The sequence below is a fragment of the Antechinus flavipes genome, chromosome 5 (assembly GCF_016432865.1).
Source record: "Antechinus flavipes isolate AdamAnt ecotype Samford, QLD, Australia chromosome 5, AdamAnt_v2, whole genome shotgun sequence".
NCBI lineage: Eukaryota > Metazoa > Chordata > Mammalia > Dasyuromorphia > Dasyuridae > Antechinus > Antechinus flavipes.
The window spans coordinates 273867430-273990107 of NC_067402.1; the positions used below are offsets into that span (position 1 = coordinate 273867430).

At 37.1% G+C, this 122678-nt stretch overlaps 2 protein-coding genes and 1 long non-coding RNA gene across 5 annotated transcripts in view; 1 reads left to right on the forward strand and 2 right to left on the reverse strand.

The window, feature by feature from the left end:
• Positions 1-10809, reverse strand: part of ANKS1B (ankyrin repeat and sterile alpha motif domain containing 1B) — a 1349660-nt gene extending 1338851 nt beyond the window's left edge. Inside the window, exon 1 of the mRNA XM_052001623.1 lies at positions 10661-10809. Coding sequence (XP_051857583.1) covers positions 10661-10794 — 134 coding nt within the window. The 5' untranslated portion in view covers positions 10795-10809. The remainder of the gene's footprint in view (positions 1-10660) is intronic.
• Positions 10810-39701: 28892 nt separating this feature from the next.
• Positions 39702-116240, reverse strand: BLTP3B (bridge-like lipid transfer protein family member 3B). 2 transcript variants are annotated; one of them, XM_052001644.1, is made up of 21 exons: positions 115930-116231; positions 84021-84183; positions 81834-81872; positions 76448-76539; positions 74736-74925; positions 73982-74122; positions 72405-72575; positions 71019-71199; positions 69708-69791; positions 67733-67915; positions 67216-67334; positions 64800-64941; positions 58253-58446; positions 54345-55834; positions 53512-53678; positions 52015-52157; positions 50920-51070; positions 48114-48370; positions 47566-47674; positions 41182-41333; positions 39702-41005 (listed from the first exon to the last, which is right to left on the reverse strand). In XM_052001644.1, exons 1-21 carry the CDS (start codon positions 115971-115973, stop codon positions 40877-40879), a joined length of 4341 nt encoding a protein of 1446 aa, XP_051857604.1. In that variant the 5' UTR covers positions 115974-116231; the 3' UTR covers positions 39702-40876. The 2 variants fall into 2 exon arrangements, with proteins under 2 accessions (XP_051857604.1, XP_051857605.1); XM_052001645.1 differs by lacking the exons at positions 39702-41005; positions 41182-41333; positions 47566-47674; ... (3 more) ...; positions 53512-53678; positions 58253-58446 and having other exon boundaries at positions 55719-55834; positions 115930-116240.
• A 64-nt stretch (positions 116241-116304) lies between these two features.
• LOC127564854 (uncharacterized) lies at positions 116305-121570 on the forward strand. Of its 2 annotated transcripts, none has more exons than XR_007954373.1 (2): positions 116305-117318; positions 121259-121570. It is a non-coding gene; the product is annotated as an uncharacterized LOC127564854 (long non-coding RNA). The 2 variants fall into 2 exon arrangements; XR_007954372.1 differs by having other exon boundaries at positions 116305-116691.
• The last annotated feature ends 1108 nt before the right edge of the window (positions 121571-122678 follow it).

The following is a 122678-nucleotide window of genomic DNA, read 5'->3' on the forward strand; positions in this document are numbered from 1 at the left end:
CCAGGTGCCTCAGGGGAAAAAAAAGAATGAAGGACTAAGTATTGCTTATGTGGCCCTGGATTCTCCTTTGACTATGTTCGTTCACCATGAGCTTTCACCACAATAAGCATTTTTCATCCAGTTGCCTTGACAATTTAGAAGCTATTCTCAGCAAGTCCATCATTGTCATCGAGTCCAACTAAAGAAAGATCCTATTCCTATCTGAACTGAAGTCATCTGGAAGAATCCAGAAGTCAGTGACTACAGATGTAGACAACTCCACCCAAGAGATAAGGAAGATGATTTTTAAAAAAAAGAATATCAAAAAAAAAGAAACATCAAGTTTTATACCCAGGCTCTTCTGATTCTCGAGCCAGTGTTTTTTCCCTTGGCTAAGTATGGGTATACTAAGCATGAGGCACCATTAAGTATCTATATCAAAATGTTTTATATGAAACTAAAGATTCAGATATGGAGCTAGGAGAATTCAAAACTAGAAATACAGAATAGGAATCTTCTGCACAGAAATGATAGCTGCAATTATGGGGAAAATGGGGTGAACATGAACAAGAAAGTAGACAGAGAAAAGGACCAATGACAGAACCTTAGGCACCAAAGGGTCGGGGAAAAATGAGGAAAAAGCAAAGGAGAAAGAGAAAGATTAATTACAAATATAGGAGATGAATCAAGAAATCATCATTATCTGAATCTTCAGTCAATAAGAATTTAATGTGATAGCTTATAGAATACCAAGAAGACAGGGATAAAAGTGAAACACCAGATGCCTTCAAAGAGCTTATACTCTAATGCAAGACTACAACATTACATATACAGGTATATACAGACTAGATAAAAAATGGAAGGGGGAAGCCACTGAAGAAATAAGAAAGACCTTACTTCAAAGGTTATAAATCCTGAAGGAAACCCGGGATTTCAAGAGGCAGAGATGAAAAGAGAGTGCATGTTGGCCATTAGAAATAGCTGATGACAAAAGTACAGAAATAGGACTTGGAGTAGAAGGGATAAGGAATAATTTGGTTGGATTGGAGTTCTTGAGAGGAATAACGTATGACAAAGTTACAAAAGTGGGTTGGGACTTGGTTTCCATCAGTTTTAAACACCAAAAAGTTAAGCAATATGTTTGATCATAGAAGCAACAAGGAACCCCAGGAATTTCCTGAGTGAGGAAGAGTATGCTGAGAGGAGTTGCTGTAGAGAAGTCAGGAACTACAAGGCTGTTAGGTATAGAAATTAGGACTGAATTGGTAATCTTTCACAATACCACAAAATTAAGAGTTGGGAGGAATCTCTGTAGCTATTTGGTCCAACCTGTTCTAAGGAAGAAAGCCCTACACTCCACAGGTGTCCATCCTTTGCTTGGAGACATCCATTAAGGGGAAGGTCAAAACCAACTTTCATTTCCAGGGGTCATTAGATAATTGGAGATAAAAGGCAATTTATAGAGCACTGACAAAGGAGTGGATGGTGTAGAAGTCATGGAAGTTAATAGACAATTTCAAGAAATTTGTAATTGACAGAGGTAAATATACATACATATATATACTATTATTGTATGAGAATAGGGGTGAAACGAAGATTTCATAAAGATCAAAGAAATTTGAAAATATTTAGTAGGACAAAAGCATTCAGACCAAATATGTCCCAGCACAGGCCAAAGATTGTCACAAGAATTTGGGAGAGTTCTGGACAACACATTTGAAGGGGAGCACTTCCAGAGAAAATTGACCAGCATGTGAAAGATGTAGCAACTCTATCACATAAAAAACAATTTAAGAAAACAGAGATGTGTAACCTTGACAGAAAGAAAGAAAAAGCCTTAGGGAGGACATGAAAGTTGTCTTCAGATATTCAAAGAACTAGTTCCTAGAACATTATATTGATTCAGTATTGCACCTGGGGTTAGAAATTGGGGAGGAAGAAGAATTACAATCTAGGTAGGAAAAGGAAAATGATTAGATCTGTGATTTCCTTGCTCTGGGTAACTCCCAGGTGAGGAATTCTCTCTCCCAAAGTGGGTCTGCACCTTCTCTGCAATTTATACAGTCCTGGTGAGTGGCCTGGGACCAATGATCTGCCCAGGGTCACACAACCAGGATGTATGAGATGCAAGTTCTGCATTCAAGGCTGGCCCTCATCATAGCTAGAATAATAATAATAATAATAATAATAATAATAATAAGCAAACATTCACTCTTACAGAGCACTTTGTACATGTTAGTTTATCTATCCTATGAGGTAGATATTGCTAGTGCCTTCATTTTATAGATGAAGAAAGAGAAGTTGAGAAAGGAGGGACTTGCCCTTCATCACACATGGAATACCTGAGGTATAAGTATTCAAAAATATCTTTCCGAATCCAACACTCCATCCACTTTGCCAAATAACTGCCTCATGGAGTCAGAACCAGAAGGAACCATATGGGTCATTGCATTCAACTCTTTCATTTTATAAGCAAGAAAAGTAAGACTAAGAAAGATCAAGACTCGCTCCTCTGTTTGTTTTTCAACATTTTCACAACCTGATCCAACTTCTGTTGTTCAATCATTTCACTTGTACCAGATTCTTTATGACCAGAGATTTTGAAGCATTTTACCATTTCCTTCTCCAGCTCATTTTACAGATGAGGAAACTGAGGCAACCTGGGTTTAAGGACATTGTGGTCATTATTCAATTGTGTCTGACTTTTCATGACCCTATGCCTTTCCAGTTTTATCATGCTCTTTGCACACTATATGGTCCAATCTTTTTACTTTTCCTGATACCCAAGATTCCATATTCCATCTCTGTACTTTTGCCCTAGCTGTTCCCCATACTTTGAACCATATTTCACATTCCACATCAATTCTACCTTCACTTCCCTCCTCTTGAAATCCCTAAATTATTTCAAGTACCATCTTTTTCATGACATTCCCCTTCCCCAATCATACCATCCCCCAAAAAATTACCTTTAATTGGTACATGTGTATATATGTATGTATTGTATTGTGTATTTATGTCATCATAGCATATAGATATATATATATGTATACATATATATGTATATACACACAGATACATATGTTTTATATATACATATATAAATATAAAATCATAAGTAATTTGGTTGATTGGTCCATTGATTGAATTATCCAAGGTCACACTGGTAATACAATGGCCAGCTGTGTTTTCTCTTAATCCAATGCCTTTTCAGCTTCCTTATGCTGTCCCTCCCATCACCCCCAATTACAGCAAGAGAGACTTTTTTTCATTATAAGAAAGAAGTATGAAATGCTAAAAATTATTGAACAGAACCCGGAAGCCAATACACATTGTGACTATAATAATATAGATAGGAAGAATAACCACAAAACAATCGAAACTGGATGCTCGGAAATTATAAAGAACAAACTTGGCCCCAAAGGAGAGATTAAGACGATATTTCCATACCTCTTTGCAGAGAGGGTGGAGGGGTGAGAGGCTGTGGAATTTTTCATATATTATCAATTTTTTTTCAATATGTCAGTTGGTTTTGTAGGATTTTTTTTTATCCCTCTTTTTCTTTAAAAATGTTTTTTTTTTTTAATTGAAAGACTGGGTCTCTGGGAGGAGAGAGGGTAAAGGTTACAGGGCAAAATCTGGCTAACATTAAAAAATCAAAGATATCAATAAAAATATATTTCAAAAAAGTTATTTAAAATGGCCATGGTTCTTGAAATATTTCATCATAGGAAGTAGCCAAGTAGAGGCTGGCTGGATGACCTGCCATAGTACATATTGAAGAAAGGCTATATCAGAGACCGAGTTGGGCTAGATGGCCTCTCGGGTCCCTTCTACCAAGTAAAACTCAAAAGATTTCACAATCAGCTTCCCAGACTAAAATTCATTCCCATTACATGAGGCAGACAGTTAATTCCCAGGGCCACATCCTTAGCAATTATATTCTTCAGAAATGGAGAGTGAGGTGTTTTTCCTGAAATCTGGAATGACTTTGCCTGAGTATAAGCTCCCAGGTCTGTTCTGTTAACTGTGCTGAGACTGAGCTCGCCTGGGTAATTAAATGACCACAACCTCGGCTGACCTACTTCCTCAAACACTATTGCTACAGTTGTGTAATAGCTCCAGGCTTCTGAAACCCTTTTTTGGAAAATGCACCATCACAGATACAGACTTCAGCTCCCAGTCATAAGGCTCTTGCACACTTAATTGACACAAGGCAATCATTGGTATCTTTGGGAAAGTCCTACATTAGCTAGCTTTTCCAAGAACACCCATGGAAATTAGCAACAAGGGAACGGTAGTATTTGGCCAAAATAAATTGAGAAAGTGAAGAAAAATTAAATGAATAGCCACCAATAAAGATGAAATTGTTAGGTCATTTAAAAATGGATCCCTAATTTATCTTTTTTTGGTATATGAATAATATCTCCAAGCAATTAAAAATGAGAATTATATAGAAGGCCATGGAGAAGGACTTGATGGGCAGGAGTACAATATATAACCAAGGAATATAACCAGTGGGGCAATCTGTTTTATTTGACCATGTATCTTTGTTAAGAGTTTTCTTTTTCTTTGGAAAGGAAGGCAGAGGGGAGGTGGGTGGGAGAAAATATATTGTTGTTATTTTTAAAATTAAATTTTAAAATATGCTCAAAAATACATGCATATATACATTCCCAAAGAAGAACTTCAAAGAACTAGAGGGAAGGATCACATCAAGAAAATGTATGTACAAAAAGGGTCAGATTAACCCATGACTATAGAATAAGAGGAAATAGATGAACAGCTCCACACTTAGCAAAGTACCACAAATAGTATCTTTGAAATGGCAGAAGAAACCTAAGTGAACTTCTAGCACATTCAATAGACCCTCTCTAGAAGTTATGGAAGAACACGGATGCTCTCATCAAAGGACTCTCATCAGGAGAGTCAGACAAGATAGCCAGTCAAGGATAAGTTGCAATCTACATCCCCGACAGGAATGTCCAAATCGATGAGTTCATCGATCCATTGGAGCATTTTAAATGAATAATAACTCACATTTTCTCAGATCATAGATTTTAAAAAGAATCCTAGAGGTTATCTGATATAAGAAGTAGGATGGTATAGCAAGAAGCACTTTGGAATAATGGATAGGATACTGGATCTAGAATCAGGAAAATCTGAGATCAAATTCTACCTCAAACACTAGCCCTGGGGGATCCTCCTGACTCTTAATGGTCCAAGTCCTTAGACTTTCCAGGGCTCAGTTTTCTCATGAGCAAAATGAAGTTAATGGCCTTTCAAGGTTCTTTCCAGCTCTGAAGCTATGGTTCTAAAATCAATCCTTACATTTCAGATGAGGAAACTGAGGCACAGAGAGATTAAGTAATTAATCCAAGTTTTAACAGCTAATAAATATCTGAAGCTGTGTTCAAACCCAACTTTTGCCAAGTCCAACACTATATTTACTGTACCAAGTTGCCTCATAATACAGAGTTGAGGACGGCAAAGTACTTTCCTCCCAGCAACCCTATAGAGGAGGCAATTAGAGCACTGCTTGAAAGACAAGAAAACTTAAGAGGTAAAATGACATGTCTGAGGTTACCTAGTTATTAAATGCTAAAGGCAGGTCTCAGATCCAGTTCTCTGAGGGCTCTACATCCAAATGTTTTGCACTATTCCCATGCTGCCTCTCGTTTCTAACTTAGAAACATGGATATAGAGCTTTTAAGGGTCCTTAATTAATGTAATGTAAAGATCCTTCACTTAAAGTCCCAAAGAGTCAGAAGACAAATTTCATGGAGATAGATTGAAAGAAGGGTCATGTGCATATTTTCATTCATCTCTAACTGAAAACCAGCATTTGCTTTAGCTATTTCAAATCATTGTTTTTTGGAGGGTTCATTTGACTGCTAGAGAAGACCATGACAAAAAAAATGTTAAAGATCCTTGATCTAGTCAAATTACCTCTCTCATTTTTACATATGGGGAAATTCATGACAAAGGATTAAAAGCGAATTAGGATTATACAATCTAGAACTGAAAGTGACCTGAGACATCATCCAATGCCTCACATTACAAATAAGCATAGAATTCTAAAATGGGGAAAGATCACCTCAACTGACTCTCTGATTTTGTTGTTGTCCAGTCATTTCGGTCATGCTTAATTCTCTGTGACTTCATTTGGAGTTTTCTTGGCAGACCTACCAGAGCAGTTTGCCAGCTCATTTTACATTTTACAGATAAGAAACTGAGGCAAGCAGAGTTAAGTAATTGGCCCAGGGTCACACAGCTACTAATTGTCCTCTTGACTTCAGGGCCCTGCACTCTCTCCACTTCACTACCTAACTGCCTCTCATTTTCTAGATGCAGAAATTTCGATTCCCCAAGGTTAGGACTCACGTCTCCAGATGCCCAATCTTGTATCATCTGTGACCCAGCTCACAAATGAAAGGCTTCATCCATTTGATAAGTTATGCCGAGACACACAAACTTCAAAGTCTTGTGCAAATTACATTTCATGAGTAATTAGATTTGATTCATCAGAAAAAAATGAACCAATTTTCCATTACCCTATAACTAAATTCCTCTAAAAGTGAGCCATTTGTTAAAGTGATAATGGAATGATGAAAATTGCGTGCCATTTGTGAGTTTTCATCTTATCCACAGAAAAACCTACCTCCAAACTGCCTTTCCACAGTGAGTTTTCTCAAGGGCAGAGCATCAAATGTTGCATAGAAGAGAAAGCACTGAGGAGGAGAGGAGTTTTGTTTTTACAAATCCTTCTAGGAACTTTTCTCTATAACTGTTTTTGTTTTGTTTTGTTTTTAGGAGTACAAAAAAAAAATTAGCACCTTGTGACAAAGCCATACTTTTTCTAACCAAAGAAATTCTTTTCGAGTCAAACACACTATTTTATTTTATAAATTTGCCTTGTATTTAGTGTCTAATGATCACCAAAGACTGGGTGTGTTTATTCAAAAATTGACCATCCTTAGTATCAGAAATTGAGAGTTTAGAGGGGATATTAAAAGATATCTAATCTGACCCCTCCTCCTGCTCCTCCTTTTTCCAAAATAGTGAAATTGGGGAAAGGCTATTTTCAATTGCCTGCAAAAATCATGACCCATATACCCCAAGGATATCCAAGGCAGGGAGCCAGGTTCCACAGATGGCACCAAATTCGTAACAGCAGAAACTTAAAACAAAGATAGTGCTTATTGACTGGAAGAAAAACTGAGCAAATTAGAGCATACCAATGCAATATAACGACATATTAAAAAGCCAAAAGTTAGAAACTCAAGGCAATTTAAGAAAATGCCTCGCATTGATACAGTTAAGCTTAAGCAGAATGACATCAGTAGCATAAAAGAATTTAGTTTGTGTCTTTTATTTCAGAGATATATGAGACTTTTTTTAGAAGTGGTAGAGAGGGAAGTAATAAGAACCAAGAGAACCTCATACACACTGACCATGAGAATGTAAAGGAAAAAATTCCGATAAATGCAATAATCAATCTGATCTTAGAGGACTAAAGATAAACTATTGTACATCTTATGGTAGATAGAGACACTATAGGTATGGAATGAACATATGCTAACAGTCAAGGTAAATGAATTGATTTATTTGGTTTAATTGTACTTAGTTAAAAGGAAAATTTGGGGGATATTGGGGATTAATGGTAATTTTTAAAGCATCAAAAGAATTATCATAAATGTATCTACTTTGAAGCACTGTTTTTATAGTAAAATGAAATTTCTACTGTAAACAAAGCATTAATAAGGTCTTAAGCGAGTCTTTCTTTGTCATTGCCCCTTCTCCACCCTATTCCTGGAAATCAGTTATCATCATACTCCATTTGGAATATTCAACTATCTAGCCTTAGTATCCTCTCTATTACTACATGTAAAGACAGATAAAAGGGAGTTAGCTCTGATCAGGTACGTATAAACAGGCCACTATTATGCCTGTAATCAAATAAAAGTATATGTTATGTATAAAAACTGTGCCTTTCTAAGAATGGTCAGTGGACCTGTAGCAAGGGAGATGTATGAGGGGTTTATAACCCTCCAACTTGAACTTGACAGTGAAATTGTGCTATTTATAAGATGTCCAGGAACCATCAACATTTTGCAAAACTATATGGAAGTAGCCATTGATCATTCTGTACATTGAATTCTAATTAAGTCTCACTGCTATGAAGAAATATGTTTACTTCTCTCCTTATCCCCCCAATTTTTTTGTTTTGCTATGTCCATCTTTTTTCATTCATTTTAAAATTATTCAAGTGGAGAACAATATTTTTGGTGAGGCAATTTGGAATTAAGTGACTTGCTCAGGGTCACACAGCTAATAAGTGTTTAAGTATCTGAGGCTAGAGTTGAACTCTGGATCTTCTAACTTCAGGGTGAATATTCTATCCATTGTGTCATCTAGCCACCCCCATCAAGAGTTACTTTTAAGTGTCAACTGTGCTAAGTGTTGGGAATACAAAGAAAAACAGAAATCAGTTTCTACTTTCAAAGAACAGACAGTTTAATGAGAGAGACAACACATGAACTATGTATGAACAAGATAGCAGGCTGAAGATTAATCTCAGAGGTAAGACACTAGTTTTAGTAATTTATTTTATTCTATTGAGTCCTATGATTTCATCGGTGAGGGAAATGACCCACACCAATGAAGAACATAGTCACTTAGCAGATAAGTTTTCAACAGTTGCTGGAAATTCAGAGAGGTTCTGTGATTTGCCTGGTGTCACACAGCTACAAATTGTCAGAAGTCAGATTTGAAGCCTGATCCTCCTGACTCCAACCACAGTACTCTTTCTACTAATAGTTCTGCTTCTACTTTCTAGTGAGAAATATACACAGAGAAAAGCATTTTTGTTTTTCTCTCATATGAAAGAAATTAGAAAGTTATATTCATTGACCATTATTTAGCTAAAAATAGCCAAAAAGTTTGTATCGAGCACTTGCTGGGAAACAACAAGGAAGAGTTTTAAGAACATGCTTTTCTTCTAAATGAGGTTCAATATCTTTAACACAGTTGGTGAGGCAAATATATATTATATATAGACAGACAGACAGAGAGACATAGAGGGAGGGAGGGAAGGAGAAAGAGAGAGAGTAGAGACAGAAAGAGAAGAGGGAGAGAAAGCAGAGAGAGAAGAGAGACAGAGAAACACACAGAGAGAGACAGAGAGAGAAGGGAAAAGGAAGGGAAAGAAAGGGAAAGGAGGAGGGAAAGGGTAAGGGAGAGATGCATATATCCAGAATAAAGTAGATGGAGCCTTAAAAAGATGGAACGCTCCATATGTCCACTCTAGATCCAGAAGTGGAAGAGGTCTAAAGGCCATGTAATCCAAGCCTTGTGTTTACAGATGAGAAAGCTAGGAGCCAGAGTCCTTTAATAATTTGCCCAAAGGCAGCTATTGTAAGCTCAAAGTCAGACTCAACTGATTAGTAACTGTGTGACAAAGGGCAAGTCACCGACCCTTTTTGAACCCCAGTTTCCTCAAGTGAAAAATGGGGATAATAACAGCACCAACCTTGAAAGGTTGTTGTGAGGATCAAACGAGATATGGGTACAGCACAGTGCCTGGCATGTAGTAGGTGTTATATAAATGCTTATTCCCTTCCCCTTCTCAAGGTCATCCAGGGAGCAAATGACAAACTTAAGATTTGAACCCAGATCTTGGGACTCCATAATTCAGTACTTGGTACCACACCATGCTGCCTCATGTTTTCTTGACTGACCCAGTCCTCAGTATTTTCCTGGCTTCGAATCTAATCCGCCTCTTCCCCATAAATACATTTGCCCACTAGTTCAACTCTCATTGAGTCCATCATTTGTAAATCATCCCACTCAGTCTCATCTCCAGCTGCATTCAGAACCTCACATCCTTTTTTCAAAAGTAATGTAAGAATATCTTTTCCCTGCAACAACTCTTCATTAAATGCCTCTACCATCTCCTGCCTTTGATCTTCTCCAAATCCGGATACTTTCAGTCCGATAAATATACATATTTATAATAATTGAGTTGCACTCAGCTGTGTCCAGAAAAAGCACAGCCTCCTAGCTGCCTAACCTGCTCCATCAAGTTTCACACACTCTCAGGGAGCAGTGACATCTCGTCCCAAGGTTTACTTTTTCTTCTTTTTTGTGAAATCGTGAGCCAGAGCCCAGCTCGTGCCTCCTGCAAGTGGGGAGAGCAGCTCCGGGCTAAGGCTTTTGCCAAGGAAGTGCAAGCTTGCGACTCCCTGTCAATTTCATTTGAATGGGAGGGAATGGGAGGAGGGAGCCAAGGCTAGAAACAGCAACTATAATAAGCACGATTTATGGAAATACCCAAGAAAAGCACCCTAATTCTTATCCAGAGATGCCATAAAGATGCACGACTTCTGCACACTGCATCCCGTGGAGGGTGGGGGGAGAGAGGAGGAAGGGGAAGGGGAAGAGAGTAGCAACCGAGGCACTGAGGAGAGGAACATTTAAAATTTCTCTGAGGATCTAAAAGATACGTTTACCTGGAAGACAAACAGAGATCTCCCCTTCTCGTATCCAAACATACTGTTTTAAGAAAACACTCCAAAAGCTACCGAGCACAAGGAGTAACAGAAAGATATTTATCCCAAGGCGTATTGTTGAGTGGGGTCGGGGGTCTTGGGGGAGAAGGGGAAGAAAAGGGGCACGTCCTTACCTTAACAGGCTGGAGAGTGGCAGAGCCCCGGAACCACTGCCTAGGATCCCTCCTTTCCTCCCAGACAGGAGTTTCTCCACCAGAGCCACATTTCCAGTTCGAGCCGCTTCCAAGAGCTCCTGGTCCTTCCCCATAATCACTCGCACCCGCACCGGGAAGGGTGGCGAGGGGGGAGTTCTTTCCCCACCTTATGCTCCTACTTCCCGCCCCTCCCTCCCCCCCGAAAAAAATCCAGCGCCCCTCCCCACCCCACCCTAAAATAAGGAGAAAGCTTCAGTCAAGGAGAGATTCCTGCAGCCAGACGGGAGAGTCACCAGCACCTCTCTACCTTCTCCACCTCTCCCTCCTCCTCTTCCTCTTCTTCCTCTTCAGGGCGCAGCTTTTACTGAGGGGAATTCAACCATCTCTCTGAGGAGGGGGGGCCGTGCTAGCTCAGAGGATGAAGATTGCCTACCTAAAACCCTGGGGCCTTTTTTTTTTTCCTTTGGGGTATAGGGGGGACAGGTTGCTTTTTAGAGGTGGGGGTGGGGAGAAAGGTAAGGATCGGGGAGAGGTGGGCAGTGAGGAATAGAGAAGGAAGCGAGAGCCAGTGAGTCTTTGCTGGCGCCGGGAGAGAGCTGAGAGCCAAGGACCGGGGAAGGAAGCAGGGCTGGCGCCCAGGCCCGTTGCCGGGAGACCGGAGCTAGCATCGGAGGTGCTGGACAGCTCCGAGCTCTCGGGAGCCGGGGCAGCCGCGCTGCTCCTCCCTGCTCCGAGTCCCTGGCCGAGCTCTCTCGCTTGCTTGCACGCTGCCTGCCGGCGGCGGCGGCCTGGGCTGGGATGCAGCTCTATGGAAGCGGGGCTGCTGCCGCTGCTGCTGCTGCTGGTGCTGCTGCTGGTGCTGCTGCTTCTGCTGCCGCTGCCGCTTAGGCTGGTGCTGCTGGTGCTGCTGGCGGTGGTGGCCCGGTTGCAGCCGGGGCCGCGGCTCTGCTTAAGCAAGGTTGGGGGAAGATGAGGCGCTGAGCGTGCGGCAGGGAGGGAAGGGGGAGGTGGGGGGTTGTGGTGGGGGCGGGGATCTGGGGTGGGGCAGGGAGGGATTTGGGGGAGGCGGGGAGCTGGCTAAGGAGGGCGGGGAGAGGTAGGTGGCTCTAATTCTCTCGCACCGTAGAACAGGTTGAGACGGAGGGGACATTGCTTGGCTTTCCTAAAGCCGACCCCCTCAGGCTGCCACGGGGGCAAGGCATTGTGTAGCCAGGGGCAGGTGTCTCCCAGCCGGGAGGGGGGACCCGAACAGAGGAGGAGACGAAGGAAGGGAGGTGGGATGAGGAAGAGGGTATAATCTAGGGAGTCTTTTCCCAGTCTCCTTGGGAAGTGATTTAACTGTGTGAGGACAGGAATCGTCCTGCCTTGCCCATGTGGATGCTACCCCGGGCGCCGGCTCCAGCTCTGGCCCAGAAGGATGCTGAAGAGGATCCTTCCACATGACGACGGAGATGGGGATGGGGATGGGGACGAAGGTGAAGATGGAGAAGAGAACGAAGGTGAACATAGGGATGGGGACGAAGGTGAAAGTGGAGAAGGGAATGGAGATGAGGATGAAGACGGAGGTGAGGTTAGAGATGGAAATGAGAGTCAATATTTGTCTTCCAGAGGGGTTCCGCCAATCGGATCGGTGACTTTCCCCGGCCACTCTGACCTCGCTGAGGTAGAACGTACACTCCATTCACTCCGGTCTCACAATTCTATTTTTCGAAACTCAATTCAAGCCATTCAATCAATACAGATGATAGAGCCTGCCGCCCATCACAACCAAATCGCCTGGTATTGATTTTGTATGTATTTAGAATGTGTGTACGTTCTCTTAATAAGAGTGTAAGTTCCTTGAGGGCAAGGGCTATGTTATGTTTATTTTTATCTGAGCGCCTAGCAGAGTGCCTGGAAATAGTGTTTAATAAAAGCTTGTTGAATGGTGGATTGGGCTGAAGCACGAGTGCCTGGATAAAAAGCATGGTTTTATGTCCTTCCTGTGCCATTGGTCTCAGTTTGAGTGTTTTTTTTTTTTAAATTTTCAAGGGTCATCAGAGCTGTAGTTTTGTTTGCATAATTACTGACATAAAATAAATAAGTGGTAGGGGAATCATGAATGTTCTCCGACATTAACATAAAGTGTAATATCAATGACAGACAGACATGATTTTCCATTCATTTTATGCATGGTGCAGGACAAAGAGCACGTTTTTGTACAAGAAGAAAGAACACCAAGATTTTGGTCCTAGTTCCTCCATTGGCCAGATGCGTGGCTTAGTGCCAATAATTTACTTTTTCTCTCAGGTTTCAGTTTCCTTATGAGGAAAAGGAGGTAATAAAAGGAGGAAAAGGAATCAAAGGGGGAAGATACCTTAGAAATTACCCTGTGCCAACTCCTTCCAAGAAAATCAAATTACTTTCCCAGGGCCATGTTCATATCAAGTGGCCCAGATGGGGATTCAAACCAAGATTAATTCTAGTTCCATCTCTCTATTTAAACCTTCTCTCTAGCTACCACAGTGTTTCAAGCCCTGGTCCCTTCTCACCTAGATTATTACAATAACCTCTTAATTGTTTCCCTGCCTGGAGTGTCTCCCCACTCCAGTCCATCTTACCCACTGCTGCCAAGATAATTTTCTTTATGTACAGATCTGTCACTCCATACTCATTAAACCCAAGTGAATCCTTATCGTCTGGAAAATAGAAATTCTGATTAGCTTTTGAAGCCCTGCCCAACCTCACCCAACCTACCTGTCCAGCCTCATTGTATCTTACTCCCTCTTCCAGACACCATTCTGAGATCTGATCACACTAGCCTTCTATTGTTCCCACATAGCACTCCATCTTCTCTCTCCTCCATTCCTTAGCACTGGCCATTCTCCACACCTAGAATTCTTTCTCTCTTCTCCCACCCATTCTTCCATCCCCATCTCCTCTTAGTAGAATCTCCCTCTTCTGTTGATATAAAACTGGAGCATCACCTACATGAAACCTTTTATGATTCTTCAGATTACATGACGTTTTTGTAATCTTGCATTTCTTTTATATTTCTCTATATTTATTCTATATATGATTTATATAGGTATGATGTCTCTGTTGGTAGAATGTTAGTTCCTTAAGAGTAATAGTTGTTATAATTTTTCTTTGTATCCCTAATGCCTAGTACAGTGCTTGGCACATAGAGGTGCTTAATAAATGCTATGCTTGACTTACATTGCATCAAGCTGCTCTGGCGGCCTCAGAGGATGGTAAGGGAATCAAGTTATTAACAGGTATGTGAAAGCATCTTGAAAATTGCAAAACATTGGGCATATGATTTTGAAAGTTTATGAAGGGCAGGCAGAATAACTTATTCATAAAAGTAGGCATGTAATTAGCACTCTAAGGTTTGCAAGAAACTTTCCTCACAACCTTGTGATTTGTTGTTATTGTTCCCATTTTATAGATGAAGAGAGGAAGTGTCTAAAGAGATTGAGTATCATGCCAAAGGTGACATGGGTAGCAGATATCACAACTGGAATTTGAACCCAAGTCCCCTGAGTCTAAGAGCTCTTTGTACCACAGTATCTAGAACCATATCATCTCTCTTGATATGTGTTCAAGAACATTTGTCGCCATGTTACTAGAATTCCTAGTGCATAGTTAAGGAATGGATGCAATTCTTGCTATTAGTTTAAAATTTTAAATCCATCTTGGTTTCAGACTATAAATATTATCTTTTTTGGAATTGTGGTTGGTATTTATATATTGCTTTGCACAATTTAGCTATTTGAGCCTCACAACCATCCGATGGATATTATCCCCATTACACAGCTATGAAAGCAGAGATTCGGAAGTTGGATGAAATCAGTCCATTGGCACACAGCTCAGAAGTATCAGAAATGAATTGCTCCTGACTTGAGAATTCATACATTCTCCATGATACTTACCAACTTCCTGTTCTTTGGGTACAATACAGGCTTAATCGGGCTTACTTTCCAAATAATGTGGTATGAAAATGCAAGATAGGAGTAGAAATAGATGAATTTAACTCCTCCTCTAATTAACCATTCAGCTCCTTTGTCCTATTGTCTTCCCCCATGTAAGCTCCTTGAGAGCAGAAGTTGGCTTTCTTTTTGCTTTTATTTGTATTCCTAGTATTTAGCATAGGGCCTGGTACATCATAAGCACTTAATATATAATTATTGATCAACTGGTTTCTTTGGTACAGGGAATACCTGAATGAGTAGACTCTCCATACTAGTGTGGATTGATACCTTTTCTACAACTTATAACATTCCAGAACTGATACTGAAAAGTCAGGTCACACAACTAGTACGTGTCAAAGGTGAACCTTGAACCCCGTCTCTTCCCAATCCCAAGGCCAGTTCCATATCCACTAAGCCATGGTGTATCTCCTGAAGAACAAGGGAGATAAACATAAATTGTAAATCGATTGGATTGTGAGGTTAGATAATAAATGTGTTCTAAAATGTATAAAGAAGTGAAAGTCAGTTGGATGCATTTTATGATATAGAGAAGTAGATAAATTTAGGTTAACACTAGGGGAGATGGATTTTGAGCTAAAAGCAATTTTAGGAATGAGATAAAATAACCTAACTGACAAATACCAATCTTCCATCTCAGCCCCTTTGCAGAGATGTCTCCATGCCTGAAATGCTTCCTTTTCAATTCCTCCTCTTGGAATTCCCAGTTCCTTCCAAGGCTTAGCTCAAGGACCACCTCATACAGGAAGGCTTTCCAGAGTTCTCCCAGATATTAGTGCCTTGAACCATTCCCCACACCTTACTCCCCTTCAAAAAAATGCTTAGTCTACTTTTTGACTTAGTTTGTATTTATTTATATATATGTCTACTCTTTTGGCAGAAGGTAAGCTCCTTGAGGTTAAGAGCTGATTCTCATTTATCTTTGTGTCAGAACCTACACAATCCCTGGTCCTTAATAGGCTTTTAATGAAGGCTTGTTCTATTGAATTTCATTGAATGCATCTCTAATAAACTGGTCCCATCAGATCAGTAAGTAAATGGGAGGTGAGGAAATAGCAAATTCAATTTGAAAATGACACAAGGCAATCCATTCACCGCTTAGATGAGATGTCCTTTTCTCAGAAGGAACCACCAAGCAAATATTCTAAGGGTCTCCTGTGAAAACTGAACCCAGTCACCACCCCGCCCTACAATCTATCAACAACAAATATTAGTCATCAGTGAGCTAAGGCAAGATCCAGTGACCTGGGGCCCTGAGTCATTGGCAACCCAACCGCTAATGGGAAAGACATTAGTAAGGTTTTATCCCCAGAGTCAGTTTCTGGCACTCAGGTATCCATTTCTTTAATGATATTTTCACATCCATCAACATTTCTAGCTGTTGAGTTAGACTTCGGAGAAACTAACTTGCAGATGAAAAGAAAAAAAAAAGTTTTATTTTATGAGCCTGTATTTGTGATTTACTGTTATTACACTGATTCATCTGAAGGCAGCTCAGGGACCATTTATTCCAACTGCTTTACAGATATGGAAACTGAGACCCAGAAAAGCTAAGTGAAGTGGCAAAGTTACACAACTAGTAACTGTCAAAGGTGGGATGTGAACGCAGATCCAGTGGTTTAAGAACCAGTACTTTTCATCGCTATTGAGCAACTTCTGGTGTGGAAATTCCCTCCACTGTGCAGACTGGTGATTTAGCTGTAATTTAATAGTCTTATTTGCCTGGATTTTCAAGAGGTCAAGTGATGTATCAGAGGCAGGTTTGAATACAAGTGTTACCAACTTCCGAATTTCAAGAAAAGAGGACATCCCTCACTATACCACATGTGAATGATACATTTATAAAAATATAAAAGATCTATACTTTTGTTGGTGTAGAAGCTTCTTCCAGCTTTGCAGACTACTGTCCATCTAAGGGGTACCTGACCCAAATTAACATAATCTATATTTTTATTTGTTTTATTAAATATTTCTTTGTTATATTTTAATTTGGTTCAGCAGTAGTCATTCAGAAGTGCTGTGGACTCTCTGTGGGGTCTTCATGTTTGACACTTCTGCATTAAACAGTGCTGCCTCATAAATGCTACATAGTCAAATAGACATAGGAAACTCACCACCTGGATATTTTCCAGTACTGGGTTCACATCCCAGCTCAGGTACTTATGGGCTATGCAAGCCTAGGCAAGTCAGTTAAAGTCTCTGGATTTCAGAACTATAAAGTAGGTTTTAAAAATTGCTCTTATCTCAAAGGTTATTGATCAATGTCTTATAATTGTATACTGTGTAAATCACTTTTTAAAATATCAAAATATCTTAAGGTAATATAAAATGACAAAGATGAGGGATTCAGAGAAAAATGGGAAGATTTCTTTGAATTGATGTGGAGTTGACCAAGCAGAGTCATTACTTTTGCTATGTAAATGTCAGTTGTTATTGTTTTTGCTATTGTTTCTAGACTCAACTAGCATACAGAAAGTTTACATTCTGAATCTAAACATAAACCCCAAGTTTCAAGGTTTGTTTAAGGTAAATCATGGTTCAGTTTTGAATTAAGATAATAAAAAACTGCCCCCTTCTCTAAACTTGTAAAAAATTATTCCATCATCATATAAATCTATTTTCCATTCTAAATGAGAGACAGGGTGGTGTATTGGAAAATACACTAGAATGAAAGCCAAGAAACATGGGCTCGGGTCCCAGTTCTCCCACAAACTAGCCAAGTGGCCTTGAACAACCTTCTGGGACTCAGTTTTCTTATCTATAAGATGAGATGGTTGAAATATAAACATCAGGTCCCTTCCAGGTCTAAAATTCCATGAATCTAACTAATACCAGGAGCCAATGAGATTCAAAGTAAATCTGGCAATATTATGATTAGTGGTGTGATTCTAAGACTTGAAACTTTTAACCTTCTATAGTAGAATTTAGTTTTTATCGATGCCCTAGATTTCCATTACATTGGAAGACATGTCTTGAACTTTTTTCTCAATTATTTGTGACCTTTTTTTCTCCAAATCAAATAATTTGCTTGCATGTCATCTCCCTCATCACATTGTGAGCTTCTTGCTTTCATCTGTGTTCCCAGTTTAGCACAGTGTCTGGTACAGAATAGGTGCTTTAATAAATGTTTCTTCATTAACTCTTAGAGTATTCACATTAACTAGCATCTCTTTACCACTGGCCCTCATTTAGAAAAAAATGTCTCATGAAGAGCTGGATATATCTTTTGAATATTTTTAAAATACTGTTCTTTTTCTTCTCACCCAACTTGTTTTTTCTAGAAGAGGGAGGGATGCAATTAAAATGACTAATATAGCCAGGAAAATATAAGAATCTATTGAGCAATGTTAATAGCTCGATTCCATAGATTAATTGGGCCAAAGTGGGATATCATCTCTCAGAAGCAGGTCCCTGACATCTCCCACCAGTGGCTTCAAATCGGGTGATTTAGGTAACCACTAAAACCCCATTGCGCTCTCCAGAATATGTATTTTAATATTCTTCTTCATTATTATTATTCTGCAAAAAATTATGAATAGGTTGATTTTAGAAAGTCCTGGAAAGATTTACATGAACTGATGCTGAATGAAATAAGCAGAGAGGAAAATATTGTTCACAGCAACAGCAAGATTGTACAATGATCAACTGAGACAGACTTGGTTCTTCTCAGTGGTTCAATGATCCAAAGCAACTCCAACAAACTTTGGATGGAAAATGCTCCCCATATCCAGCCAGGGAACTATGGAGACTAAATGAAGATCAATACATGTTATATTCACATTTTTTCTTTCTCCCGTTTTCCTTGTGTTTCTTCCCTCTTATTCTGATTTTCCTCTGATGATGATCCTCTGATGAGGATGATGAATCCTCATGATTCATAAGGAAATATGTAAAAAATGAATGTACATGTATAACTACTCAAAAATGCTGTTTTACATGTAACTGGGAAGAATAAAAATATTTTAATTAAAAAATAAAAATATTCCCATTTATATTATATCAGGTAAATATACCATAGTATATAGAGAGTGATGAATCTAACTGAGTATAGTTCCCTTAGAAGATGGTGCTTATTGCAATATTCTGTCTTTAGAGCATGTGGGATATTTCCATTAAAATAAAGTATATCTTTTTTCTTGAAAAATTAAAGTTGTACTGAATTTGGAGCCCAAAGGCCTGGAATTGAATCCCAGTTTTGTCATTTACTAATTGTGTTAACTTGGAACATTTGATCTCTCTAGACTTCAGCTTTCTCCTTTGTAAAATGAGGAGGTTGGATTTAACATTTTTAAGATCCCTTCCGGCTCTAAATCTACTTCTAACATTGAGTTTAAAAAATCAGCTTCCTAATCACAAAATTAAAGAGATATGAGTGGATGTTTTCTGAAAAAGATCTCAATATGAATCAGCAGAATAACACTGCCAAGAAAACAAAATGATGAGCTGCAGAGTGTCCATGAACAAAGAGATGGAATCTTATACTCTGCCATGGTTAGCTTTAGTCTGGGATTCTATAATGATTTTGTCCATTTGTTTTTGGTTACATCCAACACTTCGTGACCCCACTTAGAATTTTCTTAGCAAAGATGCTGGAATAATTTGCCATTTCCTTCTCAAGTCCATTTTCCAGATGAGGAAACTGAGGCAAAAGGGATTAAGTGACTAAGTCACGCAGTTAATAAGTGTCTATGGTCAGATTTGAACCAAGGAGCATGAGTCTTTCTGACTTCAGGTCATGCACTCTATCCAGTGGCACGACTTATCTGCTAAGTTGATTAAAGGGCATCACATTTTAGAAAGGCCATCGATAAACTATAGTACCAGAAGATGGTAAATGGAATGGCAAAAGGCTTGGGAAATTTGGTACATGAGAATCCCTTAAAGACATTCAGCTTGAAGAAGAGACGATTTAGGGGAGAAATGATTGCTGTCTTCAAGTATCTGAAAGGCTCTCATATGGGAAAAAAGATTCAATTTGTTCTTCTTGACTCAAGAGGTAAGAACAAGGAATAATGGATAGACATTGGAAAGATACAGATTTAGACTAGATGTTCCGAGAAAAAACTTTTTAACAATTTAGATCTATTCAAAAAATGAAATGGAGTGCCTAGGAGATAATGAGTTCTTCTCAGTTGAAGTGAAGTCTAAATAACAGATGATCAGAGATGTAGTGGAAAGGATTCTTGTTCTGTAGTGCCTGGTACACAGTAAGGGTTTAATAAATATTTGCTTGTTGAGTGGCCTTTGGAATTCACAAACTATAGAATGTCAAAAAAGCAATAATCACTTATTAAGCACTTAAGTTTCTCAGGCATTAGATAAGGTCCTGAAAATGAAAATAAAAAGTTAAACAGTCCATGCCCTCAAAGAGCTTATGTTTTACTAAGGTGAAACAATCTGTTCATAGTTAATACGGAATAAATACAAATACTCTGTGCTAGAAAAAAAAATAATGTTAGTAATTTTAAGAATTGCCCTCTTTGATTATAAGTTCTCACTGGGGTCAACAAGATGTCGATTAAATATCAATTATCTTTCTCTACTAAACAAGGGAGTTACAAGAGAAAAAAATCTATTAAATTAAAGGGGAAAAAAGCTGGAGTATAGAGGTTCTTTGGATTAGCATCTTGTGATTTAGCATCATGCCATGCTCTATTTGCTGGTGATTTGAGATGAAGAGTCATCAAAGGTAAGTATTATAGGATTTAAGAAGAAACTCACCATGATTTTATGATGAAAAGCCTCTTCCCTTGCTGTTAGTGGAAACTGTCCATATTACTATATATATCCAAAAAACTCTATGATATTGTAGAACAGCACAATGGGATTCTAGAAGCCATTACTCCCATGGGGGGAGGGCACTAGGGCAATGAGCCATCAAAATAAGACCTAGAGACAAGCCATAATTGGAAATTTTCCTACACAGAGCAGGGAATACTTCATGCAAGTTCAAATAAACTTTGGTGAAGGGGGAGCTAGAGGCCATCCCTGGTTTAGGGGAAGAGGGAATTTCTACCTAGGGCAGAGCAGATCTTCATTAGGATTTCATCAGTTATTTTTTTTAAATTGTTCTCTCAATTTCAGTGCCATGTGTAATAGAAAAACCCTCAGAGTCCTGCACTAAATACAGTTCTGTCTAGGGATATCATAGAACTACAGAGTGAGATCTTGAAAAACTTTCTGAGATCATTAAACCCATCTTCTTCATTTTTCAAGTGAAGAGACTGAAGTTTGGAGTGACTTGTCTATGGTCACTTAAGTCAGAAGACCCACACTTGAATGAGTCCTTTTTCAAGAAAGTGTTCAGGAAAGGGAAAGAAGAGGAAACGGGAGGAAAATAAAGAGGAGGGGAGGAAAAGAGAAAGGAAAATGGGGGAGAGAAAGGGGAAGGGAAATGAAGAGAAGGGAATGAAAGGCAAGGGAAGAAGGAAAAAGGAGGGAGGAGGAAAGAATGGAATAATAGGGAAAGGAAATGAAAAGGGAAAAATGAGAGGGGAGAAGTGGGAAAGGAAAGGAAGAAGCCAGCCATATTAAGTTCTTAGGATTCAATTTACATTGTGACTTAGTATGACATGATCAATTTACTTGTGGTTAGCTGGGAAAATCTGTGGACTTTTCAATTCCAACCGGGTTCTCATTCTATGATGCTAAATGGGAGGCAGCTCTGTCAGATTAGGACAGATAATGAGTAGAACTAATAAAGTGAGCTGAGCAAAGTGTTATTTATTGGATTCACTGTAGGCTTATTATCTCAGTCCTATAAACAGAGTGAGAATTGGATTAATCAGAAATCCTGCTCAGAGGAGTTCTGTCTTGAAGCGTCAGCCCAAAGATAAAAACTAGAAGCAATAAATAAAAATTGCAAAAGGACAAACTTGGGCTTCCTACAAGGAAAAATTTTCTCACAATGAGGGTTGTCCCAGAGTAGAATGTGCTGCCTTGAGAAGTAGAAGGTTCCCTCCCATTAGAGGGCTCTGAGCAGATATGATCTTCTCTTGAGTATGTTTTAATGGGGATTCTTGTTCCAATATGAATTGGCCCTAAATAGACTCTGGGGTCCCTCTTAACTATCAGGTTCTATGATTCTATGAAAAAATCAGAGATTAGGTAATGTATCCCAGGCCATATAGTTAATCAGTGTCTGAGGCTTCATTTGAACCCAAGACTCCTGAAGCCAGGCCTGGTGCTCCATCCAATGTACCATCCAGTTGCCTTCTCAGTTTTTAGGGGAGGTCAATTGGGAAGACCTTCAGGGCTTTTACCATTTATTGTCAAATTCTATCCTATTATCTTCGATAGGTATAGCAATATTGATTATATAACTGGGGACATATGCATGTCTATTATTTATCTTTCAATTTCTAAAAATGGGTGTATAACCAAAGCCACTGGACGTAGGAGAGGAAATATTTTAATAACTGCCCCAAAAAGAATCAAAGCTGGAGCCAACTCAGCAGAAAATAATAGCAAGGAACTACTTGACTTCTTCCTGAATGCAGAAAAATAGCAGGCCTATTAAACTTGCATAGGAAAATAGCCGAGTGCTTACCAGGGAGCAACCTTCCAAAGACTGATCCTGCAGACTCATCAAATAATTGTGTCTAGACTAAATGTCTCTGTCTTCCTCATATTCTCTCACTTCTCTGTCTCTGTCTCTCCTCTCCTCCCTCTCTCCCTCCCTTCCTTCCTCCTTCCCTGTCTCTCTGTCTCTGTATGTGTCTCTCTTTCTTTCTCTCTCTCCTTCCTCCCTTTCTCTGTCAAAATCAATTATTTCTTTTCATCAGTGAGGACTTTAATAATTCTGACATTTTCCCAAATTCACTGGTGTTCAGATAGGTAAAGGGAACTTGACCACACCTTGGAAAGGGATCATTTACAAATCATAGCACAGATCAAGTATCCCCACTTCCACCACCACTAAGTCACCATTAAGCCCCCTAACAACGTACAACTACAAAAATTGTAAACCTAGAGTATGAAAGTTCCCTGAGCCACTTCAAGACTAAATGACTAGCCCAAGACTACACAGCCAGCCAGTGTGTGTCAATAAGTAGGAAGTTGGGGCAACTAGATGGTACAATGCAAAGAACACTAGTCCTGGAGTCAGACTTGAATTCAAATCCAATCTCAGACACTTGACACTTCCTAGCTGTGTGATGCTAGGCACGTCACTTAACTCCAATTGTCTCACACACACACGCACACACACACAAAAGATTTTTTTTTTAAGAGGTGGGACTCATTAGTTCTATCTACTATTACATAAAAGAAATAATAGCATTCTCAACTAACATTTTTTATAGCATTTTAAAATTTGCAAAAACTTTATAAATATTATTTATCATTTAATCCTCAGAACAATCCTAGGAGGTCAAGTGTTATTACTTCTCATTTTACAAATGAAGAGACAGGTTAAAGGTTAAGTGATTTTCTCAGAATTACACAACTAATAAGTATCTGAGGCCAGATTTAAATTCAGGGTAAGTTGGAGACAATGAGAAAGGAAAGGCACTAGCATTAAGTGGAATTCAAAAACATTTCTTATAGAAAGGGGAATTTTTGTTTCTAACAGGGTAGAAAATGCAAACATAAATTATTGCATACAAAATGAATGCAAGGCATATTTCTCGACAGTTGTAATTTTCTTTGTCATTTGGGTGTTATTCTACATATAATGAGTCTACTTTTAAGCGTATTTGAATGTTTTTTTTTCCCCACCAACATATGATTTACTTGACTCTGGATTAGCAAATTGTTTAGTGACAAGCAAGTTTAGCTTGATCCCAAAGGAGAGATGAAAAGATGTAACTCTTTCTTTTCTTTGGAAAGGTGGGGTACTCGGTTGACATGTTGGTTAATTTCATTGAATTTCCTCTCACCCTGCCTTTCTTTCTCACTGTTAACAAAGATGACTCTGGGAACGGATTTGGGGAAGAGATATATTTGGAAATGAAGTTGATGTAAAAAAATTTCAAAATCAACAAAAATGTATTTAAAGAAAAAGAGAGATGGGCTTGACATCTGTGTTTATAGTTACTGGGTGTGTTTATTTAAACTCTGGACATTGTTCTTATATTCTGTATACATTTAAGGTCCAAAAGGGTCTGGAGCTGAAGGCTGAAATGGAAGAATTAATTGATGTCACATTCTCAAAATTTTTATTGTTGTTGCTTCAAGGTTTGACCAGTCAAAAATATGTTTTTTATACGTTTCTTTAAAATACTGAAATAAGTTTAAAATATCAAATATAAGGAATTCAAATAAATATGGAAAGATTTATATGGACTGATGCAGTGAGCAGGACCAAAATATACTACAGAAGGATTACAATATATATGGAAAGAGTTACAACAAAACAATCTAAACAGAATCCAACAAAATGATGATGGCTGTTTGACTCTAAAGAACAGTATGAGAAATTGCCTTCCCATGGCTTTTTTGCAATGATGGGGATTATGGTTACAGTACACCATGGGCAATATAGGACTTTTTTGAGGTTGGTTAGTTTTAATGTATAGTTTTCTTCCTCTTTAATTTGTCACTAAAAGGCAGTGGTTCTCAGACTTTGGTCCTTGAATCCTTGGGAGAATCCAAGACTTTTTCAGAGTTTCTGAGAAGTCAACACTATTTTCCATATAATGCTAAAATGTTATTTGCTTATTAAAATATTCCTTCCTTTTCAAGGTACATATCCATGTGAGGTTGAATTTCCTCAAAATCATAAATCAAAACATATTGCAACTGACTGCAGAAACAGATACAAGAATCTATTTTCAATTATGCTAGATAATCGATTTTCAAAAGTAAATAAAACAATTACATTCTCAGTGATTTTTTTTTTGTTTTGGAAAAGTTTTTTTTTCAGTTAATGTAAAAATTGAGTTATGTTATATTAAGATGTCAGGTCTATTATTATTTTAATGAATTAAATATTAAGTATATCTATTTTACATATCTATTTTTCTCTAATATGCTAAATATCAATAAATATAAACAAAATTTCTTCTGTAATTTTAAATTAAGAGTGTAAAGGAGTTCTGAAATCAAAAAATTTGATAGCTGCTGTTGTAACAGTTAGTTCTTTGGGAGCAAAGGAGAAAGGATATATTGGAAAATGTAGATGATATATAAAAACAAACTATATCTACGAAAATTTATTTCTTAAAAATACAGAAATGAATGTCAAATGTAGAAATACAGAGAATTATTGGAAGATCTGTATAAACTAATACAAAGTGGAATAAAGCACATGGGAATAATTTGTATGATGACAAGAGAGCAGAATGGTGTACACATCAATTAGTCAACTATCCACATATAAAATTTCTGCTTTTTGGCAGGCAGTGTGCTAGGGATACAAAGACAAAAATGAATTACTCTTTGTCCTCAAAGAGTTTATATTCTAGCTGGAAAAACATGCAGCTGGCCCCTTAGTCCTAGTTCTCAAGGCCTCTCATGTAGTTAATGCTTTCTACTCAGACTCCCTGACTCAAGTCTCAACACTATATGGCCCATCCTGCTGCCAAGGTCATGTTCCTGACTCTGGAACTCTCCTACTTAGTGGATTCCTGTTGTTTCTAGAAGCAACTATAAACTCCTCCATTTCACTTTTAAAGTCCCATTCAATTTGTTCCCCATTTATTTTTCCAGCTTTACTGGGCATTAATCCTCCTCTCACTCTCTACACCTCAATCAAACGGCCCTTCTCTTGGTTCCTTACCCGTTACTTGCCATCTCCCATATCTGGAATGCACTCACTCCTTACCCTGGCTGAATCCCTCTTTTGTTTAAGACTCAGCTCAAGTAATTCCTTCTGCATGAAACCTCTGGCAATTATGGTTCCCCCCCACCCCCTGCCCCAGCTAGTGCCATCCCTCCCAACTATCTTATATTTAACTACTTTATATCTGTTCACTTTACACTTTGTATATGTGTACATACTTCTTGCCTTCCAACTCTTTTTCTTGTATTTCCTTCCCCAACATGGTGATACAGCAGCTACCATGAGACAGACAAGTCTAGGTATTCTTCTGAGTTCCAGTTCATAAGGTCCTGAAAGGCCACCAAGATGGCAGCTGGAGGATTCACTGGGGCCACAAAAAGGTGATTCTAGTTGTGAGGGCCGCGGCAGGAGCGGGCTGGTGGCAAAGAAAAAGCCAGGACGGAAGCCGTAACAAAGAAAATCGGGCTTGGCTGTGGGTTCCGACAACGCCCAATTCCAAGGTGGACGGTGAAGTGTTTAATTAGTGGGGCTGCACATCTGCTGTATATTCTGGTAAGGCTTAAGAAATTGGCCTCTGAACAGATTGCAATGTAGCAATAAGGTAAAATACTGAGCCCTGTTTAAATCATTCTGTTCATGCACGCTGTGATTCTCTTGTGCATTTTGTTACTTCCTGTACGGCAGTAAAACCAGATGTCCTAAACCCAATTCATATGGTGCAATTGTGTATCTCTTTCACTTTCCCATTTTAGGGAAATCCTAGATCAGAGCCAAAATTAGAAATTTCCCTGGAGTAGCCAGGATTGGGGATGATGAGCCAATCATTTTAACAATGAAAAGTTACAGCCACTGTAGTCTGGCCTTTCCTCGCTTTGAACCCAATACAAGATCAAATCTCTGGGTACAAAATGGAGAAGGACAAGTCCCTTGAGCCTCCATGAGTCACAGCAGCAGTTCCATCTTGCTCGACACTGTGTTCCATGGCTTCCCAACAAACAGATCCAAGCCACCAGATGCCAGCACACTTTGAGGAAGCTCAGATTCCAAAGCATCTGTCAGTGCTTTGGAATATTCCAGTTATTTGACCCGAGAGTCTTGGAATCAGGAAACCTTTTTCTAATCCCACCTCAATCACACACTGGCTCATACGATGAGCTGTGTCATTTCTCTCAACATCTCAGTTTTCTCATCTAGAAAATGGAGATGACATTTTCGTAATATTTATTTCATGGAATGGTTCGAAGGAAAGGATGTGGCAGATGCTACACTCTATGATATAAGATGCTTTCAAATAAGGATTGGTTATTCTTTAGATTGGTACTTCCAGCTCCTAGCACAGTTCCTGGCACACAGTAGGTACCTGAATGATGGAAAGGCAATATAGTGAATAGAAAGCCAGTCCCAGAACCAGGAGGACCTGGGTACAAGTCTTGCTTCAGGCTAAGTCATCTTGAACAAGTGAACTTACCTTTTAATGCCCCCAGAGAATCCTCTAATACTCATAAGTGGCAGAGAAGGTGCAAAGCTGCATCGGTAGAAGAAATTTTCCGTTGTTGTTTGCTTACATTTTGTTTTCTTACTCATTTTCTTTCCTTTTTGATTTGCTTTTTCTTATGCAACAAAATAGTTGTATAAAAATGTTTACATATATTGGATTTAACGTATATTTTAACATGTATAACATATATTGGATTGCTTGCCATCTAGGGAAGGAGGTGAAAGGAAGGAGGGGAAGATTTGGAATACAAGGCTATAAGGGTCAATGTTGAAAAATTATCCATCCATGTGTTTTGAAAATAAAAAGCTTTAATAAAAAAATAGAAATTTTCTATAGCTGGGAGTTCCCCATCCCAATGAATTCTACACCTTTATCCTTAATAAATATTAATTATTATTAAAAGACACATCTATTAACAGGCAGTATTCATGGAGATATCCATGTAGCATAGAGATTTTACCCATGTGTGGTCACAACACTTCTTAGCATATCCTGAATCCGATAAAAATTAACTGGGAAAATTTAACAAAATAAATAAAAAACAAAATAGAACATAGGTAATGTTAATGTGTGTTTTTTTTAAATCAATGTCCAGCTGCAATGACTTTTATGTACACAATTAAGTGGCCTTTATATTTGAGTCTGATACCCTTGGTGAAATGGATAGGCCCATCTTAGAGGTAGGAGTTCTTCCTCTCACACATACTAGCTGTGATCCTGAGCAAATCATTTAACCTCTTGGTATTTCAAGCTATCCCCAAGATCATCAGTTGGATGCAAGTAGCACCAGGGGAGGGAATTTCTATACAGGAAATTCCCCACACCCCATTCTCATCATAATATCATCCAAGAAAAAATTTTTTAATATAAGTTATCTGTATAGATTTTTCCTATGTGCTTTACTACCAGAACTTAGTTAGATGTATTCTCTTTAATTGTTCTGTTTACTTTAACAATTCTTGTAAAGGATCACACTCCGATCATGCTATCTATTCAGTCTGGTTGGAATAGCATCAGTTGTTTAAAAAAAAAGACAAACTTCTAGAAAAGAAATTCTTCTGATTGTGTTTATCTTTCCAACACAGGAGCATTTACTCTCTCTTTTTTGCTTATAAAAGTTATTATCTGGGCACCTCTTCCTACCTTCTTAACGCCTTATCAATGACAAGAACAAAAACAAAAGACCCCAAAACTTTTTAAATTTGCTACCCTTCTCTGTTAAATTCCAATTGAAAGAGAAAGGTTAATCACCTCCTTCTTCTCCCCTAATCACCATGACTCTCAAATATTTCTTCTCATAAACGTAGAGGTGAAATATAAGTCAAATAAATGAGAAAAATGTATTCACCCCCAAAGCAGTACAGCATGCTAGAGAGCTAATAAGTAGCATTCTGAATTTCTAAATAGCAATGAGCACATAGAAAATACAAACTAATTCAAAAATAAGTACCTTGCTACTTTGTCTAAGTGGTCCCTCCCTCCTTCCCCTTGCAAGATACATGTTTTTCACCTGGGGCCAAGAAAACTCTTGCTCATATTTTGCAGGAAATTTAAATGTAAATGAAATAGACACTCTCTTGTTTTTTTCATCATTAAATTCTTGTTCTTAAAAAAATTCAAAATCCTGCAATAAGTTATGCCACATGACTCTATTATTCTGGAAATGTCAATATCTGCATTGGTAGAATGAACCAAGAACTTGTGATTTCATCAATATAAGTAGTTCCAGTGTGGGACACCCTTGATATAGGCAGACATAAATAATTTATAATCTTAATTGTCCAAGAATCCACAAGATGAAGATTCTGAACCCAGATCTTCTTGTCTTTCAATCAGTTAAATATCTATTATGTGTCAGGCATTGTGCTAAATGCTAGATCAGTTACGCCTGGCACACAGTAGTACTTAATAAATGTCAAGCAATTAATTTATTCAAGCTACTGTCTATAAACTCAGAAATTGGACTGCTTAGCCACAGATAACATTTACTTATTTATATACATGTTATTATCCATGTAGCATCAGTACTGTAAAGTATTATTATCTGTACAACATAGTCTTCTTGAGGGCAGGTGCTGTTTTATGTTGTCCCAAAGTGCTTCATCTATCATAGGCATTTATTTCATAATTATTGATTGAATTAAATAACCCAAGGAAAATTCCCAAATCAAATAAATAGTGACATAAGGTAATCTGAGAAAAAAAAACTTTAAAGTTTTAATCTCGTAAACATTTGTATGGAGTATTCAACTTATCCCAAGCTAGCAGCAATAGTTCTTGGGTACCAATCTCACCCCAAAGTACTGTGTGTACTTCTAAAAGTCTGCAGGCATTTAAATCACTCAGTGGTAGAGGTGGGGAAAGGGAAAAGCAGCTTAGCATCTTCCCTTAGTTCCCTAAAATCCTGCACTGGAGAATATGATGTAAGCTTTTATTTCATACTACACATATTAAATAAAACCAACAAAAATGTTGCAATTCTATACATTTTAAAAGCAGGCACATACTATTTACTATTCTATACTTTTTTAAAGTAAGCAAACACCATGCACCTCACTTCTTTCTCAATATAATTTTTCTCTTGATTGTTTCCTAATCTTAATTTCTCTATAATCTTTGATTTTTAATCTTCTCTTTTAGTCTTTCTATTCTCTTCAGAAACCCATCATGTTTGAATATCTTTTCTTATTCCCTGATCCCAATTTCTCTCCTGAAGGAAACATTTAAGATATACCAATCAATACATAATACTAATAGAACCACATCACACATTCATTGTTTTGTTCTTTATACTTATGTCATCAGCAACAGTGCTGGGCACCCAGGAAATACTTAACAAATGTTTATTGATTGATGAAATCATATAACACTTGGATTGGAAACTTCATAGCAACTATTCTGCTTCCCCAAGAGCGTATCTGTCCCTAGTCAACATTTAATAAATGTTCTCTCAATGTGGTGAGTAGTTTGCAGAGCCTTAAATAGAAACATTTGCCCCTGGAGGAAACAGCACAAAATGAGCTCAGAGCAATAATCAGGTTTCAGGACCTCGAATCGACCTTTTAAGACAAATTTAGTTGAGAGGATAAAAGGGGGGGACCTTATGGCAGTTGCCCTATGGTGGGGGCACAGAGATATCAAGCCATTTCTGGCTGCTGGATGTGCCATGAAAGAGGTCGGACAAAGAGGAAGCAGCTCACTTGGGATATGGTTGCCAGTGGGGAAGAACTATGCCACCTGGTACCTTCTTATTTTAACCAATTATTCGCACCAATTAAAGACTAAATTCAGTTGCTTCTTTATTGCTGAAACACTGTGAATGCTATCAATTCACTCTAAATTTCAGAAAGCTAAGACAAAGGCCTGGTCATCCCACTCTAGTTGTCTCTGATAATCATTGTCTGTTACTTTCATTTTTTCTTAGAAATAAATGTTAAAAGTCTATTGATGTAATTAAGTGATTTGGCCACTCTCTTATATTAAGTCAATTGATCAGGATATCCATAAGAATGACCATCATCCTTTGTCTTTTGGGGTTTACAGTTTTACTAGATATCTACTTTCCTTGTTCTTCTTTAGGCAATGAATTATATAATAAGAAAAAAGTATCTGAGAAACCAAATGCTTGTTAACAGAAAAAAATTCTTAAAGAGGACCCATTTCCAATTCAAAAGACCCAGGTTCTAATTCTGGCTCTGTGATTTATTATTTGTGTGGCCTTAAACAAACTGCTTTACCCCTGAGCTTCATTTTTCTTCTCTGCAAAATGGAGTTGACATTTACTCAATAAAATGATGGAATCTTGGAGCTAGGAGATCCAATTTTGAATGCTGCCATAGGCACTTACTCTCTATGTGACCCTGAGCAAGTTAAGTCCCTTAACCTCTTTCAGTCTGTTTAGTCATCTCTAAAATGAGGATAATAGCACTTATTTCCATGCACTTATTGTGAGGATAAAGCAGATAATATAAGTAAAGCACTATACAGGTGTTAATAGCTATTGTAATTATCTACCAGGACTATTGTGAGGAGCAAACAGTAGGGCAGCTAAGTGGCACAGTGGATAGAGCACTGGGTTTTGAAGCAGGAAGACTCATCTTCCTGAGTTCAAATCCAGCCTCAGACACTTGATTAACAGTGAGACCCTGATCAAATAGGAAATGGTAAGCCATTCTTTGCCAAGAAAATCCCAAATGGGCTCAGGAACAGTCAGAAGTGACTGAAACAAGATAGCAATAATCAAAGAGATTTGCATTTTGTAAATTATAGAGGAAAAAGTTCTGAGCTAAAAGGAGAAAAGACCTGGATTCGAATCCCACCTCTAATATTCACTAGCCATTTGACGAGGATTGACAAACCACAACTTTGCCACACCTTAAAGTCTTTGCCAGGAAAATGAGGATAACAATACCTTTAGTATCTAACAGCCAGAGTCATTAGATGATAAACAGACAGACAGATAGATAGATGATGGAAGAATGGATGGGGAAGAAAGAGAGAGAGAGAGAGAGAGAGAAAGAGAAGAGAAGAGAAGAGAAGAGAAGAGAAGAGAAGAGAAGAGAAGAGAAGAGAAGAGAAGAGAAGAGAAGAGAAGAGAAGAGAAGAGAAAGAAGAGAAGAGAAGAGAAGAGAAGAGAAGAGAAGAGAAGAGAAAGGGGAAGGGGAAGGGGAAGGGGAAGGGGAAGAGGAAGAGAAGAGGAAGAGGAAGAGAAAGAGAAAGAGGAAGAGAGGAGACGAGACGAGAGAGGGAGATTAGCTGGAAGGAGGGAGGGAGGGATAGATATAGACAGACAGACAGACTAGATGGAGGGATGGATGGATGGATAGATAAACAGATAGATGTGTATTTCTATATTTACGTGTATAGATATGCATGTATGTATATATGTACATCACTTCAAAAACTGAATGCTATAGTTATTCCTACTCCTAGGCAATTAAAAAGCACTTATTAAAAATCCACTTCATGTCAGGCACTGAGCTAGACACAGGGATCACAAAGACTAAAAGAAAATGATCCCTGTCCTTAGAAGGTTTACATTCTACTAGTGAAGACAGCATGCATGTTGAGGGATATATAATGATGGTGGAAGAGAGGCAGGGATGACACTAGCAGCTGGGGGGATCAAGAAAGACCTGATATGAATCTTGAATAGACAAGAGATACTGAGGGATGATGGTGAACAAGGAGCACAATCCACGGATGAGGCCCAGTCACTGAAGAGGCAAGAAATGGAGTCTTAGGAAGTAATTTCTTAGAAAAAATTTAAAAGAAAATATGAAGTCTACTACAAAATTTACTTTTGATAGTTTCTCAAGGAGCTGACAAAAAGGAAATTAGCTCAGTTCAGTATCATCTATAGCTGAAGGGGGGAAAAAATACCTGGAGAATCAGTTTCCCAAATAGCAATTATTTTGGCGACCATTGTCAGGACTCATTTCTATTCTGTTTAGCCAATACAACTGGCAGATCCTGACAGCCACAACACAATATGTTACTCTCAAAGCCAGATGACTCTGGCATGGTAGCAACACAATCAGGCAACTTGCTAATTCGTTTTCTGATGGTTTATGAGCCTTCATTTATGAATGGAACAAACATACTGTATTTTTGCTTCTCTAGTCCAGGGCTTCCTAAACTTTTTCCATTCACAATCACTTTTTACTTAAGAAATTTAATGTGATCGCCCCCCCCCAGGTATATAAGTATATAAATTACATACATAAATTAAACATTTACTGATAAAATCATAATTTTGTGACCCCCACCACATCCAGTTATGAGGGTTGTGACCCACAATTTAAGAAGCTCTGCTCCAGAGTAGATAAGATACTGATTTCTTTGCTTCCCTTTCTCTGGCCCCAAATTGGAAATGAAGGGTCCTTCTGAATGCCCTGAGTCTAGAAACATGATTCTGAGGTATTAAAAGAGGAGGAGGGGTCGCTCATCTACAACCCAAGGATCCAAGGAAACTCAGGGACCAAAAAGGTCTCAGTGTTTCCATCAGAAAACAGAGCTGAGAAGAGTTTCCAAATTAGTGACGAAGAAAGGCTTGATGCAAAGGGTGAATGTGGTTTCATGGGTAATTGACAGGATGAGCAAAACCTATGGTCCAAGAATGAAACTTTTATAACCCTAATTTTACATTTGTAGAAATTGGGTCAGAGAAGAAGTAGCTTGCCCATGGTCATAATCAGGATCTGAAATGGTTTTCAATTGTGCTTTCCATTTGACATTTATCTGAGGTTAAAATAATAGTAAGTTTCAAGTAATGATGGCATCTTGAATTCTATCCAGCATATAGAGAGTCTGTAAACTTTCTAAAGAACTAGTAAACATTTCCTTCAGGAGCTCCATTTGCTCTGTAGGGTTATCTTTCAGACCCACGAGCCTCTTATTTTCCCAATTGACTTAAAAGGAGAATGGCAATGTTTTCACCTCAAAGTGATTCCCAATGTTTTCTTGTACCATGAATCCCTTTTAACAGAAACAAACCAAAAAAAATGCTGTCATTTAATATGCTATTCATAAGACTCTACAATTATTTATGGCTGATAGTGCCGTAAAGGAATTTTTAGCACAAATTCCTTAAACCATTGTAGAAAATCCCCAAGAAGGTTTATGGACCCTTCAATGAGAACTGCTAGCCTAGAACATCCTTCTGCCCAGTCTGGAGATGGTCTCCCTGTGGTTCTATATGCTCTTTCATCTACAGCATAATCCAAGTACACTCAATTTATCAGAAGGCCTCCGGATCAATGATGAGCTTTTTAAGAGTCCAATCACATCTTTCCACTTAACTTCTAATTAGGTAACTAACAAAATCTCTCTACCAAGAGAATGTATCACCAGACTCAATATAAAAAAGCTATTGCAGATAGTGGATAAACATTTTAGTACTAGAGTATAGCAGTACTAAATATTCTCCTATTGGTATAGTGGATATAGCACCAAGCCTGAAGACCTAAGTGTAAATCTGACCTCAGACACTTTCAGATCCTGGCTTCAGATCCTGGCCTCAGATCCTGGGCAAGTCACCTAGCTTTTTGTTTGCCTCAGTTTCCTCATTTGTAAAACGGAAATAGCAACTACCTCCCAGGGTTGTTGTAAGGATAAAAATGAGATAATATTTGAAAAGTGCTTAGCACTCATACCATAGTAGGTACTATGTGTTAGCTATGATTATCATTATTAAATATAGCCAACTTCATACACATCCCTCAAAAAAAAACAGCTTAAAATATACCTTTTGGTCACAGGAAATAATGCTCAAATTATTCCCAGTCACAATGTGTCACAATAATTAACAAATGATAGCTACTCAATAAGGACATCCTGAAATGTATTAAAATGCACTGCTTATATCAAAAGGCAATATGTGAGATGACTGCTATATGAATGGATATACAGATATATCTATATATCTACATATCTATCTATATATATGTATGTGTGTGTGTGTGTGTGTATGTATATATATATAATATAATCATTAACCACAGAGAAAAATACTCCAGATCCCCAAGGGAAAGAGAGATGTAAACACAACTCTGAGATTTCATCTCACACTCATCTAATAGAGAAGAAAAATTTTAAAACCCTAACAAAAAGAAAGTTGACATCTGAGGGGCTGTGGGACAATAGGGACATTCGCTCTTGAAAACAACTTGGAATTATGTTAGAAAAGTTAATGAACCTTTATAAGTTTGGGATATATTTCAGGGAACTAAAAGAAAGATTCTATATACATATTTACATACATACAGAAAGATAGGAAAATATTTATGGTTGTTCATCCACTGAAAGGTGGCCAAAACTTGGAAATAAAGTAGGTGTTGATCAAATAGCAAAGGTCTTAACAAATCATAGTTTGTGGGAGATAAAATAATTGCCCCCATAAGGAATGGCAAAAAGAACTTATTCTAAGAAACACAGTAAGATATTATGAATCGACACAGAAAGACATGAAAAAAACACAGAAAGAGGAAAGGAGAACTAGGAAAACAATTTACCCAACAACAGTGATACAAATGAAAATATTAAAAGGCAGCTGAATTCAGATTAAATGCTATGGTCAATTCTATTGCTGAGTACAGATAATGACACATCTTTTCCTCTCATTAGTAAAGAAGCGAAGGACTACAGACTTTGCACATGCCATCAGAAATATCAAAGTGACTGTTAGTTATTATTTACTGTTGTCTTTATGACAAGGGAGGGGAATAAATAGGATGGGGAAAAGAAAGGTGGGATCAAAAAACATTTATCTAGGAAAAACAAAAACATCAATAAGCACTTTAAAAAAATGACTAACAGGTATGTTTGGGTTTTTGTTTTCCTAGAATATTCCCCCCAAAATAAAGGAATTCAAATATTCTTAAATAAAACTAGAAAGATTTGCTTTTCTTTCTTTAAAGTATAATGATATATACTGGCCTATTGCCTACCTGAATCTTTGCTTATCATCTCAATATAATATTCAGAATAAAATTGGGTTTTATTCCAGTTCCCCAAACTCAAGAGATCTTTTGAAGCTCTTATAGAAGATAAAAGCAAGGAAGGAAAAAAGATAACAAAGAACAGATGAGTTAAAAGTAAAAATGATTATCAGATATTTCAAATCATTAGGAGCTTTGAATGAAGAAAATCTCATTTAAAAAAAAAATTGGAGTTAATTCTAAATTTCCTTAGTATAACTTAGTATAATATTTATTTGAGGCTTATTCTACTATTTTTTTGTACTGATCAAATATTTTAGATTTGTGCTGATAAACACACAACAAACATATATACATATACTGATATTCAGAAATATACATATAAACTGATATATACTGTATGTTTATATATGTGCATGTATTATACATATAAATATGCATACACATATGCCCACATACATAAACTAATAGATATTAATTTATTTATATAACACATATGTGAGCTCCATGCATTTTTAACTTAACATTGTTATGTCATAGTTTGTTCATATCTACATCTTTTTAAGATGCTTGAATACATTCACATAATCTTGGTATTCTCCAGACAATTGTTAATGCTGTCTGATACATTTAGGCTAGACATCATCAACATCAGACGTACACAAAGGCGTCTTGTACTAAACTCTAAGAGCTCTGGATTGAGATACAGCCTAAGGACTGAAGGAAATTCCACCAGACCTGGTTGATTCTACCAAGCTGGGAAAGCTTTGAGTGAGGCCCACAAAATAAGAAACTTAAAAGGGAAAAACATCAAGTTCCACACTTTAGGTGCAATGACCCAGACACCGGATGGCAGACAACAATTCACAGGGAAGATGAACTTGGAACAGTAAGGTCAATAGTACCAAAGAGTCTTACAGCACAGTCTAAAAACCAAATGCAATCTTAGAGGACATTAACAGGAGCAGCAGCCAGAAGCAGAAAGATAACAATACCAGTATATCTCCCCAGCTTAAAATATAGGTGGAGCGCCACCCTGAGGGCTGAGCTCTTACTGTTGCGTCTCAAGGACAGCAACAAGCTGGAACCCACTGAGATGTGCCACATCAGAGATCAGGTGTAGGAACTGTGGTTGTTTGGACGACTTAGCTGTGATATAACAGTTACATTTGAAGGTCTGTCTTTAGAAGATGGATGAAACTGGCAGGCAGCACTGGCAGTGGTGAATAAAAGTCACAAAGACGTAGATGCCCCTGAGGGCTGTCTCCAAAGTCATGAGTTCTTTATGATTGGAATATTTCAGGCAGAAGCTGGATGACCACTCCATTGGTTTGATGTGGGAGAGGATAGGACAATATGGCACCATTGCTGCTTCCAGCTTTGACTCTTTGAAAGGAGGATCTGAGGATGACAGACCAAGCTGGAAGTGACTTCAAGACCTCTTTATATAAGAGGTCCTAAGAAGCAGAGTAATATGACCAAGGTCAAATGGATTATAATGAACAGAAGCAGCATTTGTACTTATATCAAGAGAACCACAACTACCTCACTAAATCTCTAAGTTAAGAAATCCTATTCTACTCATTATTAGAATGGTTCTTACACAACTATTTAATGAGAAAAAATAGAAAAAGTTGGACTACTTTTCCCACCGGATACTATGAGAATCAATATATAAGTCAAGAGGAAAATATGTAGAGCTCAGCTGCACAGTCAGATTACTTATTCCTAATAGTTATGAATTTATAGGAGTCAGCTGAAATGAATAGAATTAAGTAAAGCCTCATGAAGGAAAAAGAAAATGGCCTGATCAGAGAGGCAGAAGTAGGAGAAGACAAGGCAAAGAAAAAGGAGGGCTGATAGAAGAAAGAATAGATTAAGAGAAGTGGTGAGGAGGAAAAGGATGAAAGGAGGCACAAAGTATAAGCAGGAAGAAAAATAAGATGGAGGGAAACAGTTATTAATCCAAACTATAAATGTGAATGAAATGAACTTTCCCATAAAATGAAAGCAAATATCAGAGTGGATTAAAAACCCCAGAATCCATGACCTTTACAAGTCACTTAACCCCAATTGCCTCAGCAAAAAAAAAAAAAAAGAAGCAGAATCCACAATAGGTTATTTACAAGAAACACATGTGAAACAGAAAGATACACAGGAAGTAAAGATAAAAAGTTGGAGCAGAATATATTATGCTACAGCTTAAGTAAAAAATAGATAAATAAAGCAAGGGTTACAATCCTGATCTTGAACAAAGCAAAAACAAAAATAGATCCAATTAAAAGAGCAAGGAAGGAGAAACTACATCTTACTAAACAGAGACAATAAAGTAATGTCAGTATGAAAACACATGCACCAAGTGGCATAGCATTCAAATTCTAACAGGAGAAGGTAAGTGAGTTACAGGAAGAAATAGACTAAAACTATACTAGTGGGAAACATCAACCTCCCCCTCTCAGAACTAAATAAATATAATCACAAAATATGCAAGACAAACATTAAAGAGGTAAACAGAATTTTAGAAAACTTAGACATGAAAGACTTCTGGAGAAAACTGAATGGAAAGGAATATACATTTTTTCAGTGGTGTATGGCACCTACACAAAACTGATAATGTAGTAGCACAATCAAATGCAGAAAAATAAATATTAAATGTTTATTTTTCAAATCATGATGCAATAAAAATTTAATAAAGAGTCATGCCTAGAGAGACTTATGTGAAATGATGCCAAGTGAAGTGAGTAGGACCAAAAAAAATTGTACACAGCAACAACAAGATTATGTGATGATCAACTGTAATGGACTTCACTCTATTCAACAATGAGGTGATTCAGGCCAATTCCAATAGACTTGTGATAGAGAGAACCATCTGCATCCAGAAAGAGGACTATGGGAAATGAATGTGGATCACAACATAGTATTTCCACCTTTATTTGTTGTTTGCTTGTTTTATTTTTCCTTTTTGATCTGATTTCTCTTGTGTGTGATAAATGTTGAAATATGTTTAGAAGAATTACACATGTTTAACCTATATTGGATTACATGTTGTCTGAGGGAAGGGGATGGAGTGGAGGGACAAAAATCTGGAACACAAAGTTTTGAGAGGGTAAATGTTGAAAACTATTTTTGCATGTATTTTGAAGATAAGACATTATAATATTTTAAATAATAATAAATGGCCATGGAAAGATAGTCTAAAAACTAATTAGAAACAAAATAACCTAATCCTAAAGAATGAGTGGATCAAACAACAAATTATAGAAACAATAACTTCATCAAAGAGAACAATAAATAATGTAACAACATGGGGAAATTTTCTAAAAGCTTACATGAATAAAACAAGGAGGAGATCAATGAATTGGGCATACAACTAAAAAAGCTAGAAAAAGAACAAATTAAAAATTCCCAATTAAAAATTAAATTAGAAATTCTCTAAGATTACGATTTACAGAATCGGCTGTTTTGTTTATCTGTTTTGTTGAATAACAGTCCAAAAATGATGATATCTCATATGTAGACACAAAAGTATAGCACTGGTATAAATACAGAAAGCCTTTCTAAATGATTATTGTTATTTGGTTTTTTGAGGCTGGGTTTCCTCGTCTTTTATGTAATTCAGATCGGGAAGAAATGTGCTACCAAAATAAAGACCAATATAAAGTTTGTGTAATACTAAACTAAAGCTTTACTCCAGATGAATTTAAAATTCATTTCAGACTGTGAAAATCAAAGTTACATGAGAAGACTCAATTCTAACAGTGACCTCTCCCAACCTTGGCTCAACTTTTTTCACAATAAAGATTGTGCTTTTATTGAGTCTAGGTTAAAGCTCAAAAATGCTCTGACAGACATACAAGTTCCAAGAGTAATCACTAAATTATTAACCATTTGACCAAATGGTCAGAGCACCTGCAACTTGCAGGACATGTGAACTATATCTGATGAAAGCACACATCGCGATATCTGACCTTTGGGATCTCAGACAGGAAGTGCAATTTAGAGTTAAGGATACTGGACTTGGCATTAGAGAGCTCATGTTTGAACACCAATTTGAATATTTACCCTCGTGTGATTTCAGACAATCTGAAGTTCCTCCTCTATAAACACAGACATTGACATATAGGTGATTTCTGAATTCCCTTCCCAGTTCTGGGGTCCCAGTCTATGCTACTTAGCAAAACCTCCTTTTTCTTTTACCTTTTTGTTCCCCCAGAAAATGAGTTTCAACCGGCATACCATTCACTTAAAAGCACCCAACTCTTGACATATTCACATCTTGAATGTTTTTGTTGATGCTCAGGTAGCCCCAGATGACAAGGCCTGCCTCTGGGACCCTTTCCCATGGACGATCACAACATCCAGCCAGTCATGCTCATCACAGTCAAAGGGATATATTCCACATAAAGTTTTAATCAAAATCAATTTTATAAATTCAGAACGTGTAAACACCCAACTAATTGGGCATCAAAGAAACAATTGTGCAAAATTATCTTCTGTGTGTGAAAACAAAACTCTTCCAACACGTTTGGGTTCAGGAAGGAAGGAAGCACACATGGAGGATTCATTAAAACATGTCCTGTCAAGCACTGACTGCCGAATTTAACAAGATACATTCAGTCATTTACTTTGACCAATCAAGTTTTATAGGAATGTACAAGTTGATTTTGAAATCATTTGGCAGCATCCGCTAAGATTTCATTAGTTTGTACAACTTTGTGCTTTTTTATTTATACATTTGTACCATCTTTGTGTTGAAAGTGATCGCTCAGTTACACAACTCACCCATCACAAATGGTTTCCTTCACATTTTCATGTGACTTCACAAGGTCAGCAGGGGAAATGATTTTCCAAGGTTTATAAACAGTAATATTTTACAATGTATCGATCTGATTGGTCTTTTCTTTTTCTTTTTTTTTACATTAACCAGTTCTAGATTTAAATACATTATTTTATCAACAGTGAAAAAGAAAGCTCCTTCTCCTTATTATACATCAACGCTAAAATATTTGAATTTTTGTAAATAACATCACTGTTAACAAATAGTACAGGGAAATAAATTCAGCAATCCATGTTAACAGAATACATATTCAAGTTGTTCTTTTTTAAAAATATTTCCTACAATATTAAAACTAGGAGATGATTTTTTTTTATCATTAAGTATGCAAGTATTTTACAATATGTACTGAATTCCCTGGATCACATCAGTGTAAAAGGGAGCTAAGCAATAGCAAACCAAAAAACCAATTTCAATGTTCATACCTAATCCTTTGTAAAAAATGGTTTGGAAACAATCATCCCATTACACCTTCTCTGCACTTTTCCTGAAAATGCGAGAGCCCTCCACAAATCAGGAGGGCCCCACCTCGTAGCTGCATTCCCTGTGATTTCAGGGCAATCAACCAAGGGCTTCTCCCTCATAGGCTCCCTCTCTTTCTCTCCTGCTTGCTGGCTCTCTCCCCTCCTCATCCCCCTTCTCCCTCACTCACTGGCTCCCTTATCTGCTTCTTCCCTTCATCCCTCCCTCCCTCCCTTGATCCCTCCCTTGCTAGCTTGCTCACTACTCGCTCATTCCTGGGGCTCGGCGACCTTCTTTTTGAGATGATGGAGCAGGGTGTCTTTTTCCATGAGAGCCTCGGCGAGAGCCATTTTAGCTTTAGCCAGTTCCTGCTTAAGACATTCATTTTCTTCCATGAGCTGAAATGAGGAATTTGGGCAATATGAGCACACGTCCTTATCATCATGGCATCATGAAGCACTCCCCAAATTTTAACATGCTGAGCAATCAGGAATCCACACCAATGTTAGCACCCAGTTACTTACTGAAGGTACTGTTCTAAAACAGAACACCATTTGCTTAGGTTTCCCATTACCTTTTTGCTGCTAGGGTCTAGAACACGCTCAGGCACTTCGGGCCATGTCTGAGTTGCCTGAGAAACAGCCTGCCGTTTTTTCATTTCATGGTCTCCAGTGTTGTGATGTACTGGGTCTTTCACCATACTTCTGGCAGTCAGTATTCCAGAATCTAATTAAGAAAAAAAAAAAATCCTGTAAATGCTGAGTGAATTCCCAGCTGCTGGAAAAGTCTAAGACTCAGCCTGTCTATCAGACTGCTTCCCAGCTGCTCAATTGAGAGGGCACCTTTTAGGCTGACAGGGCTAGGACACATAGGATGCCCTTTCACACATGCCTGATTTCATTTCACTGTTTCTTTCATCACATTTGTCAGGTAGGAATGAGGTGCTTTAAAACACACACACACACACACACACACACACACACACACACACACACACACACCACCACCACCACCACCACCAGCAAATCTGTTCAGTGTGTATGGCAGGGGAGTAAAAGGGGATATGAGGGAAGAGATAGGTTTTTTTATTTAATTTTTTGCAAGCATTTATCACACATCTATGATATACCAAGCACTGCATTGGGCATTGGGCACACAAAAACAAATAGAAAGCTGCCTCTGACTTCAAGAAGTTTACATTTGATCAGAGAAGATAACATGTACTTATAAACAATACGGAAGCTAAACAGAGAGCAGACAGGAGGTGACCACAGGAACAGCTGGGGAGATCAAGAAGGTCTCACATAGTAGGCAGTGCCTGAGCTCGAAGTCCAGAAGGAAACTTGGAACTGGAATAGGTGGGAATGAGGGAGGGTATTTCAGGCATGGGGAGGAGCCAATACAAAGGCAAAGAGAAAGGAGAGGGAACTTCCTCTCAGAAGAACAAAGGGGCTGGTCTGGTCAAGCCACAGACTACAGAATGGAAGGAACTGGGTAAGAAGGTTCAAAAGGCAAGTTAGAACCAAGCTGTGAAAGGCTTTCGAAACCAAAGGTTTCTATGAAGTCATTGCATCCCAGAGATGTAAAGGGGATTACCAGGATTTATTGCCTGGGAGATGTCATGGGTCAGATGTGTGACCTTATTTTAGGAGATACATTTTGACATCTTTACAGAAGATACTCTAGAGAGCAGAGTGGACACTTGAGGCAGGGAGACCAACTAGAAGTTACTGTGGCACTAAGTCTGAACAAAAAGAGATAAGGGCTTATTGATGGAATGAATGGAGAAGAAGACAGATGTGAGGGATGGTGGAGAAGCTGAAATAACCAACAGCTGCAATGGACAAGTGAGAGGAAACAGGCCAAGGAAACACCAACGTAAGCAACCTGGGAATCCGAAGCAAGTTTAGGAGGATGGATTTGGGAAGAAAGACAATAACCATTGAATTTGAGGAGACACCAAGCTCTAAATGTCCAAGAGGCAGCCAGTGGCACAAGAGAGGTTCAGAGAAAGAACGGGTCTGGAAACACAGCTCTAGTTCTTCTGCACAGAGATGACAATCAATGACAGTTAATCCCCTGGAACATGGAGCAGAAAAGCCACATGTCCATGTCCTCCCATCAGTCTTCCCTATAGGATCTAGCAGAACACTTCAGTTCACTAGCTGCCTGTCAAGGCTCTCACTTTCAAGTACTAAGAATTAAATTAACAACTATATATGATCAAAAAACAAGGTAATTCTTAGCACCCACCACCTCCTTTTTCTTTGCTTAGCAGCTACTACCATCACTGCAGAAAGGAAGGGCTTGGGGATCAGATTGTATTTGTTCACTGTTTCTTGTATCACTGTGACCAAAGAATCCTTCACTGGGTGGTCAGGAGATTATGCTTAGGCCGGCCCTGATCAGCTGAAATGAAACCAAACTTTTCAAGATAAGCAGATTCTGCCAGAGTCTTTGGGGGCCAGGGTCACCTCCGCCTGCTCAGCTGCCATCAGTTTAGAAGGTGTCACAGCCACTGTGGTCTTCTCACCTGGAATGCACCTTAGCTAGCTAGCCTTCCTCCCACTGAGAAGTTTCCTCCTGAGACCGCCATTTTGGGAAGGGAACAGGATGACCAGCCTTAATTTCCCAACCAGCTGTGCTTCTGACTTCAGGATTCCAATATCATGCTGCCATCACCTTTATCACCACTGCCATCCCCAACCCTGCACACATTCACACCTTCTAGGTCCCTTTTGTGGGTGGTCTTCTCTCATTCAATTGGAAGCCCCTGGAGAAGGGCTTGTGTTTGTAAGCCCAGTGCTCAGTGCATCATATGGCACATAGTAAGGGCATAATACATGCTTACCCTTTGCCTTGCATCCCCCACAACATAACGAGGCACTAGACAAAAAGGCCACAAGACAGATTATAACCTGTACCCCTGAAAAGAGCTCCCACCCTGACAAATTCATCAATGTATAAAGCTGAAAATGTATTCTGTGTTTGATTTATTGATGTTTGTGGTGTATTTTGGGTTTTCAGTAATGAATTTCAGAAAGTCCAGAGACTCAGCAACTAATGAAAATAATTTTGCTCTGAGCACTGTTAATAAGTGCTCAACAGTAGCAGTCTTCAGAACTGCCATGCTGGTTTAAATCAATGAACCACTGAGTCAGATGCCATCAAGGAACAATTTGTTCTTATAAAAAATATGGGCTGCTTTACCCACATTCACTTGATGATTTTATTTTCAAGAATGCACTGCAGAGAAATACTGCGATAACCTGTGTAAACCCAAGTGTGCACATCCTGATGTCTGTATACACTAAATATGATCCTCTTCCCAGGAATGACAGTAAAGAATCTTATAATATAATGATTCGTATTTAAACATAAGCTTCCTGGATCTCTTCGATAAAGAGAGCCTTAATTGATCAAAGATGGACAGAAGCAGCTACACCCAGAGAAAGAACACTGGGAAATGAATATAAACTGCTTGCATTTTTGTTTTTCTTCCTGGGTTATTTATACTTTCTGAATTCAATTCTCCCTGTGCAACAAGAAAACTGTTCGGTTCTGCACACATATATTGTATCTAGGATATACTGCAACCCATTCAACATGTAAAGGACTGCTTGCCATCTGGGGGAAGGGGTGGAGGGAGGGAGGGGAAAAATCGGAACAGAAGTGAATGCAAGGGATAATGCTGTAAAAAATTACCCTGGCATACGTTCTATCAATAAAAAGTTATAAATAAATAAATAAATAAATAAATAAACATAAGCTTCCTTCTAAAGAACACAATGTACGTTCATGTCTGTTAACAGATTTATTCTTCCAGCATCCAGGTAAAGCTGAAAGAGGAAAGAGTTACTAGCTTCATATTAGAAAGACAGAAGCTAAAAACTTTGCCCAAGATACAGAGTAATGGGGGAGGTAAAATGAAAAGCCAAATCTTGGGACTCTAATCTTTTCCTTATCTAGAAGATGGCACTGTTTTTTCCTTTAGAATTTCACTGCTTAAGGACCTAAAAATACATGATGTGGCTAAATAACTATAAAACTAAAATAGTTTGCCACATATAAAGAAAGATGTGGGGAAATAGAGTATTTAGCCTTTAAAATGTGAAATCCTTAATAAGATCCTGCTTCCACTTTAAAGGGTACCTAAGTGGCACAGTGGATGGAGTATAAGGACTGGAGTCCAGAAAACCTGAGTTCAGATCAAGCACAGACACTTATTAGCTGTGTGACCCTGGGCAAGTCACTTAACCCTGTTTGCCCCAGTTTCCTCATCTATAAAAAGAGTTGGTGAAGGAAATGGCAAAGTATTATAGTATCTCAGCCAAGAAAACTCCAAATGGGGTCACGAAGAATAGGTCAAAACTGCAAAACAGCAGAAATACAACTCCACTTTAAAAGATGTAAGAAAATGAGGTAGATAATATATGGGAGAAATGATGTGGATACGACAGAAATGGAGAATCATCCTCTCTTAGTGTGGGAAGAGTTGTTATCTAGCTAGGAGTACGAAGAGTCAACCAACATTAAAGATAAATGAAGTCTGTATTTCCATATGGAAATGCCATATTCCCTATGGGTCTTCATGCAAATCTACACAGTGCAGGAGAGATTTATTTTTGCCTTGAGCTACATTCAGATGCACTTACCAACTAGTTAAGCAGTCTTTCACCTACTGCACTGTGGAAAGCAGATAAGAAATATAAGGGAAAACTACTGAAGAAAAAAAATCCCATCATTACACTTTTCTAAATAATCTCTCCTGGCCACTTTCAAGTCTTTTAACTCTGTATACCCAGCTACCTTATGACAATGTACAAAAACATCTCCACCTTTTGGGAATTTGCTAAGTCTTTTTGTTTATTTGTTTCTTTGGAACAATTTTTTTTAATAAGCTATTTTGTTTTTCCTAAAATCCTATCGTTTCAATCAGCCAGATACCAATTATTTATTGAATACTTTCTACAAGTTATCACAACAAACAGTAGCACCGTATAATAGACAGGTTCCTGTCTATAATTAAGCATCTTGCCAAGTACCAAGAAGAGATTATACAGGCACAAATACAACATCAATTAGCAAAACAAAAATATATAAAGAAATTTTATAGAAGGAAAAGCTCACTATGGACAAAAATGGTCTACAAAGGCTTCATGAAGAATGGTACTTGGGCCTGAAGAGAATGTTGACAGAAAAATGCAAGATGTAGGGAGATGAGCAAACAGATCAGCCTAAAAGAAATGAACAGGTAATAGGAATTAGGAATCATGGGAAAGTAATACTGGAATGTTCAGAATGAATGCTTCTTACACTTGCTATATGTAGTACATCTGTAGATTACAGATAACTAGATCGACAGACTGGACTAGAAATTCATATAGATAGAGATCTCTAGAGACTTATCAACATTTGTTATGTTTAACACAGACACAGAGATGGAAGGAAAGGAAGGAAAGGAAAAGAAGGGAAGGAAGGAGGAAGGAGGGAAGAGAAACGGAGGAAGGAAAGAAGGGAGGAATGGGAAGGAAGGAAGGGAGGAAGGAAAGAAGGAAGGAAAGAAGACTGAGAGATTAATAGGGAGATGGGATGCCACTTAAATAAACATGTATTAAGGTCCTACTTCCCTAGGCACTGTCAGGTTCCAACCACACAGAGACAAAAGCAACGACATCTTGTTCTCAAAGAGCTTCTCCTGAGATCAATGACTTTCACACAGGAAAATAATGGGAAAGCAGTTTCAGGGCAGCAAGACTGCTAACAATCTGGGGTGGGAGGGTAAGTATAGGCCTGAAGTAGGAGATGATTCTCAACCTCAAATGAACTGGACCTTCTGATAGGCAGAGGTGACTAGGGAAAGGATGCTAGGCCTGGAGTATGGAAAGCCTGTGAAGAAGCACTTATATGGGTGAAAGAATGTCACATACACGGAAATGCAGAAAGGTCAGTGTGGTTGAAAAGTTAACCAGGAAAGAGAGGGTGAAGCCAGTCCAGAAGTAAATGGGAGCCAAAAGAGCTTACAGAATTGTGGAATGATATGGTCAGGCTGAAGCATTAGGAAAACTGATCTGGCACCCGTGTAGATGGATGAGTTTGAGGAGAGAGTCTGGAGGTCTTTACCATAAACAGTCCCTGAAAAAAGATGATCAGGGACTGAACAAAGGCTGAAACTGAATTAGTGGAGAAAGGGAAATATATGACAGGATTTGGCAAATGACATGGAGGCATAGAGTCTGAGATGACTTTGAGGTTGTGAATCTAGATGAGAACAGAAAAATCAGTGCTCTTGGAAAGAACTGGGAAAATGTGAAGAAAGATGGGTTTAGGGTAAAGATAATGAGTTGATGTTGGACATGTATCTAAGATGCATAAAGGACATTCAAAACATTCAGAAGAGAGATGAAGAATGGGTATGAAATGTGGGAATCTGTAGAGAGAAAATCATTGACCTGAAATGAGTTGATGTGATAACCAAAAGAGAGGTTAAAAGCAAAAGAGGGGGCAGGTCAGAGCTCTTGAGCAAAAAAAAGAAAGGATATGAATGGCAAGTCAGCAAACATACTTAAGAAGGAAAAGTGAGATAAGAGAAAAAGAACCAGAAAAGAAGCACATCATAGAAACTCGGGAAGGACAAAGTGTCAGGGAAGCCCAGAGGTCAACAGTGTCAAATGCCAGAGAGAGGTCAACAAAGAAAAGATGGTTGAAGAAAATGTCCAATTGATTTAGCAATTAAAAGATCACTGGTAATCTTGAAAAGAAGTTTCAGTTGAGACATGAGATTGAAGAGCAGAGGTACATTGTTAGAATGTCCCCCATAAGCACCTTCTAACACACAAAAGCACATATGCTTGCATGTGCACACAGATACACAGAACAACGCTTGATACATATGAATGAAAACAAAATGATTTCTCCTGCCCACAACTCTCCTACTCACCTGTGTTTTCCCACTTACCTCTGATATGAAAAGAGCCATCATCCTGTCTCTCGACCACCAGGTGATCAATATGGAGCACCACGGGAGTTTGGCTAGGGGCCACCGAGTCACTGTGAGGGCTGTCGTCCTACACATAGGAAAAGGAAAAGTTGTCGTACTGCTGCTACCAGCTTAGTGAAGGGTAAAATAAGGCTCTTTTAATAAACGTTTCCAACAAATGAAGAAATTGAGATGTAACTTCTTACATTTTGTTTAGGAAGTTAAAAATTCTATTCATCTAAGTACTTCATTAGAAAAAAAAAACAAGAAAAGTGGAAATCAAAATCAGAAAAATGGATATTTCTCCAAGGATTGCTATAACTTCGGGGAAGGGTCTAGACCAGGGATTCCTGTGATGGAGGGAATCTGTGCTGCCCTGTGCCACAGCCAAGGAGCTGGGTACCTCAGGCTTCCAGGCAACACAAGGCATTTCAAAGTTGAGGGGCTTGCGTTGGGTCATATGGCCTGCACAGGGCAGAGGTAAGGAGATTTGAATGCAGGAATTCCTAATTTGGGACTGCACATACTTGCAAATTTATCTTTGTATTGGAAACTTGTATCTTCATTGGCATAACTGTTCCGACAGTCTCGTCTTCCAGAAAATGTTGAATATTCATAAGAGAAGAGATTAAAAACTCAGTGCTAAAATTTTCTATGTGGCACTGCAGAAATCCATTTTTTGCAGCCAGCAAGGAATGTACGCCAGCACTAGGGCCACTTTCAAATCTCAGCGTGATCTCAGGGGAGGACTTGGCAGGCACAGCCATAACTTTCCGATCTGAACCTAATCAGAGGAAACACAGGTGAAGTTCTTATAGCATTTCAGCTTACCAAAAAAAAAAAAAAAAAAAAAAGAAATGTCCAGTTCTCTTTCATGAAAGAATAATTGTCATGCTTATTCTAATTAGTTACAGGTACAAGAAATTTTATTTCACATTTCCCTCTCTCCCTCCCTTCCTTCCTTCCTTCCACACCTCACCCTCCCTATTCCCCACAATAAACTAAGGGCTATTCTTTGATACCATTCTCAATAGAGGTATGTATTATTCTAGAAGAAGAATAGGAGAAATTAAGGTGTTTCCATTTATATCCTAAAATCTGGTAATCAAACTCAGGGATGAGCAGAGAAGAGGAAAAATAAATAGGGCAATTTAGGAAGCAGTTGAAAATGAGTTCGTATTGACACTACTTAAATTTCTAAGATAATAAATAAATAATATTGAAAAAAAGAAATTTTAGAATTTTTTTTGGGGGGAGGCGTTCTTTTTAATTTCTTAAGATTTTGAGGGAGAGAAAAAGAATAAAATAGAATATAAAAGAAAACACTAGACAATATGAAAAGGCTAGAGAGAATAAATACATGTAGTTTTCTGAATCAAAAATATAGGAAAATGTTACTTCTAAAAACACAAGATCAATTCATATCAAACATAATGTTTCATCATAATTTAATTCAGCTTGCAAGTACCTAAGGAAGTACAGACTTTGAAGTTCAAAGGCAGAAATATTTTTAGCAACCAAAATAATACTCATTTTTAGACAGAGAAAAAACATTTCCATCATTCAAAGTTATTTTTTTTTTTCCTCCTTTAAGTTAGGCATAATGGAGCCTGGCTACAATTCATCCCCAAATATTTATACTGATTATCTCTTACATGCCTATACCATCAATGTCACTGGGTTATAAAGTGCTTCTGCTCATGCTAGTAACTGAATTCTTTCAGTGAGGACCCTTGTGACCCACATTTCACCAGACTTTATAATGAAACTGTTCTGGTGGATTGAGGCACGCTGGTTCTTCAAAACCTCTACCTGTCAATGAGGCCCATCTAGTTTTTTGGAGACTGGCAAACTACTTTACTGAAAATTATATTTTTACTCTCCAAGAATCACTTGAGAATACAGACTTGTTCACTGTTATAACTCAGTAAGCATTCACCACAGAACTCAAACACAAGACATCCAGGAATACTTTTTTCTTTAAATAATTTAAAGCAAAAGAACAAATTTTGATGGGCCTGCATAGGAAAGATGAACACATCTGGATATGACTGCAACGTAGACTCCAGTAGGAGAGAAAAGGTTCCCGGATCCCTGCATTCCCCCTTTTTTCAATTTTACTACTATAGCCCATTTTTAAAGTATCACTTAACTTAGCTCTCAATGATTTCCCCTTTTTCAATGAATCCTGACAGCTTAAACTTGGCTTCCCTAACTCTATGAAGTTTTGAGCAAAGCCCTCTCATCTGTACTGCCTAGGCAAAAGGAAAGCTGGCAGCCTCAATGCTGGTCATCTTTGGGATGCTGTCTTACAGACAAATAGCACATTTACCTGAAATTCCCAGGATGAGTGGTGACAACATATTTATTTGATATCATGCAGGGCTGAATTTAGTTCAACATGTAATGTACCAGATATAGCATTCTGTGTATGTAGTAAAGAAAAAGATTGCAACTCAGTGCATTTTTAAAAGATAATGGAAAATAATGAACACTGTCATTTTCAATCACTAGATTTCCAACCTAATGAGTACTTTCTCCAAATGAGCCAAAGAAAGCACTAAATGAGATCTCAGCTTATATTAACTCTGGAAAGGGCATATTATAATCTGGCTACATATTCACAGGCTTCATTTCCTTTGTTACTAAATCTAAGCCAAGTCAGTTGTGGTTCTCCAAACTAGACACAATCAGCACAAAATAGAAGTACCATGAGACCAGGGAACATACAGTTAGTTACACACACACACACACACACACACACACACACACACACACTTCTCTCCAATAGTCTATACAATGGGCATCTTGATCAAGGGGGCAGCAGACATGAGTTTGTGTTATAGGACATCGAGAACTCAAATCTCGACTTTGATAATTAAGTTTTCCCTCTTTTACTTGAGGAGGAAGAATCACTCTCCTCTCCCAGAAGTGACCCATCAAACCAAAGAATGTAACGTCTAAATAGAAAAAAAAACTGTGAAGTTCTGGACACATGAGATTAGATAACCACATCTAGGAGGAAATGAATCAATTATTATTAAGTTATATTTCTTTACTAATTCTTCAAAAATTCTCCAACTCAACCTACAGCCTTTACGGAAGTAGCAATCAATCTACACTGACTGACTGAACATGTTTTGGTCTTACTAGAAATGAAAGTCAATACTCTATTAGTACTTCTACTATGAGACTAATAGAAAAGTTTTTCTTGAATCTAATTATGTCAAAGAAAGACACTCTACCGAGCCATAACGTATAAGCCAAGAAATGTAATTTCTCTCAAGCTATCTATCATCTGGAAAAAGAAGTGAAGATCACATGTACTCTTACCTAATGGACGATTACAAAAATATTGCCGGATGCTGACATTGCCTAACTGGCTGGGAGACACCTGGTTCACTTGAAGGCAGATTTCAGTGTCTTCTCCTCGTATGTCAATTTCCCCATTAACACCAGTGATTTTAAACACCACAACTGACATCTGTTAACAAGTACAATTTAAATAAGGACAAAGGAAAAAACTCGGTCTGAAAGAGCTGAACATATACACGTTTGGGAATATACAGAAGAAAATGGCATTTCATTCATTTAAATGCATAAATATGAAGCATATTGGTGTACTATAATATTTTAATTCTTAATTCTCAGAAAAACAACAAGGAATTCTGAGATCACACGGATCGGGATTTTTTTTGGGGGGCGGGGTTGTTTTTAACTTTTTTTTAGTGATATACTTTCTTGTTTCATCAGGGATTCCTTTCTGCTGAGACCTGATTTGTGACATTCTTCAAATCTGCCAAGAGAACTTTGTCCTTTGTCAAGAGAGTTGCAAAAGTGGAGCAATGCAATCCTTTCTCCATAAACTATTATCACCTCATTTATAGACACACCAAACCTTCCATATAGAAGGTACTTCATCTCAAACTTTTACCCTTCTTCTTACTTTCTTTCTTTCTTTTTTTCTTTCTTTCTTTTTGAGACAACCCCCAGAGTCAGACAGCTAGTAAATGTTTGAGTGATCTGAAGGTCCCCCTGACTCCAAGCTCTTTCCACTGTACCAACCTAGCTGCCCCAACTTTACCCTTTTTCAAATTTTGTGGGGACTAAAATGAAATGTAAGAAATTAAAATCAAAGCAGCAGAGAAGAAAGAACAATAAAATAAAAAGACAAAAATAAAAAGAAAGGGTTAGAATTGTACGACCCAGGGGTGAACAATATGGTAAATAAGCAGGAAGTTCATTCTAACCAGAACAAGCACTAATGCCCACATTCCTGCAGACTGAACTGCCCTGCTGCACAAGTCATACTGCATTCCTCATTGATTTCATGGCCAGAGGAGCATGCTGGGCCCCTGGGGAGGAGCTTCAAGGTTCGGGAATGATTGTGCTAAGATGAATTGGTAGCGCATTTCCTCAGACCATTACCATTTCTTCATGATTTTCTTGAGCACTTTCTGAGTTTGTACTGACAGCATCTGGAGAGGACTCCACACAATTCTGAATCTTTGCACCAACGTTGGTATTTTCTAATGGACTCTGGTAACTCATATGTGAGATATCTTCAATACCTATCATAAAAGAATTGAACAAATATTTTGTAATGTCCATTTCCCATACATTTAATGTCACATTTATCTAACAACAGCTATATTAAAATAAAAAAAATCACTCCTACTCTGACAATTAAAATATCCTAACTTTCCATATCTTCAATGGTATCCCAAGCATTCTTATGCTAAAAATAAAATAAAATTGAAGAATGATAAGTGAATGTAAAATGAGTCAGAGTTCTTTCCATTAATATTGCCTAGAATATTACACAAAAAGATGCTGAGTCCCCAGACTTTTGAGTGCTGAAAAATGCATCCATTTCTGACAGATTCTATGTTCTAATTTCTACCAAAATGCCTAATTCCAGTAACCACTTTCACCTTCATCCCATTCTAATTTCTCCTATTCAAAAGAGCAAGAATTCTTTTCCTCAAGGAGTATAACTCCCATTTCATTGTCTTTTTCAGGAACTCTGCAACGATCCCTCACAACCTTTCCCCTCAAACCAAAGTTTTCTGATTTTTTTGTGTAGCATGAGGAAATATATTTAGAAGAATTGCACTGTTTAACCTATATTGGATTACTTGCTGTCTTGGGAAGGAGGTAATGGGGAAGGAAATGAAGAAAAATTTGGAACACAAGGTTTTGCAAAAGTGGATATTTTAAAAGCTATCTTTGCATGTATTTGGAAAAATAAAATAATACTGAATTATAACCCAGTGCTTGAAATATAGTTAAGAGCTTAATAAATACTTTTCTCATTCATTGAAGCTGTCACAATTTGAACCATCATGTGCTATATATTATGCCAAATATTATCATCATAGAAGTATTTTCTCATCTTCACAGTGACCTCAAGAAGGAAAAACAGGAAATATTGTTTCCAAATCATGAATGAAAAATTTGAGATGCAGGGAGGCCAAAAGCCAAAATCATAAAGCTATTTCTCTATTATCTGCCTCAGAATTTTCACCATATTCACTACCAGATTTTTTAAGTTATTATATGTTAATATAGTTTATACATTGAAAATCAGATAATGAAACTCTCTTTCAACTGCCATCTAAGAAACATGAAATTGTTCCAAATTTCCTTTTTTAAAATTTTCATAACAAAGAAGTTCACAGTTTCTCAACAGTGTACAAATAAATTTTATAAGTTTTCCTTTTACCGTGTCTAAGCATGTTACAATATAACCCAAGAACTTTGTGAAGTTATTCTAGATGTTTACAGCTCTCTCCTTATCCCTTGGAGAAATAATCACAAAATTTAATCCAGGGTAGGAAAGTGATGGAAGGATATCTGCCAAGTGCAGAATTTAGTTACTAAAAACAACGCTCACTCCCATTCTTAAGTCAAATGGTCTCTTACCTTTTTCCAAAAATATATGGCTATCATTGTCTAAAAGCTGTTCTTCTAGCATCATGCTATCAATTGAAATGGCATCCAGTGAGACTTGGGATGGACTTCTCTTCATGTTCTTATAAGAAACAGAGAATGCAGGTGGAGGGGGTGGGCAGCGTTCCTTAGGCTTTCCACTTTTTGAACATGTAAAAATATTAGGAAATTGTTATGAGAAAGGCAATTCTATTATAATGTTTTTATACAATTTAAAAATACATATTATTCTAAGACATTAAAAATGAGCTATTTAAAGAAAAAATGAACATTCAAAAATATCTGAAAAACATTCAACAAACATTCAACAAATTTTAGTCATAATCCAGAAATCCACTATGTTAATGTGCTGATATTTCAATGGGGGAAGGTAAGAAGAAAAGGTAGAAGAGAGAAAATGCATATATTTTAACTGGGGAAAAAAAAAGCTAACTAAAATGAAAACAACATTTTAAAACTTTTAATATCTTATCTCTTAACTTTGTGACAGAAATTGCTCTGACACTTTTTTCCAAAGGAAGTTCTTTTTTAAAATTCAGATATTATTTTATGCCAATATTCCAAAATGATCTTTGAAATGTCATCTCTGACTTTCATATACAAACTTATATTTTAAGAATTAATTGTTATTTTGGTATTAACTATTATATACTGAAAGAATTCACCATACAGCTTCATATTTGCAGATTTATTTTAAATATGTAGCATTTAAGTGCTAACTGATCATCTATAGTAATGTCAGATTTATATCCTGAAAATATTTTCCTTAATTTTTTTTAAAAATTAACTCAACAGTGAATATTTACCTTAGAGAGGATTGTGATGTAAACATTCTAACTGTAGATGCCTGATCTTTATTTATCTCTTGTTCCTGAGAGAGTAAAGTAGTTTCTGGGATCAAAGAGTCTGTGGTTCCATTTGCTCTGTCCATTAAACTATTTGGAAACATATTTTGTTCATCATCTTTATCAATTAACAAAGTTCTAGAATCTTCTTTGTCATCAAAGACATGAGGTGAATCTGTAGAAGATGAGCTGTTTTTGTCCCTTATTTCTGTAAAAACTTCTTCTGTTCCACTTTTGTAAACAAGCCCAGTACTCTCATCTTCAGTTATTTTCCCTAAGCTTTTATCTGATGAATCCAAGATCAACATCCCTTTTTGCAGATTTGTATCACTGGCTGATTTAAAAAGACATGGATCCATGGAGGGAACATGGCTAAGGTCGACACTCATGGACCTATTGTCTGCCATCAAATTAACACCTGGACTCCTCATGGGATCCACTGCTCCAGGAACAGATTTTCTTTTGGATTTCAGATTTTCTCCAGGATCCACAGGTGACTCTTCAGGAACCACTGGGCCTTGGCCTTCTGAAAGGGGAGACTTAAATGAATGGGCTTGATCTAACGGGTGAAGCAGCAGAGCAACTTCTGCACTTTTCAGTAAAATGCCCACACAAATGGATGTTTCTGTGGCAGGTTTGCCTGTCACTGCTTCTACATCTTTCCTTAAGTTCTCAGAAAGCAGAATAAGTGATTCATGGAGGAAAAGCAGGAACAGATACTGGTAGTGATTGATTTGCATACTGACATGTTTCTGAATGTGGACCAAGATGTGAAGATCAGCATTTGGAGAAGCTGAGACAGGAGGGGAAGCCATAAAAGCCTCAGATGGAGGCACGTTCTGAGCACCATCGGTCAAAGGAGCAGATTCTGTGCTGTAATACTCTTTGAGGAGTTTCTTGCGCTTCAGGCGACTAGCAAAATCGCTAGATTCACTTTTTGAAATGTTTAAAGATATCAAATTACAAGACTGGAGCTCTTTTTGGGACTCTGCAAATCGAGTAGGCTGGCAGATCCAGAGGGAAAGGGGAAAAGAGTCGACAAAGTTCACTGGCCGTCCCTTTCCACTTCTCATTCCTTCATAGTCTATCCAGAACTGGGAAAAGTGCACAGCCCAGACATCAGTGGCCGCTGATGTCTTAAGAGAATATTTATTTAACTGAGGAGTAACATAACCTTTATAAACATCATGCATCTTTGTATCTTGCTCATGAGCATGTCTCTGGAAGATTGGATGTAGAAGATCAAAATTATCACAAGATTTGGGAAAGCTGGTATACGTTTTACTAAAAAAATTGCAATCTTTGAAATCTTGGAATAAAGCCTCTAAATCAGAATGCCTACAGTTTGGCGAATGCCTTGTATTTGTGGCGATCATTTCAGAACTCTGAACAGAAACTGCACGTGGTTGATCTTGATGGCATTCTGATTTCTTTTCAGAAGGAATGACAAGCTAGGGAGGAAAAAACATTTTATCTAGTCAAAGATATAAGATCATAAATTTATTTTCACTTATCAAAGCCAAAACTTAGCTTAAAAGGGATTTTTTCTAAAAGTTTCATCAAAAAAAAAAATCAGTTAAATACTTGAATATTGAACATAAAAAGCTAATTTGGTCACATTGCTTATGTGAGAGACAGCTTGATGGCGTCACAGCGCATAGAGTACTAGGCCTGCAGCCAGGAAGAGCAGAGTTCAAATCCTACCTAAGGCACTTCCCACTAGTGTGACTCTGAACAAATCACATTACTTCTGTCTGTTTCCTCATTCGTAAAATGGAGTAATAATTGAGAACAAGATGAATGTACATTTGTTAAGTTTTTTTTTTTTTTTTGGTAAACCTTAAAATACTGTATAAATGTTAGATATTGTTACTATGTTCATTATGTAATATTATACAATACAAAAGACATTTCCCTGTATATTTTGGAATTGTGTATTTCATACTTTTTTCTATAAATGATATGTGACAGAATGAAGAAAATATAATATGAAAAAACGTCAGATGCTGGAAAACTCTTTACAAGGTGTTTATTCAGATTCTTTAAGTCCTCTGATTCAAGTGTTAGGTTAGTTCCTCAATGAAAGACTTAGGGAAAAGAAAAGAGAAAAAGTAAATCAAACAACTCAAGAGACTGATTTCTTTTAATATTCTTCTTTGTAAATGCTCATACACTGAAACCTTAGATAACTGCCCAAGGAGACAGGAGCATCAGTAGGGTACAGTGCGTGGTGTCTGAAGTCAAGGCCCTGGCATGGGCCTCTATGTCTACTACTTAGGAGCTCCATGTCACTGAGAAAGTGACTTCAATTTCTAGGCCAGTTATCTCAACTCTCCTTCTCTCTTCCTCATACGTGTGTGTGTGTGTGTGTGTGTGTGTGTGTGTGTGTGTGTATGCATATGCACACAAATGTTTGTATATTCTATTTGTAGATATACACACAGACATACGTACGTCTGAATACATGTTATATAACATGCTTAGATCCTATTATATCACAAATAATCTCAAAGTTCTCTTTTCACTTTAAATCCTACAATCCCCGAATTGAACTCGGTATCTCGAACAACATTTTGAAAACTTTTAAATTTTCAACATCTGTATGGAATTTCTTTCTGAGAAGTTCAAACGTCTTAACAAAATTCCTGGAATGATAATCATCAATTTATTGATTACATACAGGAGGAAGGCAGTTCTAAAGACTCAGATGAGCAATGGACTGATGCCCAGTAGAATGGCAAGTATACCCTCTTGACAAAAATATTTAAGATCTTGGTTTCCTTGACAATGAAAGAAAGTAGTTGGATTAAATGATCTTGAAAGCTGTATTTCTCCATGACTAAATAGATAATCTTTAAAGCTTCTTTCTAGACTCAAAATTTAAGGTATTTATTCAACATGAGAGAAACAAGGAATTTTGTGAAGTCCTCATCTCCTCACTCTTCACTATATGACACCATTTCCTGAGTCTTACTCTCTAGAAAGTGCCTGCTGTTAACATGTTAATGTAAGTTCAAATATTATAATATTTAGGGGGATAAGTAACCAAATATTATAACCAGAACTTTTGGTTTTGTGTGTGTGTGTGTGTGTGTGTGTGTGTGTGTGTGTGTAGGTGTGTGTCATACATACATATATGCATATATACACATACGTATATATTTTTTAACTCTCTTCCTAAGTCATAGAAATTGGACATAAAGGAAAGAAATCTTGAGCTAATTTTAAAACTTCACCTTACAAACTCACTTCCAGCCAGAACATTTAAATCAGATTTAGCAAGCAGTAAAACTAATTATAGTTTCACATTTTTCTTGCTCACTTCTGAGTAGAACAGCCAAAGAAGCAAAAGGAAGTTAGAAAATGAAAAAGGATTGAGGCAACTAGAAACTGAATAATCAATTTCTCTATGATAAGTGAAAATTTAAAGGTTAAAAATAAACTCGCCAAATGAAAATCAGCATAAAAAAATGAGAACATTTCTACCATTAAAGGCAACTGAAATTATGGAAATTATAATGCTAAATCTTGAACCTGTACCTGGCTCATGATGTCAAAGTTGCTTTGTTCTATGATCATGGGTTTTAAAAGTTGGAAAGTACCTCTGAGGCATAGAGCTCATTTTCTCTTACTCTACAAAAGAGGAAAGGGAAGCTCCAAAGTTTGTGTTACAAAAGGCTGCAAGGGTAATAAATTAGGAATAGAGTCAGGGTTTGAACCTCCATATTCTCCTGATAGAACACTCTTTCCACTAACCCCCAAACAAGGAAGGCTGAGGAGACTGGACCTCAATGGACCTTATTAGCTGTTCTAGGCACCACAATTCAACAGGGACACTTGCAGTCTTCTCACCAGAGATCATACAGTACCTTAAGCATTAATCCATCAACTCGAATATCAACGTGCTCATCAGATTTTGAATTGTCATTCAACTTGTACATGGCCATGAACTGATTGAGACTTTGTTTTAAATCCAACACAAATTGATTTAACCAGAGAAGACTCCTCTCATCCAGAGTAAATTGTAGTGCATTCAGTTGTACATAAAGGTTGGGACATGGAACTGGGCAGAAGAAAAATAAACACGAATGTGAAATTTATAGCTCTAAACCATGAATAATCTTCACTGAAAACAGAAAGTACAAGCACTGGGGTCATCAGACAACAAGGTGGTGCAGTGGACAGAGTTATGGGTCTTGAGTCAATAAGCCTCAAGTTCAAATTTAGCCTCACACATTTACTAGCTGTATGATCTTGGGCAAGTCATGTAAGCTCTCTCTATTCTATCAGTTTCTTCATCTGTAACATGCAAACTGAAAAACGCTATATAAATGTTAGCTATAACTATCTGCCACTACCATAGGAAGCAAACTCAAAAAGCATCTCTGCTCAGGAACCTATCAGCAAATACTCCAGAAGCTGCTATCAACCCTACCCTGGAGCGATGGGAACTGGACCTATGGATTTCCCTGTCATAAAGGACTCCTAGTTGAGGAAACTCTCTTCCCCAAAGCAGGTTAGTCCTTTCTTTGTGACTCAGAATCAGAGAGCGGCCTATGGCACCAAGAGGTGAAGTGACTTGTCCACAGTCACACAGCCACTACTAATGGGCCAGAAGTGGAAATGAATGGAGTTTTTCTCTCCTTCAAGTCAACCTCTCCGTCCAGCTGTCTCTCCTTCCTTGGAAGAATACCCAACAGATGAATCTTACCCCCATCACCACCAATTCCCAATGGCAGAGCCAAGATTGTACATGAAAAATAATTCCTAAGTGATGCATCCATATCTTGTATGATTCATCATGGTCCTTCTCAAACAAGGGTTCTGTGCTCATTCAATGAGTGAAAATGAGTAAAACATGAACCATGAGCTCATTTCTATCATGCCCAGCATTTCCTTTTTCTTAAAGTCATATCTCTCTTCAGTTCTACTTAATGAGAACTGATTATGAGCTTTCTTAAAAACACTCATGGGCAGGGATCCTTAAAAGTCAATCCTGGACACTGTTCCAGGATTCTGAGGATCCTACTCTGACCTCCACATGGTTGGTATGAATGATGATCCCTAGAGTTAAACAACCCAAAGATTGGTAGCACTCAAAAAAAAAAAAAAAAAAAAAAAAAGACTCCCTGTATGATACGCCCTAACACTATGATTCTCGGAGATGCTTCTGAGAATGGAAATTTTTGTTCATTGACAACAGGATAGAAAAATCTACATACAACAGACAATCAACACAGAAGTGATCCTTGTTCTCATCGAATATAAATATGTATCCAAAAAATGGTGGAACGTAAAGGAGTTTACGCTGAATTAAATAAAATGAGCAGAATGGCTTTTGGCAGGGGGGGAGGAGGGGAGGAAGAATGTTCATTCTAAAGAGGATTCTAATTTTCTGAAGGTTTTTAGATGTTTCTGAACACTGTTTCTCAATGAAAATCGCTTACTGAATACCTTAAATAATACCCCTTGGTTTCACTTAATTGTTAGTATGATCCTGTTACCCAAACTGAAGAGAAAGCTTTAATTTAGCATGATATTTTTTAAAGCAAACTTGAAACCCACTGACATCCTTCTAGTCCAGATGCTGATTACATCCATAGCCTTGTGCTTGGATTATTACCAAGCCCCTAGTTAGCCCCTCAATCTCTCCAACCTTAATTCACCCAACACACCTGCTAATTAACTGTACTTATTAATTCTGCATTGTCAGATTAATCTTCCTTAAGTACTATTTTCATCATTTCATTCTCCACTGATGCCTAAGCATCAGCTCCTATAACACTGTCTCTCCCCAACATCCCCATAGTGCTTTACATTAACTTGCACAAATGATCTCATGTGCCCCTTACAATTATCCTGTGAGGTAGAAAGGACAGATATAATCACATTTTACAGATGAGGAAACAAAAACTCAAAGGTATTAGTCAATCAATCAAGTATTTGTTAAGTAACTAAGGTGTCAGAATGAGTAAGGGGCAGAATGAAGCTGGCAGTTCCACTGTGCCATGCTTGTCCCTCTGGCCCCATTCTACCTGGGCAGCCTTATTTTGTCAAACTCTTCAAACACATTCCTAATTAGGCTAGGCTCCTCAACAGCCCATGAATACACCATATTCATTCCATCCTCCATCTCCATGTCCTCTTCTCAGTTTCTCTCATTCTAGTCATATCCTTTTTTTAAAGGTTCATTTCGAGGACAATCTTTTCAGTGAGAACTCTCAACTACTATAGCCTTTAGGAAAACCCTACATGGCTTGAATATGCCACAAAATTTAACCCTAATCATATACTATACACAGCTTGTTTCGTGACACTAGGATTCTGCTCCCAGATTACTATTCACTAGCTAGGAAATTATTTTCTTTTTTTATGTTAAATACAATATATATATATATACATGTCCATACAATTATTTTGCTGCACAAGAAGAATCGGACTTTGAAATAGTGTACAATTAACTTGTGAAGGAAATCAAAAATGCAGGCGGACAAAAATAGAGGGATTGGGAATTCTATGTAGTGGTTCACACTCATTTCCCTGAGTCCTTTCACTCGGTGTAGCTGGTTCAATTCATTACTATTCTATTGAAACTGATTTGTTTCATCTCATTGTTGAAGAGGCCACGTCCATCAGAATTGATCATCATACAGTATCATTGTTGAAGTATATAATGCTCTCCTGGTTCTGCTTATTTCACTCAACATCAGTTCATGTAGGTCTCTCCAATCTTCTCTGAAATCATCCTGCTGGTCATTTCTTACAGAACAATAATATTCCATAACATTCATATACCACAATTTATTCAGCCTCCAATTGAGGGGCATCCACTCAGTTTAGGAAATTATTTTCAAAAATCCCTGACTAGACCCTGCCATCTCCTTAAACTATCATCCAAGATCACTCTTCCCTTTCTCTACTCCCAGAAAAAGCTGTCTATACTTATTGCCTTAACTTTATCTCCTCTCTTTTTGATCATTTGTAATCTAGCATCTCAGCTGAACTCATCCTCTTCAAATAGAAGTTAATATAAATGAATGTCAAGCAAGAAGGAAATCTTTTATTTGCCTATGTCCAGCATTCTGGTCTTTTGCTCTTTCCATTCCCCGTGGACCAACTTTTTTGAGTGCCTCTTGCTTGAACAACTAAATCACCATCTTCAATGGTCTCCCTTCTTAGGTTTCTACTCCAATCTATTTTAGAGACTATTAGTCATGTCATCTTCTTGAAGTATCATCAGGCCTTCAATACAATCTTGGCTCAGAAAATTCTAAAAGCTCTTCACTGTTCATCTTATGGATGCAAATGAACATGGACATTCAAAGAACTTCCCTAATCTGACTCCAATTTATCTTTCCAGCTTTAACTAATACTAAGTCCCTCTAAGCCTTCTGTATTAGATCTACATAAGATCATCACCATTCCCTAAATCTGTCACGCTCCTTCACTCTGTATTTCCTCCTGACACCTCCCATGCAGGGAACACTTTCCTCTACTTCCTTTTGTTCAAACATCTTTTAAAGCCTTCCTTCAAAAAGCCTTCCCTGACTGCCCCAAAGGGATGACATCTACCAGCACAACACTCACAACTCTTCCATCTACTGATCAAATTTAATTCCTATTATCGTGAAGGCGGTCTTCTCTTACTATCACCTATTACACTGTACCCTCTTCGCCTTTATATTATATTGCCCTGTATACCATAAGCCCAAGGAAAATCTATGCAGTATTACGGTGTCTCTTCATTGATTAATGTGGTGTAAACTTTGTCCTGTCTGCACACCAGAGTGTAAATTGCCAAGCACATAGACACAATATGCAGACTAATTTAAAATGACATTTAGAAAGTAAAACTAGGGAAGGAATAGTATTAAGGAATCTTTCCTAAGAAATTCTCCAAAATAAAAGTCTAGATAGATCCACTTCAAAGTGCACAAAACCCTGAAATTTTTCCTATTGAAAAATGGTTTACTTCTAAACTAATGAAGTGAATACAAAAATCACAAACGTTCTTTGAAGACCACTTGGATGAGGATGAACACTAAATCATGACATTGGTAAAAAACTTACTTTGGACATGGCTCTCTTACTTTTCTTGGTATTTTTTGGCTGATTTCTCTTTTTTACCCCATAAAGTTGATCAGCCCTCAAAATTCTGCTCTCAACCTTTTTTTATTTTCTTTCTATATTCTTCATTAGTTACATCATTCACATCCACAGTTTTCATTTTCATCTTTCACACTTCCCCCACATCTCTCTCTCTCTCCCTACTTTCCCATTTCTCTTTCTCCTCCATCTCTCTCCTTTCCCCATCTATGTGTGAGTGTGTGTGTGTGTGTGTGTGTGTTTCTCCCTCCCTTTGTATTCCTCTCTTTTCCTGTCTCCTTTATTAAACTTCTCAGATCATCTCATTTTCCCTTTCATCATCTATTCTAATATTCAATCATCATGTAATCTTTCTTAAGTTATTTATGAAGGTACTTCATTCTGCCTCCTAAAGGGCTCTTATCATCAACAAGGTCATAATCTCATTTTTCATTTTTGTAGCCACACTGCCTACCAAAGGATCATGAGTGTGGTATGTATTTAATATTTACTGGACTGAATTCTGAATTTAACAGAAAATAATTTTAATTAGTTGGAATCATCAAATACAAAGATCAGGGCTTTTTAAACAGAGAGCAGGATAAATGAAAAAACATGTAAATGCCTTGTGTATTCATTTATGAAATTAGTAGAAAGAGAGCCAAGAACAAGCTAAGAGACAAGAGTTTTAGTTCCAGCTCTTTAAATAAACAGCTAGGTAATCTTGGCAAGGTTTATAATCATAATCCTTCCTTCTAGTTCCTCATCTGTTAAATGAAAACAAAACCCTCTTTTTCTACCTACTTCAAAAAGTCATCATGAAGATCAAATGAAATGCCCATGATAGCTCCTAGACAGAATTTGTATAGTATACAAATGTAATACAATGAAGATGAAAGGCAAAGAAAAGGCAGCAAGAATTTATCAAGAGCTTTGTAATGGACAACTACCTAAATTAAATTTCTATGCTGTTTCAATTTGTCCAAGTTCACACTGCACTTAATATATTTTTAAGTGTTGTTCAGTCATATCCAACTCTTCATGTCCTCATTTGGGATTTTCTTAGCAAAAATACTGGAGTGATTTGTCATTTCCTTTTCCAGTTCATTTTACGTATGAGGAAACTGAGGAAAATAGGATAAAGTGACTTACCCAGGATCACACAGCTAGTAAATGTCTGAAGTGAAGAAGTCTGAACTTAAGATGAGTCTTACTGACTCTAGGCCTGGCACTCTATCCATTGCACCACCTAGATTACCCTCTCCTACGATATGTTTGTTCTAAATGAATCTATATTGAAAAAGTTCATTTATAAACTAAAATAATAAGCAACTGTCTATATTTTTACTCCTAATAATGGCTAAGATTTATAGAGCACTTTACGGTTACCAAGTGCTCTGCATAGATTATCTCATTTGATCCTCACTATTATTATTCCCATTTTTTAGTGAAGACACTGAGATCTGAGGAGGCAACATAACTGTTCCATACCCCAAGGCAGGAAGTAATCTCAAGTCTTCCTAACTCAAGGCAACTGCTCTAACTACTATACCCCCAGTTATCCTAAATACACCAGAATATATCCCCTACATATCTGGCTAAAGTATGTGCAAAGTTTTAAAAGGAGAACTAAATCAAGATCCATTCTCAAGTCATTAATAAGACACAGACAGATGCATGACATCACTGATGAGAATACTCCTCCACCACTTCTATGACAATTTTCCTATCTGCTGTGATTCTGATCCAGAAATCATTTATAGTTGAGAAGAACATAAAAATGGCTTTCCATAAACTATTCTTCCCAATTCTTCATTTTAATACTGTCTAATACATCAGTGAGGGAGGGGAGAGGGAAGGAAAATGTTCCAATAAACATGAAAAAGTCCTATACAGCATTATTTCTAGAATATTTAATTTGAAAGAGCCATATATGCAGTAAATTAGCAGCTTAACTTTAAATTTTTAAAATGCTTTTGTGGAATAGTTTAACTTTTAAAAAATAAAATAAAAACTTGTTATCGGCTCTTAAAATTTACTATTTCAATTGTGCTAAGATGAAAATCTGCCTGCCAAAAGTTTATTTGTTTTGAAAGTAACACTAAAAATTTGTTTTTTATAAAATTCCACATTCATCCTAAATTATTAATTTTTTCCAGCAACTACAATTAAGTTAGATTTTACAAAAGAAAAATTAAAGCTTTCAGCATATTCTGAAAATACAATTTCTATATTTCAATTTTCACATGATTTTTCATCAAATAATCTTCAGAAGCTAAGAACTAAGTATGCATCAAATAAGTCATAAAAAAAGGAGAAAATATATCTTACTGGGAAAATCCTTGCCATCTGGATAGTAGTATTCTGTGAATTCTATATAAACAGCTGACATTTCTTGTGGAAGATAGAGGGATTTTTTATTGCAGGAAATCATAGTTTTGGGGGAAGATCGATATTGGTCAGCTGTAGAAACCTGCAAAAGAATCCAAGCTGCTTAAATGGCATTATTTTTAAAAATCAGGAATAAAATAGTTTACAAATAGAATCTGTAAAATCAAAGTATTTGAACAACAAAGTATTTGATTTTTAAAAATCTCCTTATAGCACCTTTAAAAGATCTACTTACAGTTTTAAAGAGGGATCTTGTTTCTCTCTAAACCCAAGGGATAAGTGTCAAAAGGAATTATGATTTAACTTTAATCTTTTGTAAAAACATTTCAGATGATTCTGAAATGACAAGGCAACAATGACTGCTTACCATATCATCTGACAAATGTATCACTAAAGATTAACTACAATAAATTCCAAGAGAGTAATATATAAAAATTAAAATTAAGCAACAGACATATAAAAGAAAAATTTCTTCCTAGTCTTGCCATATAAACTTTCCTTTTTAATTTATCTAATTTTATCTAAAAATTATCTAAAAAAAAGAAAAATACAAAATGGTTCTTAACCTTATGAATCCTCCCTTTCTGTTTCTGACCACAGAAAAAACATCAAAAAAGGAAGAAGGGACACAAATAATCACATTATGTTTAAGATACCAAGAAAGTTTAATTTGGCATTTAATATTCCAAACATAAAATCCTTAATTAATGACCAACAAGAAGAAAAGATACTGGATGAACTGAATTTTATCAGTCTTGACTTTTTTGTTATTTAAAAAAAAAAAAAAAACAAAAGAAAGAGTTGCAATTAAGTAGCTCAAAGTTTCTCTAAGGAAGGCAAACAAACAAATTGATGGAGGTTTTTTTTTTTTTTCAATTTACTATACAAAGCCAACAAGAAACATCATTTCACACAGCATTTGGTCATCCTATATAAGCAACAAAAAGAAAAAGAATAGTCATTTCAACACAAATATGAAAAAAGATGGAAGAAAGGGAACCTAGAAGTAACTGACCTTCAATTATAAAAAGAAACAAAAATCAGTAGGACAAATTAGGTATATATCATACAGAAGCAAGAGAACTGTATCAAAATGTTTGTAAAACTTAAAGACCTAAACAAGGAGGTTTTCACTATGCGATCAAAATTCACCAGAAAAACTGGAAATTAGGCTGGCAGAAATAAGGTTTGGACCAACATATCCCACCATATATAATAAAATATGCTCAAAATGGATATACGATCTAGACATAAAAAATCACATCAGAAACAAATTAAAGAAGCATGGAAGGAAATAACTTCAGCAACTATAGACAGAAAAAGAATTCATTACTTAATAATGATAGAAAGGATCACATTCAAAAAACCTCAAAAATTTTCATTATAAAAACTGAAAAAGTTTTGAATAGGAACAAAATCAATGCTGATAAAATTAGAAGAGAAACAATCAAAAGAGGAGGGAAGAGAACCTTTTTCTGATTATCAAAATTAAAAGTTATTCTTCCATGGATGAATGGTCAAAGGACATAAAAAAGCAGTTATCAAAGGAAGAAATCTAAGCTATCAATAACTATATTAAAATACTCCAAATCACTAGTAATTGGAAAAAAGAAAATTCAAACAACTGGGAGGTTCTATTACGTATCTCTCAGGATATTAAAAAAATCACTTAAAAAAAAAAAAAAAGAAGAAGAAGAAGAAAATGGGAGATGCTGGAGGGGCCTATGTGAAGAAAGGTACATTATCACACTGTTGGAAAAATGGTGAAGCCACTTTGGAAAGTGATTAGGAACTATGCCCTAAAAGTCAATAAATTATATATACACATTGACCCAATGTTACCACTAGTAAGCCTATATTCCAGAGAGATAAAAGAAACGAAGAAAAAAAAAAATCAAACGAATAAAAAAAATATTTATAATAGTGCTTCATCAAAAAAAATAGGGGGAAAAAAGGTGATCTTTCACTTGAGAATGGCTGAACAAATTGAGACATAAGGATATAATAAGATATTCTATACTGTGAGAGAACACTAGAAAATTTGCATGAAATGAAGAAGGGAGAAGTAAAGCAGAAACCAGAGAACCCTTTATGCAAGCATAATACAGTCAAGAAAAATAATCTTAAAGGCTCAATGGAATGATCGACCACAGACTGAGAAAGCTGTGATATATAAGTAGCTTGGGGTAAAATGAATGGAGAGAATTATCTTAAGCCTAAATTAAATTCAGGCACGTCAGACAGACCTAGACCAAATATTTCACTTTAAATCAAAGGGTAGCATTAACTTCCCAGAGCTATTGGTAAGAACTACTAAAATTTTTCACCTGTAACAGTGAAATTACATAGAACTTACCTGATATATATTGAAATCTGCAAGTCTAACCACCACAGAACTGGACATTAGTTTAACTTTTGATTGCTGAGATGATATAGAAGGAGTTCTAGAAATCCCTTTCGGCACTGACTCTTTCCCTATAAAAAACAAAACTTTTTAAAATGTATTGCAAAAACATTTTTCAAATGAATAGCACGGCCCTTTGTTATTAATAGAATTATTAGAAGTCGGCACTAGAAAACATTTATAATTAAAATGATCTCCACTCTTTTAAACAAGAAGCCTGCACACACATAAAAATACCCAAGATAATGTCTTCCAAGGCTTTGGGCTAAACCTACATCCTTTACCTCTATTGCTTCAAACGATATTACAAAAGGGCAAAAGGTATAGAAAAATCCTATTTTATACATATCAAAGTTTAATTTTTAGAGTATATCTTTTTAGAAATTAAGTAGAGAGAACAGAGAAAAAAGCCAATGTTATTATTCATATATGATAATGTAGTAATGTGACACTATTAGAGGAAACATACCTATTGGGACATGCTGAGATGGAGCATGTGTTGGGGATTTGGGAGGAGAATCAACATTATGATCTTTCACGGCCTGTTTAAGCATTTCAACATTGTAGCTGAACTCATCTAGCAGTTCTTTGGCCCATCCGTTTTTGGTCTTGGTGGCATCACTATAATGCATCCAGTGACTACAACTGTCTCCTGCAAATACCAAGAGACAGATTTAATTTCTTCTCCTTAGTTGAAGCTTTTAAATATGCAAGATTTTACAAGAGAGAGAGGCAACACAGCAGTGAATAAAGAGATAGTCTCGAAGACTCCAAGACCTGGCTTCACATTCCAATTCTCACATATTCTGGTTGGTCATTTAACTTTAGCGTTCCAGGAAAATCTCCAGAGAAAGAGCCAAAGGGGCTTCCTCATCCAAGAGGTCCCTGGATCAATGAAATCTCAGGCCCGGGCCCGTTACAAAGATGCTTTAATTTCCTAATTAGTCTACTAACTTTTAACTGATTGAAAGTGAAATAAATAGAAGCAGCTTATACACAATAACAACAAAATGGAAAAGAACAATCACAGCTAGTCAAATGGAACCAGCTGCTGTGGGAAGACTGGAGCACTAAGGACATGAGATAGGGTATATAATAGCAGACTTAGCTTACTTGTTTCTTAGTTTTGCTGAACTCTTTCTCTTTTTTATACTTGGCTATAAATAACATTCTTTGGGACAGAGAGGGAGCAGAGATGTATTAGAAGCAGCAAGGTGACAGGAAGATCTGGATTCAAATCCAGCCTCAGACACTTAGCAATTGTTTGATCTTAGGCAAATTATTTCACTCCTATTTGCCCCAGTTTCCTTACCTGTAAAATGGGGATAATTATAGCATCTATTTCCCAGGCTGTTGTGAGGAACAAAAGAAATAATCTATGTAAAGCATTTCCCACAGTGCCTGACACATAGTAAGCATGACATAAATATTAGCTATGATTATTATTATATTGGGAAATGTTGGTAATGTAAAAACAAAAGAAACTTTTTTTTTAATCTACTTTCTTTCAAATTCACCTGCTACCTATTTTGGTTTCTTAGAGATCCAAAAATGGGCAAAATCTGATTTCACAGAGATAGAACCAGATTGAAGCTAGTTAACTCTAAAACCACTTTTATGGGCTGTCAAATGACTTATCCTCAACACCAAGCGGAGCTGTTTGATAGTGTCAACCATGTAGGTGCCTTTCATTGGTCAGAATCTCAATTCTATAATTAGGGAGGGAAGTCCTGACAGTGAATTCAATACCAGTACAGGAAAGCTCTTCAATCAAAGAGGATTACAATTCAGTGGTGATCCTAATCTTTCAGGAAAATATTAAAATTGCCAAATTCTGGTGAAGACAAGTACCCTAAGTAGATTATATATCATGTATCTTTAAAAGTTCTTACAAAAAAGTTACACTTTCTTTTATCTTGTACATGTCAAAACAGAAAATACACTTTGTTTTGCTTCTGATGTTCTGAAATGTTCCTATCTTGTGTGATTTTTATAAAGGTATCAAAACCTCTTACTTGAGGTCTGCTAATTCAATCTGATTTAGTTTTAAATCATCATTATCTTAGTTTATTAGAAATTTTTAATTATACTAGGCAATCATTTTTAATTAGCATAGAGTCCAGCCTCAATATCCTTTAAGTGTCTTCCACAAGTTACAGAATTTGACTAGAAATACTGATGAGAAAAAAGAACAAAAAACAAAAAATAGGCATCATATAAAATGAGGATGAAAAAAAGAATATCATTTTGAGAGAGAAAAAAAAATCTGAAAATCACATCTCCAAAACATTATTTTGCTAGATCTATACAATCTAGAATCCTTCATTAAAAAAAAACAAAACAAAAAAAGTTTGCATTATTTTAAGGAAAGAGAATTTCATAATAAGTAAAGCATATTAGACATAATTTAAGATGCTCTCATCTTGAATTTTTGTTTTACATACCTGCTTTGTGATAAGGATAATAATCTACAGTTAGATGACTAAAAGAGAGTTGCATGGCTCCTCCAGTAATACGTCTACTAGTGTCTGCAAAAGAACAAACAATTAAGTGTAACACGGTCTTAATTTGTCATTATTTAGTAAATATCATTTAATAGTGACTTATTATTCAGTCACTTTTTAAGTTCAATTCTTCAGACTCCACTTGGAGTTTTATTGGCAAAGATATTGGAATGATCTGTCATCTCTTTCTCTCTTCAGCTCTCTGTCACATTTTACAGAAGTGGAAACTAAGACAAAAAGGGCTAAATGACTTGCCCAATATTTCAGTTTCTAAGTGTCTGAAGCTGGATTTGAACTTGGAAAATGAGCCTTCCTGACTCCAGGTCCAACACTTTATCCACTGTGCCATCTAGATGCCCCAATATATGACTAATATTCCTGATTAAAGCAAATTATAATTAAATATACATAGAAAGTTAATTTCAGGCTAAAATTTCAAAAAAAAAAATTCGAACTTGTCTACTTTAAATAAAATAAAATAAGACAAAAGATAATGTAATTGTCTGAATGACACTGGCAGATCAAAGTAACTAGTGTTGAGAAAAGAATTAACTAGAGTTCATATGGACATGTGGAAATAAAGAAGTATTGTCACCCAAAGCTAACTGGCCCAAATGGCCATAAGCTTAACCACCGTGGTCTAGCCAACTGCTTAGCTGGCTAGGCCTATTTTGTGTAGATAATGGTAGCTGTCATAATTCTTTTATATATATAATTTATATACTGAAGCATGCCACTGGCACAGAGAAACTTACTTCTGGTCTAACACTGATTGCTAAAGAGCTGTCCAGAATCTCTGAAGCTTAGTGTCAAACAGGGGAATGTCAGGCTAACTAAAGAAGCTATCTGATAAACAATGAGCTATGGGGGGAGGGGGAAGATAAAGCAGAAGAGGCCCTAGAATCCAAATGGCAGGTAGGAATTTCTTCAACATCTGTGAATAATCCATGTGGACATCATTAGGAATGTACTATAGACTGAATTTCTTTACAAAGACAAGCCCATAGTAGCATAAAAGACAGATGCAGAGAGCAAGTCTTGCATTGCCATAACCCTCCCAGGGTCAGCATCTCAATCAAGGGCTCATTCATCAATCTTTTTACCTAACAGCTAAAGGCAGGCTTAGTAAAACATAACAAAACCATCTGCAGCATTGCTGTCATGATAGTTCTAATTGGAGAAGAGCCAATCTTGTCCTGTAATCCATTAGAGAATCACCAAAAATGGACTCAAATGTGCTGGATTTATTACCTTTTTCTTTAGCGTGAATGTCATCACATATATGCAGATCTAGATGAGAAATGACTAAGTGATGGGAGGTTTCTTTAACATCAAAATCATTGAAGAGTTTTGCAATGGTATCGTTGAGGTCAGGCACAGATGATGTATGAGGTGTCTTCACCTGCTGAGAACTTGGAGCTGGAGTAGAGCTCTGAAAAGATTAGAACCCATCATCATGATGACCAGCCCTCTGTGGAGGATTTGTGGGACCATATGAACAAGGATTACACAGGGCGAGAAAGGGAAAACCCACTTTGATGGGATCATAGATCAACTGAAGAATCAGAGAACCACTCCAAGTTACTATTTAAAACTTCATGTACTTAGGAAAACTTCAATAAGTACAGTAGTCTAGTTATTGAAAAATCAGTACATTATTTTTAAACATCTTTAAAAACAAACAAACAAACAAAAAAACTCAGACTGTCTAAAACTGTTGTTCAAAACTGGTAAGAGTGATTTTTAGCAGTGAATCAAGTCCTTGAGCCTATGAGGGTGTAAATCAGTACAGTTGAGGTTTTTTCTCTTCCTAAAGGAGCTAGGATTTTTCTGGAATCTGTCATCTAGCTGGATAACCAGGAAAGGATCTGTATTAAATAGCAGGAAGGACAAAAGAGTATTTATAGGAATGCATGTACTTCTAATAGCTTCAAAATATTCATTTAAGATGGTGACCAGTGGTAGGACCTAATTAGGAATCACTGGACTACTTATTTTAATTCAATTCAAACATTAGGCAATTGAGATGTGCAAGTTAACCCAAAGTGGTAGGTGATAAGATTATGAAGACAGAAAAAGCTCTGTCCTCAAAGATCTTAAATTTGACTTCAATAATTATTTAAGAGATAACCAAAATGGAGGGCAAATGATCCTCTGCCTTTAAAAAAGCCCAACATTAACCACAGAAAAAGTTGGTGCAGATGTTTTGAAGAATGTAGAGCTCCTATCAGCTTCCTCTCTTCCAGAGCAACCCCATTCTTGGACTGTATCTTCATTACATACTATGGCCACAAAAATCCAATCGCTTAGGGCTAAGATTTTGGTAATGGGCCTCTCCCAATTTAGTCTTAACCTATCCTAAGATAGCAATGCTTGCCGCATGGTAGGGCCATCCAGCCTAAGAATAAGAATAAGCTCTGACAGGCAACAAGTGCATCCTCCAATTGTTCTCAGTTTCCTCCTTTTGTGTCCATTAAAAGTGAAATAATCAAAGATACTAGGGAGTTTTTTCCCTAAACTGACAGAAATAATGTTTTTACTTAATCAAAGACCTAAAAGTCTACTGCTTGTCAATTAAGCATTTTGCTTTTTATATTAGTCCCACAAGGGCAATAATCCATTAACTGAATAGCATACCTGGGTAGACTCCGAAGCCATGCTCTTCCTCTGTTCTGTTGATTTCTCTATTGCTTCACTAAGGGACTTTGCATACTGCACCATTGCCTTCAACTGGGAATCCGTTAAAACCCATAACAAGTCATCCAATATTAGCACCAACTTTGTTGCTATGACATTGCAGTCCTTTAACTGTTGAACAAAATCAATTTATGGAAACAAATCTTGATGTAAATATTTTTGGTTTGAATTTGAAATTTTTTTAATGGCATTCAATGTAGAGGTTTTCTCCATAAAAAACTAAAGCCTATTTCCTCCGACACTTTAGTACTATTTTTCTAGAATAAAAACTGAAATGAGGAAGAAAATTCCAGCTTTTAATATAGTTCTCAAAAATAATGCATTAAACAATTTCGTATTCCGATTGAATAAATGTTAATGTGTGGTTCGGCCCTTTTAATTGTATCCAATTCTTTGTGACCCCATTTGGGGTTTTCTTGGCAAAAGCCAAGAAGTAGTTTGCCATTTCTTTCTCCTGCTCATTTTAGTGATGAAGAAACTGAGGGAGGCAGGATTAAGTGACTTATCCAGGAGTCACACAGCTAGTAAATGTCTGAAGCCAGATTTGAACTCAGGTCCTTTCGATTCCAGGCCCAGCATTCTCTCCACTGACGTCAGTGTACTATGAGCAATATGGTTATATTATGGCAGCATCTTATCTAGATATAGTGGAATACATCAAAGATTCAAAATCTCCTGGCTTTTAGTACTTCCTCCAGCTACACAGAGGGTAAGTGTGCTATGCTCTGCAGACAATTTTCATTAACTCCCATGCCTGGAAAAAAATAAATAAATAATGATCCTGTGACTAAAACTGAACTGATAAAAGATATGAAATCCATGACTGGGCCTATTTTCAAAGTACTGCCAATATGATCAGAACAGTTAGTGTTCATATTTTGTTAAGAACTTAAAAGTCCACAGACATTTCCATGCAATGATAAACCAGAACAGAAATCTATTAGGGGATAGATTATGCTCTATTAATATAATTCTGCTGCCCCTTGCAATACGAAAACCATTAGCAGAATTCAATTTGAACTTTGAGAGTGGAAAACTATTTACAAAAGCTCTTGGCAAAAATGGTTGCACTGAACATATAGAGTACAGTTTTGATTTTATTGATAAATAAAATGAGAACCATACCAACATATCTTCTCTAACAAGTCATTTCCTAAATCATAATAGACTGTAAACCTGACATTTCTCAAAGCAGGACCCTTCCTATAAAATCAGCTGCTTTCCCAATGTCCTCCAATTTTAGTAATACTTACTGAAATCTGGTAGAAATATAGACCCTACTGCAAAACTGAATGAACACATTTTTCCATCAAACTAGTTTAAATGTTTGTATTGTGATCTGACAGTGCTCCTCCAGATCATTAGAGTGCCTTTCTTCTAACTCTGGATACCAGGATTTACTTCTACAATCCAATATTCTACTCAAAAGGTTTATTTTTAACCTTACTACTACTACAGTAATTAACAATGAGAGAAGAGAATATAAAAATAAAACAGTTATAACCTTGTAGACTTACTCTTCTTTTGAGTGTGACTCTAATTTTTGATTGGTTAGTTATTAGTCGAACTGGAGCGCTCATGATTTCAAGATGAGAACTTTGGATAGCATCTGCTTCTATTCGGATCATCTGCCAATTAATTTCTTTAAATGTCAAAATCTAAAAAAATACATATACAGTCTTTAACTGTAGAAATGGAATACAGAATACATTATTAAAAGTGGAAGAAAGAAATGTATATATAATAATATGCAGAAAAAATTTAATTCCTATTTCTAATAATAATAATAATAAAGGTTTCTCATGTTATTGTGCAGTTTTTTGTTAACCTTTTTATTAAATATAAGAATTTGTTTTTCTTATAAATTTAGTTAAAATTACTTCATAATCACATAACTTGGGGGAGCACTTTAAATTTTAAATAAACCAATTCACTTGTAGGAAGTAGGTATAAGCTGCAATCAATCATGATAATCAATATAAATTTAACCAACATATTCAGTTTCTCAATTTTTCACATTAAAGAGAAGGAAAAAACAGGGCCATTAATCTTTAACATTAAAAGAACAATTTCAATGAAAGCATTTAATGTACAATTACCATTAAATAATTACAAGTGCAATGGAAACATATGCAACCTAAAAATGAAAGATCAGCAAAGGAAATGGCATGTCAATGTGTCAGAAGCACAGAGAGATGTGCTTACTCTAAATTTTTCCTGTTACTCACTTGTGGCCAAAAAGATCCATTTAAAGAAAAATATTGGTTTTACCTCTCCACGCTGCACATCTTGAATACGAGTGCATCTTAGGTCTCCGTGCTGCCAGTTTGTATTTACACTATAGATTCTTAGCTGGGAAAGTTCAAATGAAGCATTGAAAGCTTTTGCACCAATTCGGATGATAATCGAATTTACAGAAACGGTAATCCCTTCTACTACTTTTTCTGCAAAACCATATTCACTGAAAAAAAATAAAAGGTAAATCTCTTAATGCTAAAGAATGGGTTTGTTAAAAGAAAAAAAGGCACCTTTTAATACCTTTACCTAGTACATGAATAAAAGATCTGATATTGATTTAAAAATTTGAAATTGTACATTATCACTTTAAAAACATTACTTTCAATATGTCTTTGGATGAAATAAAATATACATCATTTCAGTTAAGCTATAAGAGATGTTATTAACTGCATGACAATTATTTGAAACATGAATGGTGATAAATAGAAACAGCTGCTAAATGTAATGTGGGATTAACAATATACAGGGAATATGAACAATCCTGAAAAGGACCTAACTGCCCTTCATTGTCTTTATTATGTTATTATTAATAAAACCATACATTTGCTCTTAAGCAAGATTTTTAGAACACTAGCCTCTTTATAAAACATGCAACAAACAGATATAAGCTTTAGCAGCAGTGCTTTTTAATGCTGCAAAAAGTCTGCTAAATCTCATCATATGATGAGGTCCTGAATGGTATTTTGAACAGAGAAACTAAAGAATTGATCCCTGAGGCAAGCAGGGAAAAAGCATTGATAGAAATCAGTTTAGCTCCATGGCCCCAACCTGAAATTTAAGTTATGTCAAGCCCCTGAGTCCCATCCTTTGTAGAAGTTTCCAACAATCTCACCTTGCCATGCCCTGTCAGGAATCCCAATCATGTTCCTGAAGTTAAGGTCATTTCATGGGTGGTGCCTTCCTTTGAATCAGTCCACTACAGTACTCTACTTCATAGTGTCTATCCATTTCCCCTTCCTCTATGCCATGTGGTATCTCCCCTAACTCCACTCTGCTCCCCAACCCCACTTCTCCTCCTTTCAGCTAACTCTTTTAGGGGTGCTCCCTTTCTACTAGATAACTGTGAATTCCATTGAGGAACTTGTCTTTCATATGCTATCTCACTCTATTTCATATTCACCATTCCTGGTGGTCTATTGTATCCCTTCATTTTGTCTGTAACCTATTCCTCCAAATAAATCTACCTTTTGCCAAACAGAATGGCCATTATGAATTCTTCACGTGCCCAAACCCCAACTTTGAGTGCCTGCCATCATCTGTCTACACAACCTACATTATGTTGGCCCTCAAACCATATCATTTGGTACCAAACCCCACATTACAAACCACATTAGAGCCACTTGACATTTTCAAAGACGATAAAGCTATATCAAGTCAACTCCTGGTTCCTCCCAAGCTGATAAACTTTATTATCCTGTGGGCCATGTATGCTTGGCACCCTGGCCAGGGGATGGAAAGGCAACTAAAATCCACCAATCAACTCGGATAATTCTAGGGGTCAGTGACTCAACAGGAAAATGTTTAAAGGGAAATTTAGCAGAAATTTTATCTTGAAATGGGGATTGCAGATGACAGAGCTTCAACGTGTTAACAATACTGTACTCCACACAGTAATAATGAAGAGCTGGCTACATCTAACAATGCACATCATGGAAATCAGCATTTCTATTCGCCTAACAACTGACCTCTGTCCTGAAGCAGTTGCAATAGGTGAGGGGCCGTTGGGGAGCCTGGGTTCTTCACATGTGCTCATTTCCATTATTACTTTATCCAGGGACTAAGGAAAATATACCAAACAAATAAAAATTGTCAATACTTCAATATCAGTATTATTATTGTTATTATTAAGATTTTACTTTCTGCATATTCAACTTTTGGGAGAACCATAGTTTAGAAAGAGGACTCATCCCTAAAGGATATTCTAGTAAAGGGTTTTAACACAAATAAAGTTCAGTAGATATAAAATATTATAAGAAAAGTACACAAGAGATATAAAAACAAAAGGTTCTAGGAGCCTCTAAAATGAGCAAAAGAGATAAGGTCATAACCAAGTTTGGAAATACATTCAGAAAATGTTTAAAGCAGATTTAGTCTTTTGTTGCCCCAGGTTACAAATAAAGATTAAAAGAGAGAAAGCAATTTGAAAGGAGCCCCCGGAAAAATCCTATTCAGGTTACATCTAAGTCATCAGGCCAAGGAGTTATAAAGAGCTAATATTTCCTACTTTAAAAACCTGGAGAGAAGACTAGGATGGGGGAGAACAGAGCTGAGATTATAACTATCTCTGAAAATATAAATGGCTCTCCTGTACTTTCTGCTTGGCTCTGGGGAGAATAACTGAGAATAATGGATGGTATTTACAAAAAGGCAAATTTACAGGAAATAAAGAAAAACTTCCTAACAATTAAAGACATAGAAAAGAAGCAGAGACTGCTTCAGAACCAAGGTTAAACACGACTTCTTATTCTGGGTATCATGTACTTGTTTTATTCAATATTCTGCTATTTATATTTCCATATAATTGTTTTTTTCTTGTAAGTTTATATGTTTTAGTTTTTGCAGGTAAAAACTGAATTTGAGAAGGGATCCTGAGGATTTAATGCCTACCAAAGGTAGCTAGGACATAAAAAAGCTTAACAACCTGTAGCCCTTTCCAAGCTTAGGATTCTAGAATTTCAACTCAATTTAAAATGAATGAGACATCTACTACATATAAGGTATTTTGCTAAGTGCTAGTGACATGAAGAAAAATGAAAGAGGTCCAGCATCTCAAATAGTTTACATTCTACTGGATAGAAGGGTAGGGAAAAGAAGTATTTATAAAGCACCCATTGCGTGCCAGACACTGTGCTAAATACTTTATATTGGATCCTTTATAACAACCCTCCATAGATGGTACTCTTATTAGCCCCATTTTACAGTTGAATAAATCAAGGCAGAAATAATTTAAGTGATTTGTCCATGCTCTGAGATAGTAAGCATCTCAGATGAAATTTTAATTCAGGTCTGCTTGACTCTGGTTCCAGTACTCTATCCATTGTGCCATCCAACTGGAAACAACACATAATTTGAGGAGAAAGAGAGATGGAAAGAGAGACAGAGACAAAGACATTAAGAGAGAGAGACAGACAGGAAAGGAGACAGAGTCAGAAATGGGGGATGGGGAGAAAGAGACAGAAACAGAAACAAACAGACAAATAAAAAGACAGAGAGAGAGAGACATACAGACAGAAAAAAAGGGGGAGTATCAGGAGGGTTTCACAGAAGAGGTATCCTTGTTTGAAATCTTAAGATAAGAACTCTGAGACAGAAGTAAAGAGGAAATCTATTGTGAACATGAGAGACATAGTTTGTGCAAGCTCCCTGAACCAGGAGATAAAATGTTGAGTTTAGGAAACAACAAGGAATCCAGTTTGACTAGACTGGACTTTATTCCCATAAAAGGGAATAACATGAAACATAGCTGGAAAGTTAGGACTGAGATCAATTATCAAGGAACTACAAATGGCTGAGGGACCTAAATCCAGACTACCAAGGGGGGCAGGAGGAAGACAATGAGATCTTGGTCAAAACTAGCTACTCCTCTATAATTCCCAAATCTTCTACAACATAGTCTGATAAATCCAGAGTAGATATCTAAATGGAAAAAACTTCATCAACAACTTTTATTTGCAGCCTACTATATTCTAAGCATTGTGTTTGATGCTGGGGAAACATGTACAAGGAATGAAACAATCCCTACTTAGAAAGAACTTGAAACACTGCAACGGGGGAACAATAAGACTATATGAATAAATAAATAGCACAAATATCAAGGAAATAAACACAAAAATATACAAAGTAGTTAAATCCAAATTAGTTGGGGAGGGAGAGTGATCTAGAACAGCTTCCGCAGAAGGTGGCATCCATGCTGTTAGGATAAGGAGGCGATGCAATCCAAGCATGAGGGGTGGCTAGTACAAAGGTGTATGGCAAAGGGAAATGAGGAAGCTAGTATTTTTGCTGATTTGATTTTGTTGATTTGATGAGAGGGAAAGTAATGTCCTAAGGGTTTGGAAAGATCAGTTAGGGGCAAGTTGTATGGAGTTTTCGAAGCTAAATAGTCACTGGAATTGATTGGTTTAGAGAATTCAAATAACCAGACATCTATTTTTAAAAAATCAGCCCCAGCAGGCAGAATGGATTATGTGGGAAGACACCTAAGGCAGGGGGACAATAATGAAGCTGTTGGAACAATCTCTGCAAAAGATGATGAAGGTCTCATCTAAAGGGGTGGTAGAGAGCAAGAGCCACATGTGAGAGATTTTGTGAAGTTAAAAATGTCGACTTAACAAGTGACTACATATGTAGAATGAGGAAAAGTGAATTGTGAGAGATGACACAGCATCAATAAAATATGCCACCTGTATTTAAGATAATAAACAAAAATCTTTCTTTCAGGAAAATGCTCCATCCTGAGGTGTGTGTCACCACAGTAAAAAATAAATGTTAGAAAGTCTATCATTTATTTCATCATTTAATTTAACTTAATATGTAGTAAATGACTCTGCAAAAAATCACTATGGCAAGACCTGAGGGTATACAGATAGATTCAACAGAGACTCTGCTCTTGATGAGCTTACATTCAAGGTGAGAGAGATGACCACAGACACAGATAACCAAGAGTAGAGAAAATAAAATCTGTGCAAAGGCGTGGGCAAGGCAATGTGCTGCATAGAAATCAGAAAAGGAAGAAATCAAGTTTACCTGTGAGAGAAGAGAAGAACAGGAAAGACTTCTAGGAGGAAATGGCACCAACTGATTTAGGCCTGGAAAGGAGGGAGGGATTTCAACAGAAGGAGATGAACACTATTCTAGCTGACAAGGGCAGGAAGAGAACAGATAGAGAATACAATTCCACGTTTCAAATTAAGTGAAACGGACTGCTTTGAGACAAGATTAGAAAAGTGGTATGGATCCATATTGTGGAGGCCTTGAATGCCAGGATCAGGAATTTCATGTTTTATTCAGCAGACAAAAGTCACTTTTTAAATTTTTTAATAAAGTATTGGTACAGAGATGTATTTTAATTAGGAAAATTACTGGAGCAACAATATGAAGAGTGGATTAAAGAGGAGATAGACTAGAACACTTTGGAAACCAGTAAAAGGGTCTTAACTAATTGAAATAGCCTTAACTAGGATAGTCAGAGTGAATATTATACCTTTGACATAGTACTAAAAATAAAGTATGGGTCAAGAGCAGATCAAGGAAAGAAGCTCAGGATCAGACAGTAAGATTTAAATATTTTATTGCTGTCATAATTAAAGCAGGGACTATTTTTGTTTTTATTATTTATTTTAAGCATTCTTTCTTAATTTTAATTTTGAGTTCCAAATTCCAAAGTCCCTCCTTCCAAATCCTCCTCACTCATTGAGAAGGCTGGTAACAAGGTATCAATTATACACATGAAATCAGACAAAACATATTTTCATATTAGCCATCTCAAAAAAAAAAGCAAGACATTTTTGTTTTTCTTCCCGGGTTATTTCTACCTTCTGAATTCAATTCTCCCTGTGCAACAAGAAAACTGTTCGGTTCTGCACACATACATTGTATCTAGAATATACTGTAACCTACTCAACATGTAAAGGACTGCTTGCCATCTGGGGGAGGGGGTGGAGGGAGGGAGGGGAAAAATTGGAACAGAAGTGAATGGAAGGGATAATGCTGTAAAAAATTACCCTGGCATGGGTTCTGTCAATAAAAAGTTATTTAAAAAAAAAAAAAAGCAAGAAAAAAATAAAGTGAAAAAATATAATCAATTTGCAATTAGGGTTAATCAATTCTCTCTCTAGAGATAAGATAACATTTTTCATCATGGATCCTTTGGAATTTCTTGGATCACTGTCATTATAATCAAAATAGCCAAATATTTTACAGTTGATTATCATATAATATTCTTGTGTACAATATTGTCCTGGTTGTGTTCACTTTATGCTGCATTAGTGCATGTAACTCTTCCCAGATTTTTCTGAAACCATCCTCTTCCTCATTTCTTATGGCACAATATTATTTCCATCACAATTGTATACGACGTGTTCAGCCATTCTCCAGTTGACGGGCATCCCCACAATTTCCAATTCTTTACTACCACAAAAAGAGCTGTTATAAATATTCTTGTTCAAAAAGGTCCTTTTCTTCTGTATCCTTTTAGGATACAGATCTAATAGTGACATTGCTGAATATATATGCAGTTTCATAGACTTTTGGAAATAGTTCCAAATTGCTCTCCAGGATGGCTGGACTGGTTCAGAAGTATACCAACAGGGCATTATTAGTGTGCCTGTTTTTCCACATCCCCTCCAGGATGTGTCACTTTTTTTTTCTTTCAAGATAGCCAACCTGACAAAGTTTTAATTTGCATTTCTCCAATCAATAGTGATATAAAGAATTTTTCTTTCATATGGCTATAGATAGCTTTGACTTCTTTTTCTGAAAACTGCCCACTCATACCCTTTGAACATTTAGGCTCTTATTTTTACGAATTTGATTCAGTTCCCTATATATTTGAGAAATGAGACCATTATCAGAGAAATCTGCTATAAAAAATTTCCCCCAATTTCTTTCAAATCTTAGCAGATTTAAATACTGTTAGGAAAGATTAGAAGCTGGAATTCTAGAGATGAAAAGAACTTCAAAAGGAGTCTTGTACAATTCCCTCATTTTACAGATGAAGAAATTAAGGCCAATAAAGAACTTTCTCATGTTTACCCGGTTGGCTTACAGCAGAATTGGGAAAAGATGTATTTTTCCTACTTATTTAATTTATATTTCTATAGTGCTTTAGAGTTCATAAAGTACTTGACATAATCATGCTAATTTGATCTTCCAAACAACCCTGTGAGGGAAGCAGAACAACAGATGATAAAATGAAGGACCAGCAGTTAAGTGATTTAACTACAGTCACAAAACTGACCTGCAGACAAGGCTTTGTTTATTGTTGTTGATTTGAAATAGCAGCCTCATTTGAATGCACTATCTAAATTTACTTCTATAAATTTTCATTTCTGAGATACCTGCAAAACTTACCAAGCATATTGGGTGTGTTTTCAATTTCGTCCAAGGAATCTGAAAAAGAAAAAAAGTATTAAACACTTCAAAGTGAATCCTTAAAATTTTTAAGAATAATACCACATTAAGGTAAAATGCATTTTTACATTTTTATACTTGCAGGAAAAATATATCAGATTTTTTTCTTAATCTTAGATAGTAAAATAATAAAATTAAAGAATTAATTCATCTTTCAACATTAAAGATATTATTTTAAATTTGTGTAGAGAAAATAATATTGCCATTTTGGAGAACACTGAAATACTCTTAACTATATTGAAATAATCTTAACAAAGATAATCAGAGTGAATAAGAGAATAATAAGTGAATTTTTGGTCTTCTATCACTAAAACTCATCTCTGATTTACAGACAAATTAGGATCACACAGTTTACCTGGCTGGCCTCATCTCTGAATTCAGACTTTGGAAATGAAACCAAACATGATGACTGATTATATATGTAAAAAGTGTTGTTGTCGTTTGTTTTCTAAGATGACCAAAATGACATCACTACGTTAGAATCGAGTTACAATATGTCTGACTGTGGCTGATCAAAGGTGACTCCTCTACTAAAACAAGAGCTAGAAGAAATGGAAAAACTTTACATAGAAAACTCCTAATTTTTCAAGGAAAGTATGAAAAGTTTCTTTTAAAAATTTTTATTTCAAAATTCAGAATTTCATCTCAGGAGTCTAGAAAGCCAATATTTTGACTCACTAGACTGCATCTAAATTTTGTCTTTTTGGTTACAGAAATGGCAGTAAGCAAAACACATGATTTTTCTGCTTTCTCTCTTCATCTTAACAGGAAGAATCAAAGATTCCCCAATTGGTTACCAATAGTTCTCTAAATAAGAGAGATCTAATGAGAGGAGAAAAGGCAAAAACAAATGAGTTAAATAAAAGAAAAAAAGAACAAACTATTTTAAAAATTCAGTAAGTAACATAGTATTGGAGGGAGAGTAATCTCCAAAACAAAAATAAACAGTGAAAATTCTATGTATTCACAGAACAAAGCTAAAAAGCATCTTTAGAAACCATTTAGTGCTACCTCTTCACTATAGAAAGTCAGGAAAGTGAATTGTTGAAGTTCATTCATAAAAGGCCTTTCTTCCAATGGCTCTGTGGAGCACAGATGCAACCATAAGCTATGGAAACTCAAACTTTGGGAAGCATTATCAAAACTAGAATAGCTCACAAGAGGCCAGGCCACAAACTGCATTTCTACTGTTCTTGTTGAATCTATGTAAGTCAGAGAGGTTTTCACCAGAGCAAGGGCCACCAGATGAGGATTTTTTTTAAAGACAGCAACACACAAAAAAATCTAAGGTATGAAGAAGTTGTAATGTGGAACTATGAAAAACAAATGACCAAAAGGATGCCCCCACAGACCTTTTAATGCACTGAAGAAATTTCAATTTCCCAAGAAATATCGGGTGGTACTGTTGCTGATTGTGCTCACCATTGAAAGAGCACAGCTGACAATGAGACTGTTAAAAGGACTTTTAAAAACTTTAGGAATCATTGGATTTCCTAACACAAGATGAGACTGTTTCAGTTCTTGAAAAAACAGCAAAAATCATTGGATTCCTTGAGATGAAAAAATTGTTGATGAGACTACTGCAGTACTTCAGAGCTTACAGGAATTATCGGATTCCTGGCACATGAACTAATGGACAATGGATTCCTTATGGACTATTTCTAGGACTTATGGACATGTGTAAATTTTCATTTTGATTCATATTATTTGTTGCATTACTACTAGCCTGTGTTATATTGCTATGTGCTGATGTAAATTATGTATAATGCCTCCCATATTGATGGATTTACATATACCATGTATATCTGTTTCAAAATCCACATATTTATATGAAAAAACCCTTCTCATTAAAATTTTGAAACTGACATTTTTTAACATTAAATACTTATCTACAGGACAAACTGAACACCAATTTTGACTACATATTTAGTTTAATATATGTTTTCCGATACAATAATGAGACACACTAATTTTTAAATAGACATTCAGACCAAGGGATAATTGTTTTCCAACTACCTTCCAAATAAAAAATATTTTTTCTTACAAGAAAATTAAATTAGAAAGCTATTTTAAGGATAGGAAAAATGAGAGAAAAAAAAATCCTAACAACCACAAGAAAATGCTCACCCTAATGGATGCTTTATTACAAAAGACTTTGTTGATAGCAAGCCAGGTCGGCAGATCCAACATATTTTGAAGAACTTCTTCATCCAACTCTAAATTTGTCAGCTGACCTTCTCCCTTTAGAGTACTGAGGTTTATCTTATCAGGAGACAAATTTTTTGTAAACCTGAAAAAGAACAGGTATGGATCAACTTATATAGTTCAACATCAAGCAGCTGCATGTGAAAATGGACTCAATCACACTTTCATTGTCTGGTATTTCTCAGTGAGATTGGGGTAGGAGTAGAGAGAGGGAGTTTGAAGGGAAAGAAAATCAATAACTATTAATTGAAAAAAAAATATATATATATATACATATATATATTATTCTTCATTTGAGACTGGGTCTCTTCCTTTTGCCCAGGCTTAAAAACCACTAAGAGATCCCACCAGTGATCAGCAGAACTTTCCATCTATGTTATGGTATACTGTGTCCCTCCTCAGACAGCCTGGGTACACTCTGCTCAGAAAGGCTTGCCATGCTAGTGACAGAATGAGTACAGTAGTAGTCTTTTCTCCCCAAAAGTACCTCTCATTCACATCACCCAAAAACTTATTAACCTGATCCAACCTATACTATATATTTTTCCCTTTTAGATCACGTTTCTAGCTTTTCCTGACATGATTTGCTCTATTTAGAATCGCATTTCCTTTTTGCCAGATTAAAACTGAGTATGCCCCATTTTCACCCTTTATCTTTACCACTCCCCATTCATTAGACATCAGATAGCCACTTATTCCATTTAGACACAGCTTAGGCTGGCCTTTTTCAGGAGGTTTTATCCTTTAGTTAACAAAGAAGACAATGTATGTTTGCCTACATGAAGTACATGATTGTTTATCTAAGAATAGCAAGCTTCTGTTCCTTGAATGACTTGGGAATGGAGAGTTCTCTTAATTGTGTAAATGTTTAAAGTTAGATTACTCTATATGTAATGCATGAATCATGAGCTACAAAAAATTATAATATAAAAGAATAAAATCAACACCAATACAAAACCAAATTACACACAGTATTTCTTTGATCATTTAGAGAGCATCTGCCTATTCTGCAGGACCTCAGAGTTATACCGAAACCTCAATTACCATGATAACATAATATAGATGGAAAAAGATTAAATTGAATCTGTACAGATTAAAAGCACTCTTTGAAAGTAACTTTTAAAAATAAAATAAACACCCTGTTCCTTTATCATAAAAGTACAATGCAGAATATGCAAAAAAATTATAATTAGATAATATACAAGCTACCCTCAAAACTCTCACTGCAATTTTACCTTTTAAAATTTTTATATATTAAACTTTTAAGCTACCAAAGGTTAAAATTGTACAGAGACTTCTAGTACTCTCTGTATTAATAATCTACATTATGACTACATTAGACTATAAGCTTCAGGAGGCCTAAGCATAGTTTTTTGGGTCTCTCTTCCGAACACCAAGCAGCCAGGTGGTTTCTGGATTCTATGGACACAATAACAAATAATGACTTATATATAATGATTTGAATCCACTAATAAAATTTAGCCTTGACTAATCTTTGCTTTGGAAATATGAATACACATGATTTTAAATTTATTTTTCCTTTTTAGCAAGGATAAGGTCTGGGGAAGAAAATGGCAAATGCTAATAACCAAACTCGTTTTTTTCCTAGACATTTTGGGACAATTTTAATTTCAATACTCTATTCCAACCCAATAAATATTTATAGGAACCTGTCACATGCAAAGCACTGTATTAGGTTAGAAATAAAAAGTAAAATGAAAATTTGTCCTTGTCCTCAAGAAACTAACTATATAACAAATATAAAACTGATTCTTGGGAGGGGAGGAGAGGAGAGAGGATATAAAATGTGAATATAAAAGTATTAGTACACAATTTTTTAAAGAAAGCTAGTACCTAGGATAATCAGGAAGAGCTTTTGATAGGAAGTAGCATATGGGTTTGAGCTTTGAAAAAAGTGAGGGAACGGAAGAAGCTTAGGTGATGACAAAGAATTGGGGGAAAAGAGGTTTCACTTGTATAAAGGAAATGGAAATCTCAATTTGAGGGGAAAACAAGCAGACTTATTTAGTAGAAATGTACTATGTGCAAGGAGGAATAATATGAAATATGCCTTACAAGAATGACAGACTAAAACCAGCTTGTAAAGAGTATCAAATGCTCCACTAAGGTAATTTTATGCTAAAGGTAAAGACATTGAAGTTCTTAAAATGGTCAGATAACACAGTCAGAATTGTACTCTAGGATAATTTCAGCAGCCAGGTGGTAAAATGAAAAATGATGAGACAGGTCCAATTAGAAGACTAACTACTGCAATAGTCTAGACAAGAGATAATCAAGATCTGATCTAGAATAATGGCCTTGTGAGTGAAAAGAATGAAACAGATTCAAAAGATATAAAATGAAGACAGAATTTTGAAGTCTTGCCAAGAGATCTGACGTGCGGATAGGAAATGAAAGAGTCAAGAATGACACTCAAAAATGAAAAAGATTGTGGCATTTTTATTAAAAACATGGAAATAAAGGGCACAAGAATTAAAGTTTTGGACATGTTGAGTTTGAATTGATTATGGAACATCCAGTTGGAACGTCCTATAATCAGCTAGTGAAGACACTTAGAAGCCAGATTACTAGGAAATACACAGATCCAAAAACAATCCACAAAAGACACACTAACTAAACTTATAAGAGATAATGAGATCACTAAAAGAAATTATAGGAAGAAAATGAGAAAGGGCACAGGATAGAGATTTGCTGGACACCTACAGTTAGAAGGCTGGTCATTATGAAGACCAAACAAAGGTAACTGTGAAGTGGGGAAACAGTATTACAAGGACAAAACAATGTCATGGAAACCAAGAAAGTAACCAGGAAGAAAAGACTCAACAGTCAAAAACTAGGGAGGGAAAAAAAAAAGGATGTAGAAGAAGATAGCTAATAGTGTCAAATTCCACAGAGGGTCAAGAGGGATGAGAATTGAGAAAAGTATTTGAAATATTGTCTATAACTTTAGAATAAGAGGAGTCCATTGAGGGGTAAAGGCAGAAAACAGACTGGAAGGGGCTGGGGAATGAATGGGAAGAGAGTATGTGGAGGAAAGAAGGGCAAATGTCTTCCTCTATGAGTCTAGCTATGAAAAAGAGGAAATATAGGGCAACATTTTGAGGAAATAGCTGGATTTTATTTAAGACTGAGGAGGCCTAAGCATTTTTGTAAGCAGCTTTGAAACAAACAGCATATAAGAAAAAATTAAAGATAAAGAAGTGAGAATATTCATTTGAACGAACTTCCAGAGGAGATTCATGGGAATAGAATCAATCACACAAGCAGATGGACTGGCCTTGTTTTGGAGACTGAGTGTGAGGGAGAAAATAATGCAGTATTTTGCTGGATCTAGGAAAGAAAAGAGAAGGAAGAGCTTGCAAGAGGAGGGTGTCTATGTTTTTAGTCTTTATTTCAGGGCTCAATATGCATAAACAGAAGGAGAAACTGAATATAAAGCTAAAATATCATTTATTTTCATCTCTGAATCTTTACTGTAACCCACAATTTCAACTAGAAGTCCATAAAAATAAAAGCTTTAAAAGTTTATCCATCTGGGCCTTATAAATGGAAAAGTTGGAGGTGGAATCTGATCAGTTTTTTTTTTTTTAATTGTTGTTTCTCTTTATGAAATACTCTATAAAACAGATACAGGGATAACTTTCATAATCACTCCACTTAGAAAGCTGCCTTCACATATAAAGTATCAAGTCCCTATACCAACAATTGTTTATTCTCTTTATTATTAAGACTAGTACATGAACTATAAAATATATTTTATGCATATTTATGTTGTTTGTCCAAATAAAGGTCTCTCCTTTATGGTCTTCCTGAAAGAGCATGTTCGTAGTACACATTTATCTCAGACAGATTTGAAAGAACACAAGTATTAGCGACTAAATTTAGGTAAAATAAACAGCATTAAATAAGCCCTGGCCTGCTGCTGCAGGCTATGTGGTCTTAGTTTCTACTTGAAGAAACCAGACTAACAAGAATCATTAACTAAACATTATTATATATGGGACTTGATCCCAAAAAAGACAAGGAGTTCTCAGGGACAGAATTAACTGAGTTTGGCCACTACATTGAATGGATTATGTTTCAAAAGATAAATCTGAAAACTAGGTCCTTTGTTTGAGGAAAGAAAAAAAAAGTATGAATTCTATGTAAAAACCAGATGGGATATACTAGAAGCTAAATGCAGATTAAAAGGGAAAGCAAATTTATGAAAATTTATAGCATTCAGTTACATTCATGAATACCTAAGCATAGACCTCAAACCTGCAAAAAACAAACAACAAAAACATAGCTTTGGAATACACCAAAAGGATTAAGTTAAATACTCAAAGAACTTAGAAAGTATTTACAAAATGTACACGCCATTGATACAAATAATACTGTGCACCAAATTGCAAGACAGCATCAAATATACTTTATAATCATTCAATGAAACAAATAATCTGTTGTGTATCTCTGCTGTGTCTTGTTTAAATATGATTTAATTGGGCTTAAGTCTCAAAGAGCTTAAGTCTAATATATTTTAAAAATTAAACAATAATGAGAAATAAATAAGACAAAATTAGGAAATGTCCTAAGTCAAAACGTTATACTGAATCAGGACTTATTTCATTCCTTTCCAAATAAAAATTTTTTAATGTGCATCAGTATTTCTTTTGTTGTTTGTGAGTGACTCAAAAATTAACTCAAGTTCTATTTGTATTGGCACAAACTATTCAATTTAATGCCATGGTTTTTTGGATGGATTTAGAGCTATTTCAGAATAAATAATAAAGCATGCTATTTATTTGAATCTGACAGTGCTGGATAAAACACACAGGATCACAATGTTTTCAGACTATAAATATGAAATATTAGGTGCTATTCTAAATTTGAATTTTCAACACTGAGCCAATTCCAATAGAGTTGTGATGAAGAGAACCATCTGCATCCAGAGAGACTGAATGGGGGACTGAATGTGGATCACAACATAGTATTTTCACCTTTTTTGTTGTTTTTAGCATAGTTTTTGTTTTCTTTCTCATTTTTTCCCTTTTTGATCTAATTTTTCTTGTGCAGCATGATAATTATGGAAATATGTATAGAAGAATTGCACATGTTTATTAACATATATTGGATTACTTGCCATATAGGGGAGAAGAGGAGAGTGGGGGAAAGGAGGGAGAAAAATTTGGAACACAAGGTTTTGCTAGGTGAGTGCTAAATGCTATTTTTGCATATATTTTGAAAATTAAGAAGCTATTAATTTAAAAATATTTTGAAGAACCAATCTAGGGATTAACTCTTTCAAGAAGATCAATAGCCTTCTAATAAAACCCAAAAAAACAAAAGGAAAGCTGCCCTGTAAGGATAGCTCATGGTTTCTTTCTGGAGAGGTGAAAAAAAATAGAGAAAGAAAGAGGGCACTTAAAGGCAACAAGAAACACTATTTTTTGGATATCTGGTCATCTCATAATCATCAATAAAAAGACCACCATAAAGATAATTACAACAGAGGAGAAGTCCAAAAAATTCTATAAACTTTTTCTTTTGAATTCATTTATTTATTTAATTTTTTGCCCAGGTAAGATTCAAAACTTTTTTTAAAAGATTTTTGAGTTCTAGGCTCTCTCCCTTATCACTACCCATAATTAAGAAAGCACATTTGAAGTTAATGCAAAACATTTCCAAAAAGTCAAGCTGAGAAAGAAAATATAGATCTCTCACCATAGTGAAAAATAAAAACCCTCAAGAAAAAAAGAGATAGAGAGAGAGAATGCTTCAGTCTGTATTCAGACACTATCAGTTCCTTCTCTGAGAACGGATAAGAATTTCATCATAAGTCCTTCAGAGTAATCATGAATGATTATACTGAGAACTGCAAAGTCAATTACAGCTGGTCATCCCAGAACATTGCAATTATTTTGGATTTTCACTTTGTTCATGGAGTTTTGTTTTGTTTTTCCCGAGAGTTCGGTAATATTTTGTTACAAACACATACCACAGTTTATTGAGCTATTCCCCAATTGATGGGCATCCCCTCAATTTCCAAATTGTTTTTGTTCTGAGAAGAGAGCTGCTATGAATATTTTTTGTACATACAGGACATTTTTCCTTTTTTTGTCTTGTTCCCATCCCCCCATTTTTTTTTTTTTTTTTGGTATTCATGCTTAGTTAGGTCAAAGGATATGTATGAATTTACAAACTTTTGGGCATAGATCATATCTTTTGATCATTTATCAATTGATGCATGGCTCTTTATAAATATGACTCAGCTTCCTCTGTTTGAGAAATGATGTCTAATCAGAGAAACTTGCTTCGAAAAAAAATTTTTATACTTAATATTGCTAATTGTGTTTCCCCTGATTTATTCTCTCTCGGTTCACTCTGTCCCTCCTAAAAAGTGTTTTGCTACTAACCACTCCTTTCCTTACTATGTCCTCTCTTTTGTCATCCTCCCCACCCTTTTCATATCTCACTCTCCTCCCAGTTTCCTGCAGAATAGGATAGATTTCTATACTCCTATTGAGTATGTATGTTATTTCCTCTTTGTGTCAATTCTGCTGAGAATAGGGTTCATTTACTCACTCTCTTTTCTCTCCACTGTAAAAGCTTTTTCTTGCCTCTTTGTTTTATGTCAGATAATTTGTACCATTCTGCTTCTCCCTTTCCCTTTCTCCCAATACATTCCTCTCTCACTTCTTAATTTGATCATTTTTTAAAAAGATATTATCCCTTCATATTCAACTCATACCCATGCCCTCTGTCTATATATACTCCTGTCATAATGAGAACTTCCTCCCATACAGGAACGTGAACAGATAAACCTTATTAAGTCCTCTTTGATAGCATTTTCCTGATAATCTCCTTATTCTTCTCCAGAGTCCTGTAACTGAAAATCAAATTTTCCATTCAGCTCTGATCTTTTCATCACAAATGTTTGAAAATCCTTGTTTCATTGAATGATCACCTTTCCCTCTGAAAGATTATACTCAGTTTTGGTGAGTATTCTTGGTTGCAATCATAGCTCCTCTCCAGGATATCATATTCCAAGCTCTCTGGTCCTTTAATGTAGAAGGTGCTAAATCTTGTGTTATCCTGACTATGGTTCCATTATACTTGAATTGTTTCTTTTTGGATGCTTGCAGTATTTTCTCCTTGGCCTGGGAGTTCCAGAATTTGGCTATAATATTCCTGGGAGTTTTCATCTCGAGATCTCTTTCAGGAGGTGATTGGTGGATTCTTTCAATTTCTATCTTGCCATCTGGTTCTGGAATATCAGGACAGTTTTCCTTGATAATTTCTTGAAAGATGATGTCCAGGCTCTTTTTTTTTATCATGACTTTCAAGTAGACCAATAATTTTTGAATTATCTCTCCTGGATCTATTTCCATGTTAGTTATTTTTCCAATGAGATATTTCCTATTTTTCCTATTTTTCTTTTATTTGTTTTACTGTATCTTAATTTCTCATAAAGTCATTAGCTTCTTTTTGCTCAATTTTATTTTTTTAAGGAATTATTTTCCTCAGTGAGCTTTTGTGCCTCCTTTCCCAATAGCCCAATTTTGTTTTTTAAAATTGCTTTTTAAAGAACAAAATTCTATAAACTTGAAAAAAATGAATATTCAGTGACTTTGATACAAAGTCTAGGAGAGGACTGCAAAAAAATTTTTTTTAGAAAATATGCTTTGGCCATTATTCAATTGATAAATGGTCAAAGGGTATGAGCAGACAATTTTCAGATAAAGAAATTGAAGCTATGTCATGTAAAAAGGTGTTCCAAATCACTATCGATAAGAGAAATACAAATTAAGACAGTTCTGAGATACCACTACACACCTGTCAGATTGGTTGAGATGACAGGAAAAGATGACAAATGTTGGAGAGGATGTGGAAAAACTGGGACACTGATACATTTTTGGTGGAACTGTGAACGGATCCAACCATTCTGTAGAGCAACTTGGAACTGTGCTCAAAAATTTATCAAATTTATCAAATACTCTTTGATCCAGCAGTGTTTCTACTGGGCTTATATCCCAAAGAGATCTTAAAAGAGGAAAAGGGCCCCACATGTGCAAAAATGTTTGTGGCAGCCATTTTTTGTAGTGGCAAGAAACTGGAAACTTAATGAATGCCCATCAATTGGAGAATGGCTGGATAAATTATGGTATATGAATGTTATGGAATATTATTATTCTGTAAGAAACAACCAACAGGATGATTTCAGAGAGGCCTGGAGAGACTTACATGAACTGATGCTAGTGAAATAAGCAGAACCAGGAGATCATTATACATGGCAATAACAAGACTATATGACTGATCATCAGAGAGGACTGTTGGAACTGAGTGTGGACCACAACATAGCATTTTTATTCTTTTTGTTGATGTTTGCTTGCATTTTGTTTTCTTTCTCAGTTTTTTTCCTTCTTGATCTAATTTTTCTTGTGTAGCAAAATAACTGTATAGATATGTATATGTATCTTGGATTTAACATATTTTTTAACATATTAAACATGTATTGGACTACCTGTCATCTACGGGAGGGGATGGGAGGAAGGAGGAGAAAATATGGAACAGAAAGTTTTGCAAGGGTCAATGTTGAAAAATTACCAATGCATATGCTTTGTAAATAAAAAGCTTTAATAAAAATTTAAAACTAATTAATTAGTTTTTTTTTTTAAAGAAAGTATGCTTTGGATTATGAAGATGAGGGAGAAAATCCTTATAGATTATCAGAAGTCTAATTCTTATTTGTCATAAACAATTTCCTCGGGAACAAAAGATCAAAGAAGGCATTAAACTGGTAAATACCAAGTAACTTACAAAAAATACATTATATCCACAGGAACCAACTATTAGGAATCATTTCCTAACCAGTTATTTGTATGCAGACTATCAAGAATCTTAGAAAAGAAAAAAAAATTAATACTAAATTAGAATACTAAAAATAAGACTCAGAATGCCACTGAACTCATATAAATCTATGGCCTAATTAAACTGGCTCCTGACGCCAAAAAAAATGGGAAACTGATGAACAGACATTATCTCTACATTTTCTTAGGAGTTTTAACTAATAAAAGAGAAGGGAGAAAAAATGCCTAAAAATTGTCTCAGTCATTAAATACTTCATAATATTCAGCCAAAGAGAGATATTGTAGTCAAGGGCAATAATGATTTAGAATATTCATTTATGCATTAAATAAGAATTTATCAAGTACAAAGAAATGAGGGAGAGAGAAGTATGTTAGGGAAAGATGGGAAAAGGTTCCCTGTAGAAGGCAGCACCTGGGCTGAGTCTTCAAAGGCACCAGTAATTCCAAGAGAAGATAAATGAATGAGAGAAAGCATTCATGAAACGTAAAACAGAGAACAGCAAAATTTAACTAATGTGAAGAATTTTATGGATAAGAAGGTAGCATATTATGAGCAATTATCACCATATAAAACAATAAGAAATGTTAAAGGAAAAAAATAGATTTGTAAAAAACTTGGCAAGAATCCCAAATAAACCATAATCATTTAAGACAGAATCTGGAAAAACAACAAATGAAAAAAAAATGGAAAAAATCTTTTAAAATTTTTATAGCAAGAACTTTTCTCTATCAACAGTGACTGAGCTATGTGCTACATGAAGAACTTGAGAAATCACTAGAGAAGACAAAGATGGGGAAAATACCGAACTAGACCAAACTCAGAGAAACTGGTCATCTAAGATAGGGCCAGGGATAGAGCAGGCATAATTTCAAGGGAAATGAAAAATCAATTCTCAATATAATATATAAGACAAAGAAAAGAATATCGTGTGCTTAGGGAAATAATCATTTATCTATTACAAAAAAAAGAAAAATGAAAATATCAATAATTACTTGATCCATATGCCAACTTTCCTGTACATAATCTTAATTTGAATAAGCTACTAAGAGCATTCTTGAGAAAAATATGGACAAGGAACAGGCAGACTTGATATTCTACAAATGTTATCTTCATAACCACACAATTCACTAAAAAGTGCCAAGTACTTAGTTTTTTTTTTTAATTATTATTATAAAAATGATTTGATTTTGTAGGAAAATACTGCCCTAAAGATTTTTCTTCTAGGAAGTTATCTCTATGCATATTTCAAATTTTGTAAATTTGGTTTTTTTCCCTCTACTGCCTCTTATTATAGTAAGGGAATGATATTGTTGATAATCTTCTACTATCTTCCTCTATAAAATTCCTTTAGAAATGCAAAGATAAATTCAAATATTTCTACCAAGAAAGACTTGTAAAAGGCCCAAAATCAAAAGAAGAATAAAGTAGATTGCTTTAAGAAAACTGAGGAAATGCCTTTAATGGCTCCAAGGCAAAGGACAGTTTGTCAAATAGTCTTCCCCCATACTGGATGGCTATGTCATGGAACACCAGAGTTTCCAAAGCATTGAAAGAATAGATCACCCAAAAGACTGTGAAGAGAGACATAGTAAGAATGAAAAGCTTGCAATATCTACAGAGGAAAAGTAGTTTAGAGAATAACACTAGAGAGTTACATGAATGAAATAGGTGGATCAGTTTAAGTATTGAGAGCAAGGGGTAACTGATGGACAGCACACAGCCTGCATGCTCTAATGGGGCCCACAAGATACAACTACAAGAAGATCCAAAACAAAATAAGGAAGGAAATTCCTCTCCATGGATAGGTGTCACACAGCACAAAGAGGTGTGGATAGGTAGAAATGTATAATCTAGAACAAGAGATTACAGGCTCATCCAAGTTAAAAAGTAACTAAGCATATATTTGTGAAATAGTTGGGAGGTACAACATAAAAGGCAAGGACCAAAGATCATGGAAAACACTGTCACAATGAAATCTTTTAGGATGGGGAAAGGATGATGGCCAGCGCCCACTCCCCAATAAAACTAACTTTCTTCAAGGATCCTTTAAATTTTACTTAGAGAATTATATAGGGAAAAGAATACTAGATCTGTAGTAAAAAGAAACAGAGTGAAACTGTAACTTTGCTATTAACTCAGGAAACTTAATTTTTTAAAGCTAGGGGCTATAGGTTCAGTAGTAAAATACTACCTACCCCACTTTTAAAATTGGAAGAATATGGGAACCAAAGATATAATTACTTTCAACTCACATTAGTTGATCATGAGCTGAAAGAATAAAGAAATATACTCTCTATTTTTTTTTTTGGTGCTGGTAGTTAGGTACTTATCAGTCATGTCCAACTCTTTATGACCCTTTTTGGGGTTTTCTTAATAAAGATACTGGAGTGGTTTACCACTTCCTTCTTATCTTATTTTACAAATGAGGAAACTGAAACAAATGTTAAGTGACATGCCCAGGATCACACAGATGGTAAGTCCAAATTTTAATTCAGGTCTTCCTGAATCTAGGCCCACTACTCTGTCCTAAGCGACCTCATTGCTCCACAGATTAAACCAATAGAGAAAATGGACATACTGGCCTCAGAGAGCAGACTAAATAATTTTATACAAAGAAATCCCTCATTAGGGTTGAGTTTCTGTAATGACCAATTCTGATTTAGAAGTTTATATCTATCAGTAATAAAGATGTTAAGATGTGATGCTTTTGTGGTGAGTACTAGTAAGTAACATTGATCATCCTTATCAGCTCCTGTGTTTTAGATTTGGAAGAGACCTTGTGGACTCTCTATAAGAATTCCCTTATCTGGAAGCATTCAGTTATCTCAGTCATGTCTAACCCATCATAACCTCATCTGGGATTTTGTTGGAAAAAGATGCTGAAGTCATTTACTATTTAATTCTCCAATGGATCCATTTTGACAGACAGTCAAAATTTAAGTGACTTGCCCAGGATCACAGAGCTGCAAAATGTCTGAGGCTGAATTTGAACTCAGGTCTTCCTGACTCTAGGCTCAATATGCTATTCACTAAGCCACCAGCTGACCCTCATTTTAGAGATGAGAAGACTCAAGCACTGAAAGGGGAGATGAAGTCACAAAGGAAGCATGAAACCAAGTCAGAACATGGTTAAAGAACCATGCCTGTAGAACCTGACAGAAGAATTGAAACACACGACAGCTTCTTCTAGTGCATGAAGGGCAGTCACATGGAGGAGAATTAGACATGTTCTGTTTATCCCCAAAGGGCAGCATCAGGAGAAAAGATGCAAAAAGAACAACTTCCTTGAGAAATGAGAACCTTTCCTGTCAGAAATCTTTGTGTGCTAAAGTGGAGAATTCTCCATGGGCATGAGATATAGAAGGTGGTTCTTGATGCCCTTTTCAGATCTCAGACTGTTATCCTGTGTCCCCAGCTCCCAGATCCCAAATCCAAGACTCTTTCCCCACCACCATTCATGTTCAATGAGAAGCAGATACATACATATACACAGTCCCCCCCCACACCTCTTCTCTCTCTCTCTCTCTCTCTCTCTCTCTCTCCTTCCCTCCCTCCCCCCCCCCTCTCTCTCTTCCTCTCCCTCTCCTCTCCCTCTCCCTCTCTGCCTCTCTCTCTGTGTCTCGTGTGTGTGTGTGTGTGTGTGTGTGTGTGTGTGTCTCAATCTGTGTTCCTCTCTCCCTTAATGAAGTGAGTCCTAATCTGTTCTTGGTTTCTGCATGTGTTATAGTGAATAGCACTGGGATGGGAGTCAGGAGACCTCAGCTCTAATACTAATTATCTGGATGACCTTGGGGAAGCCACAGATCCTCCCCAGATTTAATTCTCTATATTTATAAAAATACTTATGTTCTTCCCAGTTCTAAATTTCATCTCTATTTCATAGATAACATAGATAATATTACAAAAGTAAGCATGAAGGAGTGAGGGGCAAGAGAATCCAATGTATTTAATTTGGGGATAGGCCCTAGAGAGTTAATGTATTTTATTCAATAATCTAAACAAAGCCAAAGGAGAATTACCTTGCAGTGACCAGTTAAAGTTAGAACACCTCTGAGAACTAAGAGGCCAGGATCAATCCCAAGTAAACATAGGGAGTCCCATCTCAAACCATATGGCCTACCCTTAGTAGTACCCTGAGTAAATATAAATTCCAGGAGGACAAAGACTAGCTTACTGGCTTTATATTAAATCCCTAATGCCTGGCACACAATAAGCACTTAGTAAATGCTTGCAGACCACTTGAGACCACCTGAGACCACTGAAACGCACCTGGCCTCCTGTGGGCTACCCATAGTAATAGTTGTGACAAGGACTATAAATTAAGAGTCCTCATCTCTGTTCAACTTAATAAACCTTTGCTACACACTTATTAAGTACACAGCACCAGGACAGAGTCGGAATCTTCCTTATACACTTAGGTTATCAAAGTCCACATCCCCAAGGTCACAGGAAAATCAATATATATTCTAGTCTAGAAAAATAGGCTTTGTACCTCAGTCACTTAAGCCAAGCTATATAACATCCCCACAGTTCAGTGCTGATCAGCCCCAAATCATCAGGTTACTCCTGTCCAGCCTCTCCTGGGAGGAAAAAATGTCATTAATGAATCTAGCACCATATAGGAGAACAATAGACTAGGATCATCACTGAAGTGACTGTCCTTAAGTTTCAGCTTTTCCTTAACAACCAGGCCCATTTAGTTCTTATGTATCTTGAAAGAATATAGGCTCACTATTTTCTATAAGAGTCATTTCAGTCATTTTCAAGTAGTTGTGGTTTGCATTGAACACATGCGTATTTAAGTCCTAAGTCTTTGGTGATGCACGAAAGAATGGAACAAAGTTTCGAAGATATCAAGGGACTTTACAATTTGCACTTTACAAATGAAAGTTGACTAGGAAGCCTTCACCTTACCACTCTGGCAATCCGTAGTAATTATACCTTCATAGACTTGAAAGCTCCCTTGATGTAATGCTAATCCCTACTAGGAAGCAGCAGGTCAGGGTGTCACTTTTACAAAGCCAGGAAGAGCTCGTCAAAACCTTTAAAAGACCAGCAAAAGGTTTCTTTTTTTAAGAAAACCCCTAAAAGTATTCCAACCGTGAACACAGGGATCCCGAGTCTCCATATTTAAGGAAAATGAATGCTCTGAATCTAAGCTACAAATCCAATGTTTTCTCAAAGAAAAAGTATAGTCCCTGAAAAGTGACTCTGCTGGGAATAATGATCATCAGCATTTCTCATCTTTAAATTAAAAAAAATCATTTGGAAAGGGGAATATTACCTGAGGTCAGGGAATTCAGACAAAATGTCCCTATTCCTGATGAAAGCAAGTGGTCAGTTGCCAGGGTCTTAGATTCCTCTGGTTGTCAAGATTGGGAAATGCACAGCAAACAGATCTCCACCACAGCCAGCAGGGGTCGCTGCAGGGAACGGGACACGGGGGACACACAAAGGAGCAAGTTTAAAGGGAAGGGAGAAGAGGAATGATACAAGGATGAAAAAAAAATTTAGCGCTGTGTACTAAAAACAATTAGTCACATTCATTGCTTTTTATTAAGTAGAACAGAAATCTGCTGAAAATTCAAGATGCATAAATTTCTAGGCTGACTTCTGAGTGGTCACCAGCAGCATACAAGTTTTGGCCTGATGGTCAATTATGATTGCAAAAGTCCAGACCACAGAGAGAAAACGCATTATTCCACTAGTGAGTCTTTCAAAAATGTGAGTCTCAGAGCAGATCCCAAACATCACAAAAGCCCTCTTTTACTGAAAAGCTGGGGGAAAAAAAGAGAAAGTGATTCTGGAAATCAATCCAGAAGCCACTGTAGGAAAACAGAGGTCAGAATTAGCAAGAAAACACTTGGGAGGCTGTTTGAGGAGATCATCCTCTAAACTAGAATTCTCACTCTAACCAATCCACAGCAGAGACTGGAATTTTCCCTCAGTGGCCCATTCTCCTGGTAAGAACTGGTTTTTTTTTGCCTCAATGTGACTTCCCACAAGTTTCACCCATTCTACTCTACTCAAAGTGATTTAGAGAGAGAAAGAAAAAAAAAAATTATCAGCCAGGACAGAAACTGAGCCTGAACCTGGGATTTTAACATATGGAGCACATCCAGATAAGAAAACTGTTCCCATCAGTGCAGGTCAACACCTTTTCTATGACTTGGAGTCTTTGAGGGTTACCTAGATCATCAAAAGGCTCCAGACAACCCAGCCAAGCCATGCCAGAGTCAGGGCATAAATCCAATCTTTTTGGCTGAAAGACCAGCTCTATAGAACAAAGCCCCACACCGGTTCTTCCAAATCATTCTGAAAAAACATTTTTAACTCAAATATCTGGACAGCAGAGGCAAAGGTTTATTTTTTTTCTAATTCAGTAAAATCAGAATATATTATATATTACGCCTACCACTACATCTCCATTAGCAGTTTTGGACAGTCCCTTGTATACAAGTGGAGCCTCAACTCTCTTGCCTTTTATACTCTCTTAACTGCCTGCAATTTGACTTTCAACCTCATCATTCCCTTGAAACAGCTTTTTCCAAAGTGATCAACAATCTCTTTACTGCCCAATCCAACAGCCTTCTCTCAATCCTCATTTTTCCTAAACCCTCTGTACTCCTGACATTGTGTATCACTCTCTCTTATTTAATATAAAGTAGCTTTTTTTTTTTTTTTTTTGGAAAACTCTCCTGGTTCTCCTACCTGACTGTTCCTTCTCAGTCTCCTTTTTGCTGGATCTTAATCCAGGTCATACCCTCCCTCTTTCAGAGGTCTTGTAGGTCCTCTTCACTTTTCCTTCTATTTCCCTCCATTTCATTTAGTGATCTGATCTGCCCCCATGAACTCAATGATCACCTCTATGTGGATGATTCTCCAATCTACTTATCCAGCCCCAATCTCTTTGCTGACGTCCAGTCTCCCATTTCCAATTAACTATATCAAAGCACTTATTAAGTACCTAAGAGGTACTGGCTATTAAAATGCTTATTCCTCTCCCTCCTCCATATTGGATATCTCAAACTAGATGTCCAGCAAACATTTTTACCTCAACGTATCCAAGACAAAACTCAGAAACTTTTTCCAATAAACCCTGCCTTCTTCCTATCTTCCTAACTACTCGATTCTCTCTGCTTTCCAGGCTCACAACTTAGGTGTTAACTTCTCACTCTCTCTCACCCCCATAGGCAATCTGTTGCTTTTACTTTCATTAAATATTTCATATGAATCTCCTCTCCTCTGACAGACACAACACCTTTTTGTAGGCCCCTCCTCTCTTCCTCCCTGGGTTATTAGAATGCCTGCTAGTTGATGTCCCTGCCACTTGTCTCTATTGACTTCAGCCCATCCTCCAAGCAACTGTCCCAAGAGTTAGTTATTAAGTGTATCACACACAGCCCCACTTCAAACTTGAGGGGATGCCTATCATCTCCAAGATTAAACACAAAATCCTCTGTCTGGCATTTAAAGCTCTTCATACTCTACCCTTATTTCCATCTTTCCAGTTTTCTTTCCCACATACTTGCTGTTCCTCAAAAGAGACACAATACCTCTAGGCATTTTTGCACATGTTTGAAATTCATTCTCTCCCCACCCCTACTTCCCAGCTTCCTTCAAGTCCTAAATATATATATATACACACACACATATATATTTTTTTTTCCACAGAAAGTATTTCCTGACTTTCTCATAATTCTAGTTCCTTTCTTGTGGTGATTATCTCCCATTAATTCTATACAGATCCTGTTTATACATAGATATCTGTATGTTGTCTCCCCCATTACATCTCAAGCTCCTTGAGATCAAGAACTGTCTTAAGTTTTTCTTTGTATTCCCAGAATGTAACAGTGTGTCATTTAATAAATGTTTTCTTTTATTTATTTACACACCCACTTATTAATATATTAATAATATTGATTAATAAATGTTTAGGTGACATGAATTACTCATCCTTCATCAAAAATTATCAAATCAACATATAGGAAATTATTCCCCCCTGGAGAAACTAATCTCTGTCTGGCACATCTCTTAAGTTCAGGAGTTCTAAGTTTCAGTAGGTCAAAGTGATCAGATATCCAAACAAAGTTTGGAATTAACAGAATCAGCCCCTAATTGTCTAAAGAGGAATAAACTCATCCAAGTCAGAAACAATAGATCAAAGTTTTCATGCTAATCAAAGGGATATTGGGCTGTTAGTGGCCCCTGCATATCTAACCAGAGTGAGATAAGGAGGATCAATTTTTAAAAGAAAAAGAAAAAAAGAAGTAAGCTGCGATTTCATATAGCAAAGGGAAAGCAGTCTTTCATTTATAGAAATGCATTACTCACTTTGACAAAATGGATTTATTCCATAATTAGAAGATGTCAGTATAAGGAAATTCTTACTATTAGTGCTAAATGGAGGGTAGCAATTTTCACAAAAGAAAAATATGAAAATGGACATTATACATATAACCCCAACTAAATAAATAACTGGTGTGAAAACCTTTGGTATCAAATACAATAATCACCTTTTTAAAAAACCCTGTCACTTTATCAAAAGAAATTTGAAAAATTAAAAGCACAAAACTATAGGAGCCAATTTGGTATTACTAGGATTTGTAGAGCAACAGCTTTCATCATTTTTCTTCACCTAATGTAACCTTAAAAATATTCTCTCTCTCTCTCTCTCTCTCTCTTCTCTCTCTCTCTCTCTCTCTCTCTCTCACACACACACACACACACACACACACACACACACACACACACACAGAAAACTTAAAGATGATGATAATAAGTTACAATTACAAAGTGTTTGCAACATTCCTCACAACAGCCCTGTGGCATAAGTAGCATCAACAATATTGTTGTTATCATAGTATTCCCATTTAAAAGATGATCAAACTGAAGATAAGTACCTTGGTCAGTGTCACAAAGCTGAGTGTCAGAAATGAGATCCTAAAATGACTCCTAGCCTAGTATTGTTCCCACTACACCAAACTAACCCCTACTTAGTTATTTAATGCCTAGTAATCTAGATGGATAACAAAGATTGGGGGGGAGGGGGGGGAGAAGGGGGCGGGGAAGGGCACCAAGGAAGTGGAGGATGGAAAGAAGGATAAAAGAGAAAGTCTTAGCCCTTAATCTAGCAAAGACAACTCATAGGAGATGTATTCATAGCAGAGACCAAAACAGAAAATTAAAGTGAGAGGGAGAATCACTTCTTACTAAGGAAGAAGGAAGGGAAATGGTCAAAGGAGATAACCTGAGCTGAGCTTTGAGAGAAAAAAGGAAGAATTTCAACTAGTGTGAATCAATGAGGAACCGTTGATTACAAATTCATACAAACAGAAGATGCGATCTGCTAATTATCACCAAACAGCTCAATTAGTTGACTAGTGGCAAAATTGAGTTCTAGTGTTTTTTTTTTTTATCAAAAACTGAGCCACACAGAAAAGAAGGGCCTTGTCCAAGATTGAGACACAAGTTTCCCAACTTAAAATCCAATACTATACTGATTTCAAAATCCTTTGTGACCTTTAAGAAAAACTGGGAGTTACAAATAATCACTCCATCAAAAGTTGTGCAGAAATGAGATTGAGATATATTCTTTGACAATCTTGAGGCAGTGTGTAGTCAACAGAAGACAGCATCAGAGTGACAAACCCCTGAATTCAAGTCCTGTCTTTGACATGCACTAGCTGGGCATGTATGGGCACATGACTCTGGACCTCAGGGCCCCAGATACCAGTGGAGCTAGAAAGGACAAAGAAGTTTGCCATTTGCAACAATGGAAATTTCCACATTAGGAGATACATTTTCCAATGAAATGCTAGCGTCAAAGAGTACCTACTTTAAAAAAAAAAAAAAAAAAGATTAAAGTCTGGATTTAGCCTACAAATGAAGTATTTATTAAATGTTTACTATGGACCATGAAAATACTAAAATGAAACAGTCCTTACTTTGATCTATTGTTTCTGACTTGGATGAGTTTATTCCTCTTTAGACAATTAGGGGTTAATTCTGTTAATTCCAAACTTTGTTTGGATATCTGATCACTTTGACCCACTGAAACTTAGAATTCCTGAACTTAAGAGATGTGTTTCTCCAGGGGGGAATAATATGGAGATTCCATATAGGTAGACTGTACCACTATAGGATGATATGAATTCAAAAGCCACTTCAAACATTGGCTGAGTGACCCTGAGAGAAAGAAAACACATAAAAGGGAAAAGGAGAAAGAAGGGGATATTCATATGGAGGCAATGTGGCTGGCAAAGAGAAAAAGGAAAGATGCAAAAAAGTTAAGGAATGAGGAAAGAGAGGCATGGAATAGGAAGAGAAGACCTGGGCTGGGACCCCTCTTGAAATAGTTGTCGTGAAAGCAGTTACAAAAGGAGAAGAAGGGAGGAAGAAAGGGAGAAATGGAAGAAAGAGGGAAGAGTCCAAATAGCATGCACCTCTAAGAAAATTCAATATGCAAACTTATGAAATCAATAAAGTATATGGGAATATTCCATTTACATAAGGGTTTATCCCAGTAGTCCTTTAAAATGAACAAGTCTATTAGCAAAGAATTAGAAACTGAGAGGGTGCTAAGCAACTTATGGTTTATGACTGTTATGGAATAGTACTGTGTTACAAGAAATGACAAGCAGAGTGATTTTAGAAAAACCTGGATTTACATGAAATGAAATGAGCAGAACCAAGAAAACACTGTATACAGTGACAACAATACATATAAAGATCAACTGTGAATGTCTTAGCTATATTTGGATTATAATGATGATCTAAGATAATTTCAAAGGATTTGATAAAAAAAAAAAAAACTATCCAATTCCATATAGAAAACTGATGAGCTCTAAGTGCAGTCTGAAGTTTATTTTCTTCCCTTTCATTATTTTTCCTGATATATACATTCATTCATTTATTTTTGGCAATATAGTTAACTATATTTTGTATGATTTCATATGAAAAATGGGTATCATATTTCTTGTCTTCTCAATGGATGGGGGAGAAGCAGGAGGAGGGAAAGAATTTGGAATCAAAAATATAAATAAATACAAATACAAACTCAATTTTTTAAAGAGTACACTTAAAACATAACTGAATTTCTATAGCATCTATTGGAGAAACATCTCCTGAATTAAATGAGTAACACCTGCACTTGGTATTTTTAAAAGAATGTCATGAATTCTTTAGTGATTCTCTGACACTAAAAAACGGAAATTAGCATCTATTAATAACTTTTCATTAAAAAGAAATATTCTCAATAAGCCACAGTTCCATTTTTTAATGTCCTTAAAAATGGTAGCAAAAATACTGTGATATAATTTCTGGTTATACCATTTAGCATTTTAAAAATTAATTTAAAATTTGTTTTCAATATAGTATGATACACACAGAGGCATAAAGACAATGTTCATAAACAAAAATAATTATCATACAAAATATTCCAAAAGTAACATGCTATTGAAAATGACCTGCTTCTTCCCCTAAGCCATTCGCTCAGCTACTTTTTAATATTATGTCTATATAAATCATATGTAAAACCATGTTTCTGACATTAAGAGATTTATCTTTGGTAAGATAGATTGTATTATGCATAATTATATATATGCATAAATATACACACACACACACACACACACACACACACACACACACACTTTACATCAGAAGTCAGCAGTAATTCAGAAGGTGCATATATACCCTGCCAAATCTTTGTTTTAAAGCTTTTGTGGGTTCAATCAATATGGGTGTACGTGTATGTGTGCGTGTAACACACACACATACACACACACACACACACACACACACACACATTTTGCACATATTTAACCTCTATCAGATTACTTGCTGTCTTGGAGAGGGGGAAGATAAGGGAGTGAGGGAGAAAATTTTGGAACGCAAAGTCTTACAAAAGTGAATGTTGAAAATTATCTTTACAAGTATTTGGAAAAATAAAATATTATTGAGGAGAGCAAGAGACAGACAGAAGCACAGGTTTTGCAAATTTTAAAATGTTACATAAATGTTATAAAATATACCTTACGTGATCATATACAACTCTGGTTAAACTAATATTAATGCAAATTAATATATTTTTAACTATTTAAAATGCTTCATTCAAATTACAATGCAGTTTATCCCAATTTTGTATTGTACATTTTTCCCCTCCCCTCCCTGCCTCTCCCTCCCTCTCCCTCTGTCTGTCTCTATCTCTGTCTCTATCTCTCTGTCTCTCTTTGTCTCTCTCTTTTTCTCTTCTTCCACTCCGCCCCCCCACCCCACCCCTGACCCCGCAGTTATACAGGACTCTAAGATCCAAACTACCCCTTATTCATTCTGGGAGTTCAGTCCACATGTCAGTGATCCCTGCTCTTACTCCTGGAATTACCCTGACATTACATTTCCTGGTTTTCTGCCTCTCATTTGATCTCCTTGCCACCAAATAAGACACACATACATATAATGCTAGCAGGGAGAGTTTGATTTTCTGAGTATTGTTTCTCTGTAGGAGCAGGCCCTGTTTTCTGTCTCCAGAACCTAGCACAGTGCCTGGCACATACTTAGCACTTGAGAAACAATCAAAGACCAATTCTATGGAAAGAAAGATTCAATTTAAGAAACATTTACTGTATTCTCACCAAATGCAAAAGTGGCAAAGATTACCCTGACAGCAAGAGACACCTACTATGTGCTAGACACTCAGGATAAAAAAGAAAAAAAGAATCCAGTCCTCACGAAATTCTAGGCTAGTGGGAGAATGAGATGGATCCACAATCACTCTGAATACAAGGTAAATTAGAACTGAGCCAATGTAGTATGTAATAAAGATCCAGTCATGGACATAAGAAGATCTAGATTCAATTTCTGCTTCTCTCTATGCTGGATGACTCTGGGCAGGTCATTTAACCTCTCAACACCTAGTACATATTAAGACTTTAAGGTACAGAACAGGAGCTAACCTATATAGGAGAATTTTCTCAGAAGGGGTTATCTATATTTATGAATACACAGGGACAGTACCAAAAAAAAAGTTAGAATGAGAGATTTACATAGAAGTGATCAAATAAGAGCCTTGGAGGAAGAAATTACTTCTAACTGAAGGCAGGGCAAATCAGATAAGGGAGAGCCTCAAGGAAGAGGTCAGATGGACCTTGAAGGAACCACAAGATTTCTGCAAAAGATTGAGAGGAAGCCTTTTCCATACCTGGGGACGACTGTGCATGGAAGAGAGAAAACTCAGAAAGAGATCGGGGCGAAAAAAGGGTTCCAGCACCGAAAACTTAGTGCAGAAAGGTAGCTTAAGCCTCTCAAATGAAGACTGGAAGCAGGCCATGGAGGAGGCTGAATGACATTAAGAATTTAGCAATTAAAACCACCAGTTTTTTTTTTTTTTTAAATCAGGACAGCAATTTAATCACACATGTTCTTCCTTCTCCTCTCTACCTCCCTCCTGCTCTTAGACCCTTCCTGTATTAAAAAGATTACTTGGGCAACAATGAACGATAGTTCAGAGATCTCAGAAACAAGAAGCACAAAGACAGACGGGTCTTTCAACATAGCAGACAAGTGGTAAAACTATTAATAAGGTTGTGAATTAGTAAAATGTTAATGGTAGCAAAAAGAAGGAAACCAACTCAAAATATATTAATATTAGTGTGCAAATTGATGTAAACAAAAGAAATAATTAAATGTATTGCCTTATACAATAAATCTTGTAATTTTAACACATCAAAAAAAAACTTAATATGTAATATCCTTTTGCTGCAATTACTTGCTTTAAACATGAATCAACCCTAAGTTCACCAGATTTTGACAGATATCCTTTAATTTTCTATCATGAAATTGCCATTTGATCACATTGGATTTTAAGCATACCTCTGATTTACAGTTCTTTTTCCCAATTCCTGCTATTATTCCAGCCCCAGGTTTGAACACCGGTCTTCCAACTCAAAATCCAATATAGCATCCATATATTGATATGGTACTTTGAGGCTGGCAAAGTCAACAAGTTAAATCAACCAGCATTTCTCAAGCACTTTCTCTGTCCCAACATTAGGCAAAGTGCTGGGAATTCAACTTCAAGAAGAAAGATACTCTTGTCTTCAAGGGACTCCTATTCCAATGAGGAAAGAAGACAGATAAAAGGAAATGACCTTGGGAGCATAGGAAGACAGAAAAGAGGATACCTGTGCAGAGACACAAGGGAGCAGGCCTTGGAAAGAAGTGCAGCCTGGAGACTTTATATATCTGACATCATGTGATCTTCCCAACAACCTTGTGACATACAAGTTACTATCATCTCCATTTTATAGATGAGGAATTTAAAGCTGAGAGAAGTCAAGGGTCTTCCTCAAGAACATCTAGCAAGGTCAGGGTTTAAACTAAAGTCTTCCACTAATACATTGTTGGTGGAGTTGTGAACTGATACAACCATTCTAGAGAGCAATTTGGAATTATGTCCAAAGAACTATAAAACTGTACATACTGATCCAGCAGTCTCTCTTCTGGGTCTGTATCCCAAAGAGATCATAAAGAAGGGAAAAGGACCCACATGTGCAAAAGTGTTTGTGGCAGCCCTTTTTGTAGTGGCAAGAAACTGGAAACAGAGTACATGCCCATCAGATGTAGAATGGCTAAATAAGTTATGGTATATGAATATTGTGGAATGTTACTGTTCTGTAAGAAACAACAGCAGGATGATTTCAGAGAGACCTGTAGAGATCCACCTGAAGTGACCAGAACCAAGAGAACACTGCACAAGGCAATAGCAAGATTATACAATGATCCATTCTGATGAACATGGCTCTTTTCAACAGCAAAGTGATTCAGGCCAGTTCCAATGGTCTTGTAATGGAGAGAGCCATCTACACCCAAAACAGGACTGTGGAAACTGAGTGTGAATCACAATATTTTCACTTTTTTTGTTGTTGTTTGCTTGCATTTTTGTTTTCTTTCTCATTTTTTTCTTTTTTGATTTTTCTTGTGTAGCAAAGATAATTGTGGAAATATGTATAGAAGAACTGTACATGTATAGAAGAACATATAGTAGATTAATTATTTGTAGGAAAGAGAGTAGAGGAGAAGAGAGGGAGAAAAAAATTGAAACACAAGGGTTTTGCAAAGGTGAATGAATGTTGAAAAATATCTATGTACGTGTTTTGAAAATAAAAAGCTTTAATTTAAAAAATAAAGCTAAGGAAAAGAGGGAAAAAAAGATTATGTGATGATCAACTATGACAACTTGGCTGTTTTCAACAATGAGTTGATTCAAAGCAATGTCAATAGACTTGTGATAGACAGCATCATCTGCATCCAGAGAGAGAAGTATGGAGACTGAATGTGGATCAAAGCATAGTATTTTCACCTATTGTTGTTTTTGTTGGTTTGTTTGTTTTTCTTTCTTGTGTTTTTTTTTTTCCTTTTGATCTGATTTTTCTTGTGCAGCATGAAAAATATGGGAAAATGTTCAGAAGAATTACAAATGTTTTAACATTTATTGGATTACTTGTCTAGGAGAAGGAAGCAGTAAGAGAGAGAGAGAGAAATTTGGAACACAAGGGTTTGTGAAGATTAATATTGAAAACTATCTTTGTATGTGTTTTGAAAAGCCATTATTATTTTTAAAAATAATAAAAATAAATAAACAGGTCTTCTTGATGCCCAATCCCACAAGGTGCTTCCCAGCAGCTCATGAGGCTATCACAGGCCCAAAGCATTATGGCCCTTTCCTCTCCTCAGAGAACTTGTTTGAAACAAAAGCCCTATCTGCTCAGACTGTTCAGATCTCACACTCAAATTTCACCAGTTGATCTGACTACAGCTTTATGGTAACTGTGGCAAAGGGTCTATAGCTAGCTAAAGGCTGAGCCATTTCAAGAGCCAAAAAGTGAGATCTAGTTGCCATACAAAGGCCAAAGCATGGGGTAGGGTGCAGTGGGGAGTGAGCACAGGTCCAATGTGCCAAACTCAATTCTTTTAAAATTTTCACCCCTCTCCTTACCTCATCACAGAACCTGGTGCAATGGGTATGTACAATTCCCCATCTAATTACTACCTAAAAAGGGAAAACTGTCCACATCTCCAAACTAGTCACAGGTAAGCTCCCCAGACGGATTCCACTGAACCACACCCTCAACAACAACTTCTAAAAACCTCCCTAATACCTAAGTGGTAAAAGGCTTAAACCCAGAGAAAAGGAAATGGGGGAGGAAGGGAAGGGAGGGGAAGGAAGATTTAGTAATAGGATGAGTGAGAAGCTTTCTTACTTTAGGGGATGGTTCCTAATTCTCACTTTCCCTGCCAAGTCCTTTCCTTACAATACTGATCTTCAGCAGGATTCAACATATCCTCCAGCTAGGGGTTTCACTTCCCATTCCCATTAGCTCTACCTGCCCTTTATTTGGACAGTGACTACATTATCTAGAGCCTGATAGGATTTTGGGAAGAGTCCTTAAAATAAGCATGAGTTAATTTCCATTGTCCTAATGTCAACAAACCAATTCTTCCAAGACTGTGAATGACAAAAAAAGTTCCCAAAAGCACCTTTTGAGTCAATAAAGGCCCCTTCTCTGTCCCACTGAGAAGGCTCACTCACAAGAACTGAAAGGTACCATGTTACCCTAACAAGCCATCCTTTCACCACAACCCCCCATTTCTACCAGGAAAACTATGACAGCACCTCAATCCAATAGCCAATACACAGGCAGAGGAGAAACCAATAAATAGATGGGAGAATAAGATGGAATGAAGGTGACAAAAGTCAAGGACACAGAGAATGATGCGATCTCCTTGCCTCTAGGATACAATGTACACAATAATAGTGCAAGGGTACAGTTTTGTGACTTTTTCCAAAAAAGCAATTCCAGAGCAAGAACAGGATATTGAGAGATAATCTGAGTTGGGAACTAGCAGGGCAGGAATTGAGGGAGTCGGTGATAGAAGAGAGCAAGCCAGATGGTACGGTAAGCCACCAGGGAGGGCAGTAAGCCTGAAATAAGTACATTTTTCCTTGGTACTTTTCATGCTGCTCTGACAAAATAGGCAGTATCTGAGAAGTTACCAAATAGCTTCCCTGAGTTCCCATCCCTATTTGTTAGGCAACATGTTAATGCCCACTGGCCAAGGGAAGTAGGTGCATCTGTTTTTAATCACCTCACCTTAGTCAGCATAGAGCACAAGGGTGCTGGGGATGGGAAATGGAGGGAAGGGCACTGGATTTGAAACCAGCTTCCAGCATTCAAATCTTGGCTCAGTCACCTACAAATGGTGTCACCTTGGGCAAGTAATATTAAGTAGGCTCTCTCAGCTTCAGTTTCCTAAAATTGAAAAGAAGGGGATTGTAATAAATAATTTCCAAGGTCTCTTCTGCATCTAGATGGAAAATCCTAAGAAGCATTTTCGTTTGGGAATGATGGCATCTTGGATACAAATTATGCAGAGCTTAAGTAAATTAGAGGTCCATAGTTTCATGTTACTTAATTAGCTTGGCACAGATTTAAAATATTCATCAGGCACTGCCTCTTTCGGCCATCTCCCAAGTGATGGCTTCTCTTCCAACCCCAACCAATATGGGCATTGTCCTTCAGCACCACTTAGATTAAGGTCCTTTTATGTGTAGAAGGTGGGGGAGTGTAGGCCCTTAGATGCACCTTATTTCTAGGAGCTATTGATCCTTAACTCATAGGCCTACAAATCATTTCACATGTAACCTTTGGTATGCATGCTCCAGGTTATCAATCCCTATTGGACAAATGTTGTAAAGAGATTTGTATTTCTAGGGTCTACCTTGATAAACTATACTCTGAAACACTGGATTGACATCATTAGATAAGTCTTTAAGAGAGTTAAACCAAAACATTCTTTTTTTGCTTTGTTTTAGAGTTTTTTGTTGGGTTGTTTTTTGGGTTTTTTTTTTTTTTTTTGATTGGGTTTCTTTTTTGTTTGTTTTGGTTTTTTTGAACAAGAGTTCTTAACCTGGTGTATATGAATGGACTTCAGAATCTGTAAGTTTGGATGGGAAAAAACATTTTATCTTGATTTCAATATAACTGCTTTTCTTCAAAGTCTTTTGTATTCTGTCATGGGCATTTAAAAGTATTAGTCTAAGAAGGGGATCATGGACTTCACTAGACTTCCAAAGGAGTTAATGATACCAAAAATTATCTTTTATTTTCTTTATACCTCTCAACTTCTATGAACATAACAATTATAATAATTACAACAGCCATTATAACAACCAGAATTTATATAGCACTATAATAGTTACAAAACACTTTAGATATGTGATCTCTTTTTATTCTCACAATGATCCTGTGGGGTAGGCGCAAGTATTGGACCCATTTTAAACAGGAGGCACAAAGGTTAGAGTGATTTACCTAGGGTCTTGTAGCTTAGTAAGTACTTGAAGCAGGATATGACCTCCAGTCGCTCAGTCAAGAGCAGGCTAAATGGATATAGGATCAGGCCTGGACTCAGGAGACCTAAGTACAAATCCAGCCTCATTTACTAGCTGGGTGACCCTGGACTCGTTTGTCTCAGTTCCTCATCTGAAATGAGCTGGAGAAAGAAATGGTAAACATATTAGTATCTCTGCCAAGAGTACCCCAAATCAGGTCAGGAAGAGTTGGACATAACTAAAATGACTAAACAACTTTCGGTCCAATTCTCTAATTCACCCTGCCACTAAGGTGCCACTTCAGTTTTTATTATCAAAACAGACCAGACTAAGTGCTCCTATTGTAGGTACATACAGCTATCAGATTACAAGAAGTATTTAATAGATGGTAGGAAGGATAGTAGGGCCAATAAATCATGTAAACAACTTAAATGAGGGAAAATTTTCAATTTCAGAAACTCATTACAAATCATGACAGAACTTTTAGAGATAACACAGGTTAAAAAGTAACCCCAGGGTTCAATCCTGAACACGTGGTAGTTGCCTTACTTTGCCAAAACAATCACTACCTTTGTACTGGAATGTGTGGCAGGGACATCTGATTTAAATCAGACTTTATGGATTTCAAAGAAAAACAAAACCTCAGTTTAGTAAAAGTTAACCTTTTCAACAAGAAAATCTGCAATGGGTTCTGGACTATTTACACCTTTTTAAAATGTATAATACTCTAAATCTTCATGTTAGAAAGAAATTGATCTATATATATATGTGTATATATATTTGTTCTATAAGTACAATACCGTACAGTCTTATTTGATTTTGCATTTGACTATAAGATCTTTGAGCTATGTAGCTGTTACTGCCCTTCCTTTTAACTCTTCAAAAATTTGCTCATTTTAGATTTGTGAATTTAAATTTTTCTTAAACTGCTAACCAAGTTCTATTATAGTTAAAAATTTTTATTATATGTATACATGATTGTGTTTGCCTTTATGAAAGATTAATTTGAATGATAGGCTTGACAGATTTCCATTTGAAGGATTAACTTGTCAGTAGATAAATAAATGGAAAGAGAAGCAAGAGACTTGCTCTAATAAAACTCAATGAGAAGCTTCTGAGTAACTTCTTGGAACAAGGTTATTCAGCACTCCTTTGACCTAAGAGACAAATATGGGGAAGCTAAGCAAGAAATAAATTGCCAGCTTGCCTGAGTCATTCTTGACTATGACCACATTATGAAATGGAAAGAATGACGACTCTTAAAGTTTATCACCATAGATGCCAATATCCAGAATTTAGGCCCTGGGCTTTTAGAAACTCTTTCTTACAAAAGAATGAATTCAGAATCAAGGGCATCTTGATGTCTCTGGTTATTTACTTACCACAAATCTGGTTGTGGAAATAAACACACCCATTAAATGAATGCATATTGGAAAACTGAAGTTTAATGAGGAGTTTGCTTAGTTAATAACAATAGTAAACATCTGACCAGGAAAACATTCCAAGCTACTGCTTGTAGGAAATCATGGCCCCATCTCCAAGAGACTGTAATTAAGGAACCCTTTCTAAGGGGAGTGGAGGGCACAACGTGGCAGGTATAGTAAAGAGCCTTCAAAAACTACATCAAACCAAAGCAACTTCAGTGACATGGAAAAACAAATCAGTGGGACAAGGTCATTGATCATAGGATTTAGAAATGAAAAAAGGAACTCAGCAGTCACCTAATTCAGCCTTCCTTTTCCTTTAACAAAACAGGAAATTGAGGCTTAGATCCAGGAAGTGATTTGCCTAAAGACACATGAATAGTAAAAGGCAAAGTGGCAATACAAACTCAAAGAAACAGTTTTCAAATTGTAGAGGACCGCAATAGCCTTTTAGGACAAAGAATACCTAAAAAGCGATTCTCTTTACAGGATCCCCTTCCCAGAGAAGTAGTCAACGAGGCCTGTACGTTTGATGAGAGAAAAGCCTCTCTGGCTCTGTGATGGCCATCTCCCTTTTGGACAGCTCTACTACCCAATTTTTTTCCTTAAGAAGCCCTGGCTGACACTGATGCATTGTTGGTGGAGTTGTGAACGAATCCAACCATTCTGGAGAGCAATCTGGAATTATGTCCAAAAAGTTATCAAGCTGTGCATACCCTTTGATCCAGCAGTGCTACTACTGGGCTTATATCCCAAAGAGATACTAAAGAAGGGAAAGGGACCTGTATGTGCCAAAATGTTTGTGGGGGCCCTCTTTGCAGTGACTAGAAACTGGAAACTGAGTGGATGCCCATCGGTTGGAGAATGATTGGGTAAATTGTGGTATATGAATGTTATGGAATATTATTGTTCTGTAAGAAATGACCAGCAGGATGATTTCAGAGAGGCCTGGAGAGACTTACATGAACTGATGCTGAGTAAAATGAGCAGAACCAGGAGATCATTATATACAACAACGATACTGTATAAGGATGTATTCTGATTGAAGTGGATTTCTTTGACAAAGAGGAGATATAACTCAGTTCCAATTGATCCATGATGGACAGAAGCAGCTACACCCAAAGAAAGAACACTGGGAAATGAATGTAAACTGTTCGCATTTTTGTTTTTTTTCCCGGGTTATTTTTACCTTCTGAATCCAATTCTCCCTGTGTAACAAGAGAACTGTTCGGCTCTGCACACATACATTGTATCTAGGATATACTATAACATATTTAACATGTATAAGACTGCTTGCCATCTAGGGGAGGGGGATGGAGGGAGGGAAGGGAAAAGTCAGAACAGAAGCGATTGCAAGGAACAATGTTGTAAAAAATTGCCCAGGCATATATTCTCTCAATAAAAAGTTATAATAATTAAAAAAAAAAACCTGTAAACAAAAAAAATTAAAGAAGCAACAGCAGCCCTGGCTGTCTCTGCACCAGCTCCTAGTTCTGTTCCCATGCAGGACAAATCTAACCTCTTCAGTGACTTGAAGCTGGTTATCACATTCTGTCTAAACATCCCCAGTTCCTTCAATTGACCATTACAAGCATGACATGGCTAAACTTGCAGTTGCCCCACTGAAAACCTTCATCTTCCCTCTTTGCACACCTGGATAACACTAACTGCTCCCTCCCCTACTTTCCTTAAACTCTCAGTTCCAGAGTCAGCCCCTCAGTAGTTAATGCCCCCTATCCCAGCAACTGCTTTGTATTCCCTTGGGACACACAGTATTTTTTAGTGAAACCTATTTCTGTATCCAATTGTGCAGATGTGTTTCTGAGTTAGGAGTCATCCACTCCTGCTTCCCCCTTGTTTGTATAGACCTCTATTTTTCCCATACTTCCTTCTCTCCTCCCTCTCAATGTATCACTCTTCCTCTCCCTTCCTATTCTCCTAATATCAAAACGTAACAAAACCATTCCCTGGCTCTTTAATGAGACTCCTCTAAGATTCCTGATAATAGAGTTCTACGGGAATACAGTACTAATGGCAATTATTTATGTGTCTATGTTGCTTTCCACTCCCCTCCCAAAAAAAAAAGAAAATATGAACTCTCTTAATGGCAAGTAATAAGTGCTTAACAAATGTTTATTGACTGCTTTCTTGTTTACTGAAAGACTATATAAGATTTAGAGGTAATAAGGACCTCAGAAGTCCACTCCCATCTCCCACTCCACCCCCCATTTTACAAATGAGGAAATTCTGAGGCCCTGAGAGGTTAAATGACTTCTGGAAGGTCACCCAGCCGGCAAATGTCTAAGGAAGGAGATGAAACTCAGTTTATGAGACAAAGAAGGTCCTTAATAAATACTTGTTGACGGATTCATTGATTTCTGACTCAGAGTCCATTAAGGTCCCAGAAGAGGTGGCTCGGCAATCAGCGCAAGGATGTTCGGGGAAGGATGTTGACCCAGCTAATGAGGGCATTGGCTAGGACCACAGGAGCCCTGCAGGCTGAAAGGGACCTCCGAGGTCCCCGGACGAAGTCCCTTCACTTTAAGGGAGCTACAAGCCCGGGCCCAAGAGATGGAGGGATGGGAGAAGACAACAAACATCCCAGACAAGAGCAGAGCAGGGACTCCCCGACGCCGCGCCGAGCCCTCCCTTTCTGGCGCGGGAGCGGGTCCCGGATCTTTGTGGGGTACCTGGCACCCTAGCAGGCGCCTGGGAAGGGTTGTGGACGAATGAATGAATGAATGCTCGCAAGGCCCTTCACCCCCGCTTTCCTTGGGACTCATCTCCGTCTTCCTCAAAAATGTGTCATCCAGAGGCGAAAACCAGCTAGCGATACGGAGGCTCCCAGTATCCCCCAGGGTCATCTTCTGCGCTACCCCATCCCCCTACCGCCGACACAAGGTGGGAGGAGAGGTCTGACATCAGTGCCGGGGGTAGGGGGTTAGGAGGAGTCCTAATTCCGAGGCCACGATCGCTGGGGGGAGGGGGTGGATAAACCACACAGAGAGCGGGGGCCTTACTCCAAGGCCACGGTCACTACCTAGAGGGCCGTCGCCGGGCAGTCGCCCCCCGTAATGGGGGGTGAGGAAGGGATATAGCGCCTCCAGACTCCCCGGACCCCCTCCCGGTCTCTCCCCGCACTGACCTGGAAAGGTGCTTGAGGATCTGTTTCTTGATAAGTCCGGCCATGGCGAGGGGGAGAGCCGCTGCCGCCGCCGCCGCCGCCGCCGCCGCTCTCCTCGCACCCGCGCTCGCTCCCTTGTCTGCCCTCCGGCCGTCCCGAGCGCCCCACGGGAGAGCAGCGACGGGCCTAAGACGAGCCCCAAGGCCCCGGCCCCAGCCCCCGCGGCCCCAGTGGCCGCTGCCGTCGCTGCCGTCGCTGCCACCGCCACCGCCAAATAGCGGACTGGCTCATCCCAGTTCAGGCCGCCACCACCGCCGCCGCCGCCGCCGCCAGCGCCATCTTGACTGCACCATCACCTGAGACCCTTGGGGGGGGAGCGGTCCCCCGGGGGGTGGAGCCACTTCGACAGAGGGGCGGGGATACAGGAGACTCGGGGAAACGATAGGTCAGTCCAGAGAAAGGGGTGTAACTAAAGGAAAAGAGGGGCGGGGCTACACGGAGGGGTGAGGCTGCGGGAGACCCAAGGAAAGGACAGGCATTCCAGAGGGAGGGTGGGGCTTCGGAAAGAGGGGGGCGGTTATGGGAATAGGGGCGGGGCTAATGAGAGAGGGACGAGGCTAAAAAGACCCAGGGATTGAGTCGGGAAGGAGGAGCAGTGCTACAGAAGGGGAGGGATGATGTATTCTCCAGGCTACAGGAGGGAGGGGAAAGACTACCAGAAGGAGGAAAGGCCGTAGGAGGGAAGGGAGGAGCTACGGGAGAATCACCTGGGCTACTGGAGAGGTAAAGAGGGGCTTGAGAGGAAAAGGCAGAGTTACCGGACATAAGAACGAGACTTTAGATTGCAAGGAAGGGAGGAGGAGAGGAGAGAACCAGGAGAGGAGGGGAAGAGGGACGGAGCTCCGGGCCACCCACAGCTGAGAGACGTATATCCACTTAGAAGAGGGGCTTACGGATGAGGGGAGGGGCTCAGAGACTCCTGACCAAAAAAGGGGCTGGGCTACAAGGACGGGGGCGGAGCCACAGAAGAGGCGGGGAAAAGAGTGAGGTGGGGCGGAGCTTGGGGGAGCCGGGCTTTAGAGAAGGAGAGAACCAGAGGGAGGTGGGACTCTGGGATGGAGAGGAGGAGTGGTGAAAAAAAAAAAAAAGCGAGCCTATGGCTGCTAGGTGGAGGGGAGAAGAGGCAAAATAGAGGAAGGGAAACTTGCCTTGGGAGGGAGTAGAGCCACTCAAACGTTTGAGTATTTGCCAGCCTTATATCTCATGATCTAAGGGCTTGATGAACATCTGTCTTTTTAGAGGCGGGAGCAGGAGTCGGCAGGCAAAAGTTTAACAATTCTTCACAAGGAAAAGGATACAGAACTCACTTTGAAGTTTGGTCTACTTTATTTCTCCGTCCCTCTCTTTAGAGTAGGCAATCAAACTAAAACCTTAATTAGAAGCTTTTTGCTAGTTTCCGGGTTTAAAAGCTCACGATGAATATTTAACAATCGGTTTGGAATTAGGGTAATGAGCCGGTTTGAGCTGGCTCCGGGGCACAGGGAAGTTATTTATTCCATTTCTTTCACTGTTAGCAAGTCAATAGCTTTAAGCAGTAATAGGATAGAAGTTAAACGCTGGGAATCGGAGGAAAAGCAAAATCTGTACCTGCCTTACTGTTGAGGGCGAAGAAACTGAAGGACTGGGGAAGTGGGGAATGGGGCTGGGGGGCGGGAGGGAGGAAGCTCCGAGAAGAAATGAAATTTTACCCAAAAAACCAACCTTGGCATTTGAGTATCCTCTAACCCACCACCAGCCTCAACTACCCCCTCGCACACCCTCACTCTGTCACCTTCAGCCTCATCACTACTCTAAAATCTGGAGTCTAAATGCACCTTACAAATCTTCCTCTCTGACTACTTTACCTTCCATTTTATAGATAAAGAAACATGCAAATAGCAGCGATTGATTTGCTTTTACTTTAAAAATTTAGGTAATTTTTGTTGTTGTTAAACCATTCTCTTTTGAATTTTATTTTCCTCTAACTTACAGATTTACCCTACCCCTAAAGTAACGGTCTCCTCCTCTGTTTGGTCCCTTTTTACCCCCTGGCTTTCCAAGCTTCACTTATTCTATGGCAAGAGTTCTGATATTTTCCTTTAAAAAAAAATCTTTAAAAAATTTTTTTCAATTAATAAGCATTTGTCTCCCCCTCATTTTTTCCCCAAATCAGAAACAAGAAAAACCAAAACCCTTTTAATGAACATGCTTTTTTGGCCAAAAGCAGATTCCTATATCATCTAGGTCCAAAATGTATATTCCCTCTGCATCCTGAATCCATCATCTGTCAGGAGATAGCACAATCTGTGTTTTATTCTCTGGACCTTTTCCACCCTTTTTCAATAGTCCTAGCCCTTGACTTCCAGTCAACTTTATTCCTGAATCAGAGTGAAGAGAAATATATTTTAAAGTCGACAATGGGTATACACATAAGAAATAGAATTAAAAAGTTAATTACCTCTGACAACATTACCCGGTTGGCGGTATGCATACACCAAGTTAGGAACCTCTATTCTAAAGGAGCATTCAGCTTTCTCCTGACTCAACTCCCTATATATCTCCCCTTCTTGGGGGTAACTCTGGCTGTCCTAAACGGGTGGGGAAAGTGGTGAGAAGAAAGGACAGATTTAGAAAAGTGGGATGTGTCTTGGGGCTTCAGAGGTAGGCAGAGAAAGTGAAATGTGGAAGTGAATTGAAGGTTTGGTCTTGCTCAAGCAGGCTTAGAGCAGTGCAAACAATCAAAACAGTTTCCTTTTCTTCTCTCAACAATATTTCTATCCAGGTGAAGTCAAGATAAATGCCTGCAGGTGATAGGTATCATACCTAAGTCTATTATCAAAGTGGGAGAAGCCATGAAAAAGTAACAAACAGCCTTAGAGTTGTTTGTGGAAAGAGTATGAGTCAATGCTACCAGCTTGCCAGTGATCTGGATGGGGCACGTTACTGTCTGGTTGTGTGATGACTTATATGTATTGAAATGTATTAAATGGATTTTTATCATTAATGGTGATAATAACCACTTCTAGGACTGTTTAAAGTTTACATCAGCAGAAAGCTGTAGAGCCAGTTGATGCATATATTTCTTGGTTATGTGAAATAGAAAGAAAGGGGAGGGAAGGAGAGAAAGAGGAAGGTTGGTAGAGAAGAGGGAAGGGAAGGAAGGAAGGGGTGGAGGAAAGGAGAGAAGAAGGATCTTTAGAAAAAGTGAAAGAAGTTACTAAGAATCACATTTTAATAACAGTTAACTCTTTATAGCACTTTAAGGTTCACAAAGTGCTTTAATATGAGAATTAGGTGTTTTATCCTTATTTTACAAATTAGGAAACCGAGGCACAAAGGTTAAGTAATTGGCCTAAGGTCACATAGCTAATAAGTGGCTGAAGCAAGATTTAAACTCGAGTTTTCCCTACTCCAGGTCTAGTGCTCTATCCACTGAGACAATGACAATTGTTACTTACTGTTAATTGCTCAATTATATTTACCAACTAATAAATTGATACTCTACTGGAGGAATTCAACCAATTCCATATTTAGAGTCTCACTATCAACAGAACTAGAAAACTTAGAGAATTTGCAAATAAAGGTTTTCAAGTTCTCCTTGAAGAAGCAAATAAAAGTTAAAGAAATTGAGTTGATCTCATTATATTCCTGAGGTGGGATTTAAACTAAGATATTCTTTTGGCTAAGTCCAGTCTCTTATCCATTATATAAGAATGGATAGAGGAAGCTAATTTCCTCTGAGTGCAATAATAGCAGCTATAACCTCCTTTGTTTAAAAAACAAAACAAAAGTTTTTCATTGTAGGGGGAAAATGAGATGTAGATAACAGCAAAGAAATTGAAGCTATTGCGATCTTTTATATTCCCATAACAGGCTTTTACCATCCCCACAAATCTCAATTTTAAATACTTCATTTAGAGATCATTGCTAAGGCTTTTCACAGATGACGAAGAACAGCAGCATCACATCCCAAAACGGGGAAAAGCGTATTAGGAACCAAGAAACCTGATGAGAGTATAGCATGAGATATACCTCTAAGCCAGATTCTCCTAACATTTATGACATTTACAGATGAAACCTAAAAGAGGAAAACATTTGCTGTGAAACCAGCGTGTGTGTGTGTGTGTGTGTGTGTGTGTGTGTGTGTGTGTGTAATATTAATCTATTTTCACTGGCAATGATAGTGGGATATTTGGATTGTAACCTCTTTGTGTGATAAAGTCGCAAATGGACTCAAGATGAAATCAGTGAATAGTTGAATCTGAACAGATACATAGAAGAAATCTGAGCTAGACACAAAATACTGATCAATCTCAAAAAGATAGCGAGAAAATGGAAAAGACTATGAACTATACTTAAACCAAAAACACCCAAAGAAATGTTAACTACCGTATGACCTACCTACTTTTTCTCCTTCAATACTTTCCAAAGACCCACAGCAGTGAATAGAGCCTTGAGCCTGAAATTAGGAAAATTTGAGTTCAAATTCAGCCTCAGACACTACTAGCTGTTCTGCCTCAGTTTCCTCAATTGTAAAATGGAGATAATAGCACCCATCACCCAAGATTGTTGTATCAAATGAGATATTTGCAAAGCTCTTAGCACGGTGCCTGACACATTGTGTGTGCTTAATAAATGTTCATTTCCTTCTCCCTGATTGGCATTCAACCAAGCAGCTCTCTGACCATCTGTGCCTTCTCATTCAGTGCAATTCTTGCCCATGATCTCCCATAGTTCCTCACAGCATGTTATCTAGAGATCTAGAAGCCATATTAGTATCTTTATACATTATGTGGAAAGTGATGTAGCATTTAGATCATTATCTGTTATCTCTTACTCTTAATATAAGACTGTCTCTTTCCTTTTTATCAGGATCCTATGGTCATAAATCAAGAGCTAAAAGAGACCTTAGAAGTCGTCTAAAGTGATAGTAACATAGATAGCAAGCCAGCAGAGACTTAAAGATCAAGTAGGGTCTCATTATTACAGATTTGGATGTAGAAGAGATCTTAGCATAGGGTCATAGCCCCAAGCAGCTACAGTGGAACAGACAGAAGTCAATTAAAATCCCAGCGTCATAGATTTAGGAAAGGCTCTCAGAGGTCATCCAGTGTCACAGAAGCATAGATTTATTAGAGCTACTTAAACCCAACTCATTCATTCTACATCTAAGGAAACTAATTCCTAGAGAAGCTGTCAGTTGCCCTGTGGTATGAGGTGATCTGTGACTGAGGGATCAGAATCCTTAAGGAGACCCCGTTCATTCCTGTTTTCCCTCTGTCATGTTATCTCTCCATTTCTTTCCCATCAGATACTTCCCAGACAATCTCTCTTGCATGACTTCTCAATGTACACCATGGGACGATGAGGCTCATATGAGAGAATGTATGAAAGACACTCAGCAAGCCCTGGAGAGCCATAATAATGCTAGCTATTATCATTATTAGCCTCCAGTCTGGTGATGACGTCACCCCTGAGCCCTCTTCTGCACTCCTACTGGGCTCATGCAGAGTTGATAAGGCAATAAAGAGATGTGCTGGTGAATGTTTACCAACTATGTACACACACACTATGTATAATCCAATACTTTCTTAAATCCAAACAGTCAATAAAACAATAAACCAAGTCCTGATTTGTTGATCCCCAATTTCTGGGGTCTAAATAATCATACTGAAAATTGAACAGTGAACTCTTATGGGCTTGAATGAATTGGCTTAAAAGTACAGCTACATTCAAGTAGTACATCAAGCTACATTTTTCTTCATACACTAAACTTTTCTTATGCCCACCAAACTGAGATAAGTTCTTAGAGTCAGAGCTAATGGCAGTCTTAGGGGTCATCCCTTACTCCCTCAGTTTATAGATGAATAAACTGAAAATGGGTGGGGGGGAGAGGGAGGAGAAGGGAATGAGAAAGTGAAATGATATATCCTAGGTCACAATGATAGAAGGTGGAAGGGTCAGGATAGAAACAATAGTTCTCTATTTCCAAAGCTGGCAGGCTTTCCTCCACAGTTTCCTTTGCAATTTTGAATTTTGTCTGATTATAGTGATTACCAATGAAACACCATCACCAGAGTTGAAAATGATGGGGTTTGTTTTTAGAGAGTGTTTTGGGAATGCCGGTGCTATTCTGTTTCCCAAAAGTAATCCGTTGTCTTCCTTCTCTCCAGTTCTGGACACACATCTGCACTGCCTGCACCAGTATGGCCAGAATAACTTAGGGGGTGGTCTATTCAGCTGCAAATCAGTCTTCATAATAGGCATTCTTCATCCACTTGTCTTTTCCTGTGTGAATTGTTCGGGCAAACTCTTTGGAATGATTGTGGGTCTCATTAAGAAGGCTTTGTGACATTCTAAAGCTTGATGCAATCAATGCATACCACTCTGCTTTCCCATCTCTATGAGACTTAATGAGAATTGTCAATATATGCAATGAGTATCCTCGTTGAGAACATGATAAAAGAATAGAGTCTAAAAGATGATTTTCAGTCGAGGTCTCTAAAATCACACAGCAAAAATGAAATATTCTGCTGTTGATTTTAAAAATAGGATTTTCTTTTAAATAAAAGAATAAAAGGTAATTTGGAAGGCTATCTTCAAACAAGGAGTGTCACAGGCACCTATCAAAATAAGAACAGAATTAACTGAGTTCTATTAACTATTAACTATTGAGATCAAGTAAGAAAAAATAAAATAAAATAAAACTATCCAAGATATGTATTAGGGTC

What these genes read in the sequence shown, in the direction of transcription:
- BLTP3B (XM_052001644.1), bottom strand. Translation starts at nt 115,973, where the DNA reads ATGGCCGGACTTATCAAGAAACAGATCCTCAAGCACCTTTCCAG. An exon ending in TGGCTTCGGAGTCTACCCAG is followed by an intron (nt 71,200 to 72,404) that starts GTATGCTATTCA and finishes TAATCTTTTCAG; the next exon opens with AGCTCTACTCCAGCTCCAAG. An exon ending in CCATATATTTTTGGAAAAAG is followed by an intron (nt 52,158 to 53,511) that starts GTAAGAGACCAT and finishes CTTTTATGATAG; the next exon opens with GTATTGAAGATATCTCACAT.